General features: G+C 39.1%; 2 protein-coding genes across 12 annotated transcripts; one reads left to right on the plus strand and one right to left on the minus strand.

The window, feature by feature from the left end:
* The first annotated feature begins 16,968 nt into the window (after positions 1–16,968).
* Positions 16,969–48,584, plus strand: CASD1 (CAS1 domain containing 1). The gene is made up of 18 exons (XM_080383660.1): positions 16,969–17,234; positions 24,938–25,034; positions 25,754–25,874; positions 27,405–27,449; positions 29,728–29,790; positions 31,076–31,120; positions 33,853–33,976; positions 35,716–35,930; positions 36,902–37,327; positions 37,747–37,836; positions 38,417–38,536; positions 39,488–39,644; positions 41,145–41,224; positions 42,098–42,199; positions 43,526–43,666; positions 44,209–44,286; positions 45,206–45,298; positions 46,274–48,584. The coding sequence occupies exons 1-18, from the start codon at positions 17,102–17,104 to the stop codon at positions 46,538–46,540; spliced, it is 2,397 nt and encodes a 798-aa protein (XP_080239786.1). The 5' UTR covers positions 16,969–17,101; the 3' UTR covers positions 46,541–48,584.
* Positions 48,585–49,373: 789 nt separating this feature from the next.
* On the minus strand, positions 49,374–84,678 carry SGCE (sarcoglycan epsilon). Of its 11 annotated transcripts, none has more exons than XM_080383665.1 (13): positions 82,863–83,101; positions 73,936–74,040; positions 69,913–70,035; positions 67,190–67,347; positions 64,167–64,239; positions 63,149–63,347; positions 61,301–61,463; positions 57,959–58,170; positions 57,172–57,198; positions 56,277–56,465; positions 54,636–54,679; positions 53,883–53,917; positions 49,374–50,674 (listed from the first exon to the last, which is right to left on the minus strand). In XM_080383665.1, exons 1-13 carry the CDS (start codon positions 83,074–83,076, stop codon positions 50,669–50,671), a joined length of 1,548 nt encoding a protein of 515 aa, XP_080239791.1. In that variant the 5' UTR covers positions 83,077–83,101; the 3' UTR covers positions 49,374–50,668. The 11 variants fall into 11 exon arrangements, with proteins under 11 accessions (XP_080239791.1, XP_080239790.1, XP_080239787.1 ...); XM_080383661.1 differs by lacking the exon at positions 49,374–50,674 and adding an exon at positions 51,895–52,204 and having other exon boundaries at positions 82,863–84,677; XM_080383671.1 differs by lacking the exons at positions 49,374–50,674; positions 82,863–83,101 and adding exons at positions 51,895–52,204; positions 73,024–73,117 and having other exon boundaries at positions 73,936–74,042.
* Positions 84,679–108,584: the final 23,906 nt, after the last annotated feature.

Genomic DNA, 108,584 nt, shown 5'->3' on the forward strand with positions numbered 1-108,584 from the left:
CTATCTTAGCCCATTGCTGTAAAACATTTGCTTAGAGCATTTGAAGACTGCCTACAACTAAGGGTGTGATTGTCTACTTGACTCTTCATTTCAACACCACCTTTTGAAAAGTCCACAAGAAACTCAGTAACTCTATGCTTCATAGTATGAGAAGTTCAGAAGCAGAAATAATTCATTTTTTTCCAAATGCTAAGCAGGATTAATGCCAAAAGAAGGATCTTTTTCTCACTTAAACATAGAAGGAGGATGAAGCTTCTGTCTTACCCTTGAAGACAGTTCCTTGGTGTTGGGAGAGCTGTGCTGGCTGGTGCTGTGCCGTAATCAGCAGAACTGTGCCTGTGTGCTTTTGAAATGATGTGCAGAAGTCCACACAAGGAATCTCTAAATTTAGTTGTCTTGTCAGGAAGATCAGTGTCTGTTAGGCCCTTATAGCTCACTCAGTTCTGTATGAGAGACAAAACTATCTGCTGTTGCTAACCTTAATAATTTTTTTCTTATCTGAGGCCTTTTAAGAGCCTGCTATCGTATCAATAGTGCTTTTCTGAAAAACAGAAATGAACTGCAGTTCCAACAGCCATGTTCCTCAAATTGGGAAGGCACTGGGAGAAAACACGAAGGACTGTGAAGACAACAGAAAAAGCAGGTAAGGGGGCAGGTGAGACAAGCTTAGTCAGCAGGAACCCCCGGAGAGGAGCATGAATTAAAAATATCCAGAAGCAGCTCCTGAAGAAAGCACCACTACAAAGGTTAGCAGCTGAGTGTCTGAAGGCAGCTCCAAATGGTGCAAGGAGGAATAAGCACTAAAAGCCGTTTATAAAAAAGGTTTTCATTCTTGCTTGCAATGAACTGATTAAGGAAAGAAGGGTAAATACCAAAACATGGCCCTAAATGCAGCTGCTATGTGCCCACAGCTGTGTGCTGAATTAGTAAGAGAGGAACTGCCGTGATAAAATATAGCCGCTTTGTTCTTAAGTGAGTAAAACATTCCGGAGGTAAATACCTGCATTTATTCATTGGACCATGATGGTTAGTATTTCAATCATTGTCTTAGTATTTCAAAATCTAATTTTTGTTGTCAAAAAAAATAATTAACCTCTTTAAAAAGGTAATTTTCTCATGTAGATTATCTACAAGCTAGCAAGTTCCTACAAGGACTGAAAGGCTAAAATTACATCCCTCGGTCTATGTAATCTGCTAGGATGTAAGCAAAGATTATTGCTAGGACTGGGAGGTGGACTATTGCTGCCTGAGAAGGGAAAAAGAAACACCCTACACTTAAATACTTGAAGTTTAGAAAGGGCAGACGCTGTCTCTTGTCATCTTCTGATTTGTCCTTTGCTCTCTGTGATCTATTTCACAGCCTGCCCTACTAGGCAGAGAATGCTTCCTTTCTACCAGCCATGGGTAACATCTGAATTCTGTGTTTTCACACCTTCAGCGCAAAAGTGGACTCATTTGGAAATTAAAGCACAAAAAATACATAGCATCCACCTCAACTTGTTGCCTCACTAGCACCAAGGAGATACTTGGTTTGGCCCGCAGGTTTTGAGATCTTCAGAAAGTAATGCACAGTCAAGTATTTTGCTTGTGCTATGTACAGTATGGAAGAAACTGTCTTTCCCCTCAAGGCTCATAGCTGAAAATAAGTGAGATGAACGGCAGACAGGGAAGGGAGCCTTCATATTTTCTACTTTTAGGAATATAAAATGTTGAGCAAACTTCTGGTAAAGTGAGCTTAATCATCTTTGGGAGTGGTCTGCCTCCCTATAAGGATTATCTCTGGATCCAAATTTACCTATGACCAGGCATGCATTAACGGTAATGCACCTCGACCACTAGCATAAATTAGCTAAAACAATAGGGTTAAAATAGATCTATGTTTGCATTCAGGACGAGAAAGAAACCTGGAAGGAATGGAAAACAGCTGGAGTAACTAGTGAAAGAGAAGGTTTGCAGCAAGCCCTGGCTATACTGCACAGAACAGAACTGCTGGAGAAGCTGCAGAAGGTTGGGTAGGGAGACTAAGGAGCCACCGACACGCACGGTGCTCAGTTGTGATGCAACTGTGTAAACGAAAGTACTGCAGCGTTCAGACCATTTTTCTCCTTGGAATCTGTGGGACTGACCACCCACTTGTGTGATCAATACACGTGTCCTGTCTGTCAGCTCTTCTTACATCATGTCCCCAGGAGATGAGCAGAGATTAAAAGGCTCCTGTCAGTAGGTGCTTTGAATTGCATCTGAACTGAAGCCTGAAGTCTCAAGTGCAAATATTCCTTACGGTACCCATACTTACTAAAAAGTCTTCAGAAGTGTTTGAAGTGCCTCTGTGTGTATGAACTGGGCTTGCTACATAGTCCTCTTGACGCCTGAATTTTACCAGTTGTGACGGACAAGATCACTTTGGGCTGACCTGCACTTTTATAAGGATGTATTTCCATAAGCACAACTCCCTCTCAGTCAGCCTGTGATCGCAGTATGCAGGGGAGTCATTCAGATAAATGGGAATAAGAAAACCACAACAGTTGCCAGAGGGTGATGAATTTGGTCTCCCATTTTCTCACTCCTCCTGAGCATAACCTGCTCTCCTGGGCCCGGTGTCAACCTGATACATACTGCTTCAGCAGGCTCAGCTGGCAGCACGTTGGGCTCTCTGTAGCATATGCTTTTGCATGAACATGGCATAAGTAGGTAAAAAATAGAGCTATGAGAACACCAGAAATTTGACAAGCACAGAGCAGAAAGAAACTCAAAACCTGGAAAGTGGTTGCACAGCAAGCCGCTTCTTCACTGGGAAGGGAACCACGAGCCACTGACATTTATCTGGAGGATCTGTGTTTATCAGTTTAAGATACAAATACTGTGCTAAAGACTATGAATAGACAGATTTCTTTTAATCCAAGTAAGTGACAAACAACATTAACAAATTAACAGATCTACACTTCTACCACACAGGTGTAAGTTGCAGCTTTTGATGTGACTTTTGATTAGTTTTGCTGTAGTGCTTAGTGGTTTCAGACAAGATCTCCTAAAAGCTGCTTTCCTACCACCCACTTGATGCAGTGTTTTACAGTATTACAATCATGTATACCAATTTCAAACAAAGCAGTGCTTAGACATACTACCAGAAGTATCTCTAATTCATCTAGCTTTACTCATGCTTCATCCTGAGCTCATTAAAAAAACCACTGGTTTTCTGTGTTGCCTTCCCATAAATCTTGGATGCAAAATGAATGCAATCTACAGAACATAAACAAAGATCTTCCGCAGAAATGACTGTATGTCTATATTCTTAGGCTGAAATAAATTTGTCCTTTCCTGGAAAATAGGTGGCTGAATACAAGTATTACATGAGCAAAATTTCCTAAACATGATTCCATGCTTAAGTATACTCTCCAGCTACTCATGAAATGATGGTTCTCATTAAGCCAAATATAAGTATCAAAACAAACAAATGCAACATGTGAATGCCATTTTGAACACAGGCATTTGAAATATATATAATTAAATCCAGTAACTATTGTCAACATCTTCCAAACACACATGTATTTCATTTTCTCTCACTGCTTTCAAGTCACTGAAATTTTTGGGTGAAATGAAAGTTTTCCCACACGCCAGTTCTTAAGACCCTCAGTGAAACAGCCAGAGCAGTTCACCACCATTTCCACACGTGTAGTGCACCACCTATTGACTCAGACATTAATTACTGGCCCCTGAAGAGTATTTTTGTGAGGTTTTTTTTTCCTGAATTCCCTGTCATGGTTACTATCCAAATCTTCTGAGCTGCCTGTGGCCAAGAATTTCCCTAAGGGCCATCTCTGCAAAGTATCAGCATCACAACTCATCCTAAAAATATATTTGGCTATCAGAAGAATACCTATCCAAACCAGGAAAGCTCCTGGCAGCAAACTGCAGTCTTACTTGGGGTAAAAAAGACTCAAGACAATAATAATTTAGTCTTTTGTTGTTGTCAGTTGTCAGGTTCTATGAATTCGAAATAGCAAATTCAAATTCATGTGATTAATAGCTCCCCAATGAAGCAAATACTTGTAAACAGGCTGCCCATAACTCACCTATCAGTCTCCTGCAGCCACCTCTGTGCAAAGGTACTGCTGTTGACCGGATTCCTGTCATTTTAGGTATGCAGTACGTTTGGTAGTGACCTGGAACAGGTCAGAGCAAAAGGAATTTAATTTACAGAGGAACGCAGAGCTGGGTTCCTTCCATTTGTCCAGACCCACAACACTGCTATGAGGTTCATAAGGGCACAGGTGGCAGAAAGGGATAAAATTGAAGATGGCATCTCACAGGCATCTCTTTCTTCCTCTCTGTGTTCCTAACAAATGGCTAGATGCTCAGTCAGCTCCCATGGTCAGGAACTTAGCTTTCGAGCATGCCCTCGGTTTTCACACAAGAAAATCAATTGGAGAAGTAAAGTACTTACACCACCTCCCTTTCCAAGTGCTTCATTCATACTGGTATCACTCTGGACTATTTAATTTTATCTTAATCAAGGGCAAGGTTTCAGCTTTGTCCTCCTGTTGCCTGCCTGCACTTCTGTAAAGATCAGAAGTTAATTTTGCAAGGCAAGGAAAGCCTTGTCCTGAGGCATAAGTGGAAGCTGTTAACAACTGCACCCATGCTTGAGTAAATCATTCACAATCTACTAAGCCTCCAGACCTCACAGCGGGACTTGGGTATCGATAATTCTGCTTTACAGGAATACATGTACAGGGTTAACATAAGGTTCATAGTGGGGGAAAATGGCAGGAAATCAGTCTGAGGTGAGAATGGGTTTGGATGCCCTCTCAGCACTGATGGAGGGCACAAATTTCCTCCACAAATTGTCACAGTAGAAATCAGCTGAGAGGGTTATTTCAGAAATGCCACTATTCCAAGATACTTACCATGACAACACACCAGCTGTAGCATTTATTGGGTGTTTGATATGATCAACTTCTGCATCAAGTCCCTGAAGCAATAACTCCATGGCAGGAGTCTTTCCTCCATATCAGAGTCAGAACAGGGGAGAATCAGGCCCTGGCTTACTGTCTGCAAAGGCAGGCAATGGCACGGCCCTTGTCTTTCTATCATTATGCATCTTTATTTTCAAACAGAAAGTAGTTCTCGCTTCAGAAAGCAAGAAAGGAATCTCTGATCCTGTGTCTTGAGGTTGAACTATTTTGTTAAAATTCAAACTATCCAGAAGAGCAGCATTTCCTCAGCCTACTCATACTCTTGCTAAAAAAAAATCTACAGTACCTAAAAACTGACTGGAACAATAGGATGTCTGAATAACTAAATAAAGTAGTAGTAATAACTAAATGTTATAATTATTGTAAAGATTAGTGATATTAATCAATTAATTATTTAATACATTTAATTAGGGCATTATTGATTATTGCTGGTATTATAATATTAAATAGCACTAATTGAAATAATTACATAATATGATAATTAGAAAATTCCTATTAAAAACCGGAATTTGCTTTTGGTTTTCTGTTCAAGTGGTTCTATCATGTTCATGACTGTTGGAGAAATATCTGTCCCATTCTCCTTTCCACACCTTCTTCGTAACACCAGCATGGTAAGCTATCTCACCTGCCAGCTTCAGTTCTACACTTAGATTTTGTTTTAAAGTGGTTCCTTCTGTTACCTCACTGCCATATGCAAATTATTTTTGTACTCTTCCCTGAAGGAATAAATATGGCCAGGTTCTCAGGCCTGGGAAAATCATGCAATAGCCTGATTGCTGAAATTATCTTCTCTACCCAGTGGTCAAAAGGACAGGGTTTTGTCTTCATGAAATCCTCCCTCCATAATGATTACAGGTTTTTCTGGGCAATTTTTTTCAAAGGTGTTTACCACTACTTTTTGGTTAAGATATTTAGTGTCTTTGGGTGTCAGTCTCTGCTCCTGATTCCCAGTAAGTTCTCTAAACAGTGCCTAGAATATATATCAAGAGAAGTCACCTACACAAAGCCTTCCTTAATTTTAATAAAAAGCAAAATGCTTTTCACGCATACAATTGTTTCTGATTGATAGTCTTTTTTACCTTCTCCTTAATTTTTCAGTATCTAGAGGGAATAAGGGAGTAAGACTCACTCTTAATTCTTCAGTTCAAAGGAACATCATGGCTGTCACTGCTGTACCTATCTTGACACCATGTTTGGTTTACCACAGTTATCTAAAATCTCAATTCCTACAGAAGCTGCGTATACCAAAAATGATTGGTATTCCCCAGACTCTGCAGTGAGATCCAAAGGGCCTCCACTTATTCTTCTGAAGAGGAGCAAAAGGTCAAACCACATCCATGAAGATCACCTGCCTCACAGGACACAAAGAGTAGAATTAAAGTGTGTATCATCATCTCTTTCAGCTACATTCATTTGCAAACAGATACAGGAGGTCCTTTGAACTTTTGCAGTTCCATATTTGGTTCTGTGGTGCAAACTTCAAATACTTTATTTCATGTAGTAACTTTTGAAAATATTGGTTTAGTTAGTAGTCTCCAATTTGTTGAGTATCTTAAGAACTAAGGTTAAGAATTCTTTCCCTGTGCCAGACAAGCTGGTGGCTTGGGCCTACAGAGGACATGTCCTTGGCTGGCTCCAGGCAAGAGGAACTGATGTTTCAGCTCCCTCCTCCTGAGCTAGGATGCCCTCAGCTCCTTTGGGACTATGAGCTCTTTGTCTTCTGGAGATTCAGGAATGACATTAACCCTTCCCCCTTGCCCACAGGTTAACCAGGAAAAAGGTGTTTTGACAAGCATGTCCAATAGTAAACAATACTTTTTCTAAGACCTTGCTCATGTTTAAGCCAGTGTTCCTCTGGCCCTGTATACAATGACATTAACATCTTCACAGCCTTTACTGTTTTCTGTATATCAGGATGTCATAGATTCTTTCTTTGCAACAAGACTTGGGTATCATTCCAGGTGTGAACACTCTGTTAATAAAATGATAAGCCAAGAACCGACCTTTGGATTAACTGAGTTTCTCTCTCACCTTCTTTCCAGGTCCATACCAATGTTCTTCCCCTTATCCTCTGCTCCAGAAGCTTGGTCTATAAACCTGTTCCCTATGTTAATTCTACATAAATACAGCATAAATCTCATATGCAACAACTAAGTAGCTGCTTTCTGTGGGCTTTGTCTAACAACTCCTTTACCTGTTTGCCACGATCATGATGGTGCACACTGTTCAAACACATGAAGAATAATTGCATTGATTCTTACTGACCCCTTCGTCTGTTTCTTAGCATGGTTATGAAGTTTAAATAATTATGTAAGTTAAACTCATAGCCTTTCGCTATCTGAAGCTCTGAAATTTATGATAGCATGATCTTCTAAAAACCAACAATTGTAAACTGCGTATCTGATACAATCTGGATCTAGTGTATTGAAAACCAGCTCGGATTTATTTCCCATTTACAAGTTGCTTTGCACTCTTCTGCCACCGTGAGGGCACAGAGCCACCTTCTGAAAAGCAGAAGGTGCTTTTAAGACTGGTGCCTTATCTGTAGGGTGGAAGCACTCTGTCAAAGCCAACAGGCAAGACCAAAGATCTCTTCTGTTTTTATTAGCTGCTCTTTTGCACCTAGATCAAGGCCAGCACTTTTCCTTTGTGACTGGTTCACCTCTTTACCAGCCAATTTCTTCCTTCTCCCAAGTCGACAGATAGTACGTGAGAGTTTTTGCCTTCAGCTTTGAAACCAGCATTTCGCTTGCCTCTCTACTAGCAGTTAGATCCTTGTGCTCCAGCACTGGAGAAAGGAACATTTCAAAAAGATTAAATTCTTGCACATACCGTGAAAACACACAGATGGGCAGTGGAGAGGGAGCCCTATCAGTTTTCCCTGTGACAGAAGGGCTGACTCAGAAAATGCTAACATGAGAGAGCTGCTGAAGGATATGGGCTTCAGTGGTTTCACTGCATATGGATTTGTTCCGGACTTAGGCTTTAAAGAAAGTCATATTCTGTTAGTTAAGCTTCTCAGTACAAGTGTTTTTAAAGCATAAGCAAAAACATGACCGTTATTAATTAGATCTGTATGCTTGTCATAAAAGCAACTATTAAAGTGTGCCATGCACAGGAGATTTAAAGCTAGAAGCAAACAATAACAGCTGTCCTGCAGATTTCAGCTCACCAAGCTTTCACACAACATTTCTGGAAATAGCACAACTACTCAGCTACCTGTTAATTCCTAAGTAACAAATCTTTGCTAAGCCTGAGGTACACAGTAGCCCATGTTGATATTTTGTATATATATGTTTATATTTCAATATCATAAAATTACACAGACCCATTAGAGCTCACAGCAACACAGCACCGTATAGACAAACAGGTATGCCAGAACAATGTGAACCCTAAAGGAACAATTTGTAATATTCTGCTTAAATTAAAATATTTCTGTGCAATTTCATCTTCAAATAATGACCTGTGGAAATATTTCAGTCTGTTAAGCCTCTGCTGATACTTCAGCAAAGTAGTGTGTGAATGAGCCTGAGGCTGACAGAGAATTTGTCTTCCAAAATTTAATAGAACAACTTGGGCTGGAAGGGACCTTAGAGAGCACCTCGTTCCAGCCCCCTGCCATGGGCAAAGGAAAGGGGCAAGCCCGTCCCTGGGTGGGCTTGAACCACCAACCTTTCGGTTAACAGCCGAACGCACTGACCAATTGCGCCACAGAGACTCCCCAGTTACCATTCTCTTCAAAATAATAACTAATTTTCCATCTTAAAATAAAATTGCCTTCCTAAAAACATTGATGCCACGTAGCAGAGATACTCTGCACTAAACCCTACTATATCCTAGAATCTTTCAAGCTGAAAAAAACCCTTACAATACAACGTTTCATTGTAGTTGAGCATTTTGTATTGGAACTAAGTAATTCAGGGTTTAAATGCAAAAACAACTCAACAGCACTGTCATGGTTTAACCCCGGCCGGCAACCAGGCACCACGCAGCCGCTCGCTCACTCCCCCGCAACCTGGAGGAGTGGGGAGAAGAATCGGAAAGGAATGTAAAATGTAAAAAAAAAAAAGGAATGAGGGTTGAGATAAGAAGAATTTAATAATTTAAACAGAATAAAGAGGTAAGAACAACACTAATGATAATAATGACAATTAAAACAGAAAGGTGGGGGGCAAAGGGTAAAATCCAAAGGAAAAGGGAAAAGGAAAACAAGTGATGCACAGCACAGCTGCTCACCACCCGCTGACGGATGGATGCCCAGCCAGTCCCCCAGCAGCGATCCCCCCCGCCAACCCTCCAGGTTTATATACCAAGCATGACATCCCATGGTATGGAATACCTCTTTGGCTGGTCCAGGTAGCTGTCCCGGTCCCCCCAGCCCTCTCGCTGGCAGGGCCCAAGAAACCAAAGAGTCCTTGACTTAGTATGAACGTTACCCACCAACAACTAAAAACACCAGTGCATTATCAACATTGTTCTCACATCGGAGCCAAAACACAGCACTGCACCAGCTACTAAGAAGAAAGTTAACTCCATCCCAGCTGAAACCAGGACAAGCACCCTGCATATTCCCAAAAGAAATCACAGTGGAAAATAAGATTGTTCTTATTGTAGAAGGTACATTGGGTGGCAGAGGGAGAACAAAGCCCTCCTCCAAAGGCCTGATCTCTCACTGTCAAAATCAACAACCAGGGATACTTCCCTGACCTCAGGCAAGCATGCCCGGTCTGGCCAGGTGGAGGGGTTGCTGTGCATCCCTCCTCCAGCAGCATTTAACAGCCTAGTCAAGTACTCGCCTATGGACATAGGTATGTTATAGTATTTTAGTTTCTATTTTGGAGAGGTTCTGAACCACTAAACTGTACAAAAATAGCAGCAATCATACATGAGTGAAAACATACACAAGTGAAAAACAACAGCAGCTGACAGTTTGGTTAGCTTTGAGGGCTGAAACCTGGTGGAACATTCTTCCGGTTTCTCATGGGCCGTAGGAGATGTCACTTCATTCATCATTAATACTTACATTGCCCTTATTTTTTATTTATCCAAATGTCCTTTGTGACATTGAAGTTTGCCTCTGTCTAGTCTCAGGGATCACTGGGTTTGGTTTCCCATCCCAGTGGCTTCCTATCCACCGGGATATTTTCCTATTCCAGGGTTCCAGGCATCAATGCAGGCCAATAATAGTTGCTTCACTTCCAACCTTCTTTTCTATCAGGAAAACTTTGCTTTCTTGCTGCAATTTTTTACCCGCCTTTAACTCTCAAAGTGTCACTCCTTCCTTATAGTGCTTTTATGCCTGTGAACATTGTTTTCCAAGGAAATCCAACTTTCCTCATTAGCTGAGCCTCTTCATGATGTTCTTTTGATCATTTTCTAGGTTTTGCCTGCCTTCCTTTAGTCTTTTCCTTGCTGTGTTTTGCTCTATATTGATTGCTGACCCCATTACAGACTCCAGGCTTTGAAAACAGAACAGTATCAACAGGCACAAGGCATGAACAGAACTGTAAGAATAGATGCTGCGCAAGCACAGAGCAAAAATATTCCTCCTACAGTAGAAACAAGAGTAAAGCCTGTCCAAGCAGCACTAGCAGACAAGTAGCTGTGTGAAAAGACTTTTAAAGAGCTTTTAATAGGACTTCTAATACCTTATAAATTATATTTTAAAACTTCATCTTTAGGCCTAAGCTAAGATGGTATCATGGGAAAGAGAAACAACACAGAGAGAAATCTGAGCACAAACAAAGACCAGATTTGTTTCAGTAGCACAAAGCATAAAAATTAGGCTAAAGACTGGACCTAGCTGGCCTAGCAACAGGATGAAAAGTCAGTTACATTTTCCTGTTAGATTTGTAGTAATGCAGCTTTATATTAGCAGCTAGATATTAACCCCTAGAACTAATGTGCACTCAGTCATTGCTCCCCTGGGAGGAATCCCATGGTCATTCAGATGTTTGCACTTCAAGATGCACTGAATTTTTAATCTCTTACAGCTCATAATCTGAATCTTGGGCAAGACTTATCCTTAAGAGTTGGACCACCTACTGGTATTTTTTCAAGATTTCTTTAGCTGATGTTCTTTAACATTTTTAAATGTAGAAACAATCAGTACTGTTTTCCTTCCCATTAAATTTGTAAAAACTATTCTGCCTACGCATTTCTTTCATGCAATCTTTTATTACTTTGGTTTAGTCCATTTGCTGTATTCCCTAATTAGTATTTTCTGTAAAGTTCTTCCTGGAACTTCCTTGCCTTTCAGCTTCATGTCAGGATGATCATTAAATGAAAATCAACTTTTACTCACACAGGCACAGGCCTTTTCATCAGAGCACACCTATCTAACATCTGTGACAAAGGTGACCACTGAAGCAGAAGATGTTTTAGACACACACTAAGCATAAGCTGCCTGAGACGTTGATGTAGGACTTTTCAAACTCAAGGCTAAGTATTTTTTAATGGACCAATATTGGACAGCTTACTAATGTACTATAATGTAACAGAATGTTAATCATTATTAGCATTAATGATTTTTACTAGATACCACATGGACAGAAATGAAAATTATGTTCTCTCTGTCTCTCTGTGTGTTTTAAAGAGAACACAGTAATTACAGCATGGCATCTGTATTGCTGGCAGCCAAACAGAGGAGAAGGCTTCCGACGCTCCATGAACACAACACGGCTTGGACAGTGACTGTGTAGGCTTCCAAAGACTGCCTCACAAATATAAAGAATCCTGAATTTTAAAGAGACACATCTAGGAGCATAAGGTGGAACCAGGAAGAGGAGCAATGTGAAAATGAAGTGTTGATGAAAATAAATAAACCAGTTTGACAAAGAGCTAACAGTGACTACCATTTTCTCACAATTGGGAGTCAAGAAAAGAGAGGGGGCAAATGGAAACAAATAGTACCTTCATCCCAAGAAACTCATCTAAATTGAAAATTCTTAACCCATTACATTGATGAACACAAAGTTTTGAGGATAAGGATTTAAGCAGCTGAAAGAAAAATCGATTTGCATTAATGAACCACGCAGAGTCCCTGTCCAGACTCAAAACTGTATAGCTGCACAGTGATGACCACAGCCCACAATGCAGCGGTGCAGCCTCCTGACTGTCCTTAATGGAAGAGGACAGATGACTTAGACATTTGAAATCTGCCTGTTTCCCTTCCCTGTCTCCATCCCTCCAATCCACCTCTATTTCAGATCCACAGAAACCTGAAATGAAGACACTACTAAGCTTCATGTTATATAACTGCAGATGTACCTCTCTCATTGATAAAGCTAAACATATCCTTTTACTTGTGATTTCAAAACTACTTCATTTAATATTAGCTTTATTTTAGTACAGACTACTGAGGAACCATTTTTATAACTCTTACAAAAGTAGAGATCTGTAAAAGCAGTACTTCGTGATAGAATTTCCAAGGTCTTACAGGTTTGGTGGTATATTTTTTTCAGTGTTCGGCTGAGACAGTACTAAGGGTAAACTGCTTGATTGAATAAGTCCACTGAGAAAAAAAACAACTTCTTACTCTCTGTACTCCCTCTTCGTTAATGTAATCAAATATCTGCAATAGATAGCTACCATGCATGCACATGTCACATGGAAACTTGATGCTTATGGAAAGATTGATTGCCACCATGAGGCTGAAAATGTAGCAATTATAATGTCTGATGGCAAGTACACAAAAGCAAAAGCTGCTGAAGGAAAAGCTGCACTACAGAAAATATTGCTCTACCCAGGAATCTGTGGAAGAATACATCTTTATTTCTGGAATTACAGCATGACCAGAGCAATCAGACAATGATGCACGCATTAAATTAAGATGTGATATGGTTTGGGGTATGGCAAATCCTACTGACTGATTACTCAACACTTAACCTGTAAGGTAATGTAGAGAATATTCCAGTTAGTATGCAACAAGTACTATGTTCCTTATGAACATATGAACATTTTCCTTATGAAACATACAGATTATAGGTAAGCCACATTTTTTCTTCCAGCTCTGGAGCCTATATTCCTTGCTGTATATACTTGTATGTACACTCCTATTAGCTTTATATATTATAAATATTAGCTTAGTATATTACTCCTATTAGTAAATCCACTCCTATAGGCATATAAAAGCTCAAAAGGGAAAATATCACACAAGAATGCCCTAGAGTATTCCTCTGACTGAGAGTGTTTAAATATCAGCTCTCTGTAATAGCTATAGTAGTCACTTTATCTGTTCTTACATGCTTACAGTCCTTGGGATTGCCTTGTGACTTGGACTGAGGACAGCAGATCTAACTCCAGCAGCTACACGTGGCTATAATGCTGAAAACAGGAAGATCAAGAGGAGGAGGTCTACTGTGAACTAGGCTTGTCAGCAAACTTGCCTACCATGCCAGGTTTGACCCATGGCACAAGGTTCTCCTTCCATTTATGCTGAGCCTGCCAAGCAAAGTTAGGAAGCAGTAAAGAAAGAATTATCTCACCTAAAATCATATACGTGTAAATTACAACTGTCCAATTTAAACTTAGTATCTAGATTCAACAGAGAGTTGCTATTCCTGATGGTGTCATCCACCTTACTTTAACTTGTGAGTAAATTACCAGCACCATCCTTGCACCAGTTCTATAGAGGGAGGCTGACGATTAGTTTAAAATAGATTGGTTCACTACAAGTGGGTGGAGTTAGGTGAGATGAAGCCCACCTTTCCTGGTTGCTTTATTATAGGGGAAATAGTGCAGCCAAACCCCACGGTAATATTTTTAGCTTCTGTCATTAGTGACCATACATAGCAGCACCGTTTCTCATGAAAATTATGGATTCAGTTAAGCCAAGGCTACATTTGTAGAAAATAGAAATGTGAAATCCCTCCTCATGTTTTTTACTCCTGATATGCATAGACATTATCCCATCGTAGCATCACATGTCCTCTGCCTCTCAAAGGAACCGCTTGTCTGCTTACTGGGTCTTCTCTCTGTGGCTGCTCCGGGTGTTCCCCTCCCACGGACAGCCTTTGGTGCTTCCAGCAGAGCAAACAGAAAGCCAATGTGAAGCTGTAGCATTTGCAAACCAAAAGCTGAGGTCTGACTGAGGCAGAAGAGCTAGCAGACTTCTGGTTTACTTCCAGCGTATTATCAGCAGAGAAGAAAATAAAGCAGACATCCAATTTACCAAGCTGCTTCTAGCTAATAATAGTTCATGTCTGGAGCTGGTTTCACAGGATACGTAGCAATCCCTAATTAGCCTTTTATATATAGTGGTTTGGGTGTGATTTACTTAGGTATATGTAATGATGCCAAATCCAATTAGCTTGCGAAAAACAAGGAGGTACGTGTAAGAAGTGAGACCGCCTGCACGCAAATCACTTCCTAACTCATGGCACTTCAGCCAAAAGCTTCTGGCTGAAATGAAGATCTCCCTTGTTGAACACCTAAGCAATGTCTCCAAAGGAGTGATGAAGCAAAAGCAGATGCCTTGCTCACATCCATGTAAATATTTAGTATACGTAGGTGGATTCTCTTAATTAAGATATTCAACCTGCAACAGTATCGGTATGCATTTGTACAGTCATAGATAACAGAGATGTAATCCATACATGGGGTTTTCAGGCATCACTGAAGGCCAGTGTTAGCGCTTCATAGCAAACGAGGACTGCCCAGGGGCTTGTAGTGGCAGGCAGCAGATCTGAAGGTGTCCTCCAAAGGCTGTGGGACAGCCACTATTTCTGGATGTTGGAATTTTCTGAGATATCTATAAATAAAAGTATGGTTGTTTTGATGGTAGCTTTCTTAATTTCTGCTGTTCTTTCACAGGAAAAAGCTGATTTAATTGAAGATCCCTGACATTCTCCAGAGAGATTATCATGCAGTAGAGAGCTGAATACTTTAGTAATTTTGAGAGAAAAAGTTAAATTTCCCTGCTCAAGCACTGCAGCCATCCTAACTGAGAACTGAGTCAGCACTCCAGGAGCTCCAGCTGAAGTCCATGCCTTCTGCATCTATGCAGCTTATAGTAACCGTGTTAATTAGGGTAAGTTTTGAGTAGCTACACTCACAGCAATAAATGCACCTTGCAGACTTGCAACATAGCCAACAAACAGTTATATTGCAGAATAAGACAGGCTGAAGTAAATATGGTTTGGTTGGATGAAAAGTCTTACTTGTTCATAAATAAATGTTACAAAAACAAACAAAGAAGAGTATCTGTGGTCCTCAATGACTGCAGGAAAGATGCATTTCATAAGACTATTAAGAATCATTAATGAGCAACAATACAAAAAGCTGAAAAAATATTCTAGTGAATACTTTCAGTTAGAGAAGCTTTTAAAAATGTTTAAGTTGCTTCTTAGAGTGTAAAATGCTTACAGCTGTCACGTGAACATATGTGAAATGAGGACACAAAGAAAGCTAAGCACTAACAGGAATATTTTAACAAATAATAAAGTTTGTTCACAGTCAGAAGGTTTTGAAAATTCTTGGCTTTTTGAATGATGCATGACCAAAAAATAATACATGAATGGGAATTTTTTGCTTATAGTGTAGAAGACTCCATACTATGACCAGGTTTGGAGGTTTTTGTTCGTTTGAGGTTTTTTATTGTTGTTGGTTTGGTTTTGTTGATATTTTTTTTTTTTAGAAACCACAAAACTGTACACTTGGGAGTTTACCTGGTCCTTTTTTTTGCTTTCCCCCTGAAAGAATAAACCTGAGCACTTTAAAATAGTAAAGTGTTTTTATTATTTAAAAACATGACTAAGAATGTGGATGAATTAACAGACTGAATTGATTGAACAGAAAACAAAATAGAGTACAAGGTGGCAGATAGTAAAGACATTGGTTGGGTGGAAATGGGATATACATTAAACATATAGTAACAGTGCACATCAGCAGAATACTTAGAACTCAATTTTTTATTTATATCACATTATATTTGCATAATGCTTGAAGTTCTTGTTCTTCAGATAATATTTGAAAATAAAACTTCGCAGTGTGTAAACTTCCCGGGTTTGTTTCAAATGTTTCACTCCCCCCACCCTCACCTTATTTTCGTCATGTATTATTAAATGAATAATCAAATTCACAGATTTGCAGAACATCCAGATGAGTGCTTTTTGAATGACAGGGAAATGTAAGGATGGTGAAATGAAAACTAGGCGCTTTTTTTGTGTTTACAATCCAGCTAATTCATGGTGGTAATTTACCTGCTCAGTTAAAAAAAACTTTTTCCGTTTATTTTTTTGCCAGTCTGAATGAAGAGTTCGCTGGGCCTGAGGGAGGGTGTCTGCCACGCACACCGAGGACTTCATCGTGAACCCAAGGCTTGACAACCGCTCACCATTTTTTTTCCCTTATTTGTGTGAATACCTACTGAACACTTTCCCTGAGTTTTATGTTTGCTTCCATATGGCTTTTACGGGTTAGACGCGGTAACCTGGCGTTGTGGCAGGGTTTCTCGTGCCCCCGCAGGGCCGGGCCTGGCGCAGCCCCTCACCGCCGCCTCAGGAGGGGCAGGGCCCGGCGCGCAGGTCCGCCGCCCTGCACCTTCCCCCGCTACGACCCGAGTGACGGCCTGTGGAGGAACAGGGTTTCCCTTTTGTAAGATTCCAGCATTTCACTCGCAACACGCACCTTCCACACACACCCTCCCTATTTTTTTTTTTTTTTCCTGTGAACCCAGGAAAATCCGTGAACACGGTACGGTGTCTTTGCACAGCGTTACCCTCGTTCAGAGGGAGTGAACGTCTCCCAGCCTGGCCTGACCGAGTCAGCTAGGTGACAAGTGTTTACAAATCGCATTGCTTGGAAAAAAGCCCGCCCCGGCCCGCCCAGCGCCAGCCGCCACGGCCCGGCTCAGGTGCAGCATCCCCCGTGCACTCGCCTGCGGCCCCAGCTGCCCCCGGCGGGGCGGGGAGCCGAGCGCTGGGGAGGGGAAGCGGCGACGCCGGGAGGAGGGCGGTGGCGGCGGCTCCGCCCCGGCAGCGAGGCACCGGGCTCCTCTCCGCCGCGCCGGTGGGGACGGCGGCAGCCGGCAGCGGTGGGGTCTGCCTTCGGCGCCAGCGGGGACCCAGTGCTGCCCCGCTGCGCCCGCCCGCTCCATCGCACGCTGTTGTCATGGAGGAGCCAAGATGGCGGCCCTGGCCTACACCGGGGGCAAGCGGGAGATCAACTACTACTTCAGCGTGAGGAGCGCCAAGGCGCTGGCGCTGGGCGCCGTCCTGCTCCTCACCGCCTGCCACGCCGCCTCCCGCCGCTACCGAGGTGAGAGGGCGGCCGCGGGCGCTCCGCGGGGGGCCGCGGCTGGCGGGCAGCGGGAGGCGGAGCCCGGGGACCGCGGCCGTGCAGGGAGGGTGACGGTGCCTCTGCCCGGAGCAGCCGCCGCGGGGCCGAGAGGCGGCGGGGGCCACACGCGTACCTTGCCCCGGCGGGCTGGGGCGGCGGGGGCGGCGCGGCGGGGCGCCGGCTGTTGCGGGAGGCGAGTCTGGGGACGGCGGCGGCGGGGACCCGACGGCGGGGCCCGACCCCGGGGTCGCCGCAGCTTCCCGCCGGCCGGGCCGGGCCGGGCCCCGCGGCGCGGGCGGGCGTGTCGGGCGGCGGTGCGGCGTTCTGAGGGCGCAGCCCCGCGCCTGGGGCCTTGCGGCGGTGTGTGCAGCCGCACGGCTGCAGGTGGGGTTGCAGGGGCGGAGGGTGCCCTCCTCCCTGGCACCGCTCCCGTGCGGGACCATTAACGACCTTTAACGTGCAATTGAGCGATTAAAATCTTAATCGGTCTAAGACTTGGTGTATGTGCTTTTACTGTTTGCATTATTGTCTCAAACGTAACAAAATCCAGCCTCATTGGTGGATGAAGCGAAATAAAGAGTTTGTCGGGTTTCACGTGGTGGCAGTGGCCGTGGAGGAGGCAGTGACCAGGGTCTGGGGACCATCGCTGGTGAAGGAGGGGTGGGCTGCACAGGTGCGCGGGGGTCGTGGGAGTTTTCCCGATTCCTTCTCTTTCGGGTTGTTTTGGCCCCGAAGCTGGTGTGGTCTGTAAACACTAATGAAACTGCTAAAGGAAATATTTTCTAGTTTCCAATTCATGCTAAAAAACATGGTATGTTTTTGCGGGTAGATAAAAAGTTGATCCAAAGAGAGATCACTATAGCTCAGTTTACTCTGGGCCAACAGATGACGTATTCCAACGCTGCTAGCGTCCACAGAAGCCAAGACTGAGGCAGTTTATTGTAGAAATGGGGAAGGGGATAGAGATCTTTGTGGATACAGTTCCTCTGGCTGGCGTTCTAGTAAGTCTGATAAACTGCTTAGTACTAAATTGCAAGATACAAGCATTTACAGAATTCAAGAGGAGCTCAAGCATGAAGCAGTTGAACTTGCCTGTAGCGCTGTGTTCCTTAAGGCACAGATCAGTCGCAAAACTAGATGGAAGGAGGGTGGCAAATGTGATGCTTTTTTAAAGAGGGATTGCAAGACTGGTCTAAGAAAATAGACTGCCATACCAAGCAGATTAAAGGAAACTGGAATATGCACAAACACAATATATTATGAGAGAGTCAGTGAGGAGGATGAGTCACAAATCGCAAAACTGTGGGAATCTGCAGGCCTTTATCTAAGTTGATGTGGTCTGTATGGATTTTCACAAAGCTTTCAACAAGTTCCTTTGGCCCAGGCTTTTAGTTTCTTGAAGCTATTACAGGGTAAAAGAGGCTTTCCAGGGTGTAGAATGGGAGTGATAACAGAGTTACCAGTTTGGGCTTCTTTCAACAAACAACATTCAAAAGACACAAATAGTTCAGAAAGTGAGGGTGGAGCATTTAGAGCAGACAAAAAGTTTTTAGGATAGATAAAAGCAGAGGCACTTGAGAGACCATTCTACAACCCTTCAGTGATCTCAAACATCTGAAATTCAGCAAATGTCAGGATATTTTTGGCAATTAATGAAAAAACAAGATTTCACAGTGATATTGCACAGCCAAAGGTAACTGTCACCTTGCTTATTGTCTGTAACGTTGGTCACCCCCTCTTAGTAGCAATATAATAGAGCTTGGAAAATGTGTACAAAAGAGCAACACAAATGGCAGAAGAATAAAACAGCTTCTGTACAAGAAGCAATAAAATATATAAACATTCTATAGCCTGGACAGAAAATTAGTAACTTGCTAATAGTCTCAAATATTATAAATTATTGGGGGAAGGTAAATTGATTGTGATTGTGTCATAACATAAAAAGTATCAGCTGAAAGATGAAATTAGCAGGCAGTATATTTAAAAAAATCAGAAGAAAGCACTTTTTTCCTCACACAAGACATTTGGAAACAGATTTCCAAGATTTTGTACTAAAAATACCCTAAAAAGGGTTATCCTGATTTGCAGAAGGTGGGTGAAGTGGGGCTGCAGACATGCGGCACTTCTGGCTCAAAGTCACCAAGCTGTGAAAGCAAGGCTGTGCTAGGGAAGGGATTGCTCAGTGTTTGCCATGCTTTTATACTTTATCTTTGAGTGTCTGTCATTAGCTGCTGCCAGGAAGAGGAGAGCAGGCAAGACTGACTCTTTCATGTGAAGACATGTTCTGCCACACTAGGGCAAAAAAGTTGTTTAACAATGAATTAGCACCCATGTGGATACTATCTCTCTGTCACAGATACCCAGGAATACGGAGGAAATGATTAAGCTGCATATGAACGAAAAGAGGTGCAATTTGTTCTGTGGAAAGTGTAGAATTCCACTTCCCCCCCCCCCCAAAAAAAAAAAAAAAATATTGGTTCTTTAATATCTGAAGATGCTGATAACCTAAAGTTTGCATCAGTTGAAATAGCAACTGTCTGAATAATGGGGAAAATGAGATTGGAATTAGACATGGCATTCATGGAGTTCGGTGTGCCTGATGATGTACAAGATCCTGGTGCCTTGTAGGACATATAAAAGGTGGCAAAGACCACAGTTGACTTTGAAGAAAAACTATGTGTTAAATCAAAATACTTTGTGATTTCATGTCCTCTGTTATTTACATAATCAGATTTATACCACCAAAACACATGGACAGTGTTGAGACTTCTAGCCTGCCCTGCTGTAGTTTTTTTTTTTTTCCTTGGACAATTCAGCCAGAAAGAAAAAGCCACAAAAAATGTATATAACCAGACAGAGAATGGTACATGTCAAGAAGGTTCATCAGTGAATCCTTTCTGTGGTACAAGCACGGGTATGCAAAAAGTCCTTGAGAAAGAGTAGTTATTTTTAAGACTTTTTATTTGTGTTTTGGTTTTTTTTTTTTTTTTGAGGAAGACATCCTGAAAGTGATAAAGGCACGTAAAAACTGGTTCTTTCCTATCTTTTCCCTTTTCTCACTATCCCTGGGTAGGAGTGGAAGTATTAATGTATAGATATTCTGTGTTTTCAGTGTGCCTGTACTTTTAGGATTTCAGATGAGCAGCAATTGGATGCTTTAACTTTTTGGTAGTAAGCCTGGTTTATCTCGCTCAGTTTAGAAACCCATGTTCTGCAGATTGCCCTCTATTTTTCTCCTCCCTTTGCAATATTGAAAAGGTCACAACGGATCAGCTCCAGCTGAGAATATGCATGTATTTTATAAAGTGGTTGGTTTTGTAGTGGTTCCTTTGGGAGCTCTTGAATGTCTGAGACTAGTTAGAATGCCTTTGTCTGATTGTCTTGATATGTAAAGGTTTCAGCTACTTTTGGCCTCAGTTGTGCAAATACGTATTATAGATAGGAGCAGCCCAGTATACTTAGCAGTAAAAATTGCCTGTATAAAAGTTACTTGTATGAAAAAATGCTGGACTGGGGTTGTGCAAGGTCATATCAATGTCAGGGAGACTAGTGTGTTTAGGGGTTGCATACATTTTTTGCAAAACTTGAAGTGAATTAAGAGAGGTTAAGGACTGTCTTTAACTTGCAAACAGTTTCTGTGAAGAGTTAAGTGGGCTAAATGTTTACATACTATCCAGTGAAGTTAGTGCTGTGCATTTTTCAGTTATTATCATATTTCACAGGTACAGTCCTAAACCTTGTTGGAAATTAGTATTTATTTAAGGTTTGCATTCTTAAAATCAGCACTGATAGATCCTGTTTAAAACTACATTTTTATTTTGAATAATAGATAACAATTGAATTTCCATTTCTTAAAAATAGAGAGTGTGATGATATTTGATGAAAATAAAAGGTAATATGTTGGAAGCATAATTTATGCAAAGCACAAAGGAAGAGCTTAAAAATAACGGTCTGTTTTGTGTATAGAATGGCACTTAGATTTTTTTTTTTTTTCCTCAGGTTTTGGGTTAGGGTTTTTTGTTGCTTGTTTTACTTTTTTTCTTTTAAGATCTAATGGTTTAATGGTTGAGAAGAAGGTGTGGTATATTGAAATGAGTCGTTCTTTGGCAGCTGTGTATTTCATCTCCTAAGTAAGACTCGGGCGTTTCTGGAGGCACTGCCTTAGCTGTAACCTCCAATTTACTCTCTTGGCTGCTGTTTTAGCCTTGTTTCATTTTCCTCCCTCATCTTCCCCCCAGAACTTCTGCTATTATATTTAAAGACAGACATCAGTAGTGCTCCTATATGAGTTTCAGGATCTTTCTAGTAATTGCTTGAGGAAATAGGAAGATACTCAGTATCTGGAGTTAGGAAAGAAGGCATAACTCCTTGGCCTAAAATATGTTTAAAATGTATACAATGTGTGATGTTTGGAATGTTATTTCAGTAAATATAGTGTAGGATGGAGGATTGTTTTATTTGTGGGTAATTACGATGGGAGTGCCATGGAGTGCAGAGCTACTAGCCTTGGGTCATGAACTCAAGGTACGGAACATGCTCTCATATGACTAATCAGTAAACTAAGATTCTTCAGTCTTTAAATCTTGAGGAAGGATTGACAGTAGTCTACAAATCATGATAGACATATGTGCAAACTGTCTTCCTGTGGAAGAACTAGGGAGTGCCAATTAAATCTGGTAGAAGCCATATTTAAAATAAAGGTAGGTGATTCTTCAAGAGAATGTGGGTATAGAAAACTCTTGTAGGAGGATGCTAAAAAATTGAAGAGAAGACTGCATGACTTTGTCAGAAAGAAGTCTGTGGAAGGTTCTACATGTCCAGGAAACCATGTCCAGCTCAGGAGGTCCCTGGACTGAATGTAGTTGGAAGAATATCAGACAAGAAAATAATCACTTAGCTCTCTTCTTGTTCATTCCTGAGCATCTGCTTGTTACCTGTTGAAGGCAGAATACCAGGCTAGACAGATCATTGGTCTGACCATGTATAACTGTCCTTATTTTCTTATGCATCTTCCTCAGCAAGTTAATGGATTTCAGAGGGAATTTAATTAGTGGTGGATTTTCTTTTACGTAGTTCACTGTTCTTCTAGTTGTCATCATCCACAAAGCAGAGGGCTTTGTAGCAGTAACTGTAAGTCACCTATTCTCATAATCTACTCACAAGCAACATGAGTTTGATAATGGTTTTTTTATTATTTATGAGTTTCATTTTTATGCAACTTACTCAAAATGATAGTTTGTATAAGTGTGAGAATTATTCTCTTGTTGAGAATCAAGGAAATTATGCTGCTTGAAAGCCAAAGTATAGAAACAGGATTTTATTTGAAATTATAAAGAAAAGATGAAACTATGATCATTTCAGATTTATGATTTCTACTAGAAGGATGTCTGCCCAGCAGATCTGAGCTGTGCCAACTATTTAAAAAGTAGGTAAAGATTCAGCTTTCTGTGTCATCTGCTGTCTGAACTACTTCTGCAGAAGTTTTGACAACAGGATCAGTAGCTGTTTTATAAGTAGCAATGGTTGAAAGAGGAGCAGAAAGGCATTAATAAACTGCTGCTGGAAGATCTTTTCTGTCATCTGTTCAGAAATGGCACCGTACTGAATAATGATAGGGACAGACTGGAAAAAAAGATGATGTCGCTGACTGGGAGTGACCTGTAACGGCTGAAAAATAGGAGACTTCCAGAAACTACCATTCTGGAAACCTTGAGTTCAGCTTATGTCTGTGGGGGCTGTGTGTGTGTGTGTATATAAAATACTTCATGAGAGCTCCTTTAAATGTTCAGAGGAATGTGGCCTTCTGCATGTGGCCATTTGCCACATCCCGTTGCTACTGTGCAGTAATTAACCAGTTTGACATGGGTAGTATGCATTGTGATTAGGAAGGAAGTGTCAATTTGATTTGTGGTATCTCAAGGATTTGTTTGAGAGGTTATTGGTCAATTTGAGGGAATTCCTGAACTACCGTGGGGTGATTAATAGGCTCTTATTGATGATTAAAAACAGGAGCTTATCACTGTATGTATATATTTTATTTATATTTTTAACACTTTTTTTCTTCTGTTTCAAAATCTGCCTGACCAAGAGCTCCTAAAACTGAAAGACAGAGTGAAAAAATTACAGTTTTAATAAAGCCAGTTTATCTTGCATGTTAGGAGTATGTTGCATGGGTTGCTCAGAGAACCGACACAGAGATGTTTATCCAGACCTTTTTGGAGACTGTTACAATTCTTCATCTTATTCCAGCTTTTTTTAGTAGTTGAGATGCAATAGCAGTGGTAAGTAATTGAAGTTCCAGGATAGAAAATGAGTCTGGTTGTTAAGAGTTGCATTTTGAAATGAGGGATCATGGTAAATAATACTACTTGATTGTGTTACTGCTGCTGGGTTTGGTTGGATATGCAAGCCAAGAAGTAACAGTTAAAATACAGTCTGTTCTACACTGCCTTTTTCTGATTTTCCTGAGAACAGGCAGGAGGAGTTTCAAGGAGGAAGTAGAGGTAGAAGCTGCCACTTCTTGCTTCTTGCAAGCTAATTTGATAGTCTTTTTCAGAAAGCAGCATACACGAGCTGCACTGTCTATGTTTCTGTATCATAGTATCGTAGAATGGTTTGGTTGAGGGGACCTTAAAGATCATCTAGTTCCAACCCCCCTCCCATGGGCAGGGACACCTTCTGCTAGACCAGGTTGCTTAAAGCCCCATCCAGCCTGGCCTTGGACACTTCCAGAGATACCTGAAATGTCCTTCAAGCACCCTAAGTAGGAGAGAGCTAGAGTTTTCAAATAAGAGAGAACTAAAGAGTTTTGGCTGCTATACTGCACAAGCTAGCACAGGCACCTGCCATTTCATTCACCACCATTTATTTCCCTGTTTGTCAGTGCTCTGAAATGCCAAGTATGACAAAAATGTTGGAGGGCAACTTCTCTTGCTGTGAATGGTGTTCAGTTGTGTTCAGTTATAAGGCTGCAGAATCTGACAAGGAGTTTGCTGGGAGATAACAGCCACTGATTTCATAACTGAGGTATTTAATGTATGAACTTAAAGTGACTTGAAACATCACCACCTGTAAAGTGATTAATCTTAATTAGTGTAAAACTTCTTGACTGGAAAAAGTACCTGCAGTTCAGAATGATCAGCGAATTCTTGTGTACATGTTTTTTGTTTTGTGTATTAACCCAGCATGTAATTTTGCCTATTCTAAGGTGACCACTATGTCTTAAGCAAGGAGATATAATAGGTTTTCTTGTAAATCTCATGTTGAGGTTCCTGTTCTACACAAGATGCTGTGTATGGGGATTCTGTGTAGAAGTTTATTATATTGAATTGTTGTGTTCTGTAATTTCATATTAGTGTATTCTGGATAGTAGATAATACAGTGAATTGGCATCTTGTGATGGAAATGCCATTTTAGGTCACAATATCTTTCTGATAGCAGAAATGGGTTCACTAACATTTTGTGGATAGAGGATTGATTTACAGAGAAGTGTGGTATAATAAGCGAGAAGGCAATTCGCAGAAACTTGTGGAAGAGTTCTTAGAAGAAGTTAAATTTGTTTACTGCTGTTGATTGTTTTAATTCCTGTCTTTCAAATATTGTCAAATTATTTTTTTAATAGCAATGGGGCTATGTTTTAACTTTCATGTGTCTTAATTCTAATCCTAATGTAACATTTAAAGGTGGCGATACATGTGAGTATCTTCTGTCCAGTGGGAGATTTCTTGGAGAAAAAGTATGGCAACCCCACAGTTGTATGATGCATAAGTATAAAAATAGGTAAGGAAACCCTTCTGTTCATCTGCCTGGAAAGAAGAGTTGTTGTTTGAGTGCAGCTGTAGTAATTGCAGTGTCACCTATTTTGCACTTTATAGCTGATTCTCTAGGCTTTCAAAAATCTACAACATTTATCAGAAGGAAGTCTTTTCCTTGTACATTACCTGTGTTCTATGGTGTTTACTGTCATTGTATTTATATGTAAAAATACAAATAAATGTTGGTGATAGTAGTACTGACACATGTTATAGAAAGCCACAAGATACTGTAAGAGACTGCATAGCTTCATATGTCACCCTCAGACTGCTGAAAGGGAAAATGCTGACCTTATGTATAGAACCACAAGTAAAAAAAATCCCCAATAAAACTACAGTCACATTCTTTTCACCTACTAGTAAGAGAACTTTAAAAAAAAGTTCTTTAAAAAAAGTATCTAACAAGTAGAATTATGCTGTATATTACCATTTTGAAACTACTGTGTAGCACCACAGAATAGGAAAGCCTGCTTGGTTGTTTGCCTAATCACATTAATAGAAAGTTCAGTGTAATTTGCATAGAAATGAAAATGAATGGTTCTGCTAATTTAGCATGTTAAAAAAAAAGATTTACCGTTCCTTAGAGCTGGACATAATGGCTAGAATTATCTATATTACTGTCGATCTCCTAAAGACTTTTCCTCAAAGATACATTTCCTGTAACATGAATGTTGTTTTGTTTTGCAGTGAAGCAAAAAACTGCCTCATAGACAAACATATTGTGTTTATAGGAGATTCTAGAATTCGACAGCTGTTCTATTCATTTATAAAACTCATAAATCCTCAAGTCAAAGAAGAAGGAAATAAGGTGAGATAGTTTATTTTGATGATGTTTTTGTTTGTTTCTTCCTAATTTACCTCATAACTCTTCTCTAAACTTCAGAAAAGCAAGAAATTATACCATTTGTTGGCATAGCCATCAGGAAGGAGAACCACAGAAAAGTCTTTTGCAGAAGAACAAATTAGACCAAGATAATTAGGTTCAGATGAGATGATTGGGAATCTGAGAAGTGAACTAGGAAGCTCAAGAGAAAGCTTGTGGCATTCTGGGATTAAATTGATGAAGCTGATTTATCCCATAGCGACTTATGCTTCATATTTGGTTTCTTGATGAGAAAATGACTGCTCCTTTGTGTGTTTTTAAATAGTAGTAATTCGCATCTTATAATTTGTCATTTTAAATGTCTGTTAGATTGGTGATCTAATCCGTTCATAAAAATCCTTGGAGCAATGACAGTTTTCCAGGTCTAACTTGAAGCTGAAACTAAAAATAGCTTCTGGTCTTACCTTTGTTTTGATTGCTGCTGAAGAGCTGTCTAAATTTTGTAAGACGAAGAATGTAAACTGCAGCTCGCTGGGTGGAAGCAGTAAGAAAAGATTTAGCTGTATCATTTGTTGAACAGAATAGTAATTTCTTTTGCTCTATCATGCTTCTTAGGCATATCCCTTCATGGATTTATGTATATATATGAGGGGAGAGACACCTTTCACTTTCAACTGTACATCAGATTTGTCGATTAGAAGTGCAAGCTGGTAGCTTGTCCAGCAGACGGAGTGCAGTTAATTTCACTTGTCAAAACAAGATGTTTGATTGATCGAATAACTCTGGTTTTCCTAGTCTTCTGGTTAGGTCACAGTTGCTGCCCAAAAGTGATGGTGAGATGATAGAGTGCTATAGTTGATTTTGAGTCAAGAGGTATCTTTTGTCGAGTATTTATGAAATCAAGACCTCGTTTGTGGAAAAAAAATACACTTATTCTTTTGGACCAGGATTGAAACAAATATGTGTTTAGTAGTATTTTAAAGGAGGATTGTGTGTGCAGCATCTGACTGCTTCCTCTCTGATTTCTTACAGTCTCGCTCAACAAATTTAATAATGCATTCCAGGCTTTATTTCTGCCTGAGATTATTTTCTTTTATTCTTTAATAAAAACTGTCTTGGTTGTTTTGTGCAAAGAAGATGGGCAGGTGAAAAGGAAGGCTAGGGAAAAGGAAATGCAAGAAAAGAAAGAGAAAAAAATCTTTTAAGTTTTTCTTATTTTGGGAGGCTAGATTTAGGAAAATACTTCATACCTTTGTAGCAGAGTAAACGGAAAACATTTCAGACTTTGTTGGATAGATTTCTTCCAAGAAAAATAACCCTTTGTGCAAGTAGCTTGTTTTTATCAAGCAACATAAATATTTTGCATGACTACTGACAAGTTTACACAAGAAAAATCCATTCTACTGAAGATAAACCTTTGGGTGAGAGCAAATTAACATACAAATGTAAGGGTTTTGTTGTTTTTTTTTTCATTCTGAAAGTTTATCTTTGGTTTTATTTTGGTTTTTTTGGCAGCATGGAAATATCCCATTTGAAGATAAATCAGCTTCAATTAAAGTGGTAAGTTTTTATCTAGCATTAAAATGCAAGCCGTAATCATACTATTATTTCATACAGTGTAATCCAAGTTGCAGTCAGAGCTGGATTTTTCAAATTTCCACAAGTGTTATAGAAGTCAAAAGAAGCTTCAGAACATTGACATCCTTTGTAAAATTTTCTACAAAATATACCGGAGTTTAGCATACTATGTTTTGAATAAGATGCTTTGAGAGGCTTTGGCTTTGAGTGCTTGTGTTCTGTGTTAACTTTGGGCATAAGCTCTGGAAATGTGTATAATTTTTCTTTTTGTCAGAATTTATTCCTAAGAATAGCTTTTTCCAGGAAGTTTACTCTTCCACTGCTGTAAGAATATGTATCTGGGGCCAACTTACCTGGGGTGGTAATTGTCATACTTGCCATTGAGCTCTCTGTGCTATCCCAAGTATTCCTTTAGCTGGTTTTGCATGGAGAAGTAACCATAATGGTGAATATAATGTGGATATTTGAAAAAAAGAAAACAAACAAAGTACTTGAGGGTAGGTTTTATGAAGGACACTCTTCTTCTCTGCCCTGGCAGTGGAAGGGGTGTCCTCAATAGCTTTCTTTGCTTCCCATGACAGCTGTCAGCAGTGCTGGGATTCTGCTAGTCATGTATTTGTTTATGCCCTGGAAACAACTCATTCTCTGTTCATGAAAACCCAAGAAGCAGTATATTTGCTGAGTTGTCTGCAAGCGAGTTTTCAGTATCTGTTTGTGTACATGGTTAAGGTTTAGGGTACAGAATAACATTTTAGGGTGTGAGCCCATGGCAGTTTAAGCCTGTGCTGTCCCACCCTGTTGCCCTTCACAGTATGTGCCTGTCTTTGTGCTATAACTAGCCCTGATACAGCTTTGGAGTGTATCAATTAGGAGTTGAATCAGCCAAAAACTTACCTTGTAGGATTCCTTTTTGGTCAGGTCTGATGTGGCTCATTGTATGTTTATTTGAGTGCTAGAAAAGAAGGGGCACAACACAAGGCAGGACAAAGAAAGGGGCTGATGCAATGTGATTTATGTTGGCATAGCCTGACACAGAACTACATCTTCAAAACCCCTTAAGCCTTGGTAGGTGTCTAACCACCAAGATTTGAGATGACAGGTTTGGGCTTTTGGGAGATGTCTGGGTTGTTAAGAATGTATTTCTACTCTGCTGGTTTCTGGATTTGATGCCTTACTGCTGTTGAAATTATTGGCATGGTAGCTGAATTTTCACATTCAGAATGGCTGTGAGCCAGTAATCTCAATGTGGAAAATACTTGACCAACAAAAGAGAAAATCACTGGGAACAAGCGGAGAATTTAATTTTGCCCTTTCTAGTCATCATGCTGACCCTTCTGTCCTTCCGCCACTGCAGAGGGCTATACAGATTCCTGCCACGTAGTGAATTGACAGCACTCAAGTGAACTACCAAAATCTTTAGGTCTGTGCAAGTGGAAGATAGAGATTTCCTCTCTGCCAGTAGTGCATCTGCATTCTGCATTAGAAAGTTACCACACAGTGATTTCTGCATACGTAAACCATGCCATTTCACTTTAATATGTATTAGTAGTCCATTCGATAGTTCTGCACCTGAGGAGCAACTAGATGCTAGGAAGTCATGCCTTTACCTGGGAGACACAATAGCACTAGCCAAAGTCTAAACTGCCCTTGTAGATGAAGGTTGGGCACTACTGACAGCTGAAAGAGTGTCAGTAGGTCATGCATTTAATGGCCGTGGCACTATTAGATTTAAATATCTGATAATATATGAAGCTGTAAAGTAAGTCGTTAGGTTTTCTTTTTGTTTGAAAGTTATGATTTCCTGCTATCAATCATATTAAGTTCTGGGATGAGGAAAACCTGTCAGTAAAAAGAGGGAAATTGAACAGAAAGCAAGTTCTAATAAATTGTAGATGTGAGCTTGGTTTTATCCCAGATTGTATTTGAAACCCAAGGACATCTCATTTGGCAGAACCTAAAAAATTATCTTCTTGGTGAAATCGCAACTTCTGAACTACAAATAAAAATGTATTGTTTTTTCATGGGGACAAAGTTTTGTGGGTTTTTTTTTTTTTTCTGTTTCTTTTCCTTTGCTTTCTGTTTCCCATGCGAGTGCGAAATGTCGGGCTTTTCATGCTAACTATGAAGGAAATCTCACAGTGGGCTGAGTGTTTTTCCTTCACTGTTGAATTGATGGCAGTTAGTTTGGTTTTTTGATTTTTTGTTATTAGTCTACTGCTTCTCTTTAAGCTTACAGAGTAAACTTGCATTTATTTTACAGGATTTTCTATGGTATCCAGAAGTTAATGGCTCTATGAGGCAACGTATCAAATCTTGGACTGAGGTTTGTTTTTAAAAACTGTCTGTTTTTGGAAAATACAGCAACTGAATGAGGACTGCTACCTTTCTTTTTTTTCATATGCATAACTATAATTTCTAGGAGACCAGCAACAGCAGCATATCACATATATTCAGTCAGTTATGTACCAGAGATCTGAAATTTGATATCAAAATAGTGAAAGACAGATGTTTACTGGTATATATGTTTCTGGGCATTTCTTGGTCTCCCAAGGATGGCTTCACTTGGGACAAAACCCAGGATTTTACTCTGATTTGGTGTTTCACTTCCTCTCTGTCTGCAATGGCTCTGCTTTTATGTGACCGGATATTTTTGATCTTTATGAGTCCCTTCCAACTTGAGATATTCTATGATTCTATGATTTTATATTATGGTTAATTTGAATGTTCCAAACTGAAGGACAAAGGCAATTTGAAAAGTCAAGAATGCCTTGATTTTTCTTTTTCAGTATCTCCCTCAAATTACGTGATGATTATTTCACATTTCAGTTATGATACAGGTTGTCATGTAATTCAGTCTGAAACTTTTTATGTAATTCTGGTAACAACATGTTTACAGATTGACAACTAAATTTTTCTTGTTTCTTCCTTTGTTGAACTTTAAATAGCCTGGAGTTAATTTTGTAACGGCCCCAGTGATTTTTTTTCCTACCCTATTGGTCATTCTTGCACAACACCTTCCATCAAGATAGCTGAAGTTATCATTTGTTTTTCTGTGATTACTACAAAAAATTGAGAGCTGCTAAACCCTCACAGTGCCAAGGCAAGACTGGTACTGAGGTGATCAATGGTTTGTGTTTTCATGCTCTTCTGTTTGAGTACATGTTCTGTTCCTTGTCCTAGATATAACTTTCAGACCTCTAGGGCAAAAACTGGTCACTTCAGACAGTACAACAGCACAAGCAGGTGTTTGACAATACTGAGAGGCACTGGGAGAAACAGTACTTAATAGTATGATCTACAGTTTATTTGACCTTAGGAGAAGATGTTCAGATAGATTTTAAAGAGCGCTTATGCTGCTAAATAGATAACAATTGTAAGTGCTTATTGATACATGGCACTTTTGCAGATTCTGTTATATGAAAATTTTGGTATTTCACAAGTTCGTGTTCTCTGTAATGCATCTGCAATCTATTCTTTTGTAACCATTAACTGATGGACAAGTTGAGCCACAGTTAATTAAGATAAGAATCTTAATTAACCTGCTTAGTATAATAATAAGTATAATTTGTGAATATTTTAAAATTACTTCCTTTTTACTTTCATCTTAGGGTTCTGTGGCAAAACCTCATATAATTGTAGCAGGAGCTGCCACGGTAAGTTATACATATATGGGGCACTTTAGTAAAGAAGGAAGTTCTAGTAGGATAAATTTTATGGTCTCAAGTTGATTACATGATGAAATTGTTAAACCCTATTTATAATAACAAAATACACTCTCAGTGATTTTGCTGTTATAACAAGTAGTTCTAAAATATCAGGTATAGTTTATTGTAGCTGTGCGATGTACAGTACTTTTTGGCAGCACAACTGGTTGATAAGCATTGATTAGCTTGAACTTGGCTAATAAAGTAGCTTTGTTAAATCAGATTGTTCATTAAGGAAGTTTAATAAAAGTACTTACATACTTACTGAGATGCATTTTTAATGAACTCTTTTCAGTCACAAAATACTGCTTTTGGAGATGACCCAATCTGGAATGCTCTTTTTGAGCACACGTATTTCTTTTAGATTTACATGGGCAGAACTCTGAATTTTACATGAATAATTCAACAACCAAAAGAGGTTGCACTTCTTGAATCTTGTTCCACTGGAGGTTTCCACCACTGCTATGGGCTGTAGTGTCACAGAAAGCAGGACTGACGAGGACCTGAAGAGGTCTCCTAACCCATGGTTTGCCACAAGGCAGGATCACTTATATCTGTGTTGTGCTTGACAAGAGTCAACCACTTCTTTAAAACTTCCAGGGACAGAATTCAACAGCCCCCCTTAAGTAGTCTATTGTAATAGTTGGCTGGTGTTGGGAGTCAGGAGTTGAACAACTGCATATCTCATTAATTCCACATTTAATGTTCCTTACTTCCAAATATTTTGGAACTGGAATTTGAAAGGGATTAGCTATTATATTTTCATATCAGCTTAAATGTGGAGGGGGGAAATTGTGTTCCATTTACAACAAAATCCTTTGAAAGCAGTTTGGTTTAGAGACAGTTCAGGCATTCTACCAAGCTGGAAGCTCCCGGGCACGCCGATCTAGAGTGAATTCCCCCTATTTTAGGGGAAGGTCATATGTGTATGCAGATAGCCACACATGCCCTGAGGGATCAGAAATTCTGTTTCTTTACAGGTGAACCCCCTAAATTTTCTTCCTCTGTATGATCCACATAAGTGTTTGAGCTTTAGGAATCTTAGTAAGCCTGGAATATCTCCGCTCATTCTGAGCATGTAGCATGTCTTACTAGCATGAGTCATTGTATTTCACACAGAAAATGCCGTTATATATGAATAGTGTTCTGGCATGCAGATCAGGTTGAAGAACTTAAGGAATCATAGCTAAATAATTCCTTTTACTCTTATATATGCATTAGCCATAGCTTGTTGTCCTTTGTGGACAGCAGGATATACAAACTAACATTATATGCATGTGATGCTCGGCTCTTTGTAATATATTTATACACATATAAATATATTTACACAAAACATTAATAATGATATCTAGAGTTGGCCAAAGATGAATATCCCCTATTTTAAGTTACTTGCAGAAAAATAAAAGAGAAAAAAATAATCTGATGCATCAGCAACGTTGCCACGGCTAGCACTAGTGTGGTAACCTGCTATTAAACTGCTGTGTGCCCTTGAACTTAACAGCATTTTGAAACTTACCTGTGTCTTTAACTTAGTTTTCAGTTTGGTCATGCTACATGGATCGGGACATGTCTGTCTTAAGATGTCAACTGCGTAACAGCCTATAAATAGAAGTAAAGTCTTACAAGCTGGAGGAGCTCCAGCTAGTACAAAACTCAGTTGCTTACATATTTTGGGAAAAGGAGATGCTTTGAGAATGTCACTATAGTGCTCTGCTTATTAGTTCCTGACTTCCTGTTGAATAGAATATGCTTCTTAAAATGTCTGTTTAAATACTGTTATGTTTAAATACGTATTTCATAAGTAAAGGTATAAGTAAATTCATAAGTAAAGGGAGAAACTGCTTTTTTTGTCCCAGAGTGTGAGTTCTCAGAGCAGCTGCATGTCACTTGATTTCATGAAGTATTAATTTGTATTCACTAATATTCTCAGGAAGTGGATTGATCAGTGTACTTGGCTTACATCACAATTTTTATGTAGATATTTAGAAATAACTAGAGAGTTCATTACACTTAGGCTAAAGGGTTTTTTTTGCAGGTTTTTACTGAATCAGTCTAGATACAGTAATACCTTTAAAAAATGCTAAATCTGTTTTTCCTGTGGTGTGGGAAATTCTTTTCAGAAGTTAGGAGAAATTCTTGGGTGGTTACAGCATCCTCCCAGTCATTTCATGTAGAAGATTAAATCAGAAATTAAAATAGCTCTTTATTTTCTCTTTTTTTTTTTCTTTGCGGGTATCTGCAAAACAGATGGAAATATTGGAACTCAGTACCGCCATCAAGTTTTGCTTGCACGCATCTCTTGCTGTGGTCAGTTTTCCTAGAGCAAAATCAACTGAATTGGCCATGATTTTTCTATAACGTGACTGGCTTTGCTACTTAGTCATTGTTCAAAGTCAAGGGGCTTTTAATTAAACACCTTGCATCATTTAGTTAATGAAAAATCAAATAAACATTAAATTGAGTATTATATACTCGGTATTTAAATGGTCTGTTTGAGTGTAATTTTCTGTCTAGACATCTGCTCAGTCCAAAAGAAATTTTTTAGCACTTCAAAAGCAAAGGCTAAAGAATAATGTAGCTTTATGAAAATAATGAAAAACAGCTACTGTCAGAGTAATGGCATCAGTTACTTAAGGGTCCTTAGACATACAGGTTCTGAATCTCTTTCTTTATTTCTCCAGTGGTCTATCAAAATTCACAATGGCAGCAACGAAGCCCTCGCGCAGTATAAAATCAATATCACTTCAATTGCACCTCTTTTGGAAAAATTAGCAAAAAGTAGTGATGTTTACTGGGTTTTACAAGGTAAAGTAATGAACAGTAGGTAACAAATTGTACTGTCACTATCTGTTGAATCATTATCTTGTAGGATATGGAAAACTTAGTCCATACTGGTTACTTGCAGAGTAGAAAGGGTGTTGGTTGAATTCCATTCTGGCCTTTCTTGCAGCCTTAAATAGCTGGTCCCTAACTAGCTGTTAGTAGTGATGGAGATTTTAAAGATCTCTCAGGAAAATCATTTGCCTTCTCAACTCCTAATGCTTTGTTAGCTTTCTCTCCGACTCCACATGCCAGGTCTGTTCTGCCTGTGCTGTGCTCCGTATATGGCTCCTGGGAGTCAAGAACACAGGTGCATAAAACAGCTGTATTCCTGTGTTGGTGTTCTATTAAATTTTCAGATTACATAAATAATAGAAGAGGTTCAACAAGTGCATCTTCTGTGTGTGTCTAGAATGAATAGACATACTCTTGAGAATACAGAGCATTTAAGTCTCTGCAATGAAACTTGCTTCTGTACACTGAGCACTGATGAGTTAACATTAGGAGCCAAAAATCATGGTTCACAATGAATCTGTGAGATTTTTATTATGGCATCTATATTCTCTTGCTTTTCTTCAATAAAACTGAAGTATGTCCCTGACACTGAACAGCGAGCTCATAGGTAGAATGTGCTCCTGGTTTATCTGCCATAGAACATAGCGTTTTAGATTGTCATCACCTCAGTTAAAAACATAGGCAGATTTTGAACCCTGATAGCAATATGTCCAGCTGTACCTTTACAGTCACATCTAAGTTCCTATCAAAGATAGTTCTAGATCTGAATCAACAGATTCATCTTCTCGCATTACTTTCAAAACCATGTTTATCTGTAACAGAAGCAATTAGCTGCCAGACATGTCCCACCGTTCTGTTGATAAAGATCCAGTCCATTTAAGTCACATCTGAGCTCTTCAATGGAACAGGTGAGAGGAGCAGCAGTCTGTACGCAGAGCTGTGTTGACATTGATTGTCCAAAAGCAGGCATGAGGTAGCAAAAGTAAATCAACTTATAATGCATAGAGTGTATTTCACTAGTTATAAACATCTGCAGCTTCTCGTAGCAGCTTATTGATTCCAGCTGACCTTTTGATCTAGAACCCCATGCAGCTTTGTGTTAAGATTTACATAATTCATGAAGTCTGCAGGCAATTAAGTGATGTTCCATTTTTCTCAAAGACTGAGATTCTGCCATTAGTTAAAGTGGAATCAACAGGAGCAAGTGGTATATGCATTAGACTGTGACTTAGAGAAGTGAGAAGCTGGTTTCTGCCACAGTAACTAGAGAGTTTGAGAGTTTTTAGGGTGTGGTTTGTTTGGTTTTTTTCATGTGTCTGTTCTGCTGCCTGTCTTGTGTCCTTTGGCTTTGGAGTCTTTCCCTGGGGGATTCCATTACTGAGAGAAGGCGTAAGCAGCTCTGCACTCCAGCATTATACACTTTTCATGAGTTTGGGGAAATTAGACAGGAATTTATGTCTGTTCAAAGCTTTCTAATCTATAAGTACATATGCATGACTAGGGAATGGCGATAAGTACATTTTACCATAAACAATTCTAGTTACTACCCTAGTTACTTCAACAGTCACTCATTCCTCGCTGTATGTTTTTTCTATACCATTAAATAATTGTGACAAACTACAAGAAAATAGCCTGTGCAACTTGAGCTAAGCAAATGTGTTTGTCAAGTAGAAGATTAATGTGCTCATACTTTGTTCTTTCAAATTCAGATCCTGTTTATGAAGATATGCTGAGTGAAAGCCGGAAAATGATCACTAATGAGAAAATAGATGCTTATAATGAAGCAGCTGTTCGTATTCTGAACAGCAGTTCCCGAAATTCCAAAGCTAAAGTTAAAGTGTTCAGTGTGTCAAAATTGATAGCACAAGAAACTATCATGAAGTCTGCAGATGGCCTGCATCTCCCTGAATCAAGCAGAGATACAGTAAGTGTTTTTAGAACTGGTCAACATCAAGTGATAATAATAGTTAAACAAGATTCTAAGTGAATGTTCTGAAATGGCAGATGATATGAATGTAATGAGGACCTGCACATTCTCCAAGAAATTTTGTTAAGAAAATCTCAGCGGGTGGGAGGGCAGTCAGTTACATAAGATGTTTGAAAAACACAGCAAACACATCAGTGTGTAGCTATTTTACAACAGCTGTTAATCCACTAGATCTTTTAGATCCTGAGTGCAAACTTTGTGCCTTCGACTGCATGAATGAATTAGGGTGATAATGGTTTGTAAAGCAGTGCTAAGAAATAAGTCTTAAATTTTCCCCTATATGCCCATATGATTTTATATAGTAAGGAGTATGAAAAGGGTAACAAAACACACAATACACACCTTCCTGGTTGCATGGAGTGCCACTGACTTTATTTCTTACTTTATCTGCAATCTACCAATATAAATATGCCTGTAGTGAGTCCCCCTGAGCTGTGTCAGTCTGCCCTTCTTGTAAAAGAGCTCCTCGGCTGTGTCGCTTTAGTTCCACTCATTTGCATGTTTCAGTTTAGAAACTAAGTGTCATCCCACCACAAGTTTCAGCCTCCTTGTTGTGTTTGAGAGAATTTTATTACAGTGCCCCTTTAGGAGCCAAGTTTGTTAGCTTTTTTTCATTTATAGCCCATTTAGCTCTTTATAGCTCCTTTTACAGCCAGTAGAGAGAACCCTTCTGTTCTAAGGAGTAGGTTTAGGTGGTTTTGCTTACCTCAAGGAGCTCAAGGGTTTCCTGTTTGGAAGAGGCGTTGCTATTGCATGCAGCTAGGTATGTGGGGGACTGTGAAATTACGTGATAATAAGGGAGAATTGCATGGTTTATGTCAATGCATGATCTAAAAGAAAATTCCTTACGATGAAAATGTTAACTTTTATTAGAGATTAATTGACAAAACTGCTTATTTCTTTAACAGAATGCGATGATTCTTATGAACGTCTACTGCAATAAGATAATGAAGCCCATTGATGGCTCCTGCTGCCAGCCTCAGCCTCCTCTCACTCTGATACAGAAGTTAGCTTTCTGTTTCTTTACTTTGTCCATTGTTGGATATTTAATTATCAATGTAATTCATCGGAATAATTATCGGAAGAACAAATCATGCACTGATTTGGAAAGTGGAGAGGAGAAGAAACCTGCCATCAGCACTCCTAGTGCTTCTACTTTAGAGATGCTCTTACACTCCTTCTGCAAACTGGGTCTAATCATGACCTATTTTTATCTATGTGACAGAGCAAATCTTTTCATGAAGGAAAATAAATTTTATACACATTCATCTTTCTTCATACCAATCATCTATATCTTGGTTTTGGGGGTATTTTATACCGAAAATACCAAAGAGGTAATGATTATGTTGACATCCGGCTTATAACATTGTTTCCCAGTTTCAGTGTAAATAACTAATTGCTAAATATTGAAAGTTAAATTTTCAAAGTCAAGAAAACTCATCTGCAAAAAATACGCTTACCAGCAGTAAGGCATTTGCATGGAATTAGATGCAAAAGCTTTTTGAAAGCATATGGGTATAAGCACTTTTAGCCATTGCCACTCAGTCATATTGGAAGTGGGCACAGCCTGGATACAAAAGAGTAGAGATCATGTCAAAATCTGGTAGACCTGTGTCCACTAGATGGAAGGCTTTTACAATTGTGACCTATTTTCCCATAAAGTGGTTTATGGTTTTTAACTTTTTCACCTCGTTTTGTAGATGTTCCTTTGTACATTTTGGAATAGCAACACTCTTGTTTTGTTTTGCATTAGACTAAAGTGCTAAATAGAGAACAGACTGATGAATGGAAGGGCTGGATGCAACTTGTTATTTTGATTTATCATATCTCTGGAGCAAGCACTGTAAGTGATTTGAATTTCATATTTTTTTAAGTGGGAATGCAATTTGGGTGTTTCTTCGAAAGAAAGATGGTGCAAATGTGTATTAAAATTGAATAGAATGAATTACTAATGCTATTGTTCCTGTAGTTTTGAAAACTGAAAAAACAGAATTAGATTTTCTCTCTATTTAAGTGTAGATTTAATTGATAAGAGCACTTTATGCATTACTTGGTCAGTGGGAAAAAATACTTGTTTCCTCATGTAGAATATTACATTAATGGCTAGCAACACTTCTTTTTTTATGTTCTGGACTTGAAACTGCTGAAGGTAAGCTTTCAAAGAGCCCTCTTAAGTCTCTCTTAACTGGTAATAGAATGTAGAAAGCGTAGACCAATAAATAGAAGAAATTAATTTTAACATCAGAGAGGTTAGGGCACCAGCAGAGCTTAGTAAGAATACAAGGAAATGTAGCATAATGCTTCTTTCCTTATTTAAACCTGATTTATCACAATGCAGAAAAAACATAAAATAGGAGGGTAAAAAGGGAAGCCAAAAGCATTTACATGGCTATTTATAAAAGGTGCTTTATTTTTCTCAACAGTTTTTGCCCGTGTACATGCACATTCGAGTTCTGGTTGCTGCATATCTGTTCCAAACAGGTTATGGACACTTCTCATATTTTTGGATAAAAGGGGACTTCGGTGTATACAGAGTGTGTCAGGTAAGAATCTCTACTTACTGTTTTTATAAAGAAAATTGTTCAGATAGCAGAACATCCATAATATATCTGTAATCCCTAAATAGCGTGATATCAGATTACTTAACCAAGTTTTGCACATTAAAAATGGCTGTTATTTCTGTATAATCTGACCTGTTTTATCGGTAGTGTTTATCTAATACAAACATATAGCATATAAATGACACTTACAATGTAAAATATTTAAGTACATAGGCTTTAAAATATCAAGACAAATATTTTCCAGTATATAGCAATGGAGTTTTCGTGTCAGTAGCAATTTACAGTAGAGAAGAATATGTAAGTAATGATCCACACAGTCTTCCAAAGTCAGTGTATTGAAGCCTACGTTTGTTAATGAAGAAAAGGAATTTTTGTACTGTAATGATACTGGAAAACATACCTGTTTTTGTGGTGTCTCTCCGCATTTGGCAGTGTGTGCTGTAGCAGTTTAAAATTTTTTAAAAGAATTGATCTTTTATTTCTCTTAAGTATTACATTGTCAGGTAAGTCAGGTCATGGTGCTTTTTAAAGGTATGTCTACAGCCTAACTGCAGCACTGGTAATGACATTACCCTGGCTTTAACTGAGATAGCCCAGGTACCTGTGGGTGTGAAAGCAGAGAGGCATTAACAGCATCCAGTGGCCGGAATACTCGGTCCCCAGCCTGGGGAACAGTCAGTTCTGTTTTACCCTATTTTTGTTGCTATCTCTACCTAGGCCAGCATAGGACGGGTCCGGTACTACGTGATCAGCCTGTAGTATTGCATTGTGGATGTTAAGGAGAGATACTTATCTGAGTTTCCACTGAAATAGAATCAGCATGTGAGGTGTGAAATACATAGATTTTTTTTCCTTATAGTGCTAAAGAAACACGTTCTCAGTCTCTCTCACCTTTGCCTCCCAGTTTATGTATTCTCCTCTGACACCCTCCAGGTTTTATTTCGTCTCAATTTCTTAGTTGTGGTACTGTGCATAGTGATGGACCGACCTTACCAGTTCTACTACTTTGTACCATTAGTCACTGTCTGGTTTATGATCATTTATGCCACCTTAGCTGTATGGCCTCAGATAGTCCAGAAGAAAGCAAATGGTACGTGTTTTTCTTCTTTCTGCTATAAAACATTTGCATGTTACTACAATGATAACCATACAGAAAATGGTATTGTTAGTAGATCTGTCTCTTCGTAACATAGCCAAAGCGCGCTAGACAGCTGTTAGCAGAAATACAGTTTGTCATGGGTGAACTGTATGTCAGCTGAAAATTTTAACAGCTGGTAACTAAACTGTCTCTGGTAACAGTTATATTAGAATACCTTTTAATAGGTTTTGACCATCAGAGATCTGTTTTTTCAAGAGCTGTAATATTACTGAATGCAAGCTAAACCCGTAGGTTACACTACCCAAGCTAGCTGAGGCCATTGCTGTAGCATACGAATGGCTAGAGCACGAACAGCGAGCACTTAACCTTCCCCGTTCTGCATTGCCAATATGTCTCATCCACCTTGAGCACCAGTTCCGCCATATCCCGTGAAGTAAGAACATCGGGTTAGTTATTTTAGTATCTTAGATAAAGTGAATCCCAGTTTATTTTATGCATTGCAGTTCATTGAAAAGCTGTCATCATTTGGTAAATGCTTATTATTTAATTCACCTAAATTAGAACTAGAACCTTAGGAATCCTAGATCCTCTTTCCCTATTGATGGGAGTAATACCTAGTTTTTATAGTCTACAGATAGGACAATGAAATATACCAAATGCATACTAGGAATAGATGCTGCAAAAATGTAATCTGACAGTAGTTTTACAAAATATCTCAAAGGCAAATAGCTCCACTATTATGTTGGGGTTTTTTTCTGCAAAGGCACTTCTGTTCCAGATACAGAGAAATGACTGTTGTGTACTTCAGAGCAACAGTGTACTGTGAAACTAGAAAATTTTTGAATGACAGCTTTCACTTGTTTATGTCCCTGTTTACGGCTGCCAATGTGTGTGGAGAGAGAGGGAGATGATCTCTGTTGCAGTGCTGAGGCTTGGGTAGACCTTAGTATCAGCTGACAGCTTTGAAGGGCAGTTTCTCAGGCTTCTTTTAACAAGATACTTGTCCTTAATGACCTGCAATTGAGCTTTGGAGTACAACTGGTACCTCAAAGTTTAATAACATATGCTCTACTTATTTCAGAAGACACAAGCTGTGGGCATTGTGTTTTATTTATTTAGTTGTGTTCACCTAGAATAAGGACTGCCTGTGCAGGGTGTTTGGGAAAGCAGATGCTTTAAAATAGTGTTTCTGTTTGAAAACCTGCATTCTCTTCTTTCTGTATGTATGTTGTCCTTGTTTCAGACATGAGGCTTAATTTAAGTTTAATACGTGGTTAATTACTGTGAATGTTTATTTTAATTGTTTAAAGTAAAATTTGATATGTAAATGTAGATAGTGGTAAAATACTGCTGGTAATAGTTGAACAATTATTTGTGAATGTATCTATTACTAAGCATAGCTACACTAAATAATTGGCAGTTATTATTTAATGTGTCCTGGGGTTTGCTGTTGAAAAATTGATGACTGCATACTGATTATTTCTTCCTCAGGGAATTGCTTGTGGCACTTTGGTTTACTGCTGAAACTGGTTTGCTTACTGACATGTATATATTTTCTGTCATATTCTCAGGTTCGTAAATTTTGACTATTTTTATCCTTAACAGCCTAAGAGTATGTTACCTACCTCTACTTTTTAATGTGCTTGTAACTTCTGTATTTGCTCCTGTATCATAAATACAGATGAAAAAAATTTGAAACTTTCAGTTTCTTTTCATATTTGAATTGGTGTGGATGCTGGAAAAAACACAATTCTGTATCTTACTCGTTTGTAATGCTTGACATATTTTTAGTATACTACTACAAATGTGATAAATACAAAAGTCTATGCTTTGGTTTTGGGGTGGGTTTTTTTTTTATGTGCTTAAAGTTACTATTTTTTGCTAGCATATGGTGATACATCTGGTGATAGGTGGTGGCATGAAGACCGGTGTCTCTTAGAGACCAGGTGTTGGCTTCAATAGCTTCTCAAAAGACTGGTTCTCGTGCTGAATTGGCAACTCACTGCAATGCTGTAAGTGTAGCTGACAGAAATAAGGGCAGGATTTGTCACTTGGATTTTACAGGGGGCATTGTGTGGTTTTAATCCCTCATTGGTTTCAAGCCTGTTGAACTGCAGTCTTCTGCAGAGTATGCGTTCCTTATCCCAACAAGTCAGTGCTCTCTTCCTTTAAGCCTGCCGTACAAAATGGAAGGTGTGCCAATACCTTTATGGGAAGCAAAACTGAAACCTTCTCTCATCTGAAGAAGTATTTTTGGGTTTCTTTTTTTCTTTTTTTTTTTTTTTTTTTGGGGGGGGGGGGGTGCCTTTTAAGGAAGCCTGTTATTTTGGTAATGGCACGTAGTTAGTGAAATAGGGATTTGATAATATTAAAAGACAGCATATTGATGTAGTAAATATGGCTGACATAATTGTTAATGCTTTTGCCATGTTTATTTTCTACAGGGTGCATTTGAGAAGATATTTTCTTTCTGGCCACTGTCCAAGTGTTTTGAACTGAATGGGAATGTTTATGAATGGTGGTTTAGGTGGAAGCTGGATCGCTATGTATGTAACATTTGCATTAATTTACATGGTCTTTTAAGTATATTTTTTAATGTGGGGAGAGGGGAGGGTTGTTTTCCTTTCCTCCAGAGAAAGCAAGAATTTGTCCTAGTGTGTTGTTTAATAGAAGACTAAGCTACCTCCACCTTATTTCTGCAAATGTCAGTGAAAGCCTTGCTTGGGTGTTGATTTACTTACTGCTGGATCCTACTTAGTTTGTTTTTAAAAAATAAAGTCATCAAATGACCGAGATTTATCTTTTCTCAAAAATTTTAGTGTGGAAGTGTAACACCTGTAGCACTTTAGGCTATTGAAATACAAGGCAAATTATTGTGGTGGCTTTCTTAATAATATTTTTTGAATGTTATATCAGTTAAGGATATGTTTCTTTTAATGTTACCTCTGAAACACTTTTAAAATCAGGGTCTTGATGCTCAAACCAGACTATTCTTTCCTGTATTTTTAAATAGTTTTCCAGTGGGAAAGTGCTTTCTTTCTGGTTACTGAACCTACAGTGTGGGGGAATAGAACAGGGAGACACTGGTCTCTTTTTTGTTTTTTTGCCTTCTTGGTAAGCAAGTGGAGTTTCTAAAATGGGAGCATTTCTTTACTAAACGTAGGCTTAATAGGGTGACTTGCACGCTTCTATGTCTGTTGGTCTGCAGCAGCTGAAATTCACAAAGCACACAGTAGGCTCGTCCTGGGCTGCTCCCATCAGCAGCGCGCACTGTGTAGCAGCATTTCAGGCTTGGAGTGCTGTTGCTAGTGAACAGTGCGTATTCTGTGATGCCGCTGAAGAGCAAGTCTCAAAATAAATACAGAAGATAAGCACCACATGGGCCTGAAACAGCATCGTATTGCTAGCTAATGAGAACTTGGCATAAGGTCATAAAACACTCTGTTTAAGAATTGTGTCTGTGAGGGAGGGAAGCGCTTGTAGTGCTTGTTGAATGTTTTCACCTGCCAGCTTGGGAGAGGGCCGGAGACTCTTGGTGTTTCCCCAGAGAAAGCCCTTCTCAATGCTGGCATAGATTGCAGAGGGTATGTTGGGTACTCGAAAGCTTCTTGAAATTTTGTTGTTATGTCTTTAATGCTCTGAAGCATTAGTAACAGTACTTTATTTGTAGTTTTTGAGTTGAGTTAAAAATGCAGCTTACGACAATCAAGTGTAGAAAGCCTATTTTTGTTCACTTCAGTAAATCTGGGAAAGGACCTTTTGAAGCCTAAGCTTTGGTATTACAAATAGTTTATCCTGTAGCATTAGAGTTTGTACCTGAAGTTCTTGTAAAAGCCATGAAATATTCATTGCATTCTGTTTGTCTTTTACAGGTGGTTTTTCATGGGATGCTCTTTGCTTTCATTTACCTGGCATTGCAGAAACGTCAGATGATATCAGAAGGAAAGGGAGACCCTCTTTTCTCCAGCAGAATTTCAAATGTTTTATTATTTATTTCAGTTGTATCCTTTTTGGTACGTACTTAGTATAACTAGTATAATCAGGTTTGTAAATCTCTAAAGAATAAGATTTCTGAAGTTCTTGTTTAGAAAATACGTTGATTTAAAAAATCAAATCTTGATCTGGAGATATTTCAGCTGTGTTTTTGTGCACAGCCCTACCTGTCTACTCACTAAAATATTTTTCCTTTCAGTAAACTGTAAAACATCATCATTCTTTCAGTTCATTGCAAAGGTTACAAGAAAATTGGATCATAAAAATAATATGGTAGATAATGCGGCTCTTACCTCCACTCTTAATTGCTTGTCTATTTGTGATAAAAGAAATTTGCCAACAGTGTGCATGTATCTTAAGGTGTGAGTAAGTATGGTATTCATCAGTTGCAAAGATGAATTTGAGACAAACACAAAACTAAGCGCAATGTAGTTTTTTCTATTACTGTCTCACATCTTAGTGAAGCAACTACTGCTGAAAGCACTTGAAAGTAGCTTACCTTGTGCTTAATTTTTAAATGTTACATATAACTGCTACACAGACTGATTTTTATATCTTTTAGACCTACTCTATTTGGGCTAGTAGCTGTAAAAACAAGACAGAGTGCAATGAACTACATCCTTCTGTTTCTGTGGTGCAGGTAATTATAATTATGATCCTCTTCCTTACAGTGATAGAATGTAGTCTGTTCGTGTTGGGGCTTTTTTATTAAAAAAAAGTATATATTTTTGCTTTAACACGGAATGTCAGATACTGAGCGTCATTCTGAAAGTCTTTAATGTCTGAAAGTGAAAAATTTGTACACTGTTTCTCATTGCCTTTAAGCACTGAACTCGCATAGTGCAGTTATGCTTTCGATTAACCTTGATATCCTTAGTGTAGATTTCGTATACACTGCTTAAGGCCAACCCCAACATTTAACTAATTGCACAGCAGTAGAAAAGAAGGCGGCTGTAGGGAAGCGTGAGTGTTTGGGAGGTGTTAGTGTAGGAAGGAACCTATGGGACCCTGTAGTCAGTTTTAGGCAGAAAGGGGGTGGGCCACAGGGGCATGCATGTGGTTTTCTTAAATTTAGATTTTCCTCTTACTGTGTTCCCTGCCTCACTGTATCCCAGCTGTCTGATTCTGTTTCCTCCCTTTCCTCTTTTTAAATAGTTTGTCCTACTCTCTTCAGTGCATATGTGACTTAATTTTTTAATATTAGTTTGTCCACCGACACCCTCTCTTTAAAAATTGAGGGTTAACTCCGATTTGTGGCCACCTTCATTTTAGGCTGACATGGTGTAACATGTTTTGTGACGGTGCCTAGTGATTCTACTGAAGGTGTAAATGTGACTTGCTATGCTATAAGAATATGTAAGAGATTTGCAATTTCAAGACATAATTTATTAGGTATAACTGGCATGGATTTTTGTTTGGTTTATATATTTACTAGATCATGAAGAAAATTTAATGCATGGGGTACTTCGGACAGCGAAAGTGAATAAACCTTTTATGTGCGTGTGTGTGTGTAATCTGCTTGTCATCCACAGTCGCTTTTTTTGTTTGTTTGTTTTAAGATTTTAGCTTTCATCCTCATCAGGAACATTCCTGGATATGTCAGATCTGTGTATAGCTCGTTCTTTGCCTGGTTTGGCAAAATTTCTTTAGAGGTAAGTAGAATGATGAGAGGTACGGTGAATTGAAACTTAGAAATGACAGGTGGTTTTATTATCAATATTGGAGTATAACACATAAATAGCGAAAACATTTATTGGCTTACTTAGTATCATGCTGTCGTATTTGACCTCTTGGCATTGTAGCTTCTGTCTACACTTAAAAATCGCTGAAATGGCAGTCTCACAGTAGCAAACTTATTTCTTATGCTGTTTTGGTGGTGGTGGTGGTGGTGGGGGTAGTATAGGCTTGTGAGAGTGGGGACTTAATGCTGGAGTAAGCTGTGGTGTGTATGCAGTTGGAAGATAAAAATGTAAGCCAGCTGCAGGATCAGCATGAATTATACTAACTAGTGTTTGCCCTACAAAGCTTTCCTGTATTAATCAACAATGTACCTTTACAAAAAACCCCTTCTTAGTTCAAATATTATCTTGTTGCATTGAGTGTGTATTTTGAAACAGTAGGAATAATCTTGCTTTTCATTTTATTTGCTGTTTAATAATATTAAATGTTTAATTTTATCTGATTACTAAAATATATTTTAAAAAAGGGAAAGGAACTTAGGGGGGAAACTCATTGCAATAAAATGTGTATGTGGGACATGATTTTGAATTTGATTTTTTTAAAGGATCACATTTTCGCTGTTCTGATTCCTGGTCCTGATCCACTCCAGGGATCTTTCCATTCATCAGCTGTTGAAGCATCGTCTTTCATTTGCAGGCGCATATGTTAGTTCAGTCCCTCACCAGAGCTATAGTAACTGAATGGAGGCGTATCCTCATCTGCGCTGACATAATGTAAATGAAAAACATGTGGAATACAGCTTCTCAAAGTATGTTGTTTAATCAGAAATGTCTGACTTAAGCAGAAGGATAGTGTGTCGGTGCAATAGTAATAATTAGATATTTTTATGTAAGTAAAAGTATTTATATATATAAGCATTATTAACCGCACTTCGTTTTTTCTTTCAGCTTTTCATTTGCCAATACCATATTTGGCTGGCAGCAGACACAAAGGGGATCTTGGTGCTCATTCCTGGATATCCAATGTTTAACATTCTTGTCAGCACTTTTATATTTGTGTGTGTGGCACATGAGATTTCTCAGATCACTAATGATCTAGCACAGATTGTGGTTCCTAAAGATAACTCAACTCTGCTGAAAAGGCTGCTATGCATAGCTGGTTTTTTTTCTGGACTACACTTCTTCTCAGCAATGCAAGATCCGTCAAGGCATTAACTTGAAAAGATTCTTGGAAACTTTCTTCAGGTTTATTTTGTGTCTGCCTAAACAAAAATTCTCAACTGGAGGTACAGGAAGATATTTAAGTTAAGTGTGTGGAAAATGTATATAGTGCAAATGTACATATTTTGTGTGGAAACAGCCTTCTCAAATAATCTGAGAAACAAGAATGCACTGTACAGAATTGCATGTGAAAATGAGTCTTTTCTACTGGATGTATGTTTCTGTTTACATATCTGTTTAAACATGACACGAAGAAGTGAAGTGGTTTAGCCATATCATGGGCATATCACAGAATTAACTTTACCGTGGGTCAGCCAAACGAAGAGCGGATGCTACTAGGGCACTGCCTCCACGTAACACATGCTGTGATCATTCTCGGAAAAGAGCAAACTTGTGATCCTTCGTTAATGGTCACCTTCAGCGGATGTGAAACGTGAAGTTATTGGTAAACGGGGGCATTTTTCTGAACAAAGTGATAGTTTTTTTGTTTAGAAATGAGTATTTTGGGTGGAGATGGTATATGTTATATGAAACCCTTTATACATGGAAATAAAAAGTCATCACCAGTGATTTAAGATTATATACAAGTTTACATAATATTTTATGGGATCTTTTTAGAAATTTAAGATGTTTTCAGCGAATGCGGTAAATTGAGGTGAAATTTATAAAGACAATTTGATTTTTTTCCAAAAATCGTTTGCTTTTTCATAAATTTTCTACTAATTCATTTAACTATGTGCAGTTCTCTGTAACATCTCAGTGAACAAACAGATGAATAATTTTCAGACTCAGTTCAAGATGGAGAATTCTTGGAAGACCTCCAGCTTCCTTTTTCCACTCAGATGAAATCCCATCATATCCACTCTACCAGATCTTAAGGAAACAGGAGAACAGGGCAGCAGTGATCTTCAAACCTCTCTCTGAGTTTGCAGGTGACCTTGAACCTAGGTCTCATTAAGGAACTGGTGCCATATTCCCTCCAGTAATAGTATTTTTCATTTCAAAGGATGCAAGTCAAGGGTGGAAGTAAATCTGTTGATGATACGAGGAGGAGGGACTGAGTGGTTATCTTGTTGCATGCAGATGGTGGAGTCTCAGAACTACAAACGAGACTGGAGCTGTTCGGAGGAACCTTTTTTCCCCGTCCTTTTTAGCAGCACCCATCTTTCTTACTCTTTCTTTTAGCATAAAAAGTTAAATTGAAAGAAACAGCCCTTCAGTGTGGCAGTGACAAGCTGTAATTTATGTTCCACTTACTCAGTGAGGTTGTGGTCATTTCTTTGCCGTTTGTTGTTTGCGTTCAGGTGCCGGTTTGACCTCTAGTTGCTTTATTAATTTTATTCTTCTATGGATTACTTGCTAGCAGGCAAAACCACAAGCACAATACTGTTTTCCAAGCATATGTGCAATTATGTATGATTGTAAACAACATGAATCCCAGTTTGTACCGTGCTTAACTGTCACGTGCATGGTTTGATCTTATCCCTGTTAAATTGAATTCAAACTTGCAGCCACCAGTAAGTGCAAAAAAACCTGTGTTAAAGGAATGGCTTCACTTCTTTTGGTGAAGTTTCATCATTAAAAAAAAATATTATGTAATAAACTTCCCCAAGTTCAGCAGTTTTACAAAGCCTGCCAGCTACTTTGAAGCTACTGGAAGGATACTCATTGTGTGCATTACTTCCAGTGTTTGGAAACTTAACCTCCTCCATCAGTACATCTGCATGGCTGAAAGAAATGGTACAGGGGAACATTGTAGTGGGGGATAGGATGCATAACTGTCATCTATGCCAGTATTAGGAGCAATGGGGAACTGTGAGTTTGAGAGAGAATTTTTGTTTTGTTTTTCACAACTTTTAAGTATTTTAGATATAATTTTATTTATCTGTTGTACAGACTTGGTTAAAAGATTTATTTTTAATGTTTGAAATAATGCACTTGTTTACTATGACTGTATGTGGGATAAATATATTTTCTTTTCAGGTTATGTAAAAATATGAAGTAATTTAAACATTAAATAAATGTGCTGTGGATGCTTGTTTTTGTAATGGGAGCAACGTCAATTAAGTAAAAACTTTTTATTGCTTTACTCTAGCTGGGGTACAGTTCACTATTATGCCTACTTTAAATTACAGATTAGTATTGCTTTTTCCCCCCAGAGTAATGTTCTGGATACTGTTACTTCAAATGAAGGGCAGATACTCACTTGTATCACAAATTATTTCAGATGCAGTGCAGCAAGAAAGAGTCTTCTGCAGTTAATTGCATTGTCCCAGGTCTGATGAAATTACAGCTCCAGTGGTCAAAACCACCCTTGGAGGTCGGGGGACTTGAGCAGAACTCCATAGCGGAGGTGTCAAATACTTTTCCTCCCTGGGTTACAAGCTAGAAATTCTGCAGCAAACTCCGCGTGAAAGCAAAGGAACGGACTTGGCTTTTCTGCAGTCTGGCAACATCAAGAAATCCATCCTTAAGATTTGTTTGGGTCAAGAAATGTAGCTTTTAATTTAGCTACTGAAGTCCCACACTGAACAGAAGGGGCTTTAAGCAAAGGACTCAGCGTGGTAGTTTCTGTCCCCAGAGCTCTTTGTATAATCAGGGAGGTACCATCTAATGTGGGCACCTGAACTAAGTGGGCAAATACTCTCCATCTTTGCTGGTTACACCACCTATTTCAGCATCTCCATCAGCTAAACAGAAACGCTGTGCAGTCAGCTGCACCTCCATTCTTAGATGCTCACCATCCAGTATTACTGTCCATAACACTGGCAACGGTGACACGAAGTTGTTGAGGCATTATTATGTAAAATAACCAGGCAAAAACATCACTACTTAATGTTTTCCTATTTATTAGATTTTACATTTCATATATTTACAAAGACAGCTGTAGTGCTTTCTGTTTAATTTGGTTGCAACAGTCACTTAATACAATGTCCATTCATACTGTCATCATACACTGTTAAAAAGAGGCTGTGAATTTACTGTTTTAACTATTGGCACGTTTAACTATTACTAATTCTTTAGCCACTAAGTGTCCTTAGCCAGCTTTATAAAGCTATGCTTCCACAGTAATTGTTTTAGTAAGTAAAAATAATTTGTTATTAAACTTACCTGAAATAAATGAAGCTTTCAATCATAAAATAGTTCAGGTGTGCTTAATACGCAAATCACCTGTATCATCAGATTATTGTCAAAATAGGTGGGGTGCCCGCTGGTACAAAGTGATTGTTCATGCACGTACATAGCAGTTTAAGAAATTTCCTTAAACATATTGGCACTGTTACATATTAGTACAACTAAGATGGGAGCAGCTCAGCTGGTACTTAATTGATTGTCATGTCATCCTCAAGTTATCAGAAATCATTACTATTCAAAACCAACACTATTTACAAAGTTTAGTCTTACGTTGCATTAAAAATTATTTAAAATCCATTCCATTCATTTCTGTTTCAAAGCACTGACAGCTTGTATGTTTGAAAATAGAGTAGAAAATGATAGGAACTAGTAGAAACCAAGTGCTGATTGTACTCAAATTTTTCACAGCTTGGATAATTTTTTTATTCACTATAAATCTCAGTGTGCAGTTTTCTAGGTCACTTTTCACCACTGATAACCATCCAAGCTGCTGGAAAAAAGGAGGGGTCTCAGGAGGCTCACTGGCTGATGAAATCTCTTCCCTGGTCCCTTTTGGATGAGGTAGGTAGGAGCGATGCATGCCACTTGGAAAGCAAGTAGGAATGGCTCTTTATTCCAACTGTTTCAGAAACGTAGTTTTTCAACTTACAATACTGTAGCTTGAGCTACCTCTTGTAGTGTGTAACAACCCCCAGCACTACTCGCAGGGTTAGATGCGGCTGGATGTGCTGTGGGTTGTGCTTGGCATTTAGGGCAGCCTTGCAAACTTGACATTTAAGGCTTGACGATATACAAGTACCTATAAAGTACTGAGCGCCACTTACGTACTTCGCTGCAAGTTACCATACTTGTTGCACAAAATGCAGCTTAAAAAGCAGCTCAGGACTGTTTTAACTACCTGCTGAGGTGCTGCATTCAGGCCCAAGCCTATAAACACATCGTTTACTTAAAAATGAACATAAGTGTTTGGGTTTTGAAGGAACATGGTCATAACTGTGAAAAGAAAGAAAGAAAAAGCCAGTGACTACTTTTGGTCTATTTTACAAACTCTAATAACCTTATTTTACAGATTCTTTTTAGCCTCAGTCTTAAATTCCTAAATGACTCAGAATTTCTCTTAGCAGAGACCTCAAAACTCTCAACTAAGGAAATATAACCAGCATTTAGCAATTTTAAACAGACAGCTTTTTGCTTACAATGTAGCATCCTGATGAACGTACAGCTCCTGAAAGACAAAATACTACAGAAGAAAACCAAAGCCTAAGTGTCAGCTTAAAATGGTATGATGCTTTAAGGTAAAACCCCAAGAACTGTTGGGTGTGAGCTGTTACAGCTGGAGACCCTTAAGTCCTGTGTTATGCTGCATTCAGGATTTAAAGAAGCATCAGAATAATTCATTTAAAACACACAGAAAAGTGTCAGAAAATAAATTTATCACCATCTATTGAAGAATAAGGAAACCTCGGTTCACATCCTTTTAACAAATTTCATCTTACTAAGCTTTCAGCTGCACAGAGAAATGCCTCTCAAAGTAGCCACCTCCAGGAAAGTATGTATTTAATAAACTCCTTTTTAAGATGCTAAAACATAATCCTTTGTTTATTAGATAGCTAGTTCTCCCACCATTCTTTTTATTCTTTTTGGAGCAAAGAAGGTGGAGGATACAAAAAATAAACTTGTACTGGGGCATCAGGAATATAACAAAAGAACTATTTAACAAGTATTCTTAAAGAGTTAAAAGTTAGTCCGTGTATACCATAACAAAATTTACCCTTATTTATTTGCAGACATTAATTTCTGCCTGTAGTTTGTAACAGTTTCTTGTAACATAAACCAGATGAATGAATGGACAGATTTTAAATGTTTCATTGCTTACACGTTTTCAAATAGGGTAGTATCTGGTAAAGGAACAAAAATCCAATTTTCAACAGGAAAAGTTTTGGGGGGGGGTGTTGTTATTTTTCTTTTTTCAAAAATAACTTTGCTCACTGTGTTTTGATAATCTCTAAAAAATTAATGCCTAATAAATTTGGAATACTAATTCTGAACCTCATCACATTGCACAAGTTTTCATGCTTATACACTACGGCTTTTGGTGTGCAAATGTAAGGCAATTATCCCACTGAACAGAGGCTGAAATCCTTTGAACCTGGCACATATTTTAAAGTTTTGATTTCCCTGTTAAAAATTTCAGGAGGGATCACAGGACAGAATAAAGTTTGATATTTATTCATACATATATTTGAAAGATTATTTTTTTGAATGTAACAAATATAAAAAGTTATCAGTGCTTACAAATTGTCAAAAATGTCCAAAGTACAAAAGGATAAGGTACATTAGTTACATGGAAGTGACTGTACTCTCTGGCACTGAAATAGTCTTAATACTGTGGGCATGCACAATATACACCAGAAAAACTCATGCATCAATCAGAACAAATAAGGAAATAAGACAATTTGCTGCCTTCTCCGATTACAAATTCATTGCTTCTGTTAGTTTTCTTTCCTCAGGAATACCATTTACCTGCAAATAGATGAGAATTTGTATAATCCATCAGTGGCAGATGATGCTTCCACAACATTGAACTGCCAATTGATTGAACAGCACATAAATAGGATTTATTAGTCCCTGTATCAACCACCACATTGGAGAAACACTACATGTACAACCTGGACCAAAAGATGACATACACGTGAAGAAGCTTCGCTTGCTTTCTTCTGGGAAGAGAGAAATCAGGGAGAAGATTGTTTAACCGGGAATTTATTTTTCTATCTGAGATCTAACAGACTTCATAAGGAGGCTGTGAAACTCAGAATGGAAAATGCGCCATACAGTGTACATACACTGTTTAGTCTTTTGCATATTTATAAGAATAGCCTATAAACTTTTTCATTTAAGCCCCTTAAAATAGTCCTCATGAGTTTTGCCAATGTAACTTTTCATATTAGAGACCAGTAGCAATTTTCAGCAGTGTAATATGAACGTTAATATATTTGAATTGTCACTTTTAAAACATAACTGGGAAAGAATTGCATGAACTTTGTGAAAACCATCAAGTGTTATCTCAGCCGTTAAGTCCGCATTTTTGTAAAAGGTTAAATAACAATTGTTTCTTACTGGGGATTCAGATAGTTCCTGAGGAGGTTAGTGGTTATTAGACACAGTCTGCTCTTCAAGTTACTAAGTATGGTCTACTGAACCTTTAAAACAGAAAGGTCTCCTTATTCATGGTGGTGACTGATAGTATGTTAATAATCCTGAATATATTATTGGAAATTTTTCATAGGACAGGAAAAAAATTAAAGAATTAATATCTAGTTCTCTAATTTTTTTGGCCTTAAGTGTCTGGAAACTTCTGATTTGAACAGATCAAGAAAATTGGTTGGTAAGTTTGTACTGATGCTACTAAAAAAAAAAATCATCTTGGGAGCGCCTGAATTCTCTTTTAAGTCGTAACTCTAAAAGTCTACCCTTCTGACATGAGTCTTAGATATCCTTTAGAAGATAAACTGCAAGAGGCACATGCCATCATGTCATGGAACGGCTTGCAGTGTCACCTGCACATCTGAGTTACAAAGGTGTCATTGTAAACCAAGAGAAGAGGAGGACACATTGTCTGTCCCAAATACATTTTTTTTTCCTCCTCTGATTTCTGAGAGCTTGTCACAGGCAGCATCTGTGATGAATATTAAAGAACAGGTGTATTCTACCAAAATAATGCCCTGCAGAAAATACAGACGCAGGAGGGTTTTTAAGATCTATTCTTATGGCAGTTCTTCAGTGTGACCTGCAAGAGACAAACCTAGCTAGCTTGTATTTCTTACCTTTTTAAAAATTTCTCACTGCTGTCAACACACAGCACTAGCAGATGATTTTTACTGCAAGACAGACTGGAACTCTTGTAACAAAACAGAACAGAAGAGCTGAACTACGTGACATTTTTACTCTGCCTTCCAAATGCCCGCAGTAGCGAGCGTTAAGAGCTATGCTAAATGTCAACCCAAACCAGTGCTGGAGGCTTTGGATAGAGGCTTGGACTGCCAGGGGCATCTGCCATTTCCAGTATACGTATAATAAAGCACACAAACAGCAAAGCTAGCAGAACTGCAGTCAGTTGGGTTGTTTTTATAAATGTGTTTTTAATTTCCAGATAACAAAAAAACCCAAAACACATGGGCAGAAGCATCTATTATATACTTGCCTCAAATCTCTGAAATGTTGTCATACGAAATTCTCCTTTAATCCCCGAAAGCAGTAATGAAGAAGAAGGATTTTGAATGAAAAAAAAGAGTTGCTTATGTAACTCCTCTCTAAGTTAAAACAAATCTTCCTCTTGGATCTGTAGTTCCCGTATTATGTTCAATACATAAATATATACAGAGAATAATGCCTAAATACCTCTTTGAATATTCAAAAATTTTACTGTGGCCTCTACTTTTTCCTTGTATGATCCTTATCCCCTGTCATATGGCTATATCCTATATATAGGATGTAGAAGTGATGAATAAGACACAGGAAACCCGCAGCATGCATACGTGCCTCACCACAGATCCCCCAATATCAACTCCTCTATTTTCAGTAACAGCAATGAAAAGCTCCTCCTTCACAGATTAACTAGTATGGGTGGGAATTAGAAATTTTGATTTCCTATCGAGTTTTAGAGAATCTGAACAGTGTAAGCACATTTAGGAATCCGGTTGTAGCTTTATTTAGACGAGGAGGTTTCTATCTTAGCTGTACCAGATTCCACTGTCTCATGCTGAGTCCTAACGTAGCATTTCTCCTACTTGTTGTATCAATCCCATCCCAAAGTTTTCACTGATGTATGAAAAAAAATATCTGGAATGACAATGCTGTAAAACTTTAATGGTTTCCACTGCCCATAGACTGTATGCGTTTTGGCTAGTGATTCCTCCACACTGGTCACTTAATAGAGTATTTTCTCGGTACTGACCTGCGCTCTGCTGCTGTGGAATCTGAGTCTGATGTGGCAAGTTCCTACAAAAAGCAATTTAATATCTTTAATGCTTCCATACAAAATCTAAAATACATTATGCATGAAAGTTCAGTATTTAAACTTCATTTTTTTTGCTTATGAAGCAATAATCCGTTTTCACTATGCAAATACAGTTGTCAAAAGGTTAGCCAAACCAGTGAAAGAAAGAAAGTGTTAAGGGGTTGTTCCTATTATTCCACCTGTCAACTATGTTCAGAGGCTCAGATCTGGTGAAACGCCAGAGGCAGCAGAAGTCACCACAGGTTTCTGATGTTATGCAAAGTTTGGTTTTTGTAAATGATGAACACAGAAATCGTGACAGTATTTGCAACTTAATTATTGATAGCGAAATAAACGAACGGTCAGCTAGTTTTACAAATCGGAGCAGTTTACTTACAAAGGCAAAGTTAACACTTTTGTGTCCTGCTTAAGTGTCTTATTTTAACAGCTACCAGATACTAAGGCTGTTTTTACAGAAAGGAATTAGGGGTTGGAATGTAGGTGAAGTGGATAAAGTACTCTATGTACAACTCAAGAAAGCCTTTGGTACAGGCTTTGGCACTCCAGTTATTAAAAAATATTGCTATTCTGAATAGAGAAGAAACTGTAAAAGACCAGGTAGAGCACTTTGCAGCAGTTGTACAAGGGATAACTCATACAGCTGTACTTCCTGGAGAATTTAGCTTTGGGACAGGAAGAACACACTCTTCTAGCACATAACTACATTATGAAGGGAATTCAGGGCAAGCATGTGTAAATTAGGGCTGAGTTAGTGCTGGCACTGGACCAGTATCACTGGGGCCATGCAGACCTGCCAGTTGAGAAGCCACTGACTGGAGCCAGTATCATAGCATGACACCAAAAACCAGCGCCAGCCACTTCTGAGACTACTGCCTCAGATCTGCTCAACCCCCGACACCTCAACCAAGCCTTTCTAAAAACGCCTTTTTTCTACAGCACTGCTGACTTGTCTGAATTAAAACGTGTGCAAAGCACTGGATGGGTCTGCTCGACAGTTTCATTAAGTTACTGATAAATTAACTTTAAGGAATAGAAACTAACTCTTCTGGTTTCTGTCACGGAGAGAGGCTGGCAACAATGGAAATGGCTGAGAGCTCCAAGACTGGCAAGTCTGTATTTATTATCTGTGTAATGGAATATGCTCCTCTGTTCAGTGTTAAAGTTTAAAAAATAAACTATGTCTGACAGGTACTAAGTACTCACAAAGTCTGGGTTTTCTGGTATGAAACTACCACCAATCCAGTGGTAGTTTTATACCAGAACTCCAAAGTCATGGGTCAAGAGGCAGGGTGTCTAAAATAGAACAGTTTTAATTAATTCCTCTATCAAAGTAGTCTTTCTCCAAAACATGCAGAAACACAACTGCTCCACGCAAAGCTTCTTGCCAAGTCTGCAGCCATTTAACTTTGTAACAGAAGTCCTTTTTTTCTGCTTGAAATGCGAACACCACAGCAATCTTGAGCTACAGAGTCATTACCAATAGCTCCGTAATAAACACATTTCAGACGACAAGCACTGGAATCCATGGTTAAATTATGCAACACAGTAAGTATTAAAAAATAACATCTAAATACTCACTGCTGTGTTTGCATCAGTGGCATACTGGTATTATCGTAGCTGTCTGTGTGAAGGGGTGGTACAATCTCACCAGTAACCGGGTGAAACACAGGAAGCGTTGAAAGAGGCCACGCTATCTCTCTGTTTTTAGACATGTCACGAAGCTCTTTGGTTGATTTCTGTATAGCACTGTGGTGGACCAACTGGATGCTATGTCAAAAGAAAATAAAATAGTAAGTATATATTCTAAGTGCTCTATTAAAATGGATAGACTTTTACAATTATTGTTTTTCTTAAAGATACAAGGGCTTTGATGCATGCTACAGATTCTACAGTGCAGCAATTAGAAGCAAACCTTTACATAATTAATTTAATAAATACCGAATTTATTTCATTTTTAAGGCAGTAATTATTCCATTTTGCTGTCTGCATATGTATTTTTCATAGGATCCAAGACTGTGCAATTTATGGCTAATGTTCAATTTATTCGCTACAGTTAAAATAAAAGTTATGGTTAACTCCTGATTCTTGTGGTAGATTCATCAAAACTCAGAAATAAATTTTAATGCTCTGTAGTACAGGCACTGGATACCTTCCAGGATATTTGTTCTCCTGTCCACTGCCTTTAAGATAGAGGCTGGGAAGTCCAATAACCAGGAGAATAAATTGCATATTTACATATTTATTCTAACAGCACTATTTTATTTGGAATTGACAGTTGTTAATTTCAAACCCTTTTTATTCTGGTCTTCTATCCTTGCCAAGACTGATTTAAAAGCAGCTTTCACATTTATGAATTAAACCATGTATTAGAGAGAATGAAAGAAGATTATGACACACATGTATGAAGCATGACAAGCTACTGAGAATGAAAATTAAATGGTAAAAGAAAAATAACAGGAAAGAAGACACTTACTCTGGTGTTTGCATGTTTCTCTTTTCCCTAAAAACAAAACAAAATTTATGAATTAAATAATAGCATTGATAGTTGGAACATTAAATCTATCTGATGATGAAAATAGTACATGATGTAGAAATGCTGACAAGGTTATTGCTAAACGCAACTTGGCAGCATTTGCAACTGGGTTTATGATGAGGCCTTGATGAACGCACGTATAGAGATGTGATACGGATGACTGACACACACACACAGACACACACACAGGGAAATGAAAATGCAAGTTAAAGAACAAGCTTCTGGCTAAAATAAATTCCATGACAAAATGAAATTGTAGTTTGCGTAAGAAATGGCAAAAGTTACGTTACTTGCTGCTTTCCTTTTATGTATTTTTCTTTTATAATATGTCTAAATTCAGTTCATCTCCTCAACCAGATTTATTTTATAAAAGTTAGCATTTTAGAAGTTACTTAACATTGTCCTGAACCAATGATCCTTTATTAGTATTTTATTTGTTTGGGGCATTTGGGAGAGTTGCGCACATGTGGAGATTTTGTGGAGTTTTGTGTGTGTGCTGAGATTTTTAACCCTTTCAGCTAGAATGACTAAAGGCCCTAAATCCATTCTCTTGGATATTACTGTATGTGCTTGGATGAGGAATAGTTCAAAATTTCAAGCAGATATCCTTTAGGCTGTTTTTAATGTTTTTTAATGAACTGAATGGAATCCTTCTAACAAATAGTCTTCTATGCATTATAGTCTTAGAAAAATCTATCATTACTTATTAGTGTGTTAAAGTACTCACACTCCTTCCCGTCGGCAGCACATGATATAGGCAAGTATTAGAAAAAGCACCAGTGCTATTGCCGAGGGCACTGCCAGTGTAATTAGGAAATCCGAGTAATAATCTCTGCTTTTCAGTGTATCAGAAGGTGGCTTGTATTCTCCACCATCAGGTAATATCCCCTCTCCACGAATCACTTCCTGAAAGGTGGAAACTTGTTTTGTATTGTCAACCTGATACCCAGAAAAAAAAAAAAAAAGAAAAAAGAAAAAAAGACAATTATACAACAAAGTAACAGAATGTAAAAACAGGCAGTATTTAACCAACCATAACATATAAAAGAATCTATATTGCACATTTTACAAATTCTATACAATTTCATCCAATCACTTTTTTTTCTAAACAATAAACCTTACATTTTGTTGAATGTGTTAAGTAATATTATTACTTTATTTTGTGCCTACCACAGATACTATATTTTTTACAAATTAATTTTAGGGATATCTCACACAAATAGTATTTCAGTTAAAAAAATAATAAAAATCAATAAATGTTTTTTACTGCAAACTAATTATTCAATACTTATTTCTTTTTCACAAATGAATCAATTTCTTACTAGTCTACCTAAATAACAATACTGCCCTCTCTTGTATAAAGGTGGTAAAGATGAAGAGTGGAGTACCTACAATTTTCTCCCTCCTCCTTCCTACTGAGCTTCACATCCAGTGCTCGAAAAAGAAAGAGGCGTGAACTGACCTGCTGAGGGCTGAGCAGCTCTGCTGCCTCCCTCCTCACCCGATGCAGGAAGCACCCTGACATGAGATACGCATTTAATTGATCAGAGCCAGAGTGCCCAAGTTTTTCTACCTCCCAATTCAACTAACCTCCAGAAAGCTGCATTCCTGGTCACAAGTAATTTTTTTTTTTTTTATGTCTCTGTCTAATGTTTCTAGAAACACAACCGTTTTTTTGCTACTGTTTGACTGCCCTTCCCGCATGACTTTTCAATTTTCCACCTCCATTTTCTTGTTATCTTCAGCCAGCTATTACTGTTAAGATTTAATTTTAACGTAAGTTTTAAAACTCTCTTCAAATCATTAATGAAAATAAATTCTATTTGCCTGCATGCTTGACTTTTTGCCTGTTCATTGAAAAATCTTGCAACTGATGGTGTTTCCTTTATAATTTACACTTTAAGTAAAATGCTGTATTAAAACTTATGCAATGAACGAACGGGTTTTCATGGAATGCTAGAAATAATGTTTTGTTGAGCTTCAAATGCATACACATATATATATATATATATACACACAAAATAAGTGCAAGACAGTTTGACACAAATTAATTTATGTATTCTCCACTCATTAATTCTGCAATTTCTTTTATGTTAGGTATACCAAGTTCCACCTGGCTGCTTAGCCGAATCCCAAACCCTAAGCAATGCACAAAAAATACTTCTGCACTTCTGTGACTGACAGAAGCCCATACATGGTGTGCGAACGGGCTATCAAAAAGCAAGCGTTAAGAGGAAGCATGTATTATGCTGCCCCTCTTTGCAGAATTTGGGACCCACAAATTTAAATGCTAACCGCCAACATCACCTCATCAAAAGCGGGAGGAAGAGGATCTTGATGGTTGTATTTTCACTTGCTGCTCTATGTTGTGGTTACGGGAAATGAGGCTCAAGTCCCTCCCACAACCCGTGGATCTTGAGGCACCCCCTGCCCCTTTGCTTGCCTGGTCTTGTGAAAAGCAGACTGTGGTTAGATAGAGGGAGGCTTGGCTCCCTTCTCCCTTTGATGCACCAGGTTACAACACGCAGCTGCAGTGCCACTGGCAACGGTAAACACCCCTAAGACTGTTTAAATTCAGTTACTGCGGCACGTTGCCAGAACAAGCGCCGAGTTCAAGAAGGTTGCATCATAGGCTGCTGCAGGGTGATGCTTCTCTTGAAAGCCTGCTCCTGTTACACACCCCAAGGTGATCTCTGCTTTTCTCAGAGCAGCACAACAATGCTGCTTCATGACTTTTTTAATGAGTTTATGAGCCACTGTTACTATTGGATGTTTTTTCTGAAGAAGTACTCCTAACCAGCCACGCTTCATTCTGCATGGGTACTGTTGATAGTTCTTGCGTTAGTGTACTATTCCTCTGCCACTACTTTTGAAATTCACCGTTTTCTAAGGCTGTTTCTCCAATTTCTCAAGAAGACCTTTCTGAACTGTATCCTGTCCTTCAATGCACCTGCAGATCCTTTCAGTTTCACAGGGACCACAAATTCAGTGTAATAAGCATGCTCCATCACCATGCTTATTAATGAAGAACGGAAAGGAATTATTGATTCTGCTATGATTATGGCTATCCAACCAGCTCTCCACTAGGTCCTAGCTTCATCTGGGCCACGTTTCTGAGCTTGCTTATGAGACTATAAAAAACCTTACCAAAAAGAAATGACGTCTGCTGCTGCACCTGTTCTTTCTTGTAGAAGGAAATCAAAGACTTAACATAGTTTGTTCTTGATAAAGGCTGACTGCATTCTATTATTTTTCAGCTGCTGGTAAGCACATGCATCTTTTGGAACTTCTCAACAGAAACCCAAAAAACAGTAAGTAATCTGGATATTCTTTTAAAACAAGTATTTTCCAGCTTTCTAACGGCTTTCCTAGTGTATAGAAAGAAAGGGTTGGAAGTTAACTAATCAAATTTGTGTATGAATACCTTTTCTCATACTCAATACATTTTTTACATTGTACAAAAGCCTTTCACGTATCCCTTGCAGTTTCTTCTTGGATTGTCTGAACCAGCTCAACAACCATCTAAGTTCATTTTATGTATGTTCACTATCTTTGTTCAAACTTACCTACAATGTTCTCTTACAATACTTTATAATTTCTTGATTTTCCTTACCAGAGCGAAACAAAAATAATTTTAAAAAGCCTCTTTGGGAATTATACTCCTTCCGTGGCAAATAGCCTAGTGTTCACTCATCATTTTTCTTGTGTTTGACTGAGAAGAATGTTCCCATTTATTTTGATTCATAGTCAACACTTCTCTTTTTCTATTTCGTTTTTTAGTTTTATAAGCCCTAGAGTTCTCTGGCCATTTATATAAATCACTGCTAACGAAAATAAATATGGCGGTTTCACTGATGCTCAACTCTAATATAATTTAGCCTACATAGCAAAATCCTTATGAGTGTCTATTAGATGGAAAACAGTATTAATCAGTCATAGTAAAGTGGAATTTGGCAGAGTTGTCTGGCCAGGCTGGCAAAACCCTTACCTCAATCACGTCTAGCATAAAATATTGCACTTTTGTAAACATTTTTTATGCAATAACAAAAAAAACCAAAAACCAACTCACCAGAGAGATTTTACACCAGTCAATATGGAACTGAGTACGAAATTTTTTATCACATGTTATTACAGGCTCCATCTCTTGACTGCATCTCAGCTGATTTTGTGGGTTTTCCACTTCTCGTAAGCATGAAGAGAATGGAACATCTGCCCCAACCATAACATACACACTGCAGAAAGAGGTGAGTGACAGACTGTCAGGATACCTCTCACAAATCCCCAAAGGTTGATGAACCACTCTTCCAAACATTATTATTGTTCACAGTAACATTCATCTGACTTTAAAGACTAAAACTACTTTTAAAAATTATTTTTCTTCATAGTATACTTTAAGCATATGAATAACAGATTGAAACCAAAAGGATTTTTCTAGCTACTTATTTACAACCTATTCTGTTCTGCTGCATAATGTAAATGTTTACTTGCCATCAGAGTTGTCAATTTCTATGAAGTCCTAGAGCTCCAAGTGTAGATTCCTCATGTAAGTAAATCAGTACTACTTTTGAAAATTGCATTAAAATAGTGTAATTTTGCCTTAAGGAAAACCTCAGTCTTGCTCAGCGTAGTACTTTCAGAGTTTGTTCTCATTTTTTCATAAAAAAAATCATGGAAGGCTAGTTATTTCTATACCTAATACTAATATGAACATGCCAAAGCGCTCAGCTTCTCCTAAAATATTGCATACTGCAGCTATACACTGCCAACAAAATTGGCAGAATACTGAAAGCTGAATGTAAACTTAATACTTCATTTAGCATTACAGTACATAAAATAAGAGCTACTGTGCTACTTGTATTATTCATTTTTGTATCTGAACATGAAGAATGCTCCTGGAAAATACAGTCTGCTGTACTACGTGATGATGTATCAGTGGATCCTGAAACAGAAATTAGGTCCTGGTTGCCATTTCATATATTAGGCATTATCAAACTAAATGTTTGAAATATAGCTACTTGTATTAAGTGTCTCTGCTACTACTCCGTATGCTACTGAAGTTGCTTTCCTTCTTTAGATATGCTCAGAAACTCCAGATGCACAAAAGGGCTCTGAAACAGTATTTTCTGCACGCATTTCAGATTTTGAACCCTCAGCCCTTTCTTAGGCATTATTTGATCCTAAAATGTCTAAAAATAACTACGCATCTTTATTTTTGCCAGGAAAAAACACTACCACAACCATATTTTGAAGGCTGAATCCTTATTAGTTTCTAAGTGAAGTATCATTTTGGAATAGAATTTATGGTTATGAATCACAACTGGAAATAGCCCATTCCTGCAGTTTACACTCAGTAACATAATTTCCCCACATCCCTCAGCTTATCACTTTCACCTGAAAGTCCACAGTGCTCCTGAAGTACGTAGCTACATTTCTCTAAGTAAGAGCACAGCTATGAATGATGCTGCTACTGGCTAAATGCTCTTAGAAATCTAAGTGCCTTTGTAACCTATGCCCTATTGCACCTTGTTTCAAAATTTTCAGTTCTGATAATTGGCAACTATTAAATACTTGAAAAGCCAAATAACTGCTCAGAAGTAAAACCGGAATTACAAAATAAGCATATTTACTACCAACTGTTTTCTAATTAATGGAATTTATTAGTATTCCTTGGATTGTAAAATCAATACATAGGAACTGTCGCCTGTTGAAATGGTAACTAACATGATAAACCCATGGTTTAACGGGGGCTCAGAACATCATCAGTAAACTTTTCATATCTAATTCCAAAATTCCAAAACATAAAACAGTAATTGCAAACTTTCTACAAAACTTGAAAAAATATTAAGCTTTTCAGTAAGGGGGAAAAAAAAAAAAAAAAAGATTAAAGCAAAAACATTAGACTGACACATGTACTTACCCCTCTTTCATGTCATTAATAGGAAGTGGAACTCTCCCTCCCCTGTCAAGGGCTGAAGTAATATTTATAGCATTCAAGCGTTCTGGTTGCCATACATTTTTCACTGCTCCGAGAAAGTCACCAAGAACTTCACTTGCTAACATTTCTTCTACATTCATATTCCTTATGAAGAACTCCGCTTGATATGGTAAAGGAAAATCTAGTTGTGATGAAAAGCAAGAGTTTTGCCTTAAACAAAGGCTTCATAAGAAAGAATTTGAAGTAATGGTTAATGTAATACAACTTCCAAGATTGACACACCTTTCCAAAAATCTTATATTTGAACTAGCTCATTTTGAACCTAATGAGATTATGTTTAATTAAATAGTTAGTACCATTACCTACTACTTAAGCTGAAAACCACTAGCTATTTATGAAACAACTGGGAGTTGAAAAAGCAGTCTAGAGGAAAAGAGTCTCAGCTGGTAAATCTTCATTAAAGAGAGAAAATGACATTCATTCCAATTTGGGGGTCAAAACTGATCTGCAGCAACAATGCATTCCAACGTGCAGTACTCCAGACTAAATATGTACATATAATGAAAAGAACTAATTTTAAGGACACAAATGTCCATCTATATGTCATCATCTGTTGTTTTCTGAATCTGCCTATACAATTGTCCTTTGCATAAAGAACATACAGAACTAAGAAAACTAAACAATGTGCAGAAAGACAGTAAAATCCTTCATGTAAGGCCCATTTGAAAAGATGAGAAAAAATAAATTAATCAAAAAAAGGCAAACAGACTTTTTTTATGAATGAAGGATAACAGTCCTACCTGACAGCAATAATCTGGAGAAAAATAACAAACTGAATCACATCAGGGAATATTCTTTTACTTCCCCGCTTTGTGCCCCTGCATTTGGCTTGAACACCAGACAACTATTTTACAGTATTTTATACCCTAAAAGAACAGGAGCCCATAAGATGGTTCTACTTACTCAGTTCAAAGCACAGCAAGCTATTTTCTGTACATACCTTCTGCTGACATTATATTAATGATCAAATTATGTCTCGCTGTCTCAAAAGTACGCCTGTTATATGCAGTAATCTAGAGTGAAAAAGATTGCAAAACCACAATGCAAATACGAAAATCAGGTAAATGAAACACCAATGAAAATTAAATAGATAATTTAGAAATACTTATCACCTTTAAAACGCTCCTTATTTTGAAATGTATGAACATTCATTCACTAATGTAAAATTTGAAAGGCAAGGTCGATGTATTTGATGCAGTACTACCTTCAGTCAGGATACTGGAATTTTCTTGACTAGTCTATAGCCAAATACAATTATCCAAGGGATGTATGTGAAAATAATATATTTTGGTCCAGATAAAAGTATTCGGCCAGACACGGGTATTCTTTCTTTTCTGCTATCTTTGACCTAAGAACAACCATAACCAAAGATGGTTTCTCCATTTCCCTATCCACCACCCAGCTCCCTTCCACCAATACTGTAACAATCTACATTCATTGATGGCTCCTAGGGAACTACATTAGATGGAGATAATTGAAGGAAAGAGTGTCGGGATCTCAGCAGTTCTAGCCTTTGGGACTGGGGTTTAGCTTTAGCTCTGGTACCAGTGAAGTCATACTCCAGGAACGGGTTCACAGGCATTACTTCAACACAAATTTTTTAAAAAAATCCTGGAATCTCTAATTGTACGGGAACTGAATATTAGGTAGATGCAACATTAATGACTCATATTTGGAAACTTACGCCTTCATGGTCAGATTACGTAAGGATACCAATCATATAGTTTAAAGGTACACGATGCCTGAAACGCTCACAAGTGGTTACTCCTCAGAGGTGCCTGTACTCCAAAGCTGTACTACGATTAAGTGCTTGTTCATAAGAAATACAGAATGAGGCTGGATATCAGTCTAATTATGTATTATTTTCTCTACTTTATTTTTTCCCCTGAAAAGTGGTAAGTTTTTCATGAAACAAACTGAAGAAAAATAATTTCCTAATTTTAGACTTTAGCTCGTTGATTTCAGGAACAAAGGAGAGCCTCCTCTGAGTGGCAACAGTGACAGAACTACATTGCTTCTCAGCAAACAGAGTTTCACAGCATTGTGACATTGGTTATTAAACAAACAAAAGTAACATGTTGCATTTCTTTTCATTTAAATGAAAAGGAAAAATGCTCTGGAATGTCTTCTTCAGGTTCCTTGAAGTGTAGAGGGAAAAGCTTACCTGGCACAATTACATCTTACATAATGTAACAATTTTGTTGTAAAATTAATAGAAAATAAATTCCTGAGATTTTTCCAATCCTCAATTCTGTTAATTTTTCAATGGACTGTTTCAACAGTAGTTTAAACATTAGTACCTAGAAAACCTAACTCTCTGTTTGTACCAGCTCTTTGCAGGAGTATAACAGTACCCACTTTGAGTCTGCACCCCAGCAGCGAGAGCTGCCAGTGTGGGCCACGCACCTGTACCAAGTAATAGTGACATTGGCGAGGATTGCCTCTGTACTGAATTTTCATTCAAACACAAACTACTTTTGCACAGCTTTCAAAGGAGCTTGAGCTTAAGAATGTTACCCGCTCTACTGCAGTGCTATGCGTAATGTTAAGCTCTTCTACTCATGAGGTCTCTTCTAACTAATTGACCTACCCATGACATCACCTCAGGAATTATGACACAATAAAAGTTATATTCAGGCCAGGAATATGCAACCACTCCTCTCAGATGGCACTAGGATGGCACTCAAGTGCAAACTGCCCTCCTCACATACTAGAGAATTAATTCAAATACCACATCTGAGAATGGGTCTGCAAGGAATTAATTGGTATGCTAGGCAAGACTTAGTTCAAATATAGGCTTGGGGTCATGCTTAGAATGGAGATCTTGATATAGATGCTAGAATCTAAAAGCACATGCTATTTAAAAAAGGGCCACTTTAAATAATGGCTTCCTCTACAGAAAGCTAAGCGGAGTCTGCCAGTACTTCTGCACATGATTGATTTCACAGATGTGATTAGTCCTGCTGAAATCAAAACTGAATCATGTATATACAATTAAGCACGGGTGAAATTATCTACAGTATAACTTAACATTTAGCAACGTCACACTTAAGGAAGAAAAATGATATCAAATGCAATTCAGGAAAAAAAACCCAAACTCATCAAAAATTTAAGACAAAAGTACTGCTGAAGCAGCAAAACGGCTGGAGCAAGTTAATGAGCAGACTTCTCCTTAACACAGTGAATGACACTGTCTGATTCAGTCTGCTGTTTATAATATACATGGCAGAGAATATAGTCCTTTTCCCCTTTCAATTGCTGCTTAATAAATAATTAGTTCTTTTAAACATTGGGGTAGTTAATTGTGGAAAAAAAAAAAAAGGTACTGGGGTTTGTCATTGTTACACTTAGAATAAAATTAAATACATATGAGTGCTAATTAAAATAAAATCTATCAATAAATGTGAATAATGAATCAGGAAATATCTGATTAAAGGTAATTAAAAATAATATAAAACCCCAAACAAAACAAAACAAAACCTGTTTATTCACAGAGTAGTCTATTTTCCAATGGAGAAAAGTCTGGTCTGTATTTAGGGTTGAATGTTAGAAGTTCAGAATTCAGTTATTCTTCAAGTACAGTTGTTTGCAAAGTTTTTTTTGCCTGTACTCTGAATAAAACTTTAATATAGTCATGATTTACTGAAATGAAATGCCTCTTAGATGAACAGCAAGAATCAAGAGATACTGCATCTGGGCACATTAAGGTTAACTGGCTATTGCTATTTACTAGTTATACCTGAAAAGTAAATAATGAAATGTCATACAACTTGGCTTTCTCACAAAAGAGGACATAACGGTACCTCAGAGAAAATGTTAGTATTACACGTCCCTGTCCTTGACTTACAATCTTTTTAAATTATTGTAATTTCTTTTCAAAGCTAAGAAGCACTACTTGTTTACAATTCTGAACCTTACACTCTAAAACAAAATACGTCTTTTTGAACTTTTGGAAGAAAATACCTCAATGATGGTTGGTTTGCCCACATTTTCTACAGTTGGTGAGCCATACAACACTCCATCACTGTATGGTGTCCTTTGAATATAGCGCAGCCATCCAGGTCTGTCAGGGTAACCCATTAAATTGGTATTAAACGTTATAGGATCATTACTTACTTCACCTAGATAAGAAAAACTGTATTAGAACATTTGCAAGAAAATACTACATGCTTTGATTTTGATGTTTCCACTACAAAGCCTTATTATGACTTCCAATTATGTTTTCTAAACTTTTCCAAAAAGACAAAAAATAATTGCTAACCTTTACTGTATCAGACATATGCGAACACTTACTTAGCACTCGTAAGTATTAACCATATCTGAAAAGTGTGAACAGCTACAGAGATTGATGTGCTGGTACTTACTAGCATCCTGGCTAACTGAGTGCTCGTGCTCATTAACTAGTAAGTTTGATTTTTAGAGCGCAGTTCCACCTAGGACTGAAGCATCTAACCTCCTTACTAACAAAAGCACAAAAGTCTCAGTCCTTCAATATCAAAAAAACTTTCTTCATGTTTTTAATGATGGCTCCAGAGACCCGATGCACCTGGGAGGGCTTGCCGTATCCAGTGGCTGTGTAATCATCAATGCCTGAAAGCTTCTGTTAGCATCAGAGTATATATACAGGTCTTCAGTACCAACAGCCTGGCAGTAGTTTTTCTTTAGAGAACAAATTAATTCAAAAAAGGACCAGACATTCCTGCAAAATGGATCCACTAATGACTACTAAATACAACAGTCCAGATGCAATCTGCAAAAGCCCCTCAAGTCAAACCAGTACAACAGTTCTCAGGGACCTTGGTGATACTCTCACAAATGTCTGGACTTGACTTAAGTTTATTCTAGCTTTTGTAAGTAAAGTCAGGCATGCCTAAACACTACCGGACCCTCACTGCTGAGGCAAAAGCAAATCCAGCTGAGGCACAGAACTCTGGCAAATCAGTTCTGAGCCTGCACAGACACCTCTGGACTGTGCTCCTCCAACTCGCCTTTGAAATGGCCACAACAGCCACTGTAGGACAAGTGACAAGAGAAGATACCAGGCAGGCTGGCACAGAAGCCAGAAACTGAGCCCTTTTAAGAGTGGCTGTCATCTTCTCCAGAAAGGAACGAAGAGACTGAGACTTACTGCCAAAGGATAACTAGCTTGCAGGTACGCATTTACACATCCAGCTGTGGGTAAAATGGACCAGAACCACACCAATCCAGCACCACAGTGTAACACAACTTTCCTCACAACTCTCTCAGGACATCTCAGTAATCTAATTACTGCATTCATAACAACATTCCCAGCATCACAAATTATTTGGGGGAAATCCTGAAAGCCACCTGAGATACATTATGGCTTCCCCTTCATCAAGATAGGCCATGCTAATGATCTAGCACAGCAGACAAAACTGAAAGGACCATGGGAACATCTGGCCTTACAGTGAATTGCAGATATGATCACAACTGTCTATGGGTACAGCAATTTCAGCAGTATCCGAAATCAGATTCATACTGCCTTTGAATCACATGAATGTCAAGACAGCCTGGGGCTGTAAGCATTCAAAAGACAATCCATCATTAGTGAAATTTCCAGGCTCCTTCCATCTATATGCCAAAACTGGGAGAAAACTGGGACAGAGGCAAACTTCCCTGCCAGTCACTGTTACATGAAATGAAGACTCAGGTATACATATCAGGAAAAACATCATTTTTTCAAGGAGCAGAAACTTTTAAAACACTTGATTCTACTCATGACAAAATTTAACTAATGCTAACAGAAGCTTATTTTTTCCTTAAAGTGAATTTTGAAAATAGTACTTTTACATCAATTCAAAAGCTTATTACTGAAACAATTTTTAATTATGTGTACACTGTACATGTATTATAAGTTTTTCCTATTTCTATAGGAAAACAGGAGTTATATAAATAGGATCCATTTATGTATTTATTGCTCCTTTTCATTGTCAATAAGCATGTGCAGCAGAATGCTCTCTGTCTTCCCCACCATCCCAGACTGCTTGTATGTATTCCAACCTGCAAGGATCAATCCTTTAGCTTTACCTTGGTGTACATCAAAAGACCATACTTCGGAAATTACAGTTCTTTCTCCAAACAATCTGCTAACTAACATTAAACTGTTCCTAAACATAGGAAGGCTGAAACCGAAGGAGCATTTGTTTTAAATGAAAGAAAGCATCATTATGTAGTCTCATATTTGATTTAATCTTCTGTTTTGTCTCAAGTTTACTACATGCTTTCAAAGTGCTCCTTCATATAGCTTGATACATACTATGTCTGAAACAGTCATCAGATTAATAACTATGTCTGTCAAAAATGCCATTTAACTTCCACAATTCCCTATTTAATGCAAAAGTGAAGAAAAGGTGTACTTCCTAATCTCAGGTACATCTCAGGTACAATAACATATTGTGTTATTATACCTTCCCAATTTTTTAAATACATTTTTCACAATAAATAGTTATATGCATCGTTTCACAAATTATGATCACAAACCAGAACATTTTAAAATTGTACGTCCACACATTTTATTTAATTTGAAGATATTTCAATATAAACTAAAACCTGTTCTTTGTACATTATATGCTGAACCCTAAGGTATGCTAAATAGACTTTAATTTTTAAAAACATTTTTTCCCCCTACATTTTCATATAAGATGAAAGATCTTAGCATCCCATACCAGGCTTTGGGTAAGGAGGAAATTCCCCCTTAAAGTACTCTCTCTCCAAAACATGAACAAAAAGAACTCCAGCAGAAGGGTATACATTCCGATCAGAGTGCACCTTAGACAGAATTGTGTACACTGGAAAGCAGAAGGAAGACAAGAGACAGAAAAAAGCAAAAATGAGACATGCTCTAGATAATACAGCATGCATTTCAACAGCAATGTGGGCATCTGGGAGCAGGAAAGCAACAAATATTAGATACCTGTTAATAAGATTTTTAAAAGGTTGCATAGATTAAAGAACAGAACACAGAGCAAACCCTCTCTTTGCCCAACAGGATCCCTTCCAACATTGCAGTGAACAAAACTGGCTACATGAGGATTTTAGAAATTGTATGAGTTCTTTATTTTTATTGCAATTTTTTTTAAAAAAAAGGAAGACTATTGTAATTTTATAGTTGGTTTATTTGTAATGCCACATGAATAAATACACATTAAATGAATAATACAATCATGTTTTCTTGTTATTTTATTTAATAAAGAACATGATGAATACAGATGAACCTTACCAATCCAATAGTTCAGTTCTTGTGCAGAAAATGACAAAGAAACTCACTTCAGTTGAGTATTTCTATGAGTTCTTAAAGCTAGACTTCCTTAGACCAGCAGGTTCAGATAATGTACATCTAAAAATCTGGTTAGAGAGCTCATTACTGAAGATGGATGAAACAGAAGGGCATGTGTAGTTGTAGGCCAGTCAGGTGTCAATGATTCCAAACAAAAAAGACAAAGCTGTATTTTACAGGACTGAGAATTAAAAACCTAAAGGAAATTCAATTCAGCACAACCAGCATGTGTCAAAGGAATATGCTATTTTTATGTAGTTACAAATTTAGTTGATAAAGGCAAATCTTATTTAGATATAACCTATTTGATGCAGTACTATATACACATTTTAATGAATCAGAAGAACAAAAAAAATCATTACAATACATTAAACGGATAACTACTTTATCAAAAAGTTTTAAAATTTAAGTATAAATGGAGAATACTGATCTAATAGATGTTTCTCATGCTGCCTTCACAGGACTGACTGTAGGTCATATTCCATATCACTACTGAATTTTAAGTCAGTGCCCTGAAAGAATCAAACATGGCTGATAAATTTTGTCAGTGAGATGAGGATTTCACAGGTGGTAAATAAAGACGATCAGCCACAGCTACCTGCCTAGCTTGCTCAACTGAAAGAACCTTTATGAGAAGTCACATCTCTGAACAAAGGTTATAGTCTCTACAGCATGGGGGTACTTTCATAGAGAAAAGTGACTCTGAAAGTGACTTCAGAGTCATTGCAACAAACTCATAGGAACCGATCTGTACCTCCTGGATGATTAAAGGGCTAATTTCAACACTTGGATCAATAAGCAAGATACACTTGAAACGCAGCTCAAGCTCATGTAATTTTCTAATCCTGGTAAAATTTCTCCAGCCTTGTTATACCAACCTTCTTACTAGAGAGCTGCTTAAAAAGCCACTGCTAATTAGGCATTAATCACAGACATTCCATCCCTCGCACCACGTACTCAGTATGGAATCTCTCTCCCCTAATTTTAGATGCCTACAGAAACAACATCCACCACTGAGTTAGTCAGGCTCCTTTTATAGTCAGTGGAGAAAAAACAAGACACTTTAGGTGTTGATTAATTTGACTTCTCCTGTAAAATGAGATTAATCATGTCCTAGAATCCTGACTACGCTGACTAGGTCTCCACTGACTGCAGAGGCAGCTAAGAGGAGATGCAGAGATTTTTAATGTAGACCTCTACATTTAGTTACATACTTCCCACTCTTCAAGACTGACATTGCAGAATTAATAGTATCAAGCTTTGGATATGCTGTTGATCAAATTCCACAGCAGTTGCTTTTTCCACTTTTGGAAACCCCTTTTAACACAGTACGGAAGACAGTATCTTTCTAATAATTTTACCTTAAACACAAAATTAAAATGGATCCTGAAATTTAAATACTTTATTACAATTTTTTGTGGTTAATAAACCAGTTACTGCGACTTTAATTATGTAGATTTAAGTACAGTAATATAAATATTTTATTTGTATAATTAAAATCAGTAAATTGATGACCCTCAAAAATTTTGCATTCACTTCTGTGAATGAGCTATAAATAAAGCAAGACAACTGATTAATTTCCTTTAAAATACTTTCAAGAAAAGCTGGAAAAGTAATTTATAACATTAATAGAGCAGAAAAGCTGACAAAAATATGGTGGCTGGCTGAAAATCTGTCAAATATCTAGATAAAATATTTTTCCATTTCTGAGTACTTGACTCTACAATGAAAATCCATTTCAAACACATAGAACAGTGAAAAATTAATGTATATTTTCTCCACAAGCAATAGTTTTAGAAAGGAAGGATAGCAGAATCAGCAGCTACTGAAAAAAAACCCAACCTTTTTCTTTTGAGAAGAAAACTATTGCCACCACTAAAGGCCTGCCCATTCCCAGTAATGAGACATTCTCTGTTGCTGAAGTAAGCATATCAACAAGAATATAATGCAGATATGAAACAGCGATCTTGGTGGAAGTCTAAAAATGCCTCTCAGAAGGAAAAAACATACAAATATATTTTATCTTATAATGACAAACACATCGTAATGACGTAAGTATGGAGATTAAGAAACTGAAAGTTCTCACTCCTCTTGCCAGAGAAGCCCTCTTCTTTTTCCCCTGAGTTTCTTCAAAATCTGAAGGAAAATCTTCAGCCCACTACAGCAATCGCTGCTTTTCAATAATGAAACAAGAGAAATGCTATTTTCTTCAGAAGCTTTTAAAACCCACAATTATTTTCATAAGGCTGCCTGAGACTAGAGATAAATGCATAATCATCTTAGGTGATCTAGGGATGAAACTGAATATACTTACCAACTTCTAGATACTGATCTAATACAGCTGACTGCTAGATGTGAATTGCCTGGGCAAACTCCCTGTGGTGGACTAAAATCTTGGGGACTGTGAAAGGCTTCTGTGAAACTAACCACGGGAAAATAAAAATCTTCACTACACAGGATCACAACAGACCCCTGCTAGAAAAAGAAGACTATCAGCTACCTCGACAGCACTGTTTTCTTCTTTCTTGTTTCCAGATTCCTTGAAGAATTTAACGTAGAACCCAAGATATATCTGTGCAGAAAGGTTAGACATTCTGGAGATTAGAAAAGAAGTAGATTAACGGGGAACTGAAAGTTGGAAAACATACATCATTTTTAGAATTATGTACAGAAACTGTCCCAATTATTACTCTTGTAGGACTTGAACATGGGCACAGCCAGGAATTCAGCTAGGATTGTATCAGTCTCCAGCCCAGAGTCTGTTATCAGATACAGATGACCCCCATCTTCAGAAATTTCAGATCTCCATGTCTGTTGAAACATATATGTTGATAATCTTCAGGAAAAAAATCTACCTTGAATTTTTTTCTGGGAATTTCAGTGGGTTCTCTCCCCATTGATTTTTAGCAGATGAAGTACAATCCCAGAAATAACTTTATTTGGGAGCCAATCCAGATGTCCTGCCTGGATGAGCAATCAGTGCAAAGCGTTTTCTCAGCTAGTGTACACTAGCTACAATATTCTATGTGTACTTGCATAAATGACAGTAAAAGTCTTTTTACATATGTACATGAATAGATTTTTAAAAATCGTTACAGACAAGTTATTGTATTAAGCAAACTGCAGAGGTATCTCCAAGCAACCAGCCATGGTAAGAAAATGTGCAATATTAGGTATACACACAGCCATTATTTCAAGCAAAGCTATAGGAACAGGAAAAGTTGGGGGAGACTCAAAGACACACAGGTCTGTGAATGTTTAAAAGATTGAAGAAATGTAAAATTTTCCAAATCACTTACCTTGAAATAGCACCTTATTCCTAAAACAAGGACATGACTGAAAGAGCAAGAGTAGTATTAAAAGCAGATTTGACTGAACCAACATGGGATTTAAATTTACAACCTAAACTCACCATTCTTCCCAACAGCCTTTATTCTGCTGATAATATAACTGTGGGCTTGCTTAGTCGTCCAGTTAACTGTTCCATTATTGCCATCAGCAGAGCTTAACAAAAAAGCTTTTCAGAATAAAACAAATGCAAAAGAAAATACATTAGTCAGATCAACAGACTCCCACAAACGAAGTGTCAGATGGGATTAGATGCCTTCTAAACCAGGTTTTGGGTTTAGTCAGAGTTTAGGAAACTCAGTTTAAAAAAATGGTGGTGTTTGTTTTGATTTGAATATATAAACATATAATAATCTTTTTGACAGTCACTTTTTTGACACTAATTTTTTGAAATAAGCTAGGTTTACACTAAATGCTTAAACCTCTGCATACGGTTCTGCTGGCATACTGATAATAAAGAAGATGAAGAGCATTCTCCAATACATGTATCTGCACCAGCAAAACCCCATATACAGGCAAAGACACATCCATTGCAGACATAACCAATAATCAATTTTGAAAAAGACCCACTTAAAAATGGTTGTCTTCATCTCACACAGCTAGAACACATCCTCAAAACAGCTGGATCAGTGCAGCTGAAGGTGCAAGAAGATTTAAATGTGACGAGGAGCAAATGATTACAGGAAACAGAAAGCAGCTGCGGAGCTGACAGAAAGACTATTTCACCAGTAGCAGAACTGCCTGAGAAAGCTCCCCCCTCATTTCCCACTTTTTGTTCTTTTGTTTCCTTTATTCTGTGATGAATAATAGATAAACCAGCTGTTTGTATTGTTACATGTCAACTGAAAGTACAGAAGGAAGGAATTGCAGTTAGATGCTAGGAAAGGGAAAGTGGCCATAATAATCAGCCTTCTTTTCGAAATAGTTTGGGAGCAAGAACTCATGTCAAACACCAGTTAAAAGATGTTATCAGATTAGCATCTTAACTTCCTTGCAAAACCAGCAATATCAGAAACATCAAGTAGCAGTACTTGCATATAGATATACCAGTTTGCAGGAAGAAATGAACACTTAATGGCAAACACTCGAAGTATGCAAATATCAGTTACACCAGAAGCTCAAACATCTGTGGAAACTTCTGCTGACATAGTTACACCAGTCAGCTATTACATTACTGATACTACATTCTCCAAAAAGAATTTAGGAAGCCCAACAGATCTGACTTAAGCAGCACTCAAGATACACAAATACTCAATCTACACATGTGAGCGAGCCATTTATTAATAATAATTTACACACACAAAACACCTAAAATTGAATTGAGGATGAAGTGCAATTAAAAAATATACATGCGTTCAAATTACCATACCACCACAATGATCCTAAATCATGGATTTCTGTTAAGTTTCATAGATTTTCAATATACACAAAGGATCTGAATACATTACAAGTCTTAATATAATACCATCCTAGGGATTATCCCACTCAGTACTATATATGATCTTTAGTGTACATTTTCTATAGTTCTTGGAACACTCAAGAAAATCCAAAAAGGTAAAATAAAGTTGTTCCAGTATTTCAACAGGATGAGCTGGGCAATCAAAGACTTGTCAGCTACAAACCAGCATTAAGCAAAGCAATTAATACAAGATTGATCACTGAATTATTAAATGGAGAAGAGTATTATACTTATCACAGTCAAAAAGGATTGAAAGCATCTTTTCAGACACTTTTAAGGAGTCCCCAAGTTTTTTCTGATAAAGACAGCAATAATGACATAATACCCTTAGATATACAGCCTATCACCTAGCACTTTGATTGAGAAACTAGATAGATCATTCTAGCATATTTAAATAGTATTAAAAAACAAACAAACAAAAAACCCCCAACAAGTCAGGTTCCAAGATTTATTTTTTAATATAAACAATCAGTAAGTGTCTTTGACTTGGGTTCACAAGCTTTGCTAGGTTTAGCTGTGGGGATTAAAGGTTACCTGTCCACCTCTCCACCCTACGCTGCATTTTACAGGAGAACTTGAAAAGCAACCAGCGTGCCTGTTTTCAGATCCTGGAGTTTACAGTGTGATGTTTTAATACAAATATATACCATCATCTATTTTATTTCAAATAACAGGTGCGAAATGAAACAATTCAGGAGCACACTGCCCATTCAAAAGCTTTCACTGTAGGAATGGCAGTCTCAAGCAAGAGAATAGGGTTACTACATTGTTAATTTGTTATATGAGATTTCTAGTGGGCCTCACAAGGTTCTGGCATTGGCCTTATGCAATCTTTATTTATAAATATATATATAAAATACATATAAATATAAAATAAAATTACCTGGATGTATAATATATATTGATAAAATTTGCAGGTAAAAACAAAGGCTAGGAGATTGACAAATAATGGAGATGACATGCTACTGACACAGAACAGTCTGCATTGTTTTGTTAAAAGGTGATGAGTAATGTGCAATTCAACAGAATAAAACATAAATGCATACCCAGAAACAAAGGTGGCATGCCATATACACACTACAGAGCACGCACTTCAGGCACGCTGAACTTTGATAAAAACCAGGGATGTATGTCACATAAACTGGTTGAATGGAAACTTTCAGCAGAAGACTGGTTAGAACAGCTGATACAAACAGCAACATCAAGGAAGAGCAGGGAGATTTTATTTTTGTACTTGACACAGATATGATCACTGTTCAAATGCTCTGTCTAGTACTTACATAGAGCCTTCAAGAAGCATAGTGACAACATGAAGAAAGCTCAGGGAAGATCTGTGAATATGATTAAAGGATGACAAAAGAGGCCTTATACCACAGAATACAGGAATTCAAACTATGCATTTTATCAAAGAGACTGTTTAGAATTAATTTGATCAGCCTTGTACTCACACTGAAAAAAATGTTAATAGTATCAGACTCTTCAGTTTGTTACACATTCGCCACAGTTGCTGGAGCTTCTAACAGCAGGACTGTCTTAACACTGCCACCAGTGCTTCTAACACAGGGAGCAACTCACAGCTCTGCCTGTGACTTGAATTTGCCCAGGTAAAGTACATCTACAACATTTTCTTTTCTTTAATTTTTCCTTTAATTACTATTCTAATTTTCTTTTCCTTAATCCTTTTATTTTTCCTTTAATTTTATCTGTATTATTTTATAAATTAGATGCCTATTTTTTATACTGTTTTCCCTTTCTTTGATTATATTTACATAGGTTTTATGTAAAGGTTTTAAGTATTAATATTTAAAACCAGAATATTTAACAGAGAAGATACCCACAATTTCTGCCCGCCTCACAATCAGAAATGGACCTAAGTATCATGGACCAACTTCACCATCTCCATTTTTTATTGCACTCTTAACATCCACACACCATCCTTCATCCTCCTTACCTATCCTCCTTAGCGCTTCTTTGAAGTAGGATCTCAAGCCCATCTACCCTACTACTAAAGCAGCACACAGCTCTGGCTCTCAAAACCTGGCATTTCGCCTCTCTCCCACACCTCCGCTTTCATCTGGGACCTGACCTAAATACGTACTTGTCACCTTCATGCCACAGACCAGGACCTTACGCCATACTTCCACTACCCCTTACTCTCTTACCATGCCATCCTGCTCCAAAAAACTACCCTTGCACTCCTCTACCGCCTGTCTCATCTGGGTCTGAGTCCTTCCAGCATCCTGAGCTGGCAGCACAGGTCCATACACAGCACAGATTTCTGATTGGCTGCTGAGAACCGTGGAGCAGAACAGTTAGAAACTGACACCACCAAGATGAAACAAAACATCTGTCAAGAGGGAACCATCTGCATTAAGGTACTTAGCCCACCACTCAAATCAGAGCTCGCACCCAGGCAGTTAACCGAGGATCCACTGGTGTCTGCATGGAGATACCTGCCCAGCTGGTCACACCATCCACTAGAGGAGGCTGAAGTGGCACCACCACCCACTCTCCCTCCTCTTCCAACCTCCACACCCCTTCCTCTTACCTAATATGCAGTACTTAAGTAACAATCTGTAGATTGTAGATGTAGATGTAGAAATTTACTATGAATTAAAGTGGATTATTTCAGTGGAAATTCACATACAGATTAGATGCCTTCTAACAGACAACTTCTTACGTAGTAGCTGTCATTGAAGAAGTAAGAATTAATTTGTGTTAGTTTTCTACTGCGGATTGCTCTGGTCCCTCTGCACTCCATTTATTGTAGATGTAAAAGTTCAAGTCAAAGCCAGAAACGTTCTTAAGCTCCATACTCATTCACCTGTGTTCAGTAGGTAATGGTTTTCTACCTGTTTCTGTGCTATCTACTGATTCCTGTAATATCTGAATATTTCTCCAATACCATTCAAGAAAAGTAACTGAATAAGACATTTTGTCAGTCTCACTGTGAAACTTTGTCATTTGCATTCTTGGGAATGCTGCCAATTAAGTATTGGAAGAATAAAAACCTCACGCTTTATTAGCAGTAACATTTACCCACCACCATTCTCCCTCGACTGCAGGCTGGACAACAGAACTAAATCAGATTAGCTTTTCCATGAAGGCGATGAAAACATCGCCAGTTCCTGTGGTCCAGCCCCATGGTGTAACCAAGGTGTATGGCCAGGTCACCTCTATAAGCCTGCTATTCCAGGATGCCCCCTGCACTTCTATCATCTCTTGATATGAATTATCAGAGTATTCCTGCAATTACATTCCAAATTTCTGATTTCAAGATGCTAAGATTTCTCTCTGATCACTAGATCGCTCTTTCTAACTTCTAATCTTCATGTCTTGGACTGCCACTGAAAATAATCTATTTAAAAGGCATTTTGGTGGTTTGTGTTGCAATTGGTATTACATAATGAGCGCCATAACTATGCTGTTAACAAGACAATGTATACTTTAAATCTATGTAACATGTTCATGCTAATTCCAACACAGCAATACTTATCTGTGAAAACTGAAATCCATACCTTCAGCTCTCAGTCTGTAGCACCCCGTTTCACATTGAAAACACTTCAGCAAGATAGCAATGTAAAATATCTTCTGAGGTTAGAACACTTCTTGATTCTACTACTACTTGCTTGAAAAGCAGTTCAACCGATTAGGAGTGAAACTAACACGTGTTCTCTGATTTCTTGGCTCTTCTGTTTCTTTCACATTCCTATGGACGTAATCAAAACTAGCAACTTGCTCCTTTCCCCTAGAGCTCTGCCAGAAGAAGGCACTCTACACTGATAGGGTCTGCTGTAAATTTATCAACATCTACTCAAGAAGAGCCCAAAAGCTGTACCAAAATACATATTCTTGTCTAAGTCTGAAATTACTCCTCTTTAGTTTGATTGAAAACAATCTTTCTTCTGAAGAAAGGGGTTTACTTTGGTGACTGTAGCTCCTGTAGTATTTTAATGAAATTCTAACCAAATTTAAAAATATCAAGGAGCAAAAATAAGCCTCTCTTTACACACTAAAAGTTACACCTAGAAGATGAACTCCTGCTTTAAAGCTGATGACTTATTGTCTGGCTTTCGGACCTCTGAGATGTCTCCATGTAAGCTATACCACCTATAAATAATGTGCTTCTGTAATGAAAAGCATACTAATGGAATGGCTACCTTTTCCCTCCTTTAATTACTTATTCAAGCAAGTCCTCACTGATGATAAACTTTATTTATTGATCTGGATCAGGTTAGTACAAAGACTTGACAGGCAACATCTTCCACAGGCAGAGGTTCAGAGCCCTGTATGAAGAAAACCTGTTTCTTTGCCCTTATGGTTGCACCCACAAAAGAAAAAAGAGCAGGTATGCAACGGTATTAGTTTGAAAACACTAGATCATCCATGACATGTTCTGCCTCCCTCTGCAGAGCCCAGCTGAGAAGCGGAGTGTTGCCAATGGCACTTCTGCTGTGAACAGCAGGATGAGTGCTGGGATCTAGTTCAGTCTCCTGAATACCCGTCCTAGCCCGTGATTTCACAGTTCTTTTAAACTAGCATAAGTGGCTCTGCTGAAAGTGGGGATTCCCAGCACATCCTTGGCCACCTAGCACACACCAGCGTAAATGATCCCATATAAGTCCTGGTCAGTAAATCAATTTCAGTGAAAAATTTTTGTTTGTGGGTTGCCTAGTTTTCAGCCAGATGACCCAATTCATAGTGTCACTGTACAAGTTATTCAGTGCCCACAAGGGAAGCAGTGAAAAATACCTAGATGTGGAAGGACAGGTGAATGCTTTCTGGCAGCAACGCAACTTTTTGACAATATGACCATGTAATCACAGCCTCCGAAGTGAGAACTAATGAGCTGCTTCCCTATTTTAACCCCTTTATAGGAAAGGGTGAATATGACTCCATTGCTCTATGACTCCCTGTTCCTGGGATAAAACAGATTCCAGGGACAACACAGGCACCGACAACTAATTCTTTCCATGTAGAAATACAGGCAATAACCATAAAATGGCCACAGCCATTCAAACAATGTTTTGATGACCACTCTCTCTGTAGAAGCAAATATGGGAGTATTTCATTGCTCTGTCAAACTAATATAGCAGACATCTCTACTAGCTTAATCTAGTAAACTCTAATAAACTTCTACCATGTAAGAAGTTTACCAAGTAAACTTCTGTTACTATGAAACTAGAGTCAAAGAACAACTACTTAGTTTGTATTAAACGTCACTTCTAACAACGTCCCATTTTTTCTAGCAGTGTGCAAAATGACCACCAGCTAGTGTTTGAGAATCGGTACCTTCAATTTGAGTACTATATTAGCTTCCTAGGAACAAATGTTAGAATTATGAAATCACTCTTACACCTTCTAAACTCTTAAATCTCTTGAAACCTCTGGGTTTTGAATTAACGTTTTGCCACAGGGAGGGCAGGAAGGAGTGGAAGGGTGACAACCCAGCTTCTGATAGCAGCCACCCCCTTCCAGAAAGCCTTTAAGTATGTGTTTCATACATCTTCAAGAGGTGCAAAAAGCATAAGTCCCGTTTCTTCTGTAGATCAAGTGCTACAACAGAAATGGCAAAAACTAATATCTACTAGTAGAGGAGAATTCAAATCTATTTACAGATCTTGTGCTACTTCTCATGTTCCATTTTGCTTGTAAGATGTCTTTCACCTGGTTAAGTAATGCTTCAGCACTGTACAGTCTACTGAAGAACAGGATTCAAAAGAAAGAATTTTCATGCAGGGCTGTGGCTCATCTCAAGAGCCAGCAGGCGAGGCTGGAAGTTCTTTCACCTGTTCACTGTTAAGATGTCAAGGCTCTGGGAAAGCAGGAAGATGCTATCATAAAAAAAATGGGGTTTGTTTAGGGTTTGTTTTTTGTTTGGTTTTTTTTTTGGGGGGTGGGGTGGGGTGATTAAGGGGTGTGTGGGCACAGGTCAGGCAAACTCCTGGGAAAGTCTGCATCACTCAAACTTCTATGAGCTGACTTGTACCTGAATTGTGACCAGAAACATGCTATGAACTCCAACTTGATGAATTAATTTTATATAGATATTTCTTAAAAGATCTTGACTGAACTTCGGTTCATGCTTCCTTTTTTACATTGGTCTCAAGCAGTGTATTCTGCTGTTTTAACTAATGAAATCCAACTGAAGCAAGCTTAAAAAGGTCTGAATTTGAAGTGCAAAAGCTAACACTAAAAAACCTTAAGACATTTTCTCTTACGACGTAGCCTGGAAGGGACTTGTGGATTAAGCTCACAACTCACCTTCTAGAAAGCCATTTCAGTTGAACTTTTTAAAACTTAATATCTTAGTTGATACTGAAAGCTTATTGTAAGTTTGTCCTAGTTCTTTCTTTGTTGCTATTCCACAACTGAACTTGGGAGAGGGAGGCAGAAGAGGCAGGAAGAATTTCCATATAAGGAGAAAGCAGCACCTTGCGTCTAACAGTTTTATCTTCACATTAAACAACCTAATGCTTAGGTGCTAACTGCATCTTTAATATATCCAATGCCTCATGTCACTTCTACTGTCAGTATCCTATGACAAGTATGGCCACATACTGGAACTGTACCTAGATACTAGTGAGAAGAAAGCCAGCAGATTGTTAGCTTTCAGATGACACATTACTGACCTCTCAGACCACAAAGTAACCTAAGAAATAGATTTATTGCTGTTAATTGCTCTTGGGGTAGCAACAGTCTCACAAAGGCAGTCCTGTGGCTGAGCTGCTATTGAGTGTTACCTGTTTGAGGTACTTCACTGTGAAGAACCTTGTGGTGTGAAACCTGCCTATGGCACAACAGCTGTTACTCCCATGCATTAGGGAGCGGAATTAAGACTCCTGCAGTCTTAATTCTGGCACTGTTGGATTAAGTGGTCAAACTGGGAAATAACTGGGGGGGTGGATTAATACGAAAGATAGCCCTGTACTCAAGGTAGCCCAACCCAGTCCTCGGGGACGGGCGCCAGCCCGGTCAGGTGGAGCGGGGGCCGCCACCCGGCCCTTCCCCGGCAGCGGCGCCACCCCCGCCGCCCCGGCTCGCAGCCAGGCCTCGCTCCCGCGCCCGGCCCGCAAACCCGCTCACCCGCTCCACACCGCCAGGCCTCGGCCCCCGGCCCGGCCACCCCCGCCGGGCTCCCTCAGCCCGGGCCCCACTGGCTCCCTCGGCTCGCTCCGAGGCGCCGCGCTGGGAGGGGCGGGCGGCGGCTCCACGCTCCCTCGGGGGAGAGGCGAGGGCGGGCGGGCCGCCGTCCCCGCGCTGCCTTCGGGGTGCCCTCCGCCGCGCCGGGAAGCGCTGGAGCCACAGGGAAGGGGGATGCCGAAGCGGGTCGGGCCCCGCACCGGCGGAGGGCGCGGAGTGGGAGGAAAGCGGAGTACAGCGAGCCGCAGCCTCAGGACAGCGCAGGGAGCGCGGGGCGCCGCCAGAAGGGTGCCCGGAGCCCACAGGAGAGGGGGGCACCGCGGCGCAGGCCGGCGGCTGCCGACGAGGCCCGTGCCCGCTCGCCGCGGTGAAACACCGCCGTGACCGACCTGTCAGCAGGAGGGTGGTGAGGGCACCCCCGCCGTGCGGCCAAGGCCCCGCCGCGCAGCACCGCATCGCTCCCCGCTCCTGCGCCTGCTCCTGCTGCTGCTGCTGCCGCCGCCGCATCCTCCGCGCCGCTGCCTCGCCCCGCGGCGGCCGCAGCATCCGCCCCGCCCCGCCCTGCCGGCGGTCTCCAGGCAGCGCGGCTGCCCCGCGGGGCATGCCGGGAGGAGCCGCCCGCCGCACCCCGGCCGCAGCGGCCATGTTAGGGGCTGCTGGGGCGCGCCGGGGTGTTGGGCTGCCGGGTGCGGGGTTCTGCGGGAGCGGAGTCCACAGCACTCGTTTCTGCCGAGGGTGGGGGCAGGCTGGCTTGTGTCGGGCTGCGGCAGGGTCGGGTGGGTGGTTGCCCTGCCCTGCCGGCGTCTGGCGCTGGCTCCGCGGAGAGGTGGGCGCACCCTGGGCGGGCCCGGCCGCTCTCGCCTCAGGCCGGCGGCGCAGGTGCGGCGGGAGGGAGCCCTGGCGGAGCGGGCCGCTGCGGATGGCCGGGCGGGGAAGGGAGGGCAGCGGTGGTGCACCTCGCTGCTCGCCTCTTGCAGCCCGGCTCCCTCCATCGGAGCCAGGGCACAAGCAGTAGGACAGGAGGGCTCGCCTGGGGGCGCGGGGGCGCGGTGTGCGCTTGGACGATGGCCTGGCTAAACTTTGCAACATCAGTTTTCTGAACACCTTACCCCTTTTTAAGGCTATATCCCTATTCCACGTGTAAATCCAAAGTGTTTTTTTCCCGACGTTCAGCAGCTGTATCTAGCAAAGTTGTGAGTAGAGTGGCAGGAGGGGATGGTCAGGGGCCCGGGCTCCCCTGTGCCTGGAGACCTGTCACTTGGCGTTGCTCTCGCATCTTTGTGGCTGCTGCTAAAGATTGTACCCGATTTCCTATGTCAGGTCTGATCACTCTGTTCTGTCACGCTTCATGCTGGCGGCATTATGCTTTTAGGATCAGTAATTATACTGCATTTTTGATTGCCATTTAATGTGTGTGTTATAGCCCAAAAGCTAAGGCAGTATTTGCTGTGCTGTGGAAGGAAATCTCCCTGTATACAAAGGAAGAATACTGTCAAATTCTTATCAGTTCTTGGCAATGATGAGGCATTTTGTGGGTAGGTGTATGTATATGTCATATATAACCACTTAAGACATAGTGCTATGTAAATACAGGGGGTTTTAGGGAGCTGCACTCAGCTTTCTGTGTGGTATGTAAGAGTAGTCCCTGTACTAGAACTACATATAGAACCACATCTAGAGCCATGGCTGCTTTTATGTATTATTTAGTAGGTTTGATTGACTCATTATTTGAACTTGTAATACCTTAGGGCACTTATGCATGGGAGGGTAGATTTTTTTGACAGATACTTTGTAAATGTTTAGCTGTATAGGCTAGTATAGAAGTACATTTAAACAGAGACAAGACTTGGAGATTTTTCTATGAAATATTTGCTTGAAATTGCATAGAATGCAGTTGAAGATTTTCTGGGTTGGTGGTTTTTGGGGTTTTTTGCCTTCTGCAGCTAAAGCCCCAGCTCAACCAATAAATGTTTCTAGGTTTATTTTCTCCTTCTGGTGGTTTGTTGTGTTTAATATTTGCAGACTGCAGTGAGCCTTCCATTATGCATGGAAATGATCTTCCTTTCTTTGTTCTGCATATAGAATTTTGATTTCTGATAAAATTCAATAAGCATTTCCACTCTTGTGAGCCAAATGCATTTGCGAAAAATAATAAGAATTATGTGCTTTTGATGTTTGGAAGGAATAAATATAATCTGGGTTACTCAAATTGTATTGACTCTCTGAACTCTTTATAAGGGGGGGGGGGGGGGGGAAGACAACTGTAGAAGACTTTACCCTATCTGTCTTTAGTCTTGTTACAGCTCTAAATTTCCATTAATCTGTCTCATGAAGGGGAAAATTACATAGCAAGAGGCTCTTCAGTATATAAGTTTTGCCTGACATTAAGGTGTAAAAATACTCTGGTGTTTTAGTCAACCAGCTCATTATCCCAGATGAAGGAATTTGTATTCTCTTTCTGCTGGGACTTTCATAATATATTCACATTTTTAATTTGACTACATAGACATCTAAGAGCAGAAATCACACACTTTCATTTACCTCTTTCTAGAAGTATTCTTCTGTTTCATGGCACTTTGTAATTTTGAGTAGGCCTACTTCAACTCTGAAGTTTTATGTGATCTTTAATTTATTCCCTTATGGAAGCATACAAGGCCCATACAGGTGCAGCTGTGCCATAACAATCTCAGATAGCTAGCATCCTGTGGTCGTAATGTTTAGAGTAACAAGTGAGAATACTGTTATCTTTTCAACAATAATTTTTGTGCTAGCAAAGTGTCCAATTTTTGTAAGCATCTGTACTGTCACCAGCTTATTAATTACCATTTTCCTTCCAAGTAATATCAGGTTGAGATATTATTCCTATAGACACTATGAAACTGTCAATATCCTTTTTTTTTAATGTAGTAGCAGCAGTGTAGTAATGTTCAGTGCTGTGCCACCTCTGCATAAAAAGAAGGCTGTGTTTATCTAAAGCGTGTTGGTGAGATACACTGCCTGACAAGAAATGGTTATGTGCAACTGATATGTAAAGAAGTGCTGCAAGGGCCTGCCTTGTCCCACTGCTTCCTTCATAGCAGCCCTTGCGTGTGGGCAAGTATCTATGTCTTTTGTGTTGTATCTTGAGGCTGGGATTCCAAAATACAGCACTGATGCAGCTCTGCAAGATAAACTTGGACTTGCCTGAGAAACTTCTGTTAGTGCTGTGTATATAAAAGAACAACTACAATTCTTTTTCTCGTTTGCAAGTCCTGAGGAGTTTATAACTCTACCTTTTATTACATTCCAAGGATTCTTATTTCTTTTGTACTCATGTCTTTCTGATGTTTACTGGAAGCCTTTTGGCGTATTAATGTGGCCATTTGTGACTGCAGTATACTGCAGTTTTTATGCAGTGTTTAACTACATTTTATATGCAGCAGTCCTACAGGACACTACATACAACAAAAAATTTCTCAAAAATCAGGGTTCTAAGAATTTTTCTATTATGTGAAATTCACTCAGCAGTTGCTTATTGTAACAAAGCATATTATTCAGAATTACATTTCAGAGTTGAACAGAAACAGTTTTTTATGACCTGTAGTTTTAGCTGATTTAGCCCATGCGTTTTATCTTTTCCTGGAATTTTAAATGGTTAAGAGGAGCTCAAAAGATTGAATTATATAATGTAGTAGTTTTCTCTAGAGTTTGGCATGTATTTCGGAAAATACCATGTGTTTGGAAGAAAAAAGGCTATATATGTCCAAATATGGAAGTGATAAACAAGAACAAATAAAAAAAAAAGAACTTGGAAGAAGTAAGAAGTGCACTGTAAGTTAAAACAGCCCACAGACTTCAGTTTGCTGAACCAGCACTTGTATATCCAGTAGCCCTGCATGTCAGTGGTCATATTAGAGAGGTTATGTTCTCACATGTCTGAGTAGCTCTTGCGGCTTTTCAGACATTCACTACTGCACCAGAAATATTGGTTCTTTTCAACCTTATAGGACAGCTTTCACTCTCCTTATATGTACAAATGGGCTGTGTTTGCCCCTGTCTCCCTCTTTAGGGCATCCTTGGGCAGCAGTGAGTGAAGCAATATTGAGATGTGCTTTTCTTCTGTGAGAGCTTCTCTTTCAAACATACTTTCTGCTGGATGCTCGCTGATGGCTCATACCTTAATTTAAAAGTAAAAAGTATTGGCTGTGATTTCCATCACACAATTTCTCCTGTGGTCAAAGCTTTTAGGGAACATGTTGGTTCAGAGAATTAGTATTTCTATCTGTGTTTCTAACTGCTGTTCTAGAAAGATACAAAAATAACTAGACGGTGGTAAGTTTGATTTTTCTCTCCTTGCTCTGTTTTGGGAAAGGCTGCATTTTGTAGAATGGCACGAAGAATAAATACTGTACGTATACTGATTTATCATAGGGGGAAAATAGTATCAGAACCATCATCTAAATCTATTAAACTGTCTGCCTATAGTATTCAGATTAGTAGGCTATTCAGTCCAGTATAGGTATCGCTAAAATAGTATTTTCCTCATCTTTCCGTGAGCTCTGCCATTCCTAAATGTCTAGGTTTTAATTAGGTTTAATTTCTTGTAAAATCTGCATAGAGAAGTTAGTCTGATGACTAAATTAATTAAGAATTCTGAACTAACTGAGTATTCATTGTTCATCAGTTGTTATCTACAGAAATTCCTCATTTCAGCCTTTTTTGTAATCCACATCAAGGCAAACCTCCCCCACCTAGGAATGTAAGAGTGGGTGTCTGTTCAAAAGCATATGTGAAGTACAATTATCAGAGTTAACAGCTGGAAAAATGAGAACTTCTAAATTCTGCTCACACGGGGCTTCCCAAAGCTATGCACCTTTTGTGCATAAGGTAACTAAGGTCCTCTGTACTTCAGGCATCCTGCTTGTGGAAACGAGAATATTTATGCTTTGGATTAACTTTTTTTTTCTGCTTGTTAGCAGAGAATAGGCCCTGGAGTGCAGCTGTGTGACAATACACTCCCTGGATGCACAGAAGTAGATTAAAAGGAATTATTCGAGAAAACAGTGGCTAGATTAGCACATTGGCCAAATGCAAGCTGGGTGAGTAAATCCTCATCTCTGGCAATAAGGTTTTAAAATATTTTTTTCTATGCATTAACAGCCATCTCCTCCCCCTTGACCAAATAATTTATTACAAAATTTACAGGAAAGGGATGGCATTATTCTAGAACCAGGATTTGTAGCAAATGTAACTTGGCACCTGTGAAATGTGATCTAGACTTAATGTTGCACATTCCATTTAGGGATTTCACATGCATTGTCATACATAGGTGAGACTGCTTACGTCTGTGATCTTAAATGCTTTATTATATTTCATGCAATAAATCACTTGTACTTTGGAGAAGTAGTTCCCATGTCAAGATGGAGCCTATGAATAAATTGGGGGATGGAACAGGTGCCAAAAAGATGTCAGTATCATGTTGGCTAGGTGGTGCAACACACAGATCCAGCTTCATTATGAATTCTCAGCCCAAAGAAGCAGAAACATGTGCCAGCACTGAACAAGGTGTAGTTCCTCATATGAGGGTAGTCAACACCCAGAGCTGAAGGCAACAACTTTGAAAAAAGAAAGTTAGTCATGCCTCCTTGATGATGAATAAAGGAAGGTGTTGGATTTTTACCTGGAGTGAGTTCTTGCCAAAAGAGTGGGAGTTGCAGAAACACCTCAAAGGAGCAGAGCAAAAGCTCGTGACAGGTGAGTATTATGTGCAGATTTAAGAAAATGGTTTGATGAAAAATGGAATGTTTTCACCCTGAGGGCATGAAATTTGAATGTGATGCTAGGAAGAAGGGCCAAGGTTTTCACAGAACAACAAGTTTTCTTTCTGTTCCAGAATAAGCTTTGCTTGGAGGAACAGTGAAATACCTGTATATTTTCTTTTAAATAACTATCAAGTCTTCTCCAGTGTGTTTGTGTGAGGTAATAACTTATGTGGAGAGAACCAGGTCAGAAGTGGTTGTTTAAGGGTAGCAGTTAAGAACAACTAAAAAAATAAAGAGTACAATAATCAGATTTGCAGCAAGGAGAACATGGAGGCTTGAAGAGTGAATGCAGCTGTATTTTCAGGAATGTTGAATGTGGTTCTGTCTAAAATGAGATCCAAGATGTGCCTTATCTAAATGTATCTGAATTAGTTTTGAGTAGCATGGAGTTCATATCCAGGATCTTAGGCTAGTTTTGTATCTTGTATAGATGTGTGTTTGTGCGATGTATATTGATGGACTGAGGGCAGCAAATGTTAAAAATTGTTCCCCAGAGAATAAGTACCAGGAGAGCCACATGTGTTTAGTTTTCAGGAGAAATGTCATGTGTAAACAAGATTGTGCTCAGGTGATCGTTGTTTAACTGCTGCGTCTTTGCACGTGGAGTGCTGATGTCTTTTGGTAAGTAAGCCATATTTTGTTTAGGAGAAGCTAATTCTTTATCCCTGTGTTGTGGTGTTGTGTGACTGGCAAAGTAAATAGCAGTTGTCAAACCTCTCAGCTTATAAATTAGCACAGATCATAAGAGGAAAAATGTAACATAAAGAGTTATTGAAATGCGGGTTTCGTCTGGAGAGGTAGAGGACCAGCCAGCCATCTAAAGGCAGGTGATCAGAGAAACTAGCAGTGAATCTGGGAAGGAACACCCTACACAGGGTCTTGTCCTTTACTACTCTCACTGACTTGGGTAGGAATTGAGAATTTAGCACACTGGAAAATAAGATCATTTCAAATTTGGGGGTCCAAAGAGTTAATGCATTAGTCTTTTTCTGGGCATTCATGTTTCAAGATTTTCACTTACTGATCTTGGACAGATTGTTTGCTTTCTCTGGGTAAGGTTTTTGTATCTGTTGATAGTAAATTGTGTAAATGCTGAAGTATCCAAAGTAGATGAAGGGTATATGTAGTGCAGTAGACTGCAAATAGTGCTTTTATCTAGTGAATGAAGGTGGGTGTGACCACCGTGAACTGGGAATGCTCTTAAATCTAGGCCTATGATAATGGGGAGGAAGAGAAGGAAGGGATGATACAGAAATCAGAAGTCCTGTGATCCTCACATTTAGAAAGGTTCTGTGCAAGACTGAAAATTTGGCCAAGATTTTCTTAATAGCCAGATTTTTTTGATCTAGTCCTTTCCGTACATGCTCCTGGCATGTTCTGCTTCAGATCTGTAGGACTCAAAATTCATCTTTTCAGCTTCCTCTGCAACAGAAGGAGAAAGGTGTTTTCTGACTCTCTTAGGTTTGCTGCTATAATCATTACATGGAAATAAGCTACAGCTTCCTGGCAGCCCACTGTTTTTGCCTTCATATACATGCAAAGGTTTTGATTATGCAAACCCATATTATTATACGTCATCTTTCTGGATTATTTTTTTTTATGAAAAAGCTGAGCATTGTAAATTCTTACAACAACATCAGGTTGATAAATATGACCACTAAGCATCATTAGTACCTGACAGTCTTGGTTTCACAAGTGTTGTCATGTAGTAGTTCCAAATAAGACCTATCATGGATTCCTCAGATTTTTATAAGAATTCTTTTAATAATTTTCATATTATTTTCCAATAGACCCTAGCTGTCTTTTGGTTGAAGTAATTTGCAAAAGATTGAACTTAAGCACAGCATTATTACAGATTTTTAAGTCAAACTGTGGTCATGACCTGTCATTTCCATAGTTTTTGCATTGTTAGCGAATCTGGATTTTAAATGAGGTAGAGTTTCATTGTTCTGAAGTATTGTTCTGCACAATGAAAATCTTAATCTGTGCCATTTTCTCCTGCAAAACAAATTCTATGCCAAACACAGACCACAGATATAAAGCATCTTGATTTAACATTATAGGTTGGTTTTGTGACATTCTGAACTTTTTGCATATTTTAACTGTAGAATGAGACCTCCATTTCCCATGGCAACTCTGAATTAATTTGAAGATTTGTTTCAAGTCTTTGTTTAGTATATGTGTATCTTTCTCCTTTAAATCTTCCCTACTTCTAAATCTCTCAATTGCTCCTCTTCAAATATTTAAACTCAACCTTAATTTATGCATAAAATTTTAGTACAAGAGGCTCAAAATAATATTCCAAATTTTAATTACAATTTTGTCAATCTCTTCCTTCTTTAACTCTGCAAGATAGTGTATGTGCTGTATTTCCTTAAATGCATTAAAGGTACCCTGCTCTCTTCAACATGTTCCTGAAGAAATGGTTTTGCTCTTTTGTGTAAAGATTTACAAAAAGTGCAGAACAATATTTAAACCTCTCTGCTTGTCTGTGTGCAATCTTTCACAGTCTTTCTTGCCACTACTCTGCTTTCATTTTAAAGGAACATCTTAGCGTTTGTCTGTGTGTTTCTCTGATTTGTGGTACTGTAACGCTGTCCACTGCAGGGTAATCAACACAGTGCTATAAAACTTAATACATTCTAGCTACATTCTACCAGGTGATGAATTCTTACAGTGTTACTGAGTTTAAGTCTTGCTTCTGTGTTACTGCCTGAGTACCCAGCCTAGGGCATGTGACACCACCAGTGTCTGCATAATAAGCACCTTGGTATAGAGTCTGGGCTGGACCATGCTGAGCATCTTCAATGTGCCCTACAGGTCAGTGTTAGAGATGTGCACGTACCTGGTAGTGTTTGACCCTTCACAGTTACTTGATTGTAGTCAGGACATGCAGGGTCTCTCTCTTTCGTCATGCTTCAGAGGCCAGCTCAGATGACTTTTGAACTGGTGATAGCATCCTTGCCTGTGGTTTGCAAAAATGCAAAGGCAAAGGAGAGAAGCAGGAGCTGCTTTTAATTCCTCTCTAAAATGTTTTCCAGATCACAGTCTGATACCTCAGCCTGCCTTTCCTATCTGTGAATGACTGTTCCCTCCAGGCTGCTTTTAAAAACGTGGGGTTTTTTTCCCCCCATGCTCTTGGTACTTCTTTCCCTTCCTCTTTCTCTTAGAGGTAACCAAACCATCTTGCCACAGCAAGACTGGAGTCTCTTGGGGTTGTCGTTGTGCTGTCATCTTGAGAGACCTTTTGTCAGCCTTGTGCTAGCTTTGACCTTTTAATGAATGTCTGCAGCAAGTAGGCAATTGCTAAAAGATGTGGCAAACAATGCAACAGGCTGGCCCTGCATGGTTCTTCACAGGGTGTGTGTGGCAGATAAATGGGATGCTGTTTAGACCAGAAGCCCTGTCAGGGAGGTTACGGTTGGCATCCCTGCAAGTGAAGGATGTGATGTGTGAAGTGTGTCCAGATCTACAATGTGAACTCTCAAGGGGCGCTTTAATGTTTGTGTTTAAAGGGTAATAGCTCACTGTAAACAGCTTTTCTCTGCCTTACAGGAGTCTGTCTAGCTATAGTAGGAATTTACCCTGGTTTACTGGAAATGTCCTACTTGATAGTTCATCACCAAAACTTAGAGGACGTCTTCTAGTTTTCTTCAGTAACTACTGATATGTATCAATGGTAAATACTCTGAAGTTGACCAGACTTCTCTAAAAAGTCCAGGATTTTGCTACCTATTGTTGTAGTAACTATGTATGTTAAAAACTATGAAGAGTCCACACACAGTATATGAAGATAGAGCAGAGAGGTAATCAATGATGTGACTTGTGTGAAGTTGCACTACATTGTGAGGCTCCAGACAGATAACAGAACTTAAGTATTTTGAACCCAAATCCAGTTACAAAGAAGTGACTTTATACACTGATACATACATATATATATATTTGCCATAGGGCAGGGGAATAATCCTGCCCTCCTTATTTTATAAAGTTGTTGGATCCTTGCCAGCCTACCCAATCATGGGAGTTTGGGGCAGTGTCGTATACAGAAGATTTTTGGTGAGATTTTTTCAGTGAGGCACAAGTAGCTTAATTTGAAACTACAAGCTTAGTTAGAATACAAGAAGGTAAATGTATATTTCATTGTGAGTATACAGTTTTATAAATGCTATATAACTTTAAATTGTATATCTGAATAACAAATTTGAACATTTTCCCTGTAAAAGTAACATTTCATTTCAAGCACGTACCATCCCCTGAGTTATAAAATTATTGCCAGCCCGCAAGCTAACGATTCAAGTCCTTTAGTTTAATTAGAGGTTTGTTGATTAGCTGAGGTTTTTTGAGGAGGGGAGAGGGAGGATTGTTTGCATTTTTGGAAGGAAGGGAAAGGCAGGGAGTTATTTTGATTTTACAAGGAATAAATGTCCTATATTATATGAACTGAAGACATATATGTTCTCAGCAAAGTGTCAGAACAAAGACAAAATCTCTGCATGAGAGAGCTTGTTGTGTAGGAGGACCTTTATGCAGCAGATCAGCTGCATTAAGCTAGAAATTACAGTGTTTAATTCACTGTGAAGTTCTAATGTGAGCCTGTTAAAACTTTATAGAAAGCTAAGTGCAGTTGTTCTTGTTGTTTGGCTCAGGAATACTCAAACCAAACTTTTCCTGGCCAAAAAAATATTCCTAGAAGGATGTATGTAGAATCATGATACGTATGGTAGTGATAAGTTTTGGGAATGAGACAGTGGAATTTGATGCAGGGGTTGGGGAAGTGACTCTGTATTACCAGTGCCAGAACGGAGTCAGATTGGAAGTGCCAATACAATTGAATATAGGATCAAAAGAAAAAACAGAAAGAATAGGATAAACAAAACTGGAAATGCTTGCTTGCTGGGATGGAGGAAGCTAATGAGGTGATTCATAGTTTGTAAGAGGGAGTGCTTTTGTGGAAACGGTTTGTAGCAATTGTGGGAGTACCAACTAGGAATTAGAAAAAGCAACAGAGGAGGTAGCAGTAGCTTAGGAACTTCAGAAGAAAGATCATCAGAGCTCAGACAAAGGTTTCAACCACAAAGAGTGAGAGAAAGGACTTGCTTATTTTTCAAGGACATACTGTAAAGAGGGAATCAACAGGACTTGGCAAAATACTCAGTGTGGTGGGAGAGAAGAATGACTACAAAATGATAGTTGTGTTATTCTGACAAACAGGATGTTGGAGCTCTAAAAGCACAGATAAGTGCTTTTGAATAAGGACAACTGCTGTGAGATTATAAACATAGTCAGGTGGTAAGTATAGTTGAACAGAACTGAATATTCCCATTGGAATAACCAGACTGAAGGTCCTGCTATTTAAGTAGGTGTGACATAGCAAATTATGGCTCTTAATTGGCTTTCCTGTGTCTTTCTCTCTTGTTTACCCTTTGGAGCTAGGTACAAAGAACCTTTAATAATCACATAACAAAGGTGTTTGGCTTGTATAGGCCAAGTGCATAGTTTTTCTGCAAGCAGAAAGTATAGCAAATTTGTGTAACTGTGACAAGACAGGCCCTAGCTTGCAGGAGGAGCTCACATGATCAAATTACTGTTCAGTAATAGTAACACCTGACGGCAAGCGTTGGTAGTGTGACTGCCACAGTATGGCTGAGCTTTGTCTTAAATGAATGTGGGGATGGGAACATTCACAGAATACAGTAAATTCTCTCTAAACAATCTGATAGACTTGTATAATTACTGAAAAAACAAAGACAAGGAAGCTATGTTTGGTTTTACTTTAACTGCCTATATTGAGTTCAACTCAAGCCATTATTTGTGAGACTATTTAGTATTTTCTAGAGCACAAGTCTTATAAGGAGCGCCTGCGGGAGCTGGGGTTGTTTAGTCTGGAGAAAAGGAGGCTCAGGGGGGACCTTATTGCTCTCTTCAACTACCTGAAAGGAGGTTATAGTGAGGTGGGTGTTGATCTCTTCTGCCAAGTAACAAGGGATAGGACAAGAGGAAATGGCCTCAAGTTGCACCAGGGGAGATATAGGTTGGATATTAGTAAAAATTTCTTCACAGAAAGGGTGGCCAAGCATTGGAACAGGCTGCCCAGGGAAGTGGTTGAGTCACCATCCCTGGAGCTATGTAAAAGACGTGTAGGTGTGGCACTTCGGGACATAATGGTTCAGTGGTGGACTTGGCAGTGCTAGGTTAGCTGTTGGGCTAGATGATTTTAAAAGTCTTTTCCAACCTAAATGATTTTATGACTCTGATTTTTGCCAGAGTCCAAAAACTTTGTATCACTGCCTCCTTTTTAACATCTGTAAATTGAACTCTGTCTTGAAACAGTTTAGCAAATTTTTGGCTTTCTGAGTTCATATCAACAAGAGGAACATAAATTATATTCAAAAATGAGATTCTTTAGAACGATCTTGGGCAGTGTGCTGCCAACAAAGTTTTCCTTTGATTTTAAGGTGCCCCTAAGTCTTGAATTGATATTTGTGTTTGAAAGTCTGTTGTTTTTTTCCCCTCTACATGTATTTATGAGGAATTATACTATTTTGTAACTACTTAAAGGTTAAGATCTCTAAGGCTATTTAGTGAGTAAAATCATGCTTAAATATGAATTAAAGCTGCTGAAACTGAAACTAAATCCTGCCTGTCCCTTTTCCCCTCCTCCACCTATTAAAAAAATAATGAGGAAATCTAATCTTTGTCAATGGTGCTGTTACATTGTTATAAACTTACAAAGCATAGCAAGCTCCAAAATGAGTTCTGTCTCCTTTGAGTAGCCCTGGAGATGACCGCTATATATCCACAAAGGAGTTTTTGCACTGTTCCTACTGAAATTCAAATGCAACTTAAAATATTTCCAGCCCTCAACCAAGATTTTGCACATCATTAAGTGAGCAAGTGAGTCCTTCTTGGCAATCATCACAGATACTTCTTTTTTCTGAAAGAATAGTAAACACTTGTTCTCTGTCTGCATGACTGAATTTCACAACAAAGACACAAAATGTTCTCTCTCTCAATCTCTTTTACTCGGTATTAGCTGCAAATTGCGTAGGATACCACACAGCCTTGGTCAGCTTGTTGGGGGAAAAAAATATTTTTCTCACTGTCATTGTGTTAAGTTATATTGAAATATATATATATAAAAATATATATATATATACACACACACGTTAATTGCGTGGCTTCATAAGTTGGTAATTACAGACTGTTGGAAATCAGTATTTTCTGTGTCACAACAGTTGTCCATTATTACTTCTAACAGGCCGTTTCCTCACCCAAACACAAATGTCAGAATACTGAGTGCCATTTACAGGAGCACTTAATTAACAGGCCTATTTGAGTTGATCTAGCAGTACCCTTGGAGTCTTCAACAGAATTTCAGGTTATTGGGGCCACTTCAATATTGTCAAAGTTACAAAACATTTAAGTATCTTTTAGGAATGCCTAAGCCAGATCTTAAGCATGTTTACCTCAAACTTGAACAGCTCAGCTGAGTGGCTTTTTGTGTTTCATAGCAGCTTTATAGTCTGTGATGAGAAAAACGGTTTCTCAAAAAGCGGGGTCAGTTCACAAGAAGTAGATGCATACTGGAATCTGCTCTCAGCTTCTGTGAAGAAAGACTGCAAGTAGTAAAGCATAATCTTGTAACTAAATTGCATGAATAATGTGTTACAAGAAATCTTACATTTCTCCTTGCCATTTTTTGGGGTAAAAGAAAAGATGGGATTTTTTCCAGGACATCAAAGGTAGATGTTTACTGATGAGTATGAAGATTCATGTCTAGTCAAAAGGTTGTCTTTTTGCATAATCTCAGCTGGCTAAATTTTATGTCTCTATGTTCCTTTTCTACTAAGTTGAGAGAGAGAGGCAGATCATACCAGGCTGAGATAAAGTCTCTTGAGATAAGTGAGATGAATGCCTTGCTGATGATGCTTATCTGTCTTTCCATGAGGTCTCTAGCAGTTAAACGGCTAAGCTTAAGTGAAGTGAATGTCTTCCGTGATGAAAACCTTCTTGAACAAGTATCTAAAATAAAAGTGATAGATAATATACTACTTAAACTTACATCAACAGATCAGTTTTACTACTGTTTGCTTTTACCATAGTATCTAGGAACTCTAGGTGTGCATAAGGTGCTTGAGGCTGTATAATCACAGGCAAAAAGCCAGTCCTAAATCCAAGAGCTTGTACCCAAAGCATAAAACAAGTTAACAGACGAATGCAGAAACACAGAAGGATTAAAAGGGGCAGTGAGAGTGCCTCCGTAAGTAGTCATCACGGCCCATCAACAACCCAATAATGGTGGCCAAATTTTGCAGACATTGGAGCAGAAGAGCTTTACAGAGTGGATTAGATAGGATTGTAACTTAGAGGGTATTTCAGAGGAGTGCCTCTGAGCAGAAGGAGGCATGGAGACATATGTTTGGAAAGCAAATAAGTGGCTGCTGTGAACTGAAGGGAAGTTTAGGTCCTGGTTTAGAGCAGGGTCACCTACAGCAGGATGCTTAGGCCGTGTCCAGTTCTGTTTTGAGTATCCAAAACGATGGAGACTTCAGCCTCTGTGGACAGCCTGTTCACTGTTTGGCCACCCTCACAGTCAAGAGGTGTTTTCTTAGGTTTAAGTGAATTTCTTGTATTTCAAATTGTGTCCATTGCCTTTTATCCTGTTACTGGGTACCACTGAAAAGAGCCTGACTCCATCTTCTTACACCCTCCCATCCAATATTTATAGACACTGACAGGATCCCCCTGAACTTTCTATTCTCCAGGCTGAACAGCCCCAACTTTCCCAGCCTCTTCATATGAGAGATGCTCCAATCCCTCAGTCACCTTCGTGGCCATTCACTGGAATTGCTCCACTTTGTTCATGTTAAACTTGCACTGGAGGGCCCAGAATTCGACTCATGACTCCAGATGTGTCTCACCAGCGCTGAGTAGGAAAGGATTGCCTCTCTCAACCTGCTGGCAATGATCTTCTTATACAGCCCAGAAGGATGCTGGGCATCTTTGCCAACATCTTACAAAGCTTGGCCTGAGAGAAGCCGAGGAACTGAATTAAAGTATGAACATAATGAACTTTGGATGGTATCGTCCCCATGTGATTCTTAACCCAATTTTCTCAGTCACCAGCTGTACCAGGCCTACCACCATGAGGTGTTGGTAGGAAATGTTGCTTTATACAGATACTGCTTCTATCACTAGGGTGGTGCATATGACTTCTCTATAGCGAAATGAAAATTTCATTAGGCCCAGGAACAATTCCTGTCAAAGCTGAGGAGCAGAACTGAATCTCATGATCCTGGAAAACAGTTTAGTTAATCTGCTGATGGTTTGTGGATCCTGAGCTGGAAAGGGGGCATCTTGGCCAGAAGAGGAAAACAGACTGCCTGTTTTCCCATCTGCTGCACCCTGGATGAGGGGGAGTGAAGAAGGCACCTTCTGTGGGAGCAATGCAAGTTGCAGAATTAGGGGAGGCTAGAGTGTGGGGTGGGACAAGGAAGGGAGGGGAGTAAGGGTGGTAGCAGGAACCCCATACCAGGAGGGAGATGAGAAAGCTCCTGAGTAAGCCCTGGGCCAGCTTGCCTCTAGGATGATGATGATGGGACTTTTAAGGAGCAAGGGAACAAGGTGGGGAATTGGGTGGCAGTTAAAATGGAAAGCCTTTCCATGTGCTGCCTTCAAAAAGTAGATGTGGCTTTTCCACATCAGGCACAGGCTAATTTGAGGTCCTTCACACTGACCTGTAGAACCATTATTGAATTTACCTTGGCGATGTAAATACCGGTGACAAGAAAAGCATGGAAACCTCTGAAGTTGGATGCTACTACTGATTAAAACACTTTGAGGTAAAGACTTTTCAGCAGCGTTATGATTTCTATGATCCAAGATTTCTTTCACTAAACTGTTTTCTAACCTCATGAAATGGCACTGTGTGGGAGTTAGACACTTCACATGCAATTCCAAAAGATGGCAACCTTAGGCTTCCAAACTGGGGCCTCTGCTGAACAGCTCTGCAGCTCTTGAACAGTTCACAGTGGTGAATGTTAGAAAATTATGGGTTCTCCCAGACTGAGCTTATTTTTATCCATCTATCCTATTTTCCATATTTTTCCACATTTGAAACTGAATTTATGTGACTTCAGTTAAAAAATGGGCAACTTCCCAAATGTATTTCTGTGCCTGAAGGAAGGGGAGGTTAGGAAACCTTAGATCTGTCTCTGGTTTCAGTCTGTGACTTCTGTTATCTACAGGAGTGAGGCTCTGCTATCAGTCTGTGCTGAAATGATGCTCCTATGGCACAGTAATAAAGCAGAGACAGTTCAGGAAAAGCGTGAGAAAGGAATTATTTAACTTGATGTACTGTAGTATTGCTCTTGTCTTACTGAATTATTAAGGCTTTGTACACACAGTCCACTAGTCTTGTCCATATCAATGTACTTTAAATGGTAACTGCTACCATTTTGAAACCCTGTATAACTCTGGGTAGATATAGTCTTTCACTTGATAAGGTACATAGATAACCTCTTCAAACTACGTTCACTCTCATGTCTTCAAAAATCCATCTTTTGCTTTGGTTAGTACTTATTTTCTGATTTTATCTTTGTGTCCAGTTCCTGGAGGTTTTTTTTGTGTGTGGTTTTGTTTTCACCATGAATTTCACTTGTGAGTAGGTAAGGACAGAAACTTCACAGACCATTTAATCAAAAAATGCAGTTATTTTAGAATTTTTTGTCAAATCATGTAGATTTGACTGAAGTTGCATTGACAAAACCAGAAATTTCTGATGCTAAAGTCTGAATTCTGTGTTTTTATAACAAATGCTGCTTTGTATTACAGGATCATTACTTGATGGTAAATCAAGCATCTTGCTTATTTTCTAAAAGTCATATTTGGAAACCATTAGCTTGGAAAATTCCATCTTGGCTTGGCTCAAAGCCAGATTTTGAAATCTCAGCTTTTGTGAAGCAGAAACGTCTTTCTCCAGGCAACCCTAGCAGCAGGGTCAAAGTCTGAGCCCCACTTTGTTTTATGCCAAAGCTTTTCACTTCTGCAGTGTTCATCTGCTTCTTCCCCTTCCCAGCCCAGAGATAAAAAATTGTATCTCATTTTGGTTGTGCCAGTTCCTTACGATTTCCCCTTCCTAACTTGTTCTGCATGGCTGTGGAGAGATAAGTACTGGCCTAGGCTATTACCATCTTTCCTTCGTGTAGGCAGCAAAACTGGGAGAGAATTTTGGATGTGTGGGTGTTGCTGCTTTATGCTTTTTTTAATGTGCAGAAACCTTGTGATTTTAGCCTATAACCTATAGGGATACTTTTCTTCCACAGTGTTGGTTGGTCAGTCTTTTTTAAACAACTCAATATTCTAACTGTTTGATATCACTTCTTGTTACTTTTGTCAGTTAGGTTTGTTGCCTGCATGGGTAAGATTTCAGACAGGGATCTTATCTCTATGCGGTTTATCCTGTGCTGCAATCCTCATTACTGTAGTGTCTGAGCATCTCAATGTTCAGTACATCTATCCTTGCCACCCCTGTGGAACAGAAAGCTGATTTTCTGTCTGTTTTTAACAAATGGGAAACAGTGGTCTGTAGAGGCTGAAAGGTAGATGAAATAGAGTGAAGAAATAGAAAACAGGCTCCTGTGCATAACTCTCAGGTGTTTGGCACCCTAATTACCTCTGTTAAACAGTTGGGGTGAGGGACGTTGCATATGGAGAAGGGTGATCCGCAAGAGTCAGCTTTCTCAGCAGGAACCACTCTGAGCCAATTAACAGGAACAGGGATGTCTCTGAAATCCTGCCTCCTTCTGCAGCTTTGGCATTTAGCTTTCTGTGGGCAATAGGCATCTCCTTCCCCTGGCACACCGCCTCTCCTGCTAGCGCATGCAAAGCTTGTGCTCTGAGCTCTGGTCAATGCTTTTATCTTTCTATGTCTTTTATTAAAAAAAAAAACAGCAAAAAACAAACACCAAAAACACCAAACCCGTGGTGGTTGCCCTCCTCCTCACAGCCCACATCTGTGTATCAGTAGTTTAAGCATTAACCCGAGAAGTTTATGAAGGCTTGCTGCTCACTTGGGCACGCTGAAGTCGCACCTCCCAGGCCCTGGGGGGTGCCCAGCTGAGCAGGCTGCCCAGGAGGCTGGAGCTGGGGAGGGAGCAGTGCTGCCAAGGCTCTGTGAGTAGGCTGGGAGGAATGTGGGAGTCCTGGGGCTGGGAGGAGAATGTCTCCTGGCCTGGCTTGCCTGGCTTTCCCGGCAGGGAGGGGTAACTTCTGACTCTGCTCCCAGCTTCTAGACTTGTTTGTGCATTTGAAACGCAACTCCAAAACTAGTCCAAGTGGTGCAATCTGCATTTTTGTCATTCAGGTGACAGCCCTAACTACTCAGGGGTAAACGTACCCTCCTCCATGTCTTCCGTTCCCCTTCCCCTGCTCAGTCTACCTTCCAGCCTGATATTTAAGCACGTTTTTGAAGCAAGAGATGAGAAGAGGCAGGAGAGGAAACTCCTCTTGCTGAAAAGACTTTAACCCAGGTGTCTCCTGTTTTTTTCAGTGAGTGCTCTAACCAGAAGGATGCTGTGTGAAAATGAACACTTGCAACAATTTCTTTTTCCCTGACTGTGTTTTGAAATAAAATGTTCACCTTTTCATTTTGTGAAGTACTCTGGGCTCCCGCTTTAGGCTGGGTATGTTCTGAGTACAGGCATTGGGCTCCCTGGGGGCCAGCGTGACACCTGGGGGGGTTGGGTCTTCAACTAGAGTAGGCAAGCGACACAACTACCAAGATGCTTCATCCTCTGCTTGCACAGAAACAGAATTTTTAGAAAATTTTCAAGTTTAAGTGCCCCTTGGAGTAGGCACTTGCAGCTGCCCGGTTTATGGTTTCGGGATTGTTACACAATTATGTAGGTGTTTAGGTTCTCTGTTGAATGTAGCCTTAAGTACTGAGTAGGGCCCCATGTTAGTGCTCTTGTTCCTTTTCCTGTCTCTTTGCCTGTTCTATTTCCAAATCTGTAAAAAAAAAAAAGATACAATATAGTTACTAATCATAACTTCTGTAATACTTCACCTGATAATCATGTCTCTAATATTGTTTATCCTTATAACCACTTCTTTCAATCATCCAGCCTGTTTTAAATCTGTATAACTTCTTTCTACAGAAGATAATTAGATTTAATTTTAAGCATAGGGGTTTTTTATCAAGTACTGTCATTATTGAACCTACTGCTTTTCATTCAAAGATCACAATTTAATAGATGGCTCATACATTTTACAAAAATTTGTATTTAAGTGAACACTGTATTTCCTTTCATTTTTTACTGTATCCCCTTACCTCTGTACTTTTCTATGGAGGATGCTGGACCAGTTCCATCTGTAATGTATTACTTCTTGCTCCATCAAATTAATTTATAGTACAGGTTCAGTGAAACAGTGTCACAGTTTCAAGGGAGATTGTAGATGTGCCTCTGCTGGCAGAATTTTATCTATAAATCTAGATACAAAACCTCTCAGAAAACATTGTCTGTTACTGGACCAATGTCAACCTAATAGTGTACTCTTTTATTTCATGCTGATTACAGTGGTCTCTGTTCAGAGAAAATACACTTCCTTGTTCCAGTACCTTTTTTCCCTAAAAATCTCATGAACCAAAAATCAACATGGCAAAATATTAATTTCTACTTTTTTATTTGGCAAAAATAAAACTAGCGAATGATTTGTCATCCAAGGGCTGGACAAAATTTGAAAATTGCTTAAGATTTTCCCCTGCAGAAACTTAATTTTCTCGATTATTATCAGCATTTCTGCTGCATGCATAGCCCCTTTCAAACTTCACTGGGGATAGTTTCCATGGGAACCAGAGAATGAGAACTGATGAGTCTTGAAACAGTCAAATAATAATCTTGCTTTTTACCAGTGGGCAAAGATTTACTTCTCCAGTGTTTAATGGAAGGCACTAGAGCTTATTATGTTTTGAAGGAGAGGGAAAAAAAAGGTATCTGCAAGGAGGCCAAGTCTGCTTTGTATACCTGTAGGGTTCATACTAGCTGTATTAAAAGGGAAAAATGCTGCATTTTCCTGTGGTTGTAGACTTCCTGAATGATAGAAAGGGAAACTCTGTTAAATCTAAATGCTTGTAGTCCAGGGAAGATGAAGAGGGGGCAGTGATCACGAGGCGGTGAGTTGATCATGTGTGCCAAAGGTACGGAGCCACCTTGTGAATGCAACATTTTAGAGACTAATGAATAACACTGCAGAAAATGGTCCTGGGGACAGCTTTGCAGGTCCTAGCAATGATTTGTGTCCAGAACTGAACTATCCCGTTTTTTTGTACAATGTTGAGTACATCTTACCATGACTATTAGCTACAATGTGGGTTGTTTATTGTGGTTCCATGGGAGGGAGCAGACTCCCTCAACAGTGACATTAAGTAATGAATAAAGTCACGCTGAAATCCAATGAGATGCTCTGCTAAGCTGGCCATTATTTGGTTGCCATAGTCATAGTCATTGGGATTATTTGCAGGAAATATTGAGAAGAGATGGGAACATTGTGTTTCACTCTGTAGAGAAAAAATATGGAAAGGATAGAGAAATGTTAGACCTTTTTTAGATCTGTGATATCTGTTAGGAAAGATGACCTGCAAAAGAAGAAGAAAGCAGGTTCCACAATTCTTGCAGCTAAGTTCCAGTTCTCTGTAAATGCTGATGGATAGAAAAGACCAGAAATGTATTCATTACAGACAATTAAAATTGACCAATACTTTGTAGTTTTAATGTATCACAATTAAAATTTGAATTACAGGAGATTAAATGGCAAGGTATGTTTTTTAAAAAAATATTTTATCATATGTTTTATCTTAAACTCATTTTTATATTCTTTACAATCTGATTTTGCAGTGGGTTTGAGCATAAGTATTTAATATACACCTTTGTGTAATTATTTTAATCTTTATGTCACAAATATAAAGAGAAAAAAATGCATGCATAAAGCATTATTACAGTGTTTGGAAATACTTTTTTTTTCCCCTCAATTAGTTGAAATAATGGATCCTGAGGGATAATAGCTATTGTTATTTCTGCATTGTATAATATATCAAACATAGATATGAGTAATGATTTAATCCAGTGATTAAATTAAGAAATCCCATTTATGTCTCTTGCCAGTAACTAGTATGTTATAAACACTGAAGGCGATCACTGTATTTAAAAATGAGGACTCAAATTTTAAAATATTTTTTCTCAGCTTGTGGATGAAGCTAAAAAAAATGAGATGCTTGCATTAAAAAAACTGTGAAAAGGATTTTTCTACATTAAAGAAGTCGTTTTGTGGGCTTATGAGGTAAAACCCCAGTTGTATTGCTAACAATATCAAAGAATACCTAATACAAGAGGAGGACAGGTATCAGGTGAAGTGCACTTAAGGAATGTGGGGTTAGCAAACTGTTACGGCCTGTCTTGGAGTCACGTTATTGGGGCACCCTTAGCCATGTACAAAGAGACCCTGCAAGCAAGAGGTGTGCAGTTTAAATGGGTAAGGTAGTGCTCATTTTGTTCCTGAATTCTAATATCAGATTTCCTACTGTATGTTTTAAAATGTCTTCATATTAAATTACTGCTCTGTACAGGTCTGGTGATCAAAAGTAAACACAAGTGAAGAATATTTCCATGTTTTTAATGCCTAGAAGAGTTTATTCACTTCTTACCGTTTGACTGAGACAAGAGTTTACCCAGCTCTTAAATTTGCTACTAGCTTTATGCAGTATGTCACCTCGGTTCCAGGAGTGAAGGACATCACCAAAATTCTTCGCTCCTGTGACCAGCTGACCTAACTGACGTTAGCTGGGAAAGAGGCTGCTCCTTCTCTTTCCTACAGTCTGTAAAACAGGCTCATTGTGGATGTGGAGTATTACAAGCTACCAAATGCTAATAATACTGCTGGGCTGCTTAACACTGTGTTCCCTACTGTTCTCTAAGCTAGATCCCTAATTGCTGACCGCAGACGCTAGGCAAGATGACTGTTAAAGGGGAAACTGAAGGCTTACTGCTGATGAATCTCAAGCACTTATCCTTTTGGCAAAAAAGGCATCAGGGCTGCTTATCTTGAAGGTCTGGGTGGTGCAGTGAGAGAGAATGTAATGATAATCATATAAGAGCAGCAGAAATGGTGGTGGTTCCTAAACATCTGATAGGAGACAGTGGAACAAAGGGCAGGGCTGTTACAACTGCCATTTAATCACAGTGTGCCCAAATCAAACATTATCGTTTCCTGGGAGATCGAACAATGCTGAGTGCTTATTAATCACGAGAGCAGCTCTCTGCTGTTCTCACAAGTCCTCCAAAACCTGTCTAACTCAAGTGGGCGAGGATCAGCCCACCCATCACAAACTGGTGCGGCTTTATCCTACATACTGTATATTATCAAAAATGTTATGTCTGCTCTGAACAAAATGTCCAAGTGTGATAAATGTGGGCAATGCTCCAAGAAAGTGGGCTTGTCTTCATATGAAAACTGTACTTAAAATCAAACTTTTAAGTTGGTTAATTCATTTTAATTAGACTAATCTACAGACCTGCATGAGACAGTCATTTTTTTGTAAATGTTGCTGTCATGCTCACTGAAATAAATGTTTTGTGCAGATTAGTGTGCTGCTAACTAAATTGGTCTGCAGTCACGTTAAATTTACACTGACTTTCTCCAGTAGCTATGGTTATATGCTGTGGTCTTCTTTACACTGGACCCTTAGTTCCCACTGTTCCATTCTACAAATGTAGGTGCTTTAGGAAAGCTTTCACTAAAGCAGCAGGCATCTTTTTCCCCCCAAAGAAAGCCTATGTTTCTACTAGGTTAGAGGACTTGTATAGCCCTGGCTGTTGAATGTACAGCCACACTCTTCTCAAACTGCATGTGGTAGGCTCCACTGCTGGAATTTATCTTAGTTTGATACTGTACAAGTCAAGAGTTAACGATACAGCTCTTTATTGCTTGAAAATCTTGGTCAAACAATGTTAATAGAAAATTCACTCTTTTGTAAAGTGTACTATTCGAGTGGAAGGCAAAACTATCAGATGCACATTGTTTTTCTTGCCCATCTAAGGAAGGAATGTTTTCTCAGTAAAACTTCTGTTTGAAAAAATACAAGCATCAACTAATTTAGAATTACTAAGAATCTGTTTACTGTGTACTTATTCTCTGGTATCACGCTTGCTTGTTGGTCATCTTTATTTCATTGTTTTCCTATTTGACCTTCATTATGAGGTGAAATCTTCAAGGAGCTCTTAAAATGTAAACTAGCTTAGAAAAGGCACTGTTCAGAATGTTGCAAGAGTGGTTTAAAAGAAGCTTGTTACATGTCTAATATCAGTATGCTGGGGCCAGTTTTTATCTGCAAGAATAGCAGTAGTCATTTCAAAATTAAAAAAAAAAAATTAAAAGGAAGAGTGTGATTCCCAGTGAAGGGTAGAAGCATGAAAGCAGAATTATTTTAATGACCCAGCCAGACAGGTCTGCCAGCAGAGTCTTGCATACTTGTTTATGTAGTCTTGTGTAAATAAGCAATTAAAATATTATTGGTTTAAAGGAGGCAATGTATGTTTTATGTTGTCTTTTCCAATTATGCATGCAAATACATTTTACCTTACAGAAACCTTTGAGGCAATTATTTGAGAATTTGGCAAGAAGTAATTTAATGACCTCTAAGTAGTCCTTCAAACAAGAAGTCTCTATTTCTGGAAGTTGTTAAATCTATGAGATGTAAATCTAAAAGCGTAAGCGAGTGAGGTTAGGTAAGAAGGGAAAAGAGTAGACTTAGTGCTGAAATAGCTTGACTTCAACTTTTACAATGGTGGTAAGCAGCTCAAGAATTAAAAACCATCTGTCATTATTCCAGATACTGCTTGAACGGCTACATACCTTTTTTGTATCTTAGGTAGATATTACAATGTGTATGACATAGCCCAGGATTATTTTTACTACATAAATGTCACAGCACTCTCCAAACTAGCCAGCTGCAACAAGGTCTTTTACCATCATATACCAACATAGCCTTCATGTCCATCCCTCTGCTGCCTTCTCCAAGTCTCTCCTCATCCAGGACACCATTCTCTCTTACCAGAACCAGCCACAGCTGCACCTTATCCACATCAGCCAACTCACCGCCCCTGAAGCCAGCCCACAGCTGTATATTATCAATGCTAATTAACCCAGCTTCATTCCTCTACACATAAGCATCATGCTGTTTGTATCTCAAAAAAATGCGAGGTCCTTCCTTTACCATACTGCTTTTTGAGGTAAACTTACTGGTCTCTTTTTTTTAAGGAAAGAAAGGACTGCTAGTCCAAAAGATCCTAGAGCAAGTGGCAAGGTATTTTATTCAGGACCAAAAGGAGCACTCCAGAAACAACTGCGATTCAGTATGTTGGAAGCATAACCTTCCCCAGAACTGATCTGTTCCTGATTTCACTGAAATTGAAGGCTGTCTTCTGTTCAGATTTTGTAGCAGAGGAGTTAAGCTCGCAGGAACTCAGCAGGTGCCCTGGTGGCGATAGGCTAGTTAAGCTGTTGCAGAGTGACTCAAGCAATGCTGACTTAGGCTAAAAGAGGATCTAGTCCGGTAAGTGGGGTCACATTTTTGCACTTGGTAACATGGATGCGACTTATGCAGCAGTCTGCCAGGGATTTATACTGTGCACTTTTTCAAGGGACAAAATGTTCCCACAATGTATTGGGTTTGCGTGGCAAGGTTTTGGTGGGGTGGGGGTGTATGTGGGGGTGGGCTTCAGGGGTGCCTTCTGTGAGAAGCTGCTAGAAGCTTCCCCTAAGTCTGATAGAGCCAATGCCAGCCGGCTCCAAGATGGACCTGCTGCTGGCCAAAGCTGACCCCATTAGCAACAGTGCTTGCACCTCTGTGATAACATATTTAAGAAAGAGGGAAAACCCCTGTCTAATAGAAACTGCAGCCAGGAAAAGGAGTGACAATATGCGAGAGAAACAGCTCTGCAGACACCAAGGCCAGAGAATGAAGAGGGGCAGGAGGTGCTCCAGGTGTCGGAGCAGAGATTCCCCTGCAGCCCCTGGTGAAGCCCAAGGTGAAGCAGGCTGTGCCCCCTCAGCCCAGGGAGGTTTATGGTGGAGCAGATCTCCTCCTGCAGCCCGGGGAGTTCCATGGTGGAGCAGATCTCCTCCTGCAGCCTGTGGAGGACCCCATGCCGGAGCAGGCTGATGCCCCAAGGAGGCTGTGACCCCATGGGAAGCCCATGCTGGAGCTGTAGCAGGCTCCTGGCAGGACCTGTGATCCTGTGGAGAGAGGAGCCCGTGCTGGATCGGGTTTGCTGGCAGGACTTGTGACCCCATGGGGGACCCATGCTGGAGCAGCCTGTTCCTGCAGGACTGCACCCCGTGGAAGGGACCCATGCTGGAACAGTTCATGAAGAACTGTAACCCGTGGGAAGGACTTATGTAGAAGTTTGTGAAGGGACAGTCTCCCATGGGAAGGACCACACACAGGGGCAGAGTGTGAGGAGTGCTCCCCCTGAGGAGGAAGGAGCAGCAGAGACAATGTGTAATGAACTGACCGCAACCCCCATTCCCCATCTCTTTGTGCTGCTCAGAGGGAGGAGGTGGAGAATTCAGCAGTAAAGTTAAGCCTGTGAAGAAAGGAGGGGTGAGGGAAGGTGTTTTAAGACTTGGGTTTTATTTTCCTCATTATCATACTTTGATTTGATTGGTAATAAACTAAACTAATTTCACCAAGTTGAGTCTGTTTTGCTCCTGATGACAATTGGTGAGTGATCTCTCCCTGCCCTTATCTCAACCCACGAGCCTTTCGTTGTATTTTCTCTCCCTTGTCCAGCTGAGGAGGGGAGTGATAGAGTGGCTGTGGTGGGCAACTGGTGTCCAGCCAGGGTCAACCCACCACACACAAGCAATGTTATGTGAGCTCTAGGAAGACTGAGTCCATGACTGTTTTGGGAGACTTGTACCACTGTGTCAGGTCTTCCTGACCTCTCAAAACAAAGGCCTCAGGGAAAAATGCTCTGCTTGCTTCCCCTCCTTGTCTGCTTGTCCCACAGTGGCCCTGTATACCTAACCCTTGTTTGCGTGCATGAGTAAAGAGAAGAGAACAATACTGAGGGCTCTGCTCCCCTTGTGCGGGCAAGCAAAGCTATAGGCTCTGTTGCCAAGGGCACAGAGATGACCTCCTCCTTGTTTTCCCTGTATAAATAGGGCATCCCAATGTGGGAGGTGCAGAAGCTTTCCTCATGCTGCTCTCTGCTCTGTCAACATGTAGAGCAAGACCACTGCACATGTGGCGGG

Source organism: Falco punctatus, assembly GCF_963210335.1.
Source record: "Falco punctatus genome assembly, chromosome: 4".
In the NCBI taxonomy this organism is placed as follows: domain Eukaryota; kingdom Metazoa; phylum Chordata; class Aves; order Falconiformes; family Falconidae; genus Falco; species Falco punctatus.

Coding starts and splice junctions, on each gene's coding strand:
- CASD1 (XM_080383660.1), top strand. CDS start 17,102: ATGGCGGCCCTGGCCTACACCGGGGGCAAGCGGGAGATCAACTACTAC. Junction 29,791..31,075: donor GTATCAAATCTTGGACTGAG/GTTTGTTTTTAA, acceptor CTTTCATCTTAG/GGTTCTGTGGCAAAACCTCA. Junction 43,667..44,208: donor TTTCAGTTGTATCCTTTTTG/GTACGTACTTAG, acceptor TATATCTTTTAG/ACCTACTCTATTTGGGCTAG.
- SGCE (XM_080383661.1), bottom strand. CDS start 83,562: ATGTTGCAAAGTTTAGCCAGGCCATCGTCCAAGCGCACACCGCGCCCC. Junction 56,466..57,171: donor AGAAACATGCAAACACCAGA/GTAAGTGTCTTC, acceptor CTTTTGACATAG/CATCCAGTTGGTCCACCACA. Junction 54,680..56,276: donor CCACTGATGCAAACACAGCA/GTGAGTATTTAG, acceptor TGCTTTTTGTAG/GAACTTGCCACATCAGACTC.